Source organism: Moschus berezovskii, chromosome 12, assembly GCF_049115385.1.
Source record: "Moschus berezovskii isolate FMDL1 chromosome 12, NW_MosBer_1.0, whole genome shotgun sequence".
Lineage (NCBI taxonomy): Eukaryota > Metazoa > Chordata > Mammalia > Artiodactyla > Moschidae > Moschus > Moschus berezovskii.
The window spans coordinates 72,731,648-72,875,826 of NC_142471.1; the positions used below are offsets into that span (position 1 = coordinate 72,731,648).

At 38.6% G+C, this 144,179-nt stretch overlaps 1 long non-coding RNA gene across 1 annotated transcript; it reads right to left on the reverse strand.

Annotated features, from left to right (window-relative positions):
- Positions 1-18,859: 18,859 nt before the first annotated feature.
- LOC148776023 (uncharacterized) lies at positions 18,860-104,727 on the reverse strand. Its single transcript, XR_016038781.1, has 3 exons — positions 104,709-104,727; positions 102,423-102,476; positions 18,860-18,917 (listed from the first exon to the last, which is right to left on the reverse strand). It is a non-coding gene; the product is annotated as an uncharacterized LOC148776023 (long non-coding RNA).
- Positions 104,728-144,179: the final 39,452 nt, after the last annotated feature.

The window sequence follows — 144,179 nt, forward strand, 5'->3', positions numbered from 1 at the left end:
CCTTTTATTAGAAGACGCCATGTAGGACTTTCATAGCTAGAAAGAACAATGTCTACCTTCAGAGCTTCAAAGGACAGGCTGATTCAAGAGGATTAGGAATTCATATAGTTGGTGGCTTGCAGTTGAGGCCAATGCTCATATACCATTCTGAAAATCCTACAGCCCTTAGAATCATGCTAAACTGACTTGCCCTCTAGTCTATAAATGGAACAACAAAGCCTGTATGACAGCATATTTATTTATGATACAGCTTATTGAATGCTTTAAACCCATTGTTGAGAAGTGCTGCTCAGAAAAAAAAAAAGATTTCTTTAAAAAATAATACTGCCCTTGGTCACCCAATGCACCTGGTCACCCAAGCACTTGGATGGAGCTGGACAACAAGATTAGTATGTTCTTTTTTTTTTCATGCCTGCTAATACAACATCCATTCTGCAGCCCATGACCATGGTTTACAGACCTTGTACTTTATGAAACATTTTGTAGGGCTACAGCCATCATAGACAGTGTTTTCTCAGATGGATTTGGGAAAAGTCCATTGAAAACATTCAGGAAATGATTCATCATTCTAGATGCAAGGTAGAAATGTGTGACTCACAGGATGAGGTCAAGATATTAACATTTAACAAAAGTTTGAAAGAAATTGATTCCAACCTTCATGGATGACTTTGAGGGGTCTCAAAATTGCAGAGGAGGAAGCAGCTACACATGTGATGGAGATGGCAAGATAATTGGTGTTATAAGTGGAAACTGAATATGGGACTGAATTGCTACAATCTCATGAAATATTAAACCTTAATGAATGAAGAGCTACTGCTGATGGATGAGCCAAAAAGGATTGTTTATTGAGATGGAATCTCTCTTCACTCCTGGTGAAGATGCTGTGAAATTGCTGAAATGACCACAAAAAACTTTAGTATAGTATATAAACTTAGCTTGATAAAGCAGCATAAGGTTTTGAGGGGATTGACTCCAATTTAGAAAGAGGTTCTACTCTGGGTAAAAATGCTGTAGAATAGCATAACATGCTACAGAGAAATTGTTCATGAAAGAAGACTCAATTGATGCAGCAAATTCCATCATTGTCTTGGGCTTCCCTGGTGGCTCAGAGGTTAAAGCGTCAGCCTCCAATGCGAGAGACCCGGGTTCGATCCCTGGGTAGGGAAGATCCCCTGGAGAAGGAAATGGTAACCCGCTCCAGTATTCTTGCCTGGAGAATCCCATGGACGGAGAAGCCTGGTAGGCTACAGTCCACAGAGGCGCAAAGAGTCGGACACGACTGAGCGACTTCACTTCACTTCACTTCACTTCACTTCACTTCACAGCCACCCTAACATTCAGCAATCACTACCATAATCAGTCAGCATCCATCAACATTGAGGAAAGACCTTCCACCAGCAAAAAGATTATGACTTGCTAAAGACTCAGATGATGGTTAGCAGTCTTTAGCAATAATGTATTTTTTATCAAGGTAGGTGATTTCTAGATGTTATTGCACATTTACCACACTACAGTATAGTATAAATGTAACTTTTTTATTCCCTGAGAATTTTATTTTTAATTATGTGACTCACTTTATTGCAATACATCTATACAGTTATCTGGACTTAGACCTGCAATATCTCTGAGACATGGTTGCAGCATTAAAAATAAAATTCTTAGGGATAAATTCAACAAAAAAAGTAGAGGACATGTATTTTATAGCTACAAAATATTAAATGAAATTTAAAAGATCTAAGTTATATAGAAATATATAATTTTACAGATTGGAAGACTTAAGATTGTTAAGGTGCTGATACTCCCCAAATTGAACTACAATCAAAGACAATTCTTATCAAAATCAAAATTACCATTTTTTTTGGAAATGGGCAAGATGATCCTGAAATTCACATAGAGAATAAGAAAATCCAAAATAGCAAAAGCAATTTTGTAAAAGCACAAATTTGGTGGACATATACTTTCTAACTGCAACTTATTACAAGGCTACAGTAACCAAGACAGTATGATACTGGCATAAGGGCAAATATGCCAATCAATGATATGGATATAAGAGTCTACAAATTAACCCATAGGTTGATGGTCAATTGATTTTCAACAAGAGCATCAAGGCCATTTAATAGGGAAAGAAGCAAAGGATGCAGGGATAAGTGGATATCCATTGGCAAAACAATAAACTTGGACTTCTACTTCATACCAAATTTAAAAATTAACTCTAAATGAATCAAAATCCTAAATTTAAGTGATAAGTTATACAACTGCTAGGATAAAACATTGTTGTAAATCTTTATGATTTCGGTTTAGGCAACAGTTTCCTAGATATTACATATAAAGCAAAACAACAAAAGGGAAAACAGATAAATTAGACTTCATTAAAAAGAAAAAGACATTACTTTGCCAACAAAGGTCCATCTAGTCTAGGCTATGGTTTTTCCAGTGGTCATGTATGGATGTGAGAGTTGGACTGTGAAGAAAGCTGATCGCTGAAGAATTGATGCTTTTGAACTGTGGTGTTGGAGGAGATATTGAGAGTCCCTATAGAAGATCCAATCAGTCCATCCTAAAGGAGATCAGTCCTGGGTGTCCATTGAAAGGACTGATGTTGAAGCTGAAACTCCAATACTTTGGCCACCTGATGCGAAGAGCTGACTCATTTAAAAAGACCCTGATGCTGGAAAAGATTGAAGGCGGGAGGAGAAGGGGACGACAGAGGATGAGATGGTTGTATGGCATCACCGACTTAATGGACATGAGTTTGGGCAAACTCCGAGAGTTGATGATGGACAGGGAGGCCTGGTGTGCTGCAGTCCATGGGGTTGCAAAGAATTGGACACAACTGAGTGACTGAAATGAACTGAACTGAACTGAAAAAGAAAAAAAATGTGTTAAGTAAATGAAAGGAATTTATAGAATGGGAGAAAGATTTTTTCAAACAATATACCTCAAAAGTATCCAGTATCCAAAATATATGATGTAGAATGCAACAATAAAACCAGAAAAAGATATAACAATTCAACTTAAAAAAAAAACAGTATTTTAAAACTATCCCAATTAAAAAATGTTCAAAGTACTTTCATAGACCTTCTCCAAAGATATACAAATGATCAATAAGTAAAAACATGAAAAAGTGCTCAACATCATTAGTTAAGGGAAATGCAAATCAAAACTACAATAAACTACCACTATGATGACTATAAAAAAAGAAAAAATTCCTCAAAATAACAAATACTGATAAAGATATATTTTAAAATTGCAATTCTTATATTTTGCTGGTGGGAATGTAAAATGCTACTGTGGGAAACAGTTTGGCAATTCCTTAGAAAGGTAAATACAAAATTACCATGTGACGCATCAATTCCAGTTCTACACATATATTCAAGAGAAATAAAAATATGTTCACACAAAAACTGGTACACAAACATTCATAGCAGCGTTGTTCATAGCAGGCTGTCTTGTTTTTTCTCCCATTGCAATAGCTTTCTCATTTTTTAAATCTACAATTCTTATGCCATTAAAGTCTTTTTAAAATGTGTGGATCAATGAGTTTAACCATAGTCAAAAGGTTGTGCTGTTATCATCACCATCTAAAAACAGATAGCATGCTATATTGGAAGCTAAGTGATTGGAGGGGAAAGGAATTTTATTAAGAGACAGTGATCATCTGCATAAAAATGCTGTTTTGAGATTGATTCCATTGTGAACTGAGAATTAACCATTGGATTCAACAAGGATAGATTTACTGATATGACAAGAATGTTTTCAATAAAGTAGTAGCAAAGAAAATGAAGAGTTGAGGAGAGAGAGAATGGGAGACAGGGGTTGGAAATGATAAGCAAATTCTCCCCTAAATTTTTGTTTTGTTTAATGGAGATATGAGATTCCAATTGAAGAGACTTGTCAAGCCTAGAGAGCTGATTTTCCTTATTTATTTACTTACTTATTTAGATTCCAAATTTCATGGCACAATTGTATAGTGATTCGCAAAGCTCTGATAGACATGAAAAAAGTGATGATGTAAGAAAGAAGAGGAATATCAGCACACAGTCCTTGAGTAAACAAGAAGTCATGGGACTCAGAGCTTGAGTGTAAGATCTGGTTAGTATCAGAAGTAGAGCTGTGCCATACACAGCAATGTGAAAGAACGCTAAGAGTGTGAGGGTAGTTGTACATACGTTGGAGGATTTGTTGGTGGAAGATAACATTTCTCATTTTCTATGAATTCTTCACTGAGAGTGAGGGGATCTGGTAGAGGATATGAAGTTTGAAGGGAAAAAAAAAAATCATGGGAAACATTCTGGAAAAAGTGAAAGTGATTCAACCAGGAAAGCATAGAAGGTATTGGGCACTTTTGAGAGGTTTGACTCTTCAATTTAAAATTGTTATTGAAAATTTAAATTTAATCCTACCAATAAGATTGTGTGATTTCTTTAGACACTGCTTTAAAGGAGCAGGAATAGAGTAGGGAGAGAGCTGGGTTTAAGAACCATTGGACTTTTGTGAGATTGTTGGTGGGAATAAGTTCAATAGGAATTAAAAGCAAGGAACTCAAATAATGAACCATGTAACCTAAACTGTGTAAGAGAGGAAGTGGTAGGATAAATGGATTAGAATTCCAAAAGGAGTCAAGCTGTGGCCATGGATGGAATGTAATACATGAGCATAAGAAATAAGACACAGCAGTCAGAGGATTTGAAATAGATTTGGAAGAGATGACATAACTATAACTGATAATTACTAAGCAATGAATTTAGAACTCGATGGCTGAGGCAGAGTGGTAAAATCTGAAAGCCCAGGGCTCAAAAGAAAAACAGCGAGCTTAGTGCTCAAACTGGTAGGTTGGTAGATGAGCGTAGTAAGAAGGGGTAGTAGGTAGTTAAATGTGATGTCAAGTCACAAAGGAACAGGGGTATTTGAGGGAGAAAGATCTGGAAATGACAATAATCCAGATACTATCTTAGTCCCAGTCTAATTTCTGGAACTTGTGTAAGGACTGTGGGAGTGCAAACACAATGACGACTTCACGAGCTGCAGGTGAAGCAATGGATTCAGGAGAGAAGATATCAACCTATCCAGAACAAGAAGAGACAGACCAATAACTGAAGAAATTGAAGAGATGGGGAATTTTCATGATGACAGATTATTAAACTTGGTGTGTTTTGAGAGCTTGAGGGGAATGAAGACAAGCATGGAACTGAATAAAATTGGAGGATACATGTATTTACCATGAGAAAAAACAATCTATGTAGGGATAAAACAGAGAATTTTGAATCTCTAGTGATGACAGAGACAAACAAGGTCAGTAAAAAATGGTTCTTTTCAAATGGTTCTAACAGTACCCTCTTCCTGAGACCAGCTGATAAATCACAGACCATGTGACAGTGCATGGATGGGTGATTTCCCAAGAAAAAAAAGAGCTACAGAAACACCTTGTTTCTTACAACATGGTCTATTACAGCCAAAAGAACATATGGAGTTCTAAAGGTTCTGTTTAAATTCAGAATCTATTAATTTTTAATAAAGTGTACTACATTGAACCTTCAGAAATGAGTCTATAACCATCATAATTATAAAACTGGTTTTAATTTTGTAGGACAGCTCTGAGTATTGATGATCTTGATCAGCAGTTCCTTCATTGGAAAAGACTAAGCTTTACTTCAACATTTTTTGATGAGTCTGTGCCCACTACATTTGGATAATGCAAAAGGAACCAACTGGGCATGAGCAAAGATTTCAGCAGTATCTCTGATGTGCTTAGGGTAGTCCATGAAATTTAAACAGGGCCTAGGTAATTGGGTTGTGAAGTCCTAACACCTCCTCTACCTCTCCTACCCAACACATTCATTTTCAAATGTCAATGTTAATACTTTTCCACCTGAACTTGCTAAAATGGTGCAGAAGGATTATAGCCTTATCAATAAAGTCAGAATGAAAAGAAGGCACCGCAAGATTTAATTTTCAGATCCCATGAATTTCTATTGATTTGGGAGTACACAGCCAAGAGTAGTGAGAAAGTAATCTGCAATTTGTATCAAGGATGCCTATTTCAAAAGTCTTTGTATTCCAAAGCTGTTACACTGCAAAAAATAAGTAACCCTGTTGATGGGAAAACTCATGAGAATCTTCCTAGATATCATATTTTTAAAGTCAGTTTCAAATGTGAGAATAAGAGGTAGTGATAACCCAGTAAAGTTGTGAATGTATATACTTTAAAAAAAAATTGTAAGTGAAGCTGTGAATAGGGGGAAAAGATCATATTCAAAAAGACCCTTACAAGAAAATTTACATAAGGGAAGGAGGTTTTCTTATAATTTTATCTTAGAATTTACCCTCTGGCTTTGAGAATAATAAGAACAAGAAGAACAAGAGAAAAATAGAACTATTGAAAAAAATGTTAACTACAGATATGGCATTGAATACTTCCACATGTGTCTGATTTTTCAACTTGAACTAGAATAAAAGTAGTTGAGTAAATTTAGAGAATCAAGCAAGTAATAATAAGACAGGTAGATGCTTCAAACATGATGTTGGCTTAGTTTCGTCTACAATATCTAATTTGAGCTCTTTTACTTCTAGATCAAGGGTAAGTGGAATGAAGAACGGGAGCAAATGAATAGTGATGCATTGTTATTCACCAGAGCTACACAAAAAGAAGAATATACAGGCAGCAAAAACATGGTCTCTGCCAGCAAAGAACTAACTCTGTATTTACAGAGAAGTGTATGTATGTATGTATATGTACACACACACACACACGTACATAGAGAAACCTAAAAATTATCCACACAAGTACTTGTAGCTCCACACTGCCCAAGGTGCACTGGAGGAAGCTATAGAATATCCCTTTCTGAACCCTGCAGTGCAGACAGCTGTGTGGAGAGTCAAGTTGCATTTTCCCTCACATTTTACAGGGAAAAAAAATCTACATATTTTTTAAAACTTTGATGTGGCTCCTCAGAAAATGAAGTAGAATGAGGTTTCCTTACAGAGTCCTACAGAAGTAGACCGCAGAGAGGGATAAAAGTGTTCCAATATAATAAGTGGAGAATGAGCCATAATTGGCTCACATAGGGGAGGCATTACTCAGGATGAGAGAACTGAAGCCTAGAAGAAATGTGAAGACCCTGCAAAATGTTCCTGAAGAAGAGTCATCTTTGGTCAACCTATGCCCAGAGGATGCCAGGGCATCTATATTTTCCATGTGAAGTCTTACCCTTTTCCTCCTAAACTCTTCTCCCAGAGGTTCAACCCTGGAAAAGGAAGAATCAGAAGTCAGCTATAGCAGAGGTGGTGAATAAAAACAGGAAAGAAGCCAGCCAAGATCCCTGTTCCTACAGCAGTCTCCCAATTGTGAACCACACTAGAGCATAGCAAGAGAAAAAGTTTTAACTTTGAAAGATTTTAGCGTTGTTATGTTACATCATAAATGCTTGAACATGAACAAAGATCCTTTTTACTGTCTAAAATTGACTGAGAAAGCCAAGAGTCCTGACTGAGATTAATCCAGATACTAAAGAAGAGGGGATCTGTAGGCAAGACTAGTGGGAAAAGGAGAGGAAAAAAACATTGCTTTTATAACTGCACCCTACTAAGTTCAACTCCTTACAAAACCTAGATATGTTCAATTATTGGATCCAAAGGTATAGAATAAAGGAAGAGCCCTTGGAGAAAGCATAATGCCTGGCTGATGAAACAATTTCCAGAGTATCTGGCAGAAATTCCTAATTTAGATCATTCATAGCAATAATGATATAGTTTATTTTGTTAGACTTGTAATCATTCAAACTTTAATCACTTACTAAGTACCAGGCACTGTTTTGAATTCTGGTAATGACACTAAAGATGATACAAAGATGTTTATTTTAATAATGTTTAAATTCTAGCAGATGGAGATAAATGGTAAGAAAACTAAAAATTAGGAATTTCAAATAGTGGTAAATGTTACAAAAATAAAACTGGGAAACAAGAGAGTGTTGGTGTTTGTGTGTGGGGAGGGGATGTTTAATAGAGCTAATTATGGAAAATCGCTATAAGACAGCGATGTATGGGCTGAAATCTGAATATTAAGAAATCCAGACATAAAGAATCTGGAGGGTGGGTATTCTAGGAAGAAAGAACGTCAGATGGAAAAGGCCCAGAGTCAGGGAAAATGCAGGTATATTCAAGGAGTGAAAAGAAATCAATATGGCTGGAGCAGAGGAAGTTGAAGGGACAGTGAAATAAGACTGGGAGAGGCAAAAATGCATACGTTTTGGAGACCATAACAACGCTGTGCTAGGTAGTTTCGACTTTTCAGTGTTAGGGGTCATTATGCAAACTAGTTATAGAGAATAACAGACATGACTACTTAAGTTCACAAGGTGGTACCATAGATGTGGCAGCCTTTTGCACGCTCAGTTGCTTCAGTCGTGTTCAAATCTTTGCGACACTATGGACTGAAGCCTGCCAGGCTCCTCAGTCCATGGGATTCTCCAGGCAAGAGTACTGGAGTGCGTTGCCATGCTCTCCTCCAGGGGATCTTCCCAATCCAGAGATGGAACTGGGTCTCCTGCATTGCGGGTGGATTCTTTACCGCTGAGCTGTCAGGGAAAACGTTTAAATTAGAATAAAGCATGAAACTTGGCTGATTAATTTGTGTATAAGTACCTGCCTCTTGAGAAACCTGTATGCAGGTCAGGAAGCAACAGTTAGAACTGGACATGGAACAACAGACTGGTTCCAAATAGGAAAAGGTGTACGTCAAGGTTGTATATTGTCACCTTGCTTATTTAACTTATATGCAGAGTACATCATGAGGAACGCTGGGCTTGAAGAAGCAAAAGCTGGAATCAAGATTGCTGGGAGGAATATCAATCACCTCAGATATGCAGATGACACCACCCTTATGGCAGAAAGTGAAGAGGAACTCAAAAGCCTCTTGATGAAAGTGAAAGAGGAGAGTGAAAAGGTTGGCTTGAAGCTCAACATTCAGAAAACTAAGATCATGGCATCTGGTCCCATCACTTCATGGGAAATAGATGGAAAAACAGTGGAAACAGTGTCAGACTTTATTTTTTGGGGCTCCAAAATCACTGCAGATGCTGATTGCAGCCATGAAATTAAAAGACCCTTACTCCTTGGAAGGAAAGTTATGCCCAACCTTGATAGCATATTAAAGAGCAGAGACATTACTCTGCCAACCAAGGTCCGTCTAGTCAAGGCAATGGTTTTTCCCGTGGTCATGTATGGATGTGAGAGTTGGACTGTGAAGAAGGCTGATCGCCAAAGAATTGATGCTTTCGAACTGTGGTGTTGGAGAAGACTCTTGAGAGTCCCTTATACTGCAAGGAGATCCAACCAGTCCATTCTAAGGGAGATCAATCCTGGATGTTCATTGGAGGGACTGATGCTAAAGCTGAAACTGCAATACTTTGGCCACCTCATGCGACGAGTTGACTCACTGGAAAAGACTCTGATGCTGGGAAAGGTTGGGGGCGGGAGGAGAAGGGGACAACCGAGAATGAGATGGCTGGATGGCATCACCGACTCTATGGACATGAGTTTGAGTGTACTCCGGGAGTTGGTGATGGACAGGGAGGCCTGGCGTGCTGTGATTCATGGGGTCACAGAGAGTCGGACACAACTGAGCGACTGAACTGAACTGAACTGAACAATAAGTGCTTGCTGCACTAGGCACCATATGACCCTTGAATGTTGCCATGTTTAGGCAACAAAGATTGCTGAGTGCCAAAGAATTGATACTTTTGAATTGTGGTATTGGAGAAGACTCTTGAGAGTCACTTCGACTGCAAGACGATCAGAATAGTTAATCCCAAAGGAAATTAACCCTGAATATTCATTGGAAGGACTGATGCTGAAGCTAAAGCTCAAATACTTTAGTCACGTGATGCAGAAAACCAACTCATTAGAAAAGACCCTGTTGCTGGGAAGGATTGAAGGCAGGAGGAGAAGGGAACAGCAGTGGATGAGATGGTTGGATGGCATCACCAACTCAATGGACATGAGTTTGAGCATTCTCTGGGAGATGGTGAAGGATATAGGGAAGCCTGGCGTGCTGCAGTCCATGGGGTCTCAAAGAGTCAGACATGACGGAGTGACTGAACAACATTATGTATTTATATTCATTTATAAATTTTCTTTCTTACATTCTTACACCCATTTCTATATAAATATACAAAATATACTATATACTTCTTTTTGTTATTGTTCTTGCACAATTACAATATTCTGTTTCAAGTTCATTATGGGAGAGACTATCCACCTTGCTGTGTTCTGCTTTAGCAAGGATGAAATGCAAAGGATGACACATGGAGTAGCTGTGATTGGCAACACACATTTTAAGAAAGAAAGAGTGACACTTAAACTAACACCAAGAAGAATGGAAGATTCTCCTAAAGTCCAGACTGATACCTCACAGGGTGAGTGGTTAGAAAAGCCTTTGGACTTATTCTACTGGTTTATTTCACATAGAATTAGCGGGCAGAGATCTAGAAATCTCTCTTGTAAATTCTGAGACTCCTTGAAAATGTTTTAAATTAATCCTCCCTTCATCACCAAAGTCCCAGTAAATCTCCCAGTGCTGTCAGCCAGAATTAAAAAAAAAAAAAAAACTCCTAGAGTGCATTTTTCTTTGAAACCAGAACCCCGCTTCCCAAACAGCTCAAATTCTACCTGTTAATTCATAATAGTCCCAAGAATGTACCAAACCTAATGCTATGAATTCCTCTGTGGTGGAAAGGTAAGTGATCATTCCACATTAACTGTGATTGACATCTCTGAATTCATCAGGGTTGTTTGCTTTTAACATCCTGATTATTCTTTGATTTCTTTCTGGCATTCACTAAAATCCCAAACAAGGCTGATGAGCACTGAAGAATTGATGCTTTCAAACTGTGGTGCTGGAGAAGACTCTTAAGAGTCCCTTTGTCAGCAAGGAGATTAAACCAGTCAATCCTAAAGGAAATCAACCCTGAATATTCACTGGAAGAACTGGTGCTGAAGCTGAAACTGCAATACTTTGACTACCTGATTCGAAAAGCCGACTCATTGCAAAATACCCTGATGCTGGGAAAAAGTGAGGGCAGGAGGAGAAGGGGACGACAGAGGATGGGATGGTTGGATGGCGTCACCAACGCAGTGGACATGAATTTGAGTAAACTCCAGGAGATAATGAAGGACAGAGAAGCCTGGTGTGCTGCTGTTTACAAGGTCTCAAAGAGTTGGACACGACTTAGCAACTGAATTGAACATCAACAAAAAAATCTCATCAGTGCTAGAGACTGTGTGGATATTTGCATATCTATGTTGTAGACAGTTGGTGCTTTTCAGTAGCCACTGAACCTGTTCCTACTACTGTGTATCAACCAAGCTAACTCAACCCAATATCCTCTCCTAGAGTCCATACTTCCTTAAAACCAGAGCCCCTCTCCCCAGACATCTCAAATTCTACCTCTTGGTTCATAATAGCTCCAGCAATGTACCAAATCTAATGCTAGCCTAGGACCAGGCTGATGCCTGAGTGTATTCTGAGTCATGTTGGTTCTGTCAGGACTTTAGTTTCCAATCTGCAAAATGGTAATAGGTATAACTGATTTTTCATATAACATAGAATATCAGATGAGACAACAGATGGAAGAATACTGTGTCTATGTGAGGGTTAATTAGTTTATCCATGCACTATGGTTCTAGAACTTCATTTCCTTGTTTTATCCTCCATAACCATTTTCACAAATGTAGTAATAAGTTACAATATTTAAAAATTAGAACCAAAAAACCAAATAATTCAATCAAAAAATGGGCAGAAGACCTGTATAGATATTTTCTCAAAGAAGACATACAAATGTCCAACAGGCACATGAAACAATGCTCAATATCACTAATTTTTAGAGAAGTAGAAATCAAAACAACAATGATATATGACCTCACACATGTCAGAATGGCTATCATCAAAATGTCTATAAATAACAAATGTTGGAGAAGGTATGATAAAAAGTGAACTCTTCTACACTTTTGTGTGAATGTAAGTTAGTCCAGCCACTATGGAAAACAGTATGGAGGTTCCTCAAAAACCTAAAAAGAGAACTACCATATAACATATAATCCAGCAATTTCACTCCTGGCTATATATACAGAAACAACAAAAACACTAACTCAAAAAGATACGTGCACTCAAATGTTTGTAACAGCACTATTTATCATAGTTAAGACATGGAAGCAACCTAAATATCCATCAACAGACAAATGGATAAAGAAAAGGCATATGGTATGTTGCTTAGCCATAAAAATGAATGAAATTCTGCCACTTGCAGAAAGTGGATGGACCTAGAAACTATTATGCTTAGTGAAATAATTTAGACAAAAAATATAAATACTATATGATATCACTTGTACATGAGTATAAAATATACTACAAATGAATGTATAAGCAAAACAGAAACACACTCACAGACATAGAAAACAAACTAGTAGTTACCAAAGGAGAGATGGAAAGGAGAAAAGGAAAATAATGGTATGGAATTAAGAGATACAAACTATCATCTATAAAATAGACAAGCAACAAGGATATATTGTGTAACATAGGGAATTATAGCAATTATTCTGTAATAAATTTTAATGGAGTATAATCTATAAGAAAACTGAATTATGGCAGAAAGTGAAGAAGAACTAGAGAGCCTATTGATTAAAGGGAAAGAGGAGAGTGAAAAGTTGGCTTAAAGCTCAACATTCAGAAAACTAAGATCATGACATCTGGTCCCATCACTTCATGGGAAATAGATGGGGAAACAGTGGAAACAATAGCTGACTTTATTTTTCTGGGCTCCAAAATCACTGCAGATGCTGACTGCAGCCATGAAATTAAAAGATGCTTCCTCCTTGGAAGGAAAGTTATGACCAGTCTAGACAGCATATTAGAAAGCAGAGACATTACTTTGTCAACAAAGGTCCGTCTAGTCAAGGCTATGGTTTTTCCAGTGGTCATGTATGGATGTGAGAGTTGGACTGTAAAGAAAGCTGAACACTGAAGAATTAATGCTTTTGAACTGTGGTGTTGGAGAAGACTCTTGAGAGTCCCTTGGACTGCATGGAGATCCAACCAGTCCATCCTAAAGGAGATCAGTCCTGGGTGTTCATTAGAAGGACTGATGTTGAAGCTGAAACTGCAATACTTTGGCCACCTGATGCGAAGAGCTGACTCATTTGAAAAGACCCTGATGCTGGGAAAGACTGAGGGCAGGAGGAGAAGGGGATGACAGAGTATGAGATGGTTGGATGGCATCACCGACTCAATGGACATGGGTTTGGGTGGACTCTGGGAATTGGTGATGGACAAGGAGGCCTGGCGCACTGCGATTCTGCCAAGTCACTTCAGTCGTGTCTGACTCTGCATGACCCCATAGACGGAAGCCCACCAGGCTCCCCTGTCCCTGGGATTCTCCAGGCAAGAACACCGGAGAGGGTTGCCATTTCCTTCTCCAATGTGTGAAAGTGAAAAGTGAAAGTGAAGTCGCTCAGTCGTGTCCGACCCTTAGCGACCCCACGGACTACAGCCTACCAGGCTCCTCCATCCATGGGATTTCTAGGCAAGAGTACTGGAGTGGCTTGCCATTGCCTTCTCCGCACTGCGATTCAGGAGGGTGCAAAGAGTCAGACACGACTGAGCGACTGAACTTAACTGGTACAAGAAACTAATGTAATATTGTAAATCAACTATACTTTAACTTAAAATTAATGTAAAAATATCAGAAAAGCTTTGGAGAAAATTACATAATTTGTCTTTCAGCTTCCTACCAATTTTGTACCTTGTTAAAGTTATCAGAAGCCCTTGAAGGGACGGTCCAGTGGTTTAGATTTCATGCTTTCAATGCAGGGGATGCAGGTTTGATCCCTGGTTGGGGACCTAAGATCTCACATGCCATGGTACAACTAAGCCCATGCACTTTAATGAAGACTTGACGCAGTTGATCTTCAGTTCAGTTCAGTTCAGTTCAGTCGCTCAGTCGTGTCCGACTCTCCGCGACCCCATGAATCACAGCACGCCAGGCCTCCCTGTCCATCACCAACTCCCAGAGTACACTCAAACTCTGTCCACAGAGTCGGTGATGCCATCCAGCCATATCATTCTCCGTCGTCCCCTTCTCCTTCCGCCCCCAACCTTTCCCAGCATCAGAGTCTTTTCCAGTGAGTCAACTCATCGCATGAGGTGGGCAAAGTATTGCAGTTTCAGCTTCAGCATCAGTCCTTCCAATGAACATCCAGGATTGATCTCCTTTAAAATGGACTGGTTGGATCTCCTTGCAGTATAAGGGACTCTCAAGAGTCTTCTCCAACACCACAGTTCAAAAGCATCAATTCTTCGGCGATCAGCTTTCTTCACAGTCCAACTCTCACATCCATACATGACCACGGGCAGTTGATATTAAAAGACGCTTACTCCTTGGAAGGAAAGTTATGATCAACCTAGATAGCATATTAAAAAGCAGAGACATTACTTTGCCAACAAAGGTCCATCTAGTCAAGGCTAGGGTTTTTACCGTGGTCATGTATGGATGTGAGAGTTGGACTGTGAAGAAAGCTGATTGCTGAAGAATTGATGCTTTTGAACTGTGGTGCTGGAGAAGACTCTTGAGAGTCCCTTGGACTGCAAGGAGATCCAACCAGTCCACTCTAAAGGAGATCAATCCTGGGTGTTCATTGGAAGGACTTATGCTAAAGCTGAAACTCCAATGCTTTGGCCACCTCATGCGAAGAGTGGACTCACTGGAAAAGACTCTGATGCTGGGAGGGATTGGCTGTGGGAGGAGAAGGGGACGACAGAGAATGAGATGGCTGGATGGCATCACCAACTCGATGGAAATGAGTTTGAGTGAACTCCGGGAGTTGGTGATGGACAGGGAGGCCTGGCGTGCTGTGATTCATGGGGTCGCGAAGAGTCGCACATGACTGAGCGACTGAACTGAACTGAAAGTTATCAGAATTCCTTAGATTGTCTCACAACTTTGCAAAATATGAATGCTAAAAAAACCAGTAGCTGAGTTTTCCTTCCATGAACATCTCTTCAACCCAAACAACAAACTAATAATCATTACTGCTTTGTCTCACCAGAATTTTGCATAGAGATTTTCTTCACTAAAATAGTACTTGGTTTGCAAGTAAGGCTAAACATGGTAATCCCTGCTGCATTATCATAATTTAAGAAACAAGGGTCCCTTATGAAGCCAACTAGTTATTTTTGCTTTTAAAGAACAAAAGCTAGCATTTGGGGCTGTAATAAGATCTATAAAACCCTAATGCAGCTTGAATTTGATGGGCTTGAAATCGTCAAGGTTGTATATTGTCACCTTGCTTATTTAACTTATATGCAGAGTACATCATGAGGAATGCTGGGCTGGAAGAAGCACAAGCTGGAATCAAGATTGCTGGGAGAAATATCAATAACCTCAGATATGCAGATGACACTACCCTTATGGCAGAAAGTGAAGAGGAACTCAAAAGCCTCTTGATGAAAGTGAAAGAGGAGAGTGAAATGGTTGGTTTGAAGCTCAACATTCAAAAAACAAAGATCATGGCATCTGGTCCCATCACTTCATGGGAAATAGATGGAAAAACAGTGGAAACAGTGTCAGACTTTGTTTTTTGGGGCTCCAAAATCACTGCAGATGCTGATTGCAGCCATGAAATTAAAAGACGTTTGCTCCTTGCAAGGAAAGTTATGACCAACCTTGATAATATATTAAAAAGCAGAGACATTACTTTGCCAACCAAAGTCCGTCTAGTCAAGGCTATGGTTTTTCCCGTGGTCATGTATGGATGTGAGAGTTGGACTGTGAAGAAGGCTGATCGCCGAAGAATCGATGCTTTTGAACTGTGGTGTTGGAGAAGACTCTTGAGAGTCCCTTATACTGCAAGGAGATCCAACCAGTCCATTCTGAAGGAGATCAATCCTGGATGTTCATTGGAGGGATTGATGCTAAAGCTGAAACTGCAATACTTTGGCCACCTCATGCGACGAGTTGACTCACTGGAAAAGACTCTGATGCTGGGAAAGGTTGGGGGCGGGAGGAGAAGGGGACGACCAAGAATGAGATGGCTGGATGGCATCACCGACTCTGTGGACATGAGTTTGAGTGTACTCTGGGAGTTGGTTGATGGACAGGGAGGCCTGGCGTGCTGTGATTCATGGGGTCGCGGAGAGTTGGACACGACTGAGCGACTGAACTGAACTGAACTGAACTGAAATTTGTATCAATGTTGAAGCTATTCCAAACAGGACTGAAAAAGGGTGATGGGGGTGGATTCACTTGAAGAACAATCTCAATCCAGAAATTAGAGTTACCTTTTAGAAAACCTTGTGTGATTTTTTAGCATGACCAAAAGTCATATTAGTTAATAGTTTTTTCCTATTATATTTGACAACCTTCAGTTATAGATCCTTTGCTTATTGTTGGTGATTAAATTTATGTAGATGACCAGTCATGAAATCACATTCTATGAATCAACTAATGATGATGCAGAAATCATATGAGAAAAATAAAAATAAGAGAATAAGCTTTCTATGATGTGAGTATATTTTATTTCCAATAATAACTTTTCCTATTTGCTTAGATTTTGGCCACTCATTACATTTAGGAACTAACTGCCTTTTTATTTTGTTTGGTCAACAGAAATTGATGCCCAACAATCTTTAACCTCTTTGTTTCTCCTCCTCCAAATGATAACTCCTGTGTGCTAATGATAATTATGAAATATTCTCTGGAATCAGGGGAAAATTGGTCATGTAGAGCAATTGGTCATAGTAGAGCAAAATTATTGTTTACTAGGAAAGAGTCCAGATTAGAGATTCTGTCTAGCCTTTAAAAAAAAAAGGACAACAAAATTGTCCTGAGAATATTGAACCTAGCTCTGCAGATCCAAGGGCTGCTCCTCTACACAACATTTACTTACTAAAGACAAAAGCTTCTTGTTCAGGCAAAGAGTCTTTATAAACTTCAATCACAAGATCGACCTTTGCTTGGTAGGTTTTGGAGCACTGGAGATGAGGGTTACACAAAGAATCAAAATGTGTAAAACCTTCAAAATCCTTTGTGACATTTCACAGAAGAGATGGCGAGAGGAGAAGAAAAAGAGAAACAAATTTCAAAGACATCCAAGATAGAACTCCTTAAGATCTTGATTCTAGGCTTGACTCCCTTTGAGAACAGTTTTGCAACCTTGAACCAAAGGCATTTCTCCTCCACTGGCCTAAGACTGTCATCTAGGGGAACACAGATTGTATTTTCCCATTCTTTGAATTTTAAGTCTGTGATTCATGGTACCAGACTGCAGTGAGTACCAGTCAATACGCAGACCACCGCATTCCATTGAGGTGTCTTTATGCCGTTGATATGCCACATGCCCAAATTAGGACTGCTCCTGGGAAGTGGACTATTCCTTCACATTTAGGCACAATTTAGGATGCCCCATAGTCCATAATATTGCCAGGTGATTAAATTTTAATGTATATAATGGATAAAATTGCAGATCTCAGAATAACTGGACAAATATTTCAGAACTTAGTCCTCATTAATTCTTTAGGGGAAGCACAGTTAAGGGGTCTGAAAGAGAGTGCTGAACTTCAACTTCTTCTTTGCAGATAACAACATCTCAATATTTTGAATAGCTCCAAAATGCAAGCAAAAAGAGTATTTTTATCTTCCATTATTATGTGTGAAGCCAGACACCTCTTTATTTTTTTTTCTTTTTTTTTCGAGGCTAATTATTTTACAACATTATATTGGTTGGTTTTGCCATACATTGACATGAATCCGCCCCAGGTGTACATGAGTTCCCCCTCCCGAACCCCCTCCCACCTCCCTCCTCCGATTATCCTCCCTCTGGGTCATCCCCGCACACCAGCCCCAAGCATCCTGTAACATGCATCGACCCTGAGCTGGCAATTCGTTTCACATATGACAACATACATGTTGCAATGCCATTCTCCCAAATCATCCCACCCTCACCCTCTCCCACAGAGTCCCAAAGACTATGAGACAGCAAAAGAGACACAGATGTATAGAACAGACACCTCTTTAAATAGGAAAACTGCTTTGGAATTCCGTTCGGGGCTGTAGCTGCTGATTAGCTCTCTGTGGAAGAATTTCTGTTTCAAGTATAAAGAAAAAAAAATGCATATAAGCCACTAATGAGCACTCCCATATAGGAATGATAAAGACCTCTGTTACATTTGGCCCACAAGCTGCCCAGAGCTTGGGCAGTGTTCTCTGAAGTCTGAGTTTGAGATTCCAGGCTGAAGTCTGTGGTAATTTACACAAAGCACAGGAAATGATCTCCAGTCTCACAAAGACAAATCAGTTTAATTGAAACATTTGGTTATAGGGCAAAAGCAAATCAAATGTTGTGAGATGTTTCAATTACAGCAATTGGTTCTCTTGAAATTAAGGTTTCACATGCAGTAATTTCATACAATGCTTCATTTGCTTCTCTGAGCTCTTAGGAAAGACAATTCAATGTCAGGTTTTCTTGATATCTTGAAAGGTAATTAAATCTTACTACGGTGTAGATGACATGCAACATTTTACTGCAGCAAATCATTACTTGAGTTATACGTGGAGCCAAGGACTCCAATTGTATCTCTCTAGAAGTAGTCTTCAGAGAAGGCAATGGCACCCCACTCCAGTACTCTTGCCTGGAAAATCCCACGGATGGAGGAGCCTGGTAGGCTGCAGTCCATTGGGGCGCAAAGAGTTGGACACGACTGAGCGACTTCACTTTCACTTTCATGCATTGGAGAAGGAAATGGCAACCCACTCCAGTGTTCTTGCCTGGAGAATCCCAGGGACAGGGGAGCCTGGTGGGCTGCCATCTATGGGTCGCACAGAGTCGGACACGACTGAAGTGACTCAGCAGCAGCAGAAGTAGTCTTCAACCTGGGATAAAGGAAGAAAATACTAGAATTAATTTACTTGTATCTATTTTTATTAAAAAAATTAAAAGGTACAATTTACTAATCTTTACTTTGCTAAATGTATATTTATTTTTATAAAAATATTAAAAGTAAGCTTTAGGGATCTTTACATTGATGCTTTTTAAAAATTCATTTACTTTTTATTGAAGGATAATAGCTTTATAAAATTTTCTGTTTTCTGTCAAACCTCAACATGAATCAGCCGTAGGTATACATATATCCCCTCGTTTTTGAACCTCTTCCTATCTTCCTCCCCATCCCACCTAGGTTGATACAGTGCCCCTGTTTGAGTTTCCTGAGCCATACAGCAAATGACCATTGGCTATCTATTTTACATATGGTAATATAGGTTGCCATGTTACTCTTTCCATACAGCTCACCCTCCCATCTCCTCTCCCCAGGCCCATAAGTCTATTCTCTATGTCTGTTTCTCCATTGTTGCCCTGTAAATAAATTCTTCAGCACCATTTTTCTAGATTCTGTATATATGTATTAGAATATGGTATTTATCTTTCTATTTCTGACTCACTTCCCTCTGTATAATATGTTCTAGATTCATCCACCTCACTAAAACTGACTCAAATGTGTTCCTACATTGCTGTTTTGATTATTGTTGTTGTAGATACTCATCATATGCAATGAGAGATGTCCCGATAGAAAAGGTGACTTTTAGAAGTCAGTGGGTTAAATACAGGCACCTTAAAATCCTTATTTATTTTCAGTGTTTTGCAACTTAATGAATCTATGCTTGTCCAGTTAAGACAATTAACAAAAATTCAGCTAATTTTACTAATGACCAGGAAATGTCTATGTGACTTTAAAAATCTGTACAATGATATCATAGATTGAAAAAGTAATTCATGATATAAGCACAGACAAGAAAATGTCAAATTCTAGGGAAAACCACTAGACCATTCAGATATGACCTAAATCAAATCCCTTATGATTATACAGTGGAAATGAGAAATAGATTTAAGGGACTAGATCTGATAGATAGAGTGCCTGATGAACTCTGGACGGAGGTTCGTGACATTGTACAGGAGACAGGGACCAAGACCATCCCCATGGAAAAGAAATGCAAAAGAGCAAAATGGCTGTCTGAGGAGGCCTTACAAATAGCTGTGAAAAGAAGAGAAGTGAAAAGCAAAGGAGAAAAGGAAAGATATAAGCATCTGAAGGCAGAGTTCCAAAGAATAGCAAGGAGAGATAAGAAAGCCTTCCTCAGTGATCAATGCAAAGAAATAGAGGAAAACAAAAGAATAGGAAAAGCAAGAGATCTCTTCAAGAAAATTAGAGATTCCAAGGGAACATTTCATGCAAAGATGGGCTCGATAAAGGACAGAAGTGGTATGGACCTAACAGAGGCAGAAGATATTAAGAAGAGGTGGCAAGAATACACAGAAGAACTGTACAAAAAAGTTCTTCATGACCAAGATAGTCACGATAACGTGATCACTGACCTAGAGCCAGACATCTTGAAATGTGAAGTCAAGTGGGCCTTAGAAAGCATCACTGTGAACAAAGCTAGTGGTGGTGATGGAATTCCAGTTGAGCTATTTCAAATCTTGAAAGATGATGCTGTGAAAGTGCTGCACTCAATATGCCAGCAAATTTGGAAAACTCAGCAGTGGCCACAGGACTGGAAAAGGGCAGTCTTCATTCCAATCCCAAAGAAAGGCAATGCCAAAGAATGCTCAAACTACGGCACAATTGCACTCATCTCACATGCTAGTAAAGTCATGTTCAAAATTCTCCAAGCCAGGCTTCAGCAATATGTGAACAGTGAACTCCCAGATGTTCAAGCAGGTTTTAGAAAAGGCAGAGGCACCAGAGATCAAATTGCCAACATCTGCTGGATCATGGAGAAAGCAAGAGAGTTCCAGAAGAGCATCTATTTCTGCTTCATTGACTATGCCAAAGCCTTTGACTGTGTGGATCACAATAAACTGTGGAACATTCTGAAAGAGATGGGAATACCAGACCACCTTACCTGCCTCTTGAGAAACCTGTATGCAGGTCAGGAAGCAACAGTCAGAACTGGACATGGAACAACAGACTAGTTCCAAATAGGAAAAGGAGTGCATCAAGGCTCTATATTGTCACCTTGCTTATTTAACTTATATGCAGAGTACATCATGAGGAACGCTGGGCTGGAAGAAGCACAAGCTGGAATCAAGATTGCTGAGAGAAATATCAATAACCTCAGATATGCTGATGACACCACGCTTATGGCAGAAAGTGAAGAGGAACTCAAAAGCCTCTTGAGGAAAGTGAAAGAGGAGAGTGAAAAGGTTGGCTTGAAGCTCAACATTCAGAAAACAAAGATCATGGCATCTGGTCCCATCACTTCATAGGAAATAGATGGAAAAACAGTGGAAACAGTGTCAGACTTTATTTTTTTGGGCTCCAAAATCACTTTGGATGCTGAATGCAGCCATGAAATTAAAAGACGCTTACTCCTTGGAAGGAAAGTTATGACCAACCTTGATAATATATTAAAAAGCAGAGACATTACTTTGCCAACCAAGGTCCATCTAGTCAAGGCAATGGTTTTTCCCGTGGTCATGTATGGATGTGAGAGTTGGACTGTGAAGAAAGCTGATCGCCGAAGAATTGATGCTTTTGAACTGTGGTGTTGGAGAAGACTCTTGAGAGTCCCTTGTACCGCAAGGAGATCCAACCAGTCCATTCTAAGGGAGATTGATCCTGGGTGTTCATTGGAAGGACTGATGCTAAAGCTGAAACTCCAATACTCTGGCCACCTCATGCGACGAGTTGACTCACTGGAAAAGACTCTGATGCTGGGAAAGGTTGGGGGTGGGAGGAGAAGGGGACGACCGAGAATGAGATGGCTGGATAGCATCACCGACTCAATGGACATGAGTTTGAGCGAACTCCGGTAGTTGGTGATGGACAGGGAGGCCTGGCGTGCTGTGATTCATGGGGTCGCGGAGAGTCGGACATGACTGAGCGACTGAACTGAACTGAACTGAACTGAACTCTATTTAGTATGAGTCCCTCCTTTTTGTCATTGGATCCACACTCTGAAAACCTTCACCTTATTCTCTACTATTCCAAATCAAATTTTGTTTGATGCCCACTTCAAGTGTGATCTGGTCTATGAGATCTGAACTTTAATTATAGACTTCCGTGGATTGACATCACGTTAGCTAAAATCATGATTCTCATGCCTTTGGCATTTAAAATAGTATGTATCTTTGGGTTTCCTAGGTGGCGCTAGTTGTAAAGAGCCTGTCTGCCAATGAAGGAGACCTAAGAGATGTAGGTTTGATCTCTGGGTCAGGAAGATCCCCCAGAGGAGGGCAAGGCAATCCACTTCAGTATCCTTGCCTGGAGGATCCCATGAATCCTGATGAAGAGCCTAGTGGGCTACAGTCCATAGATAGGGTCACAAAGAGTCTGAAGCGACATAGTACACACTCACGGTATCTTTTCCCTCCAACTGTACTATGGAGGATAGGAGTTTTATGTTCTTCAATAGAGTTTTCTGTCCATAGAACTTTCTGGACTGAGGAAATATTTTAAATCTAGACTTTCCTATATGATGCCCATTGGCCATTGGTGGCTTATTGAGCACTTGAAAAATCACTAGTGCAATTGAGCTTTTATTACACTTATTATTAAACAATTTAAAAGTAAATATTAATAGGTTCATGTGCTTAGTAGCTATCATGTTAGACAGTCCAGCTCTGAAATATTCAACATGGTCTCCTGAAGACAGTAGATGTTCATTTTTCCTCTTTTGCTCCAAAGTCAAAAAAAAAAAAGTCCTCAGTGACCCTATTTGAAAGTCTGCTATCAATTATTAGTGAATTCATTTCCTTACTTGAAAGTTGCTTGTGACCAAATCGCTGAGCAGTTTAGAAATAAGGAATCTAAATTTGTGTCATAAATATTCTACCACATTCAGCTCTAAATTTTTCACTTTATAGATGATCTAGGGGGAAATGTTTAATTCTAAATTCTCACTCTTAATCCTGACCTCCCTTTTTCATACATTGAACTTGCAAAAATGTTTAAATATCTACTTCATTAGAAATGTTTAATTGGAAATAAAAAATGAAACAGCTACACACACACATTTACATTCAGAATATATATATTTTTCTTATGAAAGCATGGCTGAGTTCAGAATAACTGTGCCTTTCTCAGGATAAGAATAATTGCTTCATTAGTATTCTCACACCAGTTGATTGTTATCAAAACAACAAGTTCATGTACTAGTGAAATTAGAAGAGAGAAAGGACCCTAAACAAGAGAGGATAAAAAGGAATTTGATATTTTATCAGTTTAATTTTTCAAAAGTAAAAATACAGATGCTTATAACAACACAGGAAAAAGTAGATGTATGTAAATGAAACTTGTAACAGTAGTTTTATATAGAGGGTAGCATTTCTAGTATTTTTTAATATTCTCATGTATTTTAAGTGTACTAATGTATAAAAATTTAATACATTGTTCATGTGTAATAAAACATAAAAACAATGCATTTATGCCTTATAATCTGATATTCTGACTACATATCAAAATACTATGAATTTAGATCATCTGATACTGTGCTTATGATTATTGTCTACTAATAATTAATAATTATTAATAATAATTAATGTCTAATCCTAGACATTATTTCACTTATGATCTGATTTCAAGTAATACCTTAGGCATGTACCTCTGTAATACTAAATGGAGATCACACAGATGTTCACTATACATCTGAAGTTGGTCTTTGATCTGAATATATTTCTGAAGTATAAATGCCTATCATGGTTTTTCACGTTATCATAGATTCACCATTTTCTTAACTCTTCACTCCAGTTTCAACTCTAGCAAGTCTTCTAATTTCATATCATTTCATTTGTCATGAGCAGTTTTCCTACAATTGTGACTCACATTCAATCATTTAATCCCAAATTGTAAACTGTTTCACTTTCAATTGTCTGTCATCTTACCCTAATGACCATTCCTTTCATATGCAAGGAGGATTCAAAGGGGATCATAACCCAAGTGAAATTTTGTTGATGTGAGCTGGAACAGGGAAAAATAGAAGGAATTAGAGAGTCTGAGTACTGTTACCAGCCATGCCATTAACAAATTCATTCATCAGTTTATTTACTAGGTGAACATTTATAAAGTACATATTCTGTACCAGGCACAAGTAGGTATCTGTGGATGACGGTCAATGGAAAGACAGTCCCTGCTCTGTTTGACGCTGAGTAACCTGTTTCACCGGAGAAGGCAATGGCAAGCCACTCCAGTACTCTTGCCTAGAAATCCCCATGGATGGAGGAGCCTGGTGGGCTGCAGTCCGTGGGGTCGCTAAGGGTCAGACACGACTGAGCGACTTCACTTTCACTTTTCACTTTCACATATTGGAGAAGGAAATGGCAACCCACTCCAGTGTTCTTGCCTGGAGAATCCCAGGGACGGGGAGCCTGGTGGGCTTCCGTCTATGGGGTCATGCAGAGTCGGACACGACTGAAGTGACTTAGCAGCAGCAGCAACCTGTTTCACTTCTCTCAACTTCTGCTCTCTCATCTGTTATTTGAAAAGGGTGGGCGGTTCTCAAATGTCCTCTTTAGCACTATATCACGTGGACTACAGTTTCTCTTCTCTCCCTTAATTCAAAAACAGAAGACCATGCCTGTGCACCCCCCACCCTAAAACAAACAACATTTTGAAGAGAAGAGAAGGTGAAGTGGCACGTGAACATCTGAGAAGTTCCCAGCACTGCTGTGAGCCCTGCGAGAGTCCTCTGTCATCTCAAGGATACATGCAGCAGTGGTAGTGATAACCTCATAAACATTTTTACTATCCTTTCTTGAAATCCTAGACATTATTAGGTCAGGTTAGAAAATAAGGAGAAGAGGAGAAAGAGGAGGAAAAGAAGAGGATGACAGGAAAGCACCATATGCTGGGAAAGTGGTCAATGCTTTTTGGGAATAGGGCCACTTAGCATGTATTGCCTTTCTGTAACCTTCCTGTGTACAATGTCTTCAAGTCCACACAGAAATAACTAAAACTATGCATCTTTTTTTTTAAATCATAGATACAACCTTCAATTTGTATTGTCATAATATAAATGTGATTGAAAGTATAGGTTTCACACAGGTTATTAAATGAATTTCTTCTTTGCTTAGGACATCACTAACAGACCAAGATTGCCTGTGTTGCAATGTTAGGGATCACAGTCATAGACACATATATCAAGGGATCAAGTTCATGTTGTGAGATATTAGGACATTAAGCAAGGTGGGTAATAAGGGACAGAATCTCCCCCAAATAAGGGAAATATTGTGTGGCCATGCAGTGTACTTCCATTAAAAAGAAACTATAATAATTATGTAATCATAAAACTTTAAAAAGTGCAATGATAAAGATTTTTCGATGCCTCATTCATAATTGAAAGTGAAACTGAAGTCGCTTAGTCAAGTCTGACTGTTTGCAACCCATGGACTGTAGCCTGCACTAGGTTTCTCAGTCCATGGGATTTTCCAGGCAAGAGTACCGGAGTGGGATGACTTTTCCTTCTCCAGTTGGTGCTATGTTCATGCAATGTCCAAAGTATTAATGGGCCTGCCGTCTCTAAAGCATGTGGTAAGTGGAGCCTGATGTGCAGACTGGGTCTTTAGTTAGCAGACTTGTGCCTTATAAGGCACTGTTTCATAATTTGGGGGAGGTAACTGAGTAGCCACTCCAGTGTTCTTGCCTGGAGAATCCCAGGGACAGGGGAGCCTGGTAGGCTTCCGTCTATGGGGTCACACAGAGTCGGACACAACTGAAGTGACTTAGCAGCGGCAGCAGCAGCAGCAACTGAGTAGAGAGGATTTTCAGGACACTTTGCTTTGGGCTGTGTTGTGCAGTTTCCCTTTGAAGTCCCCTTAAGAAAATCTTTGGTAAAGATGTTCATGATTTTTTTAGAGTTGATATGTGGCCATTTGTTTGTACCACTGTGCTGCGACCAAGGTATTTCTATGGTGAGAGCAAAAATGAGCCAGCTTTACTTCAATTACCCATTAACGTTGGTGAAGTGGAACAATGAGGTAGAAACTGCAGTACTGACTTTTAAGTCTAATACACAAAACCTACAAAATATCTTTCCTATTTCCCTCAGAACAGTAATGATTTCTGATCTGAAATTATATGTAACCAATTCGGAAGACTGATTTTATTATTACCATCTGTTCCTGGGATGTATTGGAGATTGCTTCTGGGCCCCAAATCCAATGATTTCAAATCATTCCTGACCAGCTTACATCTTTTCTTTATCCCAGCCCATGGAGGATTTGGGGGTATTAATTACTCTTTGGATATATGGAGTATTTCCTTCTTTGTCTTGCTGTTAGTATTACTATTATTATTCATCTTAATAGCATGAAATAAAATAATACAAAAAGATAGCAGTTACTAACACTTAATTTCAAAGGATAGCAAATCTGATTACATTTCAATTTTGGCAAAATAGCTTAAGCGTTTGATGTTATTCAAGCTGTCAGAGGATCCCAAACATACTTGACTTCTCTGCCATTTCGGACTCTCCTTCTCTGTTAAGGACACCATTTTTTTTGGCAGTGCTATAGCTGGCTCACTGAAAATGGACTTTTGATTATTCTTGGAAGTGACTGGCTATATTGTCCTTTTCATCAAATGTCTTAATGGTCTGGAAAATTCTGACAGGCTCTTCATCAAAACTTCCGTATTAGGAAGACATGATACAGTTCATCCTAAAGGAAATCAGTCCTGGGTGTTCATTGGAAGGACTGATGTTGAAGCTGAAACTCCAATATTTTGGCCACCTGATGTGAAGAGCTGACTCATTTGAAAAGACCCTGATATTGGGAAAGATTGAAAGCAGGAGGAGAAGGGGATGACAGAGGATGAGATGGTTAGATGACATCACCGACTCAATGGACATGAGTTTGAGTAAACTCCAGGAGTTGGTTATGGACAGGGAGGCCTAGAGTGCTGCAGTTCATGGGGTCGCAAAGAGTCAGACACGACTGAGCGACAGAAATGAACTGAACTGAACTGATACTGTGGACCGTGACTTTTGGAATTGTGGAGACTTGAGTTCAAATTTTGATTTTAATTTAAAAATATCAGTCTATCTTTTTAACTGTAAGAATCAAGGTATGTTGCTTAATTTCTCTGAGTCTTACTTTACATATCTACAAATACTACTATTTTAGAACTGTTAAGTAGATATACATGCCTAAATAGATATATCTCAAGAACACATATATACAATGCTTTTGCTTCTAAGATCAAGTTTTAAAATTCCAAGTACTTCTTTCTGTTTACAGAAATAAAATGCTGATTTAGTATTTATCTGATTTTTTGACAGTATTATTTTGTTGTATGAAATTATCTCCTTTACAATGTGGGTAGCATTTTTCTCAGTTAAGAAGACTTTGGCAGGATTATTTTTCATTTTGATTAAAAAATTAATTAAAAATTGTTATTTTCCCCAAAAAGAGATCACGTGGATGTTTGGTAATCCTATAATTTATGTTAGCCAATATCCTCTATCCTGAATTAGTGGTTGAGCTACATTTTATTTTTATTAAACCAGAGTTGAAGTTGCCTACGGTTTTATGGGACTACTTTCCATAACAAAATGAAAACATATACTCTCTAACTGTATGTATTGTACTTGAGACTCTGAGTATATGCTTAATCTTCCCATGGGACATACATAATTATGTTACTTATCTGGTCCACAACCTACATGTACAATAGTCAGTAAATGAGGTTACAAAGGTCTATTTCCCACTCCAGTGTTCTTGCCTGGAGAATCCCAGGGAAGGGGGACCCTGGTGGGCTTCTGTCTATGGGGTCACACAGAGTCGGACACGACTGATGTGACGCAGCAGCAGCAGCCGCAGCAGCAGTCCATACCAATCTGAGTCTCTATAACCAGTCTTCCAATTTAGGATGAAGTAGGAAGAACAAGCCAAGAGTTCAGCTATGAGGGTGAGAAAATGAAGGCAGCTGATATGTTAGATGATAAGTAACTTCAGTGAAAAGCAAGGGCTGGAAGAAACGGAGAATTTAGTAAATCCTCTGAGGCAAACAGTCTCATATTTACAATGGCTTTTATTTCATGCCTGCCTACTAAGTCACTTCAGTCATATCCAACTCTTTGAGACCTTATGGAATGTAGCCCACCAGGCTCTTCTGTCCGTGGGATTCTCCAGGCAAGAATACTGGAGTGGGTTGCCCTGTCCTGCTCCAGGATATCTTCCTGACCCAGGGGTTGAACCCGCATTACTTATGTTTCCTGCATTGCAGGCAGCTTCTTTATCAACTGAGCCACCAGGGAAGCCCCTTTTATTTAATAGATGTCTATAATTTTGCAGTGAACCTTGTGGGAAAATTTAAAGAAATTTCACAGTTCACACAGATACTGAAACCAAGCAAGACCATGTCGGGCTTCTAGGCACAAAAGCCTTTCTGGACCCCAGTTTTCTTGTGAGCAGGAAACAGGCTTCATCCTGCCTCCATACCATCCTTGAGTTCCAAGAATCAGTTTCAAGCAGTTTCCAGTTAAGGAAGAAAAGGGCAGCAAAGACAAGGGAGGAGCTATCAAGAAACAATTGAGCAGGCTTGGGGCAGGGTCCTGGTTCCCTCTCAAGGGATACACACAACAATATCTTTGGGTTGTTTTGCAGAAGCTAAAACCCCCACCAGGGCATTAATGGTATACTGCCCACAAGCATGTAGACCCCAGACCTTTTAAAATCAGAAGGTTGATAATGCTCACTCCCATTTACCTCACCATCAATCAAGCAGAACCCCACAAGCTGATCATGCCCTCTTTGAACAATTACTATAAAATTCCTCACTACCCATTCCAGGTTAGGATACACAGTTTTGAGGACATGAGCCCACCATGGCCCCTTTGCCTGGCAAAGTAATATTGCTACTCTTTTCTACTTTGTCTCTCAGATCTAATTCACTGTTAATGCACAGAAGCAGCATTCAGCTTTAATATTATGGGAACTCTGCAAAAAAGTCCCTCCCAACTCTTCATGATATTTACTCAAGCAAGCATTATTTCAGACTATACTCAGTACACATAGCTATAGATCTCTGCTCTTAGAAAAGCCACTTTACCACCATTTCACCTACATATGAGGAGAAACCACTAACTGATTTGAAGGAGAAGCCACAACACAATCCACCCAAGATTATAGTGATGCCATCTCTCTTCAAAACACAAAGTGCAAAAATGTAGCTCAGTGAGTGAGTCTTTTTTCCCACGAATCAGTTAAAACAGGTTTCCTATACCTTTTGGGTAAAGATGACAATTGATGTAGCTCAGTTATAAGACAGGTAACCGAGGTGCCTCAGATTATTTCGGGGCATAATCTTAAAGTTCACAGAAGATATGTCAATCAGATCTTCAATTCTGGTTTACCGAGAAACAGTGAATTCCTTATTTAGAATGCTGCTCAAGCTACTTCCTGTCTTTTATAATAATCTGTAATAAAATATCTTGCATGTTTATGCATTCTGAAACATTTTGTGTCTACATAGTCTCAATTGTAGCAATTATTTCTCTTGATTCTGGAGGCTTAATGGAGAAGGTTTTAAAAAGTGAAAAATCAAACAGAAAAATACAGTTTTTTGTCTGCTTTAAGAAGACAACAGTGTTCCTTTTGCAATTACAGAAAGTAAAACTTAACAAAATCTGTGTCACTAGAGAGGGAGGCAGAGTTTTCATTTCTCTCTAGTAGATGGTAGATGATCATATCACAATCTGGAGGAAAGTAGAGTTATTCTGTGGTTTAGATAAATTGGATTAATAAAAAAATCTTGTAAGAAGGTAAAGAGCAAGAGAAGAACATTTGCTTGCAGTTTAGTAATGCTATGATAAACCTGCAAGCCTCAAGAAAGCACAAATATTTGTCTTGTGAAGATATAGACTCTGGGCTGAAAAATCACATTAACACCATACTCAGGGCATCACTTGTACTACCATTCTTGTGATGCTTTAATTTTTAATTGGTTGACAGTTCTTTGTGCCAAAAAAATAAATTACTCCTGTTAAGAAGCAAGACACAAAGGTAATTTTCAGTCTGCCAAAGAGTAGTATTTAATCACCACAGACATTTAAAATTCCTAAAATTGACTGCATTGATATACTTTGGCTTGTTAGGGTCAAAGATACTGATAGACCATGTGTGCACTTTGGAGTCTCTATACCTGGCTCTGAATTATACCTCTCCCCTATTCCAACCATTAATTAATGACTTCACCATGGAAACTGTGCTCAGACTTCCATTACCTTATCCTTTTCTTAAAAAAACAAAGATAGCAACACCTTCCTCAGAAAAATACAAGCAGACACCTGATAACAAATGTAACATTGTCCATCCAGAAAGTGATCTGATACATTCTAGCAGTTTAATGAAGTGTTCCCCAGTAATGAAATTAAAACAGCTCTTCAGTTCAGTTCAGTTCAGTCGCTCAGTCGTGTCCGACTCTTAGCGACCCCATGAATCACAGCACCCCAGGCCTCCCTGTCCATCACCAACTCCCGGAGTTCACTCAAACTCATGTCCATCGAGTTGGTGATGCCATCCAGCCATCTCACTCTCTGTTTTCCCCTCCTCCTCCCACCCCCAATCCTTTCCACCATCAGAGTTTTTTCCAGTGAGTCAACTCGTCCATGAGGTGGCCAAAGTATTGCAGTTTCAGCTTTAGCATCAGTCCTTCCAATGAACACCCAGGATTGATCTCCTTTACAATGGACTGGTTGGATCTCCTTGCAGTCCAAGGGACTCTGAAGAGTCTTCTCCGGCACCACAGTTCAAAAGCATCAATTCTTCGGCGATCAACCTTCTTCACAGTCCAACTCTCACATTCATACATGACCACTTATAGCCCCCAAATAGTTTAATTGATTCTAAGAATACCTATTGGAGAAGGAAATGGCAACCCACTCCAATATTCTTGCCTGGGAAATCCCATGGACAGAGGAGCGTGGACTGTAGTCCATGAGGTCACAAAGAGTCGGAGACAACTGGGCGCACATACCTGCACATGAATATAGACTAGAGATACTTACAACTGAAGTCATAGGGAGAGTCTTTACCTGGGAAAACAATGATTACAGTTTTTGATTTTTTAAGCTCCCAGGAAAAAGAACAAAATACAAGCGTTCTTGCTATTTTATACAAATAACAATAAATCCTGAAAAGATTCTATTTGTGATAAGTTTTGGAGAAAGAGAATTCATTTGGGGAATGGCCAGGGAGCTGCAATAGAAACTAGAGGAAAAAAGAATAAGAGAAGCAGAAACTGAACAAATTCATTTTCAAAAAAGGGGTAAAGGGAGAAGAACAATAAGAGAATAACAATATTGGCAAAGCTAAAACCTAGTTTTTTCCAACATTAAAAGATGACCTATGAGATGCAACAATAACATATATTCATCTAAATTCCTGGGAGTTTTTCCAAACTACTCTAAAATTCAGAATTTGTGAAATTTTGCTTGTTAATTTTTTTTATAAGTCATTAATAATGAAGACAATATATTATTGTTATTTTAAATTTTAAAATGAATGTAGAATTACCTCTCCAAAAATAGTTTTGATTGCCTCACATTAGACAAACTGACTGCTATTATTTTGAAAAGCTACATATCTCCTTTTACTGACTGTTCTCTTATAGAAAAAATATTTAAATTTATGATATAAAATTAATTTGGATTTTTTATTTTTGCCACCAGTTCTTCAAATATAATAAGAAAACCAGTGTCCAATGCTGCCTTGAGAATTACAGAAGAGAAACATGGGATGTTATTTTAAAAGGAATCTTCGCCACATATGTTTTATAGTTGAGGTTACAGAGGCCTAAGAGTGAAATTGTTTTCCAGTATGGATGCTTAGGAAAAAAGAGAGTAGCAAAGTAATTGCTCATCAAATTCAGTAAAACAAATTTGAATCAAAGACAAACCTGAGAAGAGAAGAACTTTGTCAGAATTATTAACACAATCAGCCTTTAGAAGAGAAAACCATATCCATGCAAATACATGTTTGAGTAGGGTTGGTGGGCATTATAGACTGAGTGGAAACATTAGCTTCTCTGCGTGGCTCTGGGCAGAAATCAATGACAGATTTTTCTCCATAAATGTATAAAATGTTTGAATAATCGATGCAATTTTACCCCTATAGTCTTGCTTATTATTAGGCTTCCTGGCAAATCAAATTCTTTCATTTGTAGTGGCTATAATCATATGAAGTATTGGTTTCACTTAGACTCATCTCACCTCTCCCAGTGGGAAGTGTTCTGTCATTTTCACTAGACAAAGTAACACTTGCTAATATGAATGAGGAATCAAAAATGCTCAATTACAAAGCTGATTTTCGTCATCCAGGGTATCTGAGAATCCTATCTACCTTGTCCAGAATTGTGTCCTGATTTGGAAAAATGTGCATTGTGAACATTTCCATAATGTCCTTTAGGGTAATCTGCACACTAATAGTTACCAAGACCTGTGATAACCTGCATTTTGTCTGTTACCAGAAGTTATACCTTCTCCTCCCCAGGCTATTAATCTTCATGAGAACTTAGAAATTCTGAATAGTATTCAAACTTGAAAACAGACTACTGATTTTAAAAGAAGTTTCATTTCCAGTTTGTTTTGACATTTCCATTTCAATCCTGTTTTCTAAATGTCTCTACAGGAAGCTTAAGGAAAGCACTTTCAGAATCAAGCCAGAAAGTTTGGATAGACCTGTAGAGGTTTGAACCACATGTATAATAATGTTGTGAGGATAAAAAAAAGAGGGAGGGAAATGAGCGTTGCTGGGTATAATATATCTCCAGGTGGGACTCAATAACTCCATTTCAGTGGGTAAAGACTTATTAAATCATTTAAGTGACTTGTTTGCAACCTTATAAATTAGGACATGAACTAGACACCATACCCTCCAAAAATCTATCCCAAATACTTTACCTGCCAAGTTTTAAACCTGACTAGGCAATTCTATTGTTACCTGCTTTTTTCAATATAATAATAATGGTTAAAATATCATTATAATGGAAAAGAAAGGAGTTCATCTTTCAGGACTTACTCTGTGATGAGCTCTATAATGAAGACATTTTATCCATCATTTTATTTCTTCCTCAGAACGCATTACACAAGTTGAGTTTTTAATCAATTTACAGATGAGGAAGCTGGGATGATGAGATGTTAAATAACATACCTGAGATTACAAAACTACTAACTGAATTTTGAATTCATCCACCAATAACTCTAGTCCAGAGCACATCCTTTTATTTTGTCCTTCTGATTACTGTATTACATATGCTTTAAAAGCAGAACCTTCCCCCCATTTACTTTGTATTATTCAGAGCCTGCAAAATTACTGGTCTATCAGTTCAGTTCAGTACGGTAGCTCAGAAAGTAGATTAGATTGGAAAGTAGATTAGAGAAGCTAGAAGTAGACAGGAAGAGGAATACATGGAGTTATTGCTTAATGATTACAAAGTTTCTGTTTAAGGTTATGAAAAGTAGAAATAGCCACAGAATACTGTGAATGTCCTTCCAATGAACATCCAGGATTGATCTCCTTTAGAATGGACTGGTTGGATCTCCTTGTAGTATAAAGGACTCTCAAGAGTCTTCTCCAACACCACAGTTCAAAAGCATCGATTCTTCGGCGATCAGCTTTCTTCACAGTCCAACTTTCACATCCATACATGACCACGGGAAAAACCATTGCCTTGACTAGATGGACCTTGGTTGGCAAAGTAATGTCTCTGCTTTTTAATATACTATCAAGGTTGGTCATAACTTTCCTTCCAAGGAGCAAGCGTCTTTTAATTTCATAGCTGATGGACAGGGAGGCCTGGCGTGCTATGATTCATGGGGTCACGGAGAGTCGGACACGACTGAGCGACTGAACTGAACTGAACTGAACTGTGAATGTAGTTCAGTTCAGTTCAGTCACACAGTCGTGTCTGACTCTTTGCGGCCCCATGGACTACAGCATGCAAGGTTTCCCTGTCCATAACCAACTCAGGGAGCATACTCAAACTCATGTCCATTGTGTTGATGATGCCATCCAACCATCTCATCTGCTGTTGTCCCCTTTTTCTCCTGCCTTCAGTCTTTCAAAGCATCAGGGACTTTTCAAATGAGTCAGATCTTCGCATCAGGTGGCCAAAGTATTTGGAGTTTCAGCTTCAACATCTGTCCTTCCAATGAATATTTGGGACACATTTCCTTTAGGATGGACTGGGTGGATCTCCTTGCTGTTCAAGTGACTCTGAAGAGTCTTCTCCAACACCACAGTTCAAAAGCATCAATTCTTCAGCGTTCAGCTTTCTTTATAGTCCAATTCTCACATCCATACATGACTATTGGAAAAACCATAGCTTTGACTAGATGGATCTTTTTTGGCAAAGTAATGTCTCAGTTTTTTAATATGCTCTCTAGGTTGGTCATAACTATTTTTTTTTTTCCTAAGGAGCAAGCATCTTTTAATTTCATGGCTGCAGTGATTGTGGAGCCCAAAAAGATTAAGTCTCTCATTGTTTCCATTGTTTTGCCATCTATGTGCCATGAAGTGATGGGACCAGATGCCATGATCTTAGTTTCTTGAATTTTCAGTTTTAAGCCAACTTTTTCCATTCTCTTATTTCACTTTCATCAAGATGCTCTTTATTTCTTCTTCACTTACTGCCATAAGGGTGGTGTCATCTACATATCGGAGGTTATTGATATTTCTCCCATGAGTCTTGATTCCAGCTTGTGCTTCATGCAATCCAGCATTTCTCATGATGTACTCAGCATATAAGTTAAATAAGCAGGGTGACAATATACAGCCTTGACGTATTCCTTTCCCGATTTTGGAAACAGTCTGTTGTTCTATGTCCAGTTCTAACTGTTGCTTCTTGAACCGCATACAGATTTCTCAGGAGGCACGTCAGGTGGTCTGGTATTCCCATTGCTTTTAAGAACTTTCCACAGTTTGTTGTGATCCACATAGTCGAAGACTTTGGCATAGTCAATAAAGCAGAAGTAGATGTTTTTCTGGAACTCTCTAGTTTTTTCAGTGATCCAACAGATGTTGGAAACTGATGTTGATCTCTGGTTCCTCTGCCTTTTCTAAATCCAGCTTGAACTTCTGGACCTTCACGGTTCACATACTGTTGAAGCCTGGCTTGGAGAATATTGAGCATGACTTTGCTAGCGTGTGAGCTGAGTGCACTTGTATGGCAATTTGAGCATTCTTTGGCATTGCCTATCTTTGGCCTTGGAATGAAAACTGACCTTTCCAGCCTTGTGGCCACTGCTGAGTTTTCCTAATTTGCTGGTGTATTAGTGCAGCACTTTCACATCATCATCTGTTAGGATTTGAAATAGCTCAACTGGAATCCAATCACCTCCACTAGCTTTGTTGGTAGTGATGCTTCCTAAGGCCCACTGGACTTTGCATTCCAGGATGTCTGGCTTTAGGTGAGTGATCATACCATCATGATTATCTGGGTCGTGAAGATCTTTTTTGTATAGTTGTTCTGTGTATTCTTGCCACCTCTTCTTAATATCTTTTGCTTCTGTTAGGCCCATACCATTTCTGTCCTTTATTGTGCCCATCTTTGCATGAAATTTTCCCTTGGTATCTCTAATTTTCTTGAAGAGATCTCTAGGCTTTCCCATTGTATTGTTTTTCTCTATTTGCATTAATCACTGAGGAAAGCATTCTTATCTCTCCTTGCTATTCCTTGGAACTCTGCATTCAAATGGGTATGCCCTTCCTTTTCTCCTTTGCTTTTGATTACTCTTCTTTTCACAGCTATTTGTAAGGCCTCCCCAGACAGCCATTGTGCTTTTTTGCATTTATTTTTCTTGGGGATGGTCTTGATCCCTGTCTCCCATACAATGTCATGAACCTCTTTCCGCCATTCATCAGGCACTCTGTCTATCAGATCTAATGCCTTGAATCTATTTGTCACTTCCACTGTGTAATCGTAAGGAATTTGATTTAGGTCATACTTGAATAGTCTAATGGTTTTGCCTACTTCCTTCAATTTAAGTCTGAATTTGGCAATAAGGAGTTCATGATCTGAGCCACAGTCAGCTCCACGTCCTGTTTTTGCTGACTGTATAGAGCTTCTCCATCTATGGCTGCAAAGAATATAATCAATCTGATTTTGTGTTGACTATCTGGTGATGGCCATGTGTAGAGTCTTCTCTTGTGTTGTTGGAAAAGGGTGTTTGCTATGACCAGTGTGTTCTCTTGGCAAAACTCTATTACCTTTTGCCCTGCTTCATTTTGTACCCCAAGGCCAAATTTTCCTGTTACTCCAGGTATTTCTTGATTTCCTAATTTGCATTCCAGTCCCCTATAATGAAAAGGACATCTTTTTTGAATGTCAGTTCTAGAAGGTCTTGTTGTCTTCATAGAACCGTTAAATGTCACCTTCTTCAGCATTTCTTTTCAGGGCATAGACTTGGATTATTGTGATATTGAATTGTTTGTCTTAAAAACAAATAGAGATCATTGTGTCATTTTTGATACTGCATCCAAATACTGCATTTCAGGCACTTTTGTTGACTATGACGGCTACTCCATTTCTTCTAAGGGTTTCTTGCCCACAGTAGTAGACATAATGGTCATCTGAGTTAAATTTACCCATTCCAGTCCATTTTAGTTCACTGATTCGGAAAATGTCAGTGTTCACTCTTACAATCTCCTGTTTGACTACTTCCAATTTGCCTTGATTCATGGACCAGGTTCTTCATTCTGGGTTCACATGCAATATTGCTCTTGAAAATATCAGACTTTACTTCCATCACCAGTCACATCCATGACTGGGTATTGTTTTTGCTTTGGCTCCATCTCTTCATTTTTTCTGGAGTTATTTCTCCACTGATATCCAGTATCATACAGGGCACTTACTGACCTGGGAATTTCATCTTTCAGTATCCTATATTTTTTCTTTTCATACTGTTCATGGGGTTCTCAAGGCAAGAATACTGAAGTGGCTTACCATTCCCTTCTCCAGTGGACCACGTTTCATCAGAACTTTCCACCATGACCCATCCATACTGGGCTATTATCATATGCTTAATAAATGCTTGTTTTCCATATCAAACATCTCCTAAACCACATGTTTTAAAGTATAGTTTCAAAAGTGTAAAGCTATATTTACGTATTTAAGTATAAGTAGTTGAAGCTAGAATAATTGGGTAAAGTGATACTTTTGTGTCTGCCTATATGAGAGTTGGACTGTGAAGAAAGCTGATCGCCGAAGAATTGATGCTTTTGAACTGTGGTGCTGGAGAAGACTCTTGAGAGTCCCTTGGACTGCAAGGAGATCCAACTAGTCCATCCTAAAGGAGGTCAATCCTGGGTGTTCATTGGAAGGACTGATGCTAAAGCTGAAACTCCAATACTTTGGCCACCTCATGCGACGAGTTGACTCACTGGAAAAGACTCTGATGCTAGGAGGGATTGGGGGTGGGAGGAGACAGGGACAACAGAGAATGAGATGGCTGGATGGCATCACCGACTCTGTGGACATAAGTTTGAGTGAACTCTGGGAGTTGGTGATGGACAGGGAGGCCTGGCGTGCTGTGGTTCATGGGGTCGCAGAGAGTCGGACACGACTGAGCAACTGAACTGAACTGATATTTGAATCTTTTCCTTTCTGTATCACATTAGGGAGTACTTTAAGAAACTGAATTTTAGATAATAATTGAAAGGACAAAAATCCAAGAATGACTGTTCCATATGTAGGAGTTTAGAGAGAAAGATTTAGAGAAGGATTGTGATGGAAGGGAAAGTATCATGGGGGAAAAAAATGATACTTTTAGAAAATATGAAGCAGGCGGCTTCTTTTCCTTCTTTTCCTATTGTTTTTTATATGAAATATGTATGTTCTAAAATATGAAGTAGCTCACAAAAGGTTTTAAATAGTCCAAGATATTAAACGTGTAATGATAGAGAATTGCTAACCTAAGCAATAATCTAAAACCAAAGAAAATGGTTCTTTTCACCTCCAAAGATTCGGAATTAGGGAGATCTGAGCAATGTCAAACCACTCCAGTACTCTTGCCTAGAAAATCGCATGGATGGAGGAGCCTGATGGGCTGCAGTCCATGAGGTCACTACTAGTCAGACACAACTGAGCCACTTCACATTCACTTTTCACTTTCACGCATTGGAGAAGGAAATGGCAACCCACTCCAGTGTTCTTGCCTGGAGAATCCCAGGGATGGGGGAGCTGGTGGGCTGCCATCTATGGGGTCGCACAGAGTCAGACACAATTGAAGTGACGCAGCAGCAGCAGCAGCAGCAGAACCCTATAGGAAAGTAATGATGTTCACATTTTGTGCATATATTTTTACAGATATCCTTAAGGCATAAGAATTTCTTTTTTCACCAGAGGGAGGAAAAAGACATAAACAGACATTTCTCCAAAGACATACAGATGGCTAACAAGTACATGAAAAGATGCTCAACATTACTCATTATTAGAGAAATGCAAATCAAAACTACAATGAGATATCACTTCACACCAGTCAAAATGCCCATCATGAAAAAGTCTACAAACAGTAAATGTTAGAAAGCGTATCGAGAACAGGGAATGCTCTTGCACTGTTGGTGGGAATGCAAATTGATACAGCCACTATGGAAGATGGTATGGATATTCCTTAAAAAATCTAGGAATAAAACCACCATATGACCCAGCAATCCCAATCCTAGGCATACACCCTGAGGAAACCAAAATTGAAAAAGACATGTATCCCATTGTTGATTGCAGTACAATTAATAATAGATAAAACATGGGAGCAACCTAGATGTCCATCAGCAGATGAATGGATCAAGAATTTGTGGTACATATACACATTGGAGTATTCAGTTCAGTTCAGTTCAGTAGCTCAGTCATGTCCGACTCTCTGCGACCCCATGAATCACAGCACGCCAGGCCTCCCTGTCCATCACCAACTCCCGGAGTTCCCTCAAACTCATGTCCACAGAGTCGGTGATGCCATCCAGCCATTTCATTCTCTGTCGTCCCTGTCTCCTCCCACCCCCAATCCCTCCTAGCATCAGAGTCTTTTCCAGTGAGTCAACTCGTCGCATGAGGTGGCCAAAGTATTGGAGTTTCAGCTTTAGCATCAGTCCTTCCAATGAACACCCAGGATTGACCTCCTTTAGGATGGACTAGTTGGATCTCCTTGCAGTCCAAGGGACTCTCAAGAGTCTTCTCCAGCACCACAGTTCAAAAGCATCAATTCTTCGGCGATCAGCTTTCTTCACAGTCCAACTCTCACTCAGCCATAAAAAGGAATGCATTTGAGTCAGTTCTGATGAGGTGACTGAACCTAGAACCTATTATACAGAGTGAAGTGAGTCAGAAAGATAAATATCATATCCTAACACATATATACAGAATCTATAAAAATTGTCTGGAAGGATTTATTTACAGGGCAGCAATGGAGAAACAGGCATAGTGAATAGACTTATGGACATGGGGAGGGGTAGGAGGGGGTGAATGTGTGGAATGAGTAACATGGAACCATATTTCCATGTGTAAAATAGACAGCCAATGGGAATTTGCTGTATGGCTCAGGAAACTCAAACAGTGGCTATGTATCATTCTTGAGGGGTGGGATGGGACAGGAGATGGGAGGGAGGTTCAAAAGGGAGGGGATATATATATATATATATATATATATATATACCTATGACTGATTCATGTTGAGGTTTGACAGAAAACAAAATTCTGTAAAGCAATTTCCTTCAATAAAAAATAAATTATAAAGAAAGAAAGAACTAACTTATTCTTTCACCAGAGACTAAAATTAATATTTTAAATCTTAATTGGATCTTCTCACCAAAGACAGAAGACCCCAAGAAAAACATTGTCAGGAGAAGGGCATAAAAAGACAAGATACTACTTAAAAATGTACCTTAAAAGAAGTATGGAAAGCTTCAAATAGGAAAAAAAGATACTACCAACTTTCTCCTAAGAAAACATAATAAAAACTCCTGTCCATGTCCTTCTTCCTGAAGTGAAAATTTAAAATCTAGATACAGTGTATCCTTTTTGGAGATAGACTATCAAACCACTTGGGAGTCTTTATAAAATCAAATAAACCCGAAGAATAATTTAAAAAGTGGTCTTCCCCTGCAACCTAAGTTAGTCTTCCCAGGTCTCCAACTAATTCTCTAGTCTACTAAAAACAAATAAGGAATCAACTCAAGAGGGGAGAATCAATCCTCTTTCCAAATCCACCCTGTAGATGGTTCCTGAATGGTATTTTAATATTTAAGGACCATTTCAGAAATCGCTGCAGATAGAAAAAGATTCAGCATCTAAAACTATCTCCCTTGTTTAAAGTTGATAATACTGAAATTAACATAACTCTTATGTAAGCTCTTTTTATTGACATCTTTGTGTTTAGCTATCTGAGCTAGTGCTACATTTGTAAATAGTCTAACCAAGCTATGACCCAAGGGCCTATCTGACCTGATGCTGCGTGGAGCTTAGTCAATCAGTCATGTCCAAGTCTTTATAATCCCATGACTGCAGCCCTCCAGGCTCCTCTGTCCATGAGGATTCTCCAGGCAAGAATACTGGAATGGGTTGCCATGCCCTTCTCCCGGGCATCTTCCCAACCCAGGGATTGAACCCAGGTCTCCCACATTTCAGGTGGATTCTTTACCATCTGAGCCACCAGGGAATCCCTGGTGACTACTTTTTCATGACCCATGAGCTAAGAATGGTTTTTACTTTTTAAATAGTTGAAAAACATTAAAAAGAAGAATAGTATTTAACAACATGTAAATTTGGCCTTGGAGCATGGAATGAAGCAGGGCAAAGGCCAATAGAGTTTTGCCAAGAGAATGCACTGGTCATAGCAAACACCCTCTTTCAACAACACAAGAGTAGACTCTACACATGGACATCACCAGATGGTCAATACTGAAATCAGATTGATTACATTCTTTGCAGTCAAAGATGGAGAAGCTCTATACAGTTAGCAAAAACAAGACCTTGAGCTGACCGTGGCTCAGATCATGAATTCCTTATTGCCAAATTCAGACTTAAATTGAAGAAAGTAGGGAAAACCATTAGATCATTCAGATATGACCTAAATAAAATCCCTTATGATTATACAGTGGAAGTGAGAAATAGATTTAAGGAACTAGATCTGATAGGTAGAGTACCTGATGAACTAGGGACGGAGGTTCATGACATTGTACAGGAGACAGGGACCAAGACCATCCCCATGGAAAAGAAATGCAAAAAAGCAAAATGGTTGTCTGAAGAGGCTTTACAAATAGCCGTGAAAAGAAGAGAAGCGAAAAGCGAAGGAAGGAAAGATATAAGCATCTGAATGCAGAGTTCCAAAGAAAAACAAGGAGAGATAAGAAAGCCTTCCTCAGTGATCAATGTAAAGAAATAGAGGAAAACAACTGAATAGGAAAAACAAGAGATCTCTTCAAGAAAATTAGAGATACCAAGGGAACATTTCATGCAAGATGGACTCAATAAAGGACAGAAATGGTGTGGACTTAACAGAAGCAGAAGATATTAAGAGGTGGCAAGAATACACAGAAGAACTGTACAAAAAAGAGCTTCAAGACCAAGATAATCACAATGGCATGATCACTCACCTGGAGCCTGACATCTTGGAATGTGAAGTCAAGTGGGCCTTAGAAAGCATCACTACAAACAAAGCTAGTGGAGGTGATGGAATTTCAGTACAGCTATTTCAAATCCTGAAAGATGATGCTGTGAAAGTCCAGCATTCAATATGCCAGCAAATTTGGAAAACTCAGCAGTGGCCACAGGACTGGAAAAGGTCAGTCTTTATTCCAATCCCAAAGAAAGGCAATGCCAAAGATTGCTCAAACTACCGCACAATTGCACTCATCTCACACGCTAGTAAAGTCATGCTCAAAATTCTCCAAGCCAGGCTTCAGCAATATGTGAACCGTGAACTCCCAGATGTTCAAGCAGGTTTTAGAAAAGGCAGAGGCACCAGAGATCAAATTGCCAACATCCGCTGGATCATGGAGAAAGCAAGAGAGTTCCAGAAAAACATCTATTTCTGCTTCATTGACTATGCCAAAGCCTTTGACTGTGTGGATCACAATAAACTGTGGAAAATTCTGAAAGAGATGGGAATACCAGACCACCTGACCTGCCTCTTGAGAAACCTGCATGCAGCTCAGGAAGCAACAGTTAGAACGGGACATGGAACAACAGACTGATTCCAAATAGGAATAGGAGTATATCAAGGTTGTATATTGTCACCCTGCTTATTTAACTTATATGCAGAGTACATCATGAGGAATGCTGGGCTGGAAGAAGCACAAGCTGGAATCAAGATTGCCGGGAGAAATCTCAATAACCTCAGATATGCAGATGACACCACCCTTATGGCAGAAAGTGAAGAGGAACTCAAAAGCCTCTTGAGGAAAGTGAAAGACGAGAGTGAAAAGGTTGGCTTGAAGCTCAACATTCAGAAAACAAAGATCATGGCATCTGGTCCCATCACTTCATAGGAAATAGATGGGGAAACAGTGGAAACAGTGTCAGACTTTATTTTTGGGGGCTCCAAAATCACTGCAGATGCTGATTGCAACCTTGAAATTAAAAGACGCTGACTCCTTGGAAGGAAAGTTATGACCAACCTAGATAGTATATTAAAAAGTAGAGACATTACTTTGCCAACAAAGGTCCATCTAGTCAAGGCTATGGTTTTTCCCGTGGTCATGTATGGATGTGAGAGTTGGACTATGAAGAAGGCTGATCACCGAAGAATTGATGCTTTTGAAGTGTGGTGTTGTCGAAGACTCTTGAGAGTCCCTTGGACTGCAAGGAGATCCAACCAGTCAATCCTAAAGGAGATCAGTCCTGGGTGTTCATTGGAAGGACTGATGCTAAAGCTGAAACTCCAATACTTTGGCCACCTCATGCGAAGTGTTGACTCACTGGAAAAGACTCTGATGCTGGGAAGGATAGGGGGTAGGAGGAGAAGGGGACGACAGAGAATGAGATGGCTGGATGGCATCACCGACTCTGTGGACATGAGTTTGAGGGAACTCCGGGAGTTGGTGATGGACAGGGAGGCCTGGCGTGCTGTGATTCATGGGGTCGTGGAGAGTCGGACGCGACTGAGCGACTGAACTGAACTGAAATGAACTGAACTGAACCATGATGGACAAATCAAGTGTCAGTGTACCTAAATAAAGTACTGCTGGAATACAGCCAGACATATTCATATACATATCATCCACGGGAGCTCTCATCCTGTCACAGCCAAGTCAAGCTGAGTAACTGTAACAAAGAGTGTAAGGTTCAAGAAACCTAGAATATTTACTATCTGACCCATTAAAAAAAAAAAGTGTGCGGCCCCTCTATAACAATTGTGTTTTTCTGAGACAGAGCTCATTTCTAATATTATCTTCTATTCTTAATATATGTCCTCATTGTTTGGCAAAACATGTGTTAACTATAAATCTCCATCTGAGTAGTATAAAATCACTTGCTTCTCAAAATAATCAAGTTCATGGTATTCAATAGACACTTGGATTAGGAATTTTCTATTCATCAAGTCTGGTTTCTCATTCAAATCCTAGTGAAGAATGCAATTTTGATCCACACTTACTTAATGACTGACCAGAGAATTATTTATAGTAAAATACCCTTAAGGATGATGTGTGAATTCAATAGACACTTGGAATAGGAATTTTCCTATTTATCAAGTCCTGGTTTCTCATTAAAAACCTAGTGAAGAATGCAATTTTGATCCACACTTACTTAATGAATGACCAGAGAATTATTTATAGTAAAATACCCTTAAGGATGATGCATGAGTCTATTTCTTCAATAACTTTTTACCTGGTATGAATCAGCCAGCTATGCTTGGGAATTTTTACAGTTTCTTCAAGTGCATGGCTTTGGTAAATCACAAAAGGATGAGATTCAATCCATACCCTCAAAGCACTATCAAAATATAGAAGAACACCAAATAAGGTGGGAAGTCACAGTGTGTGTTTGGGGAATAGATTGGTTCTGGAGTTTCCATATCAGTACGGGAATTCTTTACAGGTTGCTGATAAAATAAGGGAAGTAAGTACATAATTGTTAGTGTTTTATAAATCAAGTTGGTCAAAGTCAGTTAGTTATTCCAAATTTGTCATCTTTGATATTTTTTTAGTTAAAAGTCTTTCTTTTATGAAATAATGTTGACAAAATTATAGAAAATGGCATTGTTATATGCTTTCACAATATATATTAATTTTGTTATAATATATAGTAAGGGCATGTCCACAGCCTCAAATAATCAAAATCAGTTGGTTCAGTCTCTCAGTCATGTCTGACTCTTTGTGACCCCATGGACTGCAGCACTCCAGGCTTCCCTGTCCATCACCAACTCCTGAAGCCTACTCAAACTCATGTCCATCGTGTCGGTGATGCCATCCAACCATCTCATCCTCTGTCATCCCCATCTCTTCTCACATTCAATCTTTCTCAGCATCAGGGTCTTTTCCAATGAGTCAGCTCTTTGCATCAGGTGGCCAACGTATTGGAGTTTCAGCTTCAGCATCAGTCCTTCCAATGAACATCCAGTACTGATCTCCTTGAGGATGGACTGGTTGGATCTCCTTGCTGTCCAAAGGACTCTCAAGAGTCTTCTCCAACACCACAGTTCAAAAGCATCAATTCTTTGGCACTCAGCTTTCTTTATAGTCCAACTGTCACATCCACACATGACTACTGGAAAAACCATAGCTTTGACTAGACAGACCTTTGTTGGTAAAGTAATGTCTTTCCTTTTTAATAATAACAATGATAATATAAAAATCCATGAAATCCCAAAATCTGGAAAGTACTGATCTGGTTGGTAAAATATAGAGTCATGTTTTGGACTCTGTGAGGTGAGGTTGGTGTATTCAAATTATTCAGAATCATGACAGCCAATTGGAGAACTTCAAATTTAATTTATGAGTCAAAAGGGGGGCCATTAATAGTTTTTGAGCTAGAGAATGACATAATTAGAACTGTGCTCTAGGAAGATTAACTTGGCAGCAAGAAGGACTGACTGAGAAAGAGACTGGAAGCAGGGAGACTAGGAGAAGATTGCTATTGTCTAAATGAGATGTAATGATATTCTAAAACTGACAGTAGCCAAGGGAATAGAGAGGAAAGAACAGATAGAGGACACATGTGGAGTCAGACTTGACAGGACCTTGTGACTGACTGGATAGAAGAAATGAAGGAACAGAAAGTCAAAGAGGATGCTATGGCTTAGTACTAGGAAGGGCTTCCCTTGTAGCTCAGCTAGTAAGCAATCTACCTGCTATGTGAGAGACCTGGGTTTGATCCTTGGGTTGTAAAGATCCCCTGGAGAAGGTAAAGGCTACCCACTCCGGTATTCTGGCCTGCAGAATTCCATTGACTCTGTAGTCCATGGGGTTGCAAAGAATCGGACACTAGGCAAGTGTATAGACTTGGGTGTCACCATCAGAAACAGCAAATGGTAAAGAAGAAACAGATTCAGGATGGTTGCAAATGCAATATTAATTCCATAATGAAGAACAACGGTTAATCTAGATTAAATAGTATGGCCACTGAAGATATGAATCTGACTAAGGAAATGTAATACTGGTATGACCTCTTCATTATAATGCTTAGAGATATGCCTGCCTAGGACCTGTTGGAACAGCAGCCTATAGTACTGTGCTGTCAGAGGACCATAAGTTGAGGACATGGTATGCAGTGCAATTTTAAGTGAACCAGTACAATAACGGCTATCCTTTCTTAAATGACAAAGTACCTCGGGGAAATGTAGATCATAAAAGTCTACCATTCTTGCAGAATCCTTAGATTACAGACAAGAAAATGATTCCTCAGATTCCTGCGAGAAATCTGTATTTTCTATGTACATGCTGCCTGGATCCATTAATCACCCATTTGACTCAGGTAAACAGCCAGCATGCTGCAGTGTAAAATTATCACTCCAACTGCCTCGGTTCCCAGCAGCTAGGACCATGGATCATAAATAATTCCAACAATTCTAAACTTCAAGAATTTAATGAATTATGAGCTTTTCATCAGAAGACATGAGGATCAATAGAAGCAGAGGGTTTCTAGATAAGCACATTCCATAATTACCGCCTAGAACTGAATAAATCAATTTAATACCACACTTCAGAAAAGTTTTCAAAACGTATTTTCTCCCAGATTTATTAGAGTAATGATGTGTTGGTTCATGGTTCCATCCCATCTCCTTCTTAATATAACCTTTTAAGGAAATTTAATTTCTACTTCAAAAGGAGTTACATAAAACATCAATTCTCTATAACAGGATTTGACACATTTATGTTTTATTTTTTCCCCCTGGAGGAGATGAATCAATCATTCAGTTATTTCTCAATTTATCTTATTTTTTTCAGTGTGCCAGCAATTTAAATGTATCAGACTCTTCTTTAGCAATTAGATAAAAAATAGGTATTTAAATATTCTTTGCTTGAAATCTAATAATCCAGGTAATGAGGCTGAAATAGACTGCATGATGCATGCCAAACTGGTCACTTCTTTCAAATTTAATAAACCTTTTGCAAAATAATTAAAAATGAACAGTTGTTGATCTCTTTAACAGTCTACAAAACTGTAAATAATTGAATAATGCTCAGTGACATTAACTATAAAAAATTCATTTGGGTTACTATTTTTCTTATAAGAAGTACATTAAAGATTAACATGAGCCATAATACAAATGTGTATATTTGTTTTGTAGTATATGTCTGTATTGTAATATAGATATATATTTAAAAATTCACTGGTCTTCTAAAGAACTGTTTACAGCAAGTAAAAGAGGATTGTTTTACAGCTGAACACTGCAAATGCTGCAAAGATGAAACAACTGATGATGTTTCTGAAAATGCAAAAACAATCTTGATAAAAACGAATGTCTTCTATATCTAAGGTTTTCTTACTGTTTTTGTCAAGTAAGCATTGCATTAATCATTAATGAGTTTTAAGTATCTATGAGTTCTGTTAAGCATTCCATAAGAAAATGAGAGATCTCTGAAAGGGAAAAAAATCTAGGTAAATATCAGGAAACTTCTGCAGAAGGAATTGTTCAGTCACTAACTCATGTCTGACTCTTTGTGACTTCACAGACTGCATCGTGCCAGGCTTCCCTGTCCTTCACTATCTCCTGGAGTTTGCTCAAACTCATGTCCATTGTGTCAATGATGCCAACCAACCATCTAGTCCTCTGTCGTCCCTTTCTCCTCCTGCCTTCAATCTTTCCCAGCATCAGGGACTTCTCCAGAAGGAAGATAAGATGTTAAAACAAGTTATCAATAATGACTATTATAATTATTTTGTTATTGAATTAGGAATTAATGATCTATAAGCCTGAGAGGATCAAGAACTGGGTGAAAGGGAAAATAATAGACTTTGGTGGTCATGCAAACTTCTTCTCACCCAAGGATCGAAAGGGAAGGGGAGAAAAGGTACAAAAGGAGAGATAGGGTTAGGAAGTCTTTGCGTTCCCAATTAAAAAGGCCCCACAGTGGGCTACAGTCCACAGGATCGCAAAGAGTAGGACAAGACTGAAGTGACTGAGCACACACGCACAGTGGCACATCCTTCCTGACCTAAGATCCTAAAGCCACATCATAACACAAATCCAGGAAAAATCAATGTAGATTCGAAAATTAATGGTAGATTATTTTTGAGGGGGATAGTCAATAATAGTTATAGAAGCAACAGTTTTAGCATTCATTTTCAATCGGGCAAGGATATTTTTATAATGAGATGTTGAAAAGAATGTTTGTAGAGATTGTTACAGCCCTTTATATTTTATTATTTTTTCTATTTTAATTTTTTTTATTGAAGGATAATTATTTTACAGAATTTTGTTGTTTTCTGTCAAATTCAACATGAATCAGCCATAGGTATACATATATGCCCTCCCTTTTGAACCGCCCTCCCATCTCCCGTCCCATCCCAACCCTCTAGAATGATGCAGATCCCCTGTTTGAGTTTCCTGAGCCATGCAGCAAATTCCCATTGGCTGTCTATTTTACATATAGTAATATGTTTCCATGTTACTCATTCCATACATTCACCCTCTCCCCCCTCCCACCCATGTCCATAAGTCTATTCACTATGCCTGTTTCTCCATTGTTGCCCTGTAAATAAATTCTTCAGTACCATTTTTTATAGTGCTGATAGTAGGATCTTTATCACTGTTATTGAAAATTGTTTAAATTACCACAAGAAACTGATCCTTCTCCATGGGGTATTTGTTGTTTAGTCTCTAGGTCGCATCCAACTTTTTTTGTGTGACTCCGTGAACTGTAGCCCACCAGGTTCCCTCTGTCCGTGGGATTTCCCAGGCAAGAATTTTACTGGAGTGGATTGCCATTCTCTTCTCCGGGTGATCTTCCCCATCCAGAGGTTAAAGCGTCTGCCTCCAATGCGGGAGACCCGGGTTCGATCTCTGGGTCGGGAAGATCCTCTGGAGAAGGAAATGGTAACCCACTCCAGTATTCTTGCCTGGAGAATCCCATGGACGGAGAAGCCTGGTAGGCTACAGTCCACGGGGTCGCAAAGAGTCGGGCACGACTGAGCTACATCACCTATCTATTTCTATCCTATGTAGGCAGGTGGATTCTGTACCACTGAGCCACCTGGGAAGCCCTAGGGTAAAGTATATGGGACTATTTAAAGAAAACAGAGTTATTCTTAGCTTCAGGCTTCCATGCCACAACCACCTTAATATGTTTCCCTTACACCTTGGTGAGAAAAGAGAACATTCACTTTGGGGGAGAGAATTTCTATACTACGACTGCCTTTCCTTATCTGTATGAGAGTACTTTTAATTATCTCTTACAGTGAAATGGAAGAATAAAATGAGAAATATACTAATCAAATTCATTAGAGATAGGATTAGTGAAAAATACTCAGACCAAAGATAAAGACTACAAACATGGGGGTGGAAACTTGACCTTCCTGAGACAGGGGACACAGATAAAAATGAAAGGCGCTTACAGGGGAAAAAAAGGAAGAAAAAGATCTTGTTAAGTAGTTCCTTTACAAACTTAGCGCATTATTGCTAGTACTCCAAAGACTATTTTATCCATAATGCAAAAGCACCATAAAAATCAAAATTCCTCAAGCCTGAGGTCTTTGCCCAACCTTGAAAGGGCATTCAGAATAAATCAGCGCCTCTATTTGCAAACTTATTTAAATTGCATATTCAAATCTCTTTTCACTATTGTATTTTTCTTCTGTTTGTTAATGTTTTCCTTGCTCTGGAAGGAGAATTCATGTGTCAAACACTCCACCTGACAGGAAGACAGACCACCCCAGAGGTTACTTGTAACAGAGACAGTGCAGAATAAATCTGGAAATAATCCACTTGTGGAACAGATTTGGAGAAACATCTAAAGATTTAGTGTTTCCATGTTCAACTTCAGACCATTTCCATTTCAACAGCCTGTCCTTGATGCACAGTGTGGTAATCTCTAAATATTTTCATCTCAGTAAAGGATAAGTCACGATAAAGAATCCATCAAAGCAGCAGTTACTATTACTGCCGCAGAACTGGAGACCTGAGTCAGGTTGAAGCAGTAAATCCTAAGTGTTGTGGAAGAGATCCTTATACTACCACTCTCTAGATCAGCCAGTCAAGTCCACACTGAGAGGCAAAAGAATCTATAGCCCATCACAGACTTTGAGAGCTTTAGTTTTTCACCAGCTTAATTGGACAGAATAGGTAACAACAGAGAGAAATGGACCACAAAGGACTTAAGCAAGACCAGCTGAAATACAGTCATTCAGTCATTCCTTCAAACCATCTGACATTTATTGAAGACATGACACGTATGGCATCCAAAGAGTTTATAATCTACTAAAAGACAGACTTGTATATATCCAATCATAATATTAGATTATGCTGGCTTAAAAATCGACATTCAAAAAAGGAAGATCATGGCATCCTGTCCCATCACTTTATGGCACAGAGACGGGGAAACAATGGAAACAGTGACAGATTTTATTTTCTTATCTAATATGCTCGACAGCATATTAGAAAGCAGAGACATTACTTTGCCCAGAAAGTTCCGTCTAGTCAAAGTTATGGTTTTTCCAGTAGTGGTGTATGGATGTGACAGTTGGACCATAAAGAAGGCTGAGCACCGAAGAATTGATACTTTTGAATTATGGTGTTGGAGAAGATTCTTGAGAGTCTCTTGGAATGCAAGGAGATCAAACCAGTCAATCCAAATGGAAACCAGTCCTGGATATTCATTGGAGGGGTTGATGCTGAAACTGAAGCTCCAATACTCTGGCCACCTGATGAGAAGAACTGACTCTTTGGAAAAGACTCTGATGCTGGAAAAGATCGAGGGCAGGAGGAGACAGGGACGACAGAGAAGGAGATAGTTGGGTGACATCACTGACATAATGGACATGAGTCTGAGCAAGCTCTGGAAGTTGGTGATGGATAGGAAAGCCTGGAGTGCTGCAGTCCATGGGGTCTTAAAGAGTCAGACACGACTGAGCAACTGAACTGAACTGAGACATAATGTAATAAAGATTTTTAAAGTGTGGATATTAACTGCTACCTAGGGCCATGGCTATGGATTTTGATTTAAAAAAGGCACATTCAAATTAAAACCAAACACAATAAAAAAGAAGGAACCCAGAAATAAACTAACAAAATATGCACAAGTCTTTATAGAGAAAATACCAAAATGTTAAAGTTACCAATGATTTCCAAATTAAATTATTGAATCAAATCAATGCAAACTATATTGAAATCCAATCAGCACATTTCATGGAATTTGATTAGCTTATCTATTTTGCTCAGTTCAGTTCAGTTCAGTCGCTGAGTCGTGTCCGACTCTTTGCGACCCCATGAATCACAGCACACCAGGCCTCCCTGTCCATCACCAACTCCCAGAGTACACTCAAACTCATGTCCATCGAGTAGCTGATGTCATCCAGCCATCTCATTCTCTGTCATCCCCTTCTCCTCCTGCCCTCAATCCTTCACAGTATCAGAGTCTTTTCCAGTGAGTCAACTTGTCGCATGAGGTGGCCAAAGTATTGGAGTTTCAGCTTTAGCATCAGTCCTTCCAAAGAACACCCAGGACTGATCTCTTCTGGAATGGACTGATTGCATCTCCTTGTAGTCCTAGGGACTCTCAAGAGTCCTCTCCAACACCACAGTTCAAAAGCATCAATTCTTCGGCGATCAGCTTTCTTCACAGTCCAACTCTCACATCCATACATGACCACGGGAAAAACCATAGCCTTGACTAGACGGACCTTTGTTGGCAAAGTAATGTCTCTGCTTTTTAATATACTGTCTAGGTTGGTCATAACTTTCCTTCCAAGGAGTAAGTGTCTTTTAATTTCATGGCTGCAATCAGCATCTGCAGTGATTTTGGAGCCCCTCCAAAAAAAATAAAGTCTGACACTGTTTCCACTGTTTTTCCACCTATTTCCCATGAAGTGATGGGACCAGATGCCATAATTTTTGTCTTCTGAATGTTGAGCTTCAAGCCAACCTTTCACTCTCCTCTTTCACTTTCATCAAGAGGCTTTTGAGTTCCTCTTCACTTTCTGCCATAAGGGTGGTGTCATCTGCATATCTGAGGTTATTGATATTTCTCCCATCAATCTTGATTCCAGCTTGTGCTTCTTCCAGCCCAGCGTTCCTCATGATGTACTCTGCATATAAGTTAAATAAGCAGGGTGACAATGTAAAACCTTGACGTACTCCTTTTCCTATTTGGAACCAGTCTGTTGTTCCATGTAGAGTTCTGACTGATGCTTCTATTTTGCTACTTATCTACTTATCTGTCTGGCTAGTTATCTAGCACCACAAAACCAAAAATAATAAGCAACTTTGAAGAATCAGAGTGGAGGGAGGAAATTTGTCCTAATATATATCAAAATTCACCACATAATTGTAATAAAAATATAAAAGTTTTACATAGAAATAGACAGACTGACCAATAATCCAACTAACAATCACAGAAAAAAAAAACTACAAATATATTAAAGCTTGATAATATTATTCAGTAACAAATATTACATTATTTATTATTTAGAGGTAGAATTATTTAATGAATAATATTGAAATAATTATTCATACTTATCCATACTTTAAACAATTCACAAAAATAATTTCCATATTATTTCTAGATATTAAACATCTAAGTGTAAAAAGTAAACTTTAGACAAAATTTTCAAAATAAAATATAAGATCACTATTATTTGATAACCAAAATATTGAGAATATATTTCTATTATAAAAAGTACAAACTGTAGGAGCAGAGTGATGCATTAAATAAGACTATGTAAAGCTAAACCTTTATATAATAAGCAAAAGGCCTAAAACCACGTTAAAGATATGATATTAGCAATTAACTAAAATGACAATGTTTGGATTTCAAAATATGTACATCTCTTTCCCTCACATCCCATGAGTCAATAATAAATAAATACAATGAACAAAGACCTGAATAGACAATCCACAGAAGAAAAAAGACAAATAGCCAATGGAAAATTAACATGTGCTCCATTTCACTAGAGGTCTGTGAAATAAAAACACAAGCAATAAAATATAATACATCATGACCATAAGCTCTTTGGCTTTTTTTAAAGTCTAAGTGTGCCAAGTGCTGGCAGAAATACAGAGGAACTGGAATTTTCATACCCTATTGAGGAGAGTGCAATTTGGCCTATTATTTAAAAGAACTGTGGCTATATTGTGTACAGTAGATGATATGAAACTTCCTTATATTAAGTAATTCCTCTCTTAAGTACACACTCCTGAAAATTTCTAAAGAATATTCAGGGAAACATAGAAAATAATACTTTATTATATCATTGTTTGCTATAGTGAAAAGATAGAAAGCCCAAGTATCTATTATAGGTGAATGAATAAATATATTGTGGTAAAGCCATATAATGGACTACCATAAGCATCAATGCAAATAACTTAGAGCTGTATCTATACCTACACCTTTATCATTACCTACTGGCTTACATAAATCTTAAAAAAGTTACATTATTTAAATAAAGTTGTAGATTGAAAATATATTGTGATAATTCATATAAAATATAGCAGCATAGAAACTATATTACTATACTATATATTTTGTATGATACACATTTAAAATGGATACGTATAGTTTGTAGTTGCATGTATATCTTTAAGTGATAAAAAATATTTATGAGGATGATAAACAAATCCAAAAGAGTGACTACCTCTAAATTAAAAAAGAAATGATTTGGCAGAATATACAAGGGCAGAAGCAAGTATAACTGTGTGGAGAGAACAAGAATAAGAGCAAAAGTTCAATTTAAATGTAAAAAGGCAAAATAAAAGATTTTTTATAATTATGTGGTAGACATAGGTATCTGTAATATCCTGCATGCTGTTGCTGCTGCTGAGTCACTTCAGTTGTGTCTGACTCTGTGCGACCCCGTAGACGGCAGCCCACCAGGCTCTGCCGTCCCTGGGATTCTCCAGGCAGGAACACCGGAGTGGGTTGCCATTTCCTTCTCCAATGCATGAAAGTGAAAAGTGAAAGTGAAGTCGCTCAGTCATCTCCCACCGTTCGCGACCCCATGGACTGCAGCCTACCAGGCTCCCCTGTCCATGGGATCTTCCAGGCAAGAGTACTGGAGTGGGTTGCCATTGCCTTCTCCAATATCCTGCATACTTTTCCTTTTATTTGAAGTAATTCACTAAAATTATATGAATACTCAAATTATTTAGAATGTCTAAACTAAAGTATTTGAAATTGAACCACTTAATGGGAAATTGCTGAAGATTTTTAAATCATTAACAAAGATTTCACTTTCTTCAGGTTAGCAGCAAGAAGGCTTCATCTGCTGCAAATAAATATGACCATCCTGACCTATTTTTCAAATGCACATATAGGGTTGATTTCTTTACATCTCCACTTAAATATTCTACTCTTAGTGTACCAAACAGGATTCCTGAACTTCCATCTAAAGTGGAAGTTTATAATCTTCATAATCCTATAATCTTTGCAAAGAATGGTAACTCCATCCTTTGTTGGAATCATGCATGACATGATTGTCATTGTTGACTTGCTCTGTCTTCAAATCCTACTGTCTCTACATCAAAGTGCAACCAGATTCTTAGTACTTCTTATCATTTCTACTACGCGTGTGTGCGCGTATGTATTTAGTCACTCAGTCCTGTACGATATTTTGGGATCCCATGGACTGAAGCCCTGCAGGCTCCTCAGTCCATGAAATTTTCCACTAGTATATTCATCCACACCATCATATCTCTTTCCTTGATTTCAAATGATCACTGAAGATCTCTATTCTTGATATCAACCCAGAGGGATGCTTCAGTTCAGTTCATTTCAGTCGCTCGGTCATGTCTGACTCTTTGCGGACCCCACGGCTGCAATATGCCAGGCTTCCATTTCCTTCATCATCTCCCAGACCTTACTTACTCAAACTCATTGAGTCAGTGGTGCCATCCAGCTATCTCATCCTCTGTCGTCTGCTTCTCCTCCTGATTTCAGTCTGTCCAGCATCAGGGTCTTTTGCAATGAGTCGGGTCTTCTCATCAGGTTGCCAAAGTATTGGAGCTTCAGCTTCAGCATCAGTCCTTCCAATGAATATTCAGGACTGATTTCCTTTACTATCAACTGGTTGGATCTCCTTGCAGTCCAAGGGATTCCCAAGAGTCTTCTCCAACACCACAGTTCCAAAGCGTCAATTCTTTGATGCTCAGTTTTCGTTATAGTCCAACTCTCACGTCCATACATGACTACTGGAAAAACCATACCTTTGACTAGACAGACCTTTCTGCTAATGTCTCTGCTTTTTAATATGCTGTCTAGGCTTGTCATAGCTTTTCTTCCAAGGAGCAAGCGTCTTTTAATTCCATGACTGCAGTCACCATCTGCAGATTTTGGAGCCCAAGAGAATAAAATCTGTCACTGTTTCCATTGTTTCCCAATCTTTATGCCATGAAGTGATGGGACAGGATGCCATGATCTTAGTTTTTTGAATGCTGAGTTTTAAGCCAGATTATGCTTATGCAACAAGTAAGCTAATTTCAGCACTTGGCTTGAAAATTCCGTATTCCTCACTGAGGTAAATGCTATTGAGTATCATTCAGAAGATCTACAGGAAAAGGATGCTTATTTTCCCAGCTTCTGGGAATATGGGCTGCTAATATTGTACATGTGAGTATTTTTGTAGCAATCACCTTTGGTCAAAGGAAGTGGCCTCACACCTGATTGGACTCTCTTCCCAGAGGCAGCACTCATCCAATGACTAGTTAATTCAGGAGTTCAAGGGTCCAGGCTCCTCATCTCAGTCTGGGGCAACTCTGAAGGATTAACTTAGTTCTGAATCTTGCAGAATTTCTGCTGCAATTACATCCTGGCTTAACATTTCCCTTTGCTCAATTCTACTTCCCTCATTTCCCAACATTTTGTTGCTGGGATTCCTCCCCAATTAACCTCCTGCAAATCTCTGTCTATATTTCCCTACACAACTTGCTTTCCTTCTACCTATTTATATCTTTTACTCTCCCCTCACTCCCTCTGCTCCAGCCCACTGGGTTTCTGCCCATTCCTGGGAGACATGAGGCACACTCCCAGCTCAGAGCATTCACTTCTAAATTGCCCAGGGATAGACTATTCCTTCTACACATTCCTCAGCTCTCCATGTTCAAAGTCTACTCTTTTCTAACTTAAAATTGTGACCCTCCTTCCAATGCCCCAGTCCCATATTCTGTCCTCTCTACTTTGCTCGATTTTTTTCTACACTGCATCATCACCTTCTTATGTATCTTATTTAACAACTATATCCTTCATCTATCACATGGACTGCAAGAGGGCATGGGATTTTTTCAACGCTATGTTCCCTGGAGTCTAGAACAAGAAACAGTGAAAATGCATTTGAGACCAAATTAGAAAAGATGATTTGCATTTCAAAGAAACTTCCACAGGATTCTATTTTCTACACCCACAAATGCTTCCTTCTGTCCTCAAATAAGTGGCTCTCTGAAATAATACTTTTACTCCAAGTTGAATCACTAATACTCCTGAGAAGATAAGAACTGGCACCCACTGGGCAAATGGAAGGAAAATTTCAGTAATCATAGATCCCTAAATGTTTTTTCCCCTTCAGTTAAGCTGGCTTTTATAATAAATAAGAATATTATACTCACATCCCCAGATAGGTGGAGGGTGTGGGGGAGGGGGAGGGTTTATTTTAAAAGAGGTTCCACATTACAACTTCCGGGACAGAAGTTTCTATGTTGTAAAAGTGTAAATAAAGAAAAGATCCAACCTTTGAACAGACTCTCAATACTAATGCATTGCTTATAGGGCACAAGGTCATCCAAACATACTGCTTGCTCAGCACTGATTTATATATTTCTTACAAGAAATACAGAAATGTACCTCACAGGGTCTCTTTGATGATGTAATATTAATATTCTGCACTTTGCATACATTTAATGCATGTCTAAATGATTTCATAGACATTATCTCATGTGATAATGAGGTACATAAAGCCACTAGTGAAATCAATATGACCAGCCTTGCTTCCATGAGGCAAGAAAGGACAGTCAAACACAAAAGCTTTATAAAATGTGCATGATCACACTAAATTCACCAAGGACTTTGGATCTTTCTATTAATATACTGCTCTTTACTGTTTCCTGTAAGAAACTGCTCTGCTGTGAAAAGAAGACAAAGAAAATTCCATGGATAATTATGAATCTGAGATCAAAAGGTGTTTTTAAGTTGGTTACAGAAAAGATCTGTTAAGAAAATGCAAACCATAAAAACATTAAAATACCACCTAGGAAAAAGCATGAGCTCCTGGTAGGAAGAAAGAAAAAGCCTTTTTTTGAAAGGAGATAATTTAGTATAAGGAAAATTGTAGTTTATTGTACACTGAAAAAGCATTTTACCTTTGTTTCCCTTCTAAATTACAAGTGACATAAATCATTCAGGAGAAAAGAATCAGGGCAGAATATTTTATATATCATAAACTTAAATCCTGAATTGGTATAACTCAGAATACCCTCTCCTTAGATTTCTTAAAATATTATTTTATCATAGAAATTTAACCAATATGCAGTTCTGGTTGCTTGTATCCATGAACAAGTTACTAAGACTGTGCATGCTTGCTCATTCACTTCAGTCGTGTCCAATTTTTTGTGACAATATGGACTACAGCCAGACAGGCTCCTCTGTCCATGGGGATTCTGCAGGCAAGAATACTGGAGTGGGTTGCCATGCCCTCCTCCAAGGGATCTTCCTGACTGAGGGATCAAACCTGCATCTCCTGCATTGCAGGCAGATCCTTTACCCACTGAGCCACCTGGGAAGCCCAAGACCATGCACACAGGATGCCATAACTACTGGTTGATGAACCGGGGAATAGGCAAACTCAAGAGTTTGTGCTCCAAAGTAGCAACAGTATCTTGACTCAATTTCATTTTCAATGATTGTGTAAGTAGAGTTTAAGTCTTTTCTCACTCATGTTCACTCACCTGCTTAAGATAGGGAAAGCTACAATTTCTTTGCCACAAATGTACAAGCAAGTTTAAGTCTGAAATACTCTACAGCATGAGACAGGTCAAAATTAAAACATACCTTGTTTGTACTACCTCACCAAACAGTCTGTGATTATTACTTTTATCATTATGATTGCATGCATGTACAGCAAACTCTTAAGTTTATGAATAAGTGAATTAATTTTAAAAATTAAGAAATGCTGCTTATAATCTACCCTGGGTATCCAGAGACATTGTAGATAACCACTGTAAAGAGAGAAGAGAAACCTATAGTGGACATGGAAAGGCGAGATTTTGTCTGTGTTATTGTGGCTTTTAAACACAGACCATCACATTCTTAGCCAATCAGAAATTAGTATGCAAACAGGTCCCCAATTTCTATCTCAAGTCTAGACCAACAATCCTCAAACCATTCATAGTAAAGAAACATTATTCCTTTGCTTTCCCTTTCAAATCCACTACAGTCAGTTATTTTTATAAAATACAGTAACGATGGATTTCTCAAAAAATTAAAATAAAAAAGCATATATAATAAAAGCCCTTTCTATCATCAGATTCCACTGGTATAAAGTTACTCTGGTAAATTGCTATAAAGTTATTTAAATGCTTTTTCTCAATCTGGGTACTTATTTCATCATGGGCCAGTAATAGTTTTCAGACTGACAGTCATCTGAGGAACACCTACCAAGCCCCACTAATATAGTGCTCACTGGTCATGAGGAGGATGTTTATGACAATGGTTAAGGGATATGGAATGCTCACTATATGTGAGGTATTGTGCTAAATTATTCTTATGCATTATTTTGCTTAATTCCCAAAACATTCCTCTGAAATCTTTATCAATTTTAGCCCCATTAAACAGGTGAAGAAACTAAGACAGCCTCTTAACAGGAATCCTGCTAAGTCAGTTTAATGAGAGCCCCCTTACCTTTGATATCTGATACATTTGGTATACAATCAAGCTCTTCATCCTCAACATCTAATGTTTAAGTTCTTGACCTTCCTTTAGCAAAATCCCATTGGGTCAGTTTAGCAAGAATTTCCCTGCCTTTGATGCCTCCTCCTAGTAATTTTCCATCTACCAATCTCTCCCCCTGTTCCTTGGCTATAAATCACTACTTGTCTTTTCTATAGTCAGAAGTGAGCATGGTGTCTCTACCATACTGCAATGCCTCTATTTTAAAAGTCTTGAAGACTTCCTTACCATTTTGATAAGTGTTCCAAGAGTACTGTGATTCAGACAGGATCAGATTCATCAGTAGACCCCTGGGTCTCCCACCCAGAACTCCAAGTGTGCATCTTTGAAACCTCTGTCTTTGACATGACTGATTAATCAGAAATTGACTGGTGACTCCAACTCCTTAGACAGTGCTCTGGATGACAGCCTGTTAAAGAACAGCAAGGTCAAATTTTAATTCTTAGGAATCTGACTATACTCTGAAGGCTGGGTTAGAGTGGGTCCCAAGCTCCTTTATTTGCAAGGTACAGTTACTTAAGAACATGGGAGCTTCTTCTAGACTGAAACCACCCTTTTCACAGACCTCCGAGAACTCTATGCTCTGCCACTAAGGCACAAACTTCGCCTGCTTCCTTTTCTGTTGGAAAGATTTTACTAAGGCTATCTTGAAACTTCAATGTGTTCCCCAAACTGGCTCCTCTAAGACCTCTCTTTATTCATTGCTTCTGCTCCTCCTTTCTCCTTTTATCACCTGTGACCATCCCTCCAGCTGCCCTGAATCCTTTGATATGTCTGCCTGCAAGCTTCTACCTTCTACACGTTTCCCTCCACCCAGCCAGACCTTTCCCTTCATACTCCAGCCCCCAGCTCCCTACAGTAACTTGGATTTCAGGTACCTGTCTCTACCAGGAGCTTTCAGGGGACTCAGGAATACCTAAAGTGACTACATATACGGACAAAAGAAAATATTAAGGCCCTTCAACAAATATTGATAAAAAGTTTTAACACTGAGCAGGTAACCTTAACTTGTTTCACCTACCAGAAACAAAAGTTTGATAAAAATAGGAATTGGCACAAAGATGACAGCCAAGCTTTTATTGTATTGCATTGCATTTTTTTTATTTCACTAGTGAGTTTTATATTATTGTGTTTACCTGACTCATGGCTAAAATTTTACAATAGAAACTATAAGATTGCTATTTGAATCTCTATGTATGTATGCATATATGTTGTGTATTTGTGACATTTGTCTAACTTTGGATGGCAATACTATATTAATTCATAAAATCCTGTAAAGGAGTTCTATCCTGATTGGCTTGGAGATAAATCAGCACTTATGTAGGTTAAATATTACTAAAATCCCAAGAAATATAACAACCAACACAAATGCTTTTAAAATTTATGTAATTTGAATAAATCTTTGGCAAATAAGATTAGTTTAATATTGTTTGTTCAATAAAACTATGACAGGTACTCAGGGTATAGGCTTCTGATGATACAGCTTCATAACTTTGAAACCATATAATTGAATAAGAATTATTATAACTCTGGTAGAGAAGTCAAATGGGTTCATAGCCCAAGATCAAGCAGGGAAAAAAAAAGAAAAAACTTAATTATATGAGACCAAATCCCTGATGGCTTAAATGGTAAAGAATCTGCCTGCAATGCAGGAGACCAAGGTTCAATCCCTGGGTGGGGAAGATCCCCTGAAGAACGAAATGGCAACACAACACACTTCAGCATTCTTGCCTGGAAAATCCCATGGACAGAGGAGCCTGGTGGGTTAGTCCATGGGGTTGCAAAGAGTCAGACACAACTGAGTGACTATCACTTTCACTCTTCAAACTGATAAAAATGGCTATGATTTACTTATGGCTTTTCTTTAAGACATTTCTGTTTCTTTATTGTTCTATTTTCTCTATATAAGTAACCCCTTTCTCATTTCCCTTGACTACTAACAGTTTACAAGTAGATTATATTTTTGTCAAAATAAATGAAACTTTTTTTTTCTCCCTGACTGATCTCTCAGAATCGAGAAATTCCTATTGAGTGTTTCATTTTCATGGCAATTAACAATTTGCCTAAGTTCAACAAGGGTATGTGCTCCTTGTAGCAGAACACAGTTGAAAAAATTGGTTATATAGCCAAGACTTTGACTGGAATGTCATATTTGAGAATGGTGATGCATATACTCAAATATGACCAGCCAGTTTTAAGAAATTAAGGCTTGACTTTGTGGAGCCAGTGCTTAAAAATGTTCTTAGAAAACCTAGTTGAGAGACTGGCTTATCAGGTTCCTAACTTTACAAGTGAGCAAAGAAAATGTCTTCCTAATTAGACAAAGTAATCTTAGGATACTTTGGGGATCTTCAGAATAGAGAAATTCACCAAAATCCATAGCTACTGCAGGTGAAATCTGCAGGTGAGTTTTGATTTTGTTTCCTAGATTCCAGACACTTTTATTTTTAATCTGAGATTCTTTATGAAAAGTTTCAACAAAGAAGGCAATGTGGTCAATTACCATTCTTACGGCACTTACTTATCAATCCACATCTAACAAGGTCTGTATGATCAGACCACATCAAATATGATCAGATATCTTGTAAATAAAAATTATCTTAATCATCTTTGTTTATCTTTGGTCAAAAATGGTGTGTCTATAGGGATATATTTCATGTTTCAACAGAAAACTATAGGGTATCTTTGCAGGTTATTAGTTTTTACTCTTGATAATTGTCTTTAAGCTATTTTTTACCACTTGGAAAGCTACATTTTCTCCTTTTTATTGTTATCTACCTGTAAATTGATGGCAACCCACTCCAGTACTCTTGCCTGGAAAATCCCATGGGTGGAAGAGCCCAGTGGGCTGCAGTCTATGGGGTCGCATAGAGTTGGACATGACTGAGTGACTGAACTGAACTGATTGGACTAACCTGTAAATTGGACTACTCTAAAGCCTTGATGCTGGGAGGGATTGGGGGCAGGAGGAGGAGACAGGGACGACAGAGAATGAGATGGATGGATGGCATCACCAATTCGATGGACATGAGTTTGAGTGAATTCCGGGAGTTGGTGATGGACAGGGAGGCCTGGTGTGCTGTGATTCATGGGGTCGCGGAGAGTCGGACACGACTGAGGGCCTGAACTGAACTGAACTGAAAGCCTTGGACTATGTGGCTCACAACAAACTGTGAAAAATTCTTAAAGAGATGGGAATACCAGATCACCTCTTATGTCTCCTGAGAAACCTGTATGCAGGCCAAGAAGTAATGGTTAAAACTGAAATGGAGCAAAAAACTGGTTCCAAATTGGGAAAGGAGTACGTCAAGGCTGTATATTGTCACCCTGTTTATTTAACTTATATGCAGAGTACATCATGTGAAATACCAAACTGGATGAAGCACAAACTGAAATCAAGATTGCTGGGAAAAATATCAATAACCTCAGATATGCAGATGAAACCTCTTTTATGGCATAAATGAAGAGGAACTAAAGAGTCTCTTGATGAAAGCGAAAGAGGAGTGTGAAAAGGCTGGCTTAAAACTCCACATTCAAAAAACAAAGATCATGGCATCCAGTCCCATCACTTCATGGCAAACATGGGGAAACAATGGAAACCGAGACAAATTTCATTTTCTTGGGCTTCAAAATCACCGCTGATGGTCACTACAGCCATGAAATTAAAGGATGCTAGCTCCCTAGACAATGGCAATGGCAAGCCACTCCGGTACTCTTGCCTAGAAAATCCCATGGATGGAGGAGCCTGGTGGGCTGCAGTCCGTGGGGTCGCTAAGTTCAGACACGACTGAGTGACTTCACTTTCACTTTTCACTTTCACACATTGGAGAAGGAAATGGCAACCCACTCTGGTGTTCTTGCCTGGAGAATCCCAGGGACGGGGGAGCCTGGTGGGCTTCCGTCTATGGGGTCACACAGAGTCGGACACGACTGAAGTGACTTAGCAGCAGCAGCAGCAGCAGCTCCCTAGACAGCATATTAAGAGATATTACTTTGCTAAGAAAGGTCTGCATAGTCAAAGCTCTGCTTTTTCCAGTAGTCATGTATAGATATGAGAGTTGAACCATAAAGAAAGCTGAGTGCCGAAGAACTGATGCTTTTGAACTGTGGTGTTGGAGAAGACTCTTGGGAGTCCCTTGGACTGCAAGAAGATCAAACCAGTCAATCCTAAAGGAAATCAATCCTGAATATTCAATTTTAAGGACTGATGCTGAAGATGAAGTTCCAATACTTTGGCCATCTGATGCAAAGAGCTGACTCATTAGCAAAGACTGTGATGCTGGGGAAAAACTGAAGGCAGGAGAAGAAGGGGAAAACAGAGGACAAGATGGTTGGATGGCACCACTGACTCAATGGAAATGCGTTTCAGAATGCTCTGGAGATGGTGAAGAATAGGGAAGCCTGGTGTGTCCATGGGGTTGCAGAGAGTCGAACACAACTGAGTGAATGAACAAAAACAAATGTAAAGTCTCGCTCAATCCCACAAGGACTGGTTTAACAATTGAGTCAATTCAACTGGATTAGGATAAGACAGGAAAGACATTTGGGGACAGGTATTCAGCATCCTATGCTTAATGTAACTGCATGAAAGCAGCTTTGAAGATTCTCATGTTAACAAGAAGTCCTCTAAAGCAGCTCAAAATATCTTCTTTTTCTTGTCATCCATGGAGGTTACTAATGAGTTCTCAGGTGCTCTAAAGATCATCAATGATGCTTTATCTTGCTGGATCATATTTTAGGGCTTACATAAGGAAAATGTATTTTAGAACAATTCCTGGTATTTACCTTAAAACAGACATTTTCCCTTTTTCAATGAATATTCCTGTAAAGAAAACCAAGTTTCAGTAAAGAAATCTTGGTTCAAATGTTTATATTAAGATGATGGTCCTTTAAATATTTCATAGTCCATCTTAGTTTTTGGTAACATTACTTAATTTTCTAATCAGAGGTTCAATTTGCCAACTTCAAAATCCCTGTCAATTATGGGTGAGAGGAAAATATGCCACATGACTCCCAGTGACTGTGAAATAACTTAGTTCACACAAATAGGCATCTTCTACATATTTTTTATTCCTTGTTATTATAGAGTCACAGGAATAATAAAGTTGTAAAGGTCAAGAATAAAATTGTCTCTACCCACAAACTTCCTAGGATATTTTCTGAGATTCTACAGTAGACTTCACCTATCCTGTTAAGAGAAAAAGAGGACATCAGGAAGTTTTCCAAGCTTCTGCGCACCTGAATTCAAATGGATGCATGACACATTCTAACACTTTGGTGGCCAGAGACATCTTATGATGTCCATTTGGAAAAAGAAGTATTTAAACTGTACTTGGTGCCTTTTGTGAGCAAGAAGTGAAGTTCTATTTTCCATGGTACCTGGGCTTTCTTAAGAGATTTTTGACAAAGGGGAGAAATTGATTTCACTCTTTATTTATTTTTTCTTTTTTTTAAATTTTTTATTTTTATTGGAGGCTAATTATTTTACAATATTATATTGGTTGGTTTTGCCATACATTGACATGAATCCGCCCCAGGTATACATGAGTTCCCCTTCCCGAACCCCCCTCCCACCTCCCCCCTCCCCTTATCCTCCCTCTGGGTCATCCGCGCATACCAGCCCCGAGCATCCTGTAACATGCATCGACCCTACTGGTGATTCGTTTCACATATGATAATATACATGTTTCAATGCCATTCTCCCAAACCATCCCACCCTCACCCTCTCCCACAGAGTCCCAAAGACTGTTTTATACATCTGTGTTTCTTTTGCTGTCTCATATACAGGGTTATCATTTGCATCTTTCTAAATTCCATATATATGTGTTAGTATATTATATTGGTGTTTTTCTTTCTGGCTTATTTCACTCTGTATAATAGGCTCTAGTTTCATCCACCTCATTAGAACTGATTCAAATGCATTCTTTTTAATGGTTGAGTAATACTCCATTGTGTATATGTACCAAACTTTAGAATCCTTTATGCAACTAGTACAAGTTCATATAGGTAGCCTTATCCTTTCTGACTCATATTCCTATATATATAAATTTTTTCTATCTCTAGTTAAAAAAAAAACTGATCAGGGCAGACTTGACTTTAGAATTAATTATGTCTTTGCTGTTTTCCTACCTGATATTACTCTCCTGGGTGACAAAAAACACCTTTATCTTTGTATCACCCACAATTACCAAAACTTTCTTCTTTGTGCCCAGAGGCATTTAATACTTTTTAAATTTAGTTCATCATTGCTCATCTCTAAGACCAGAAATGGTGTGTTTATTTAGGGGAAAGGTGGCTTTAATGATTAAAGTCTTTAAACGAAATGTAAGTTATTTCACCATTCTAATCATTACAGATCTGAGACTAGAGTTACACAGACATTACGTTAACACAATTAAATGCAAGAAGTAATTGTTTCCTCAATCCAAAATACCAATATTTTGCAAATTATGTTATTAAACTCACAATAGAAACATGTTTTTTCCCCCTAAGTCCAATTTAAAGGAGAAAGAATACTGTTTAGAGTCTATAATGAAATGGATAGAATTTGTCCTAAAAAGTCAAGCTGAAACTGTCTTTAAGGTTTGTATGACCGTAATTACCCTGGGGCTGAATGTTTTAAATGTACTCTAATAAAACAAACAAAAAAAAGGAAATAAAATAACCCTCCTTCCTTAAATGATTGTGTTTTCTGACTATGGAGGGAAAGATGTTATTTTTAAAAGCATTTCTTTTTTGGATTATTAAACAGAATAGCTCATTGAAAGAATTTCTCCTAAGAAGAAATCTGGCAATCTTCTGATGGCTTCCTGATTAAATAAAGGAATTGAAAATAAATGGTTCAGTAGAGTTTTAAAATGTTAGAGCAGAATTGAAATATGTAATTTCTAATGTGTTTTCTGTGGCATTTAAGATTTAATCCACATTCAAATGATTTGATTTGGCTAAGGTTTTATGCATATATATATATGTACCATAAACCATCAACAATACAGTGTGTCTTTGTGCTACAGTCAGACTATATGATGGAAAGCACAGATTATTCTGAGTTAGCCATAGGGCCTACAGATCCCTAATCTTTGCCTTAAGAGGCCATTTTCAGGAGTCTGGGTTACCCTGATACACTCAAAATTGGACTGGTTTCTGGTTATGCTATTGCAGCACACAAGTAAGCTATATCACAGATATCTATGGAAATCAAGAGGCCGTTATCCCCTTCAATATAGAGATAAGAAAACAGAGTCTATCATTCTAGCAGTGGATTAGGCTGAACCAGATCCTCTCCACCAAAGATCTTATAAATATCAGCACATGTTAGTAAGAGTTAGGGCAGAATTATCGGCAGAGTAAGATAAAGGAAATAGATTCTTTTTCATTGTTTTCTTTTAATTATATCTACCTGTGTATGTAGCTTATGAGGTAATATTTGCCTTTACTGCAAAACCTTGACTTCCTTGGCAATGAACTTGTCCCTTGAGCTGATCTTCACCAAGTCAGCAGTATACAAAGGGTTAAAGATACGCCATGCCAGTAGTAAAAGTTCTAAAAATCTATTGTCCAAAGCAATTTAGCCAAAATGTGTAGCCCTTTCTGTTCATAGACTCCTCTAGAATCAGTTCAGTTCAGTCGCTCAGTTGTGTCCGACTCTTCGCAACCCCATGGACTGCAGCACACCAGGCTTCCCTGTCCATCACCAACTCCTGGAGTTTACTCAAACTTGTCCATTGAGTCAGTGATGGCATCCAATGATCTCATCCTCTGCCATCCCCTTCTCCTCCTGCCTTCATAACGTATCAAAATTCTCGCTACTCAATCCTCATTTTATAAATATTTACTGATTACCCACTCTGTAGCAGACACGACATAAAGTACAGAGAATGAAATGGTGTGGATAATTCAGCTTCAGAGGAACTATCCAGCATCATCACGGAACTTTATCCACCAGATTTCTAGAATATGCATTTTAAAGTACTTGTTTGCTTTCACCTTGAATCAAGCATTTTGTTAAGCCCTGCTGCTGCTGCTGCTAAGTCACTTCAGTCGTGTCCGACTCTGTGCGACCCCATAGACGGAAGCCCACCAGGCTCCCCCGTCCCTGGGACTCTCCAGGCAAGAACACTGGAGTGGGTTGCCATTTCCTTCTCCATTGTGTGAAAGTGAAAAGTGAAAGTGATGTCGCTCAGTCGTGTCCGACCCTTAGCGACCCCACGGACTGCAGCCTACCAGGCTCCTCCATCCATGGGGTTTTCTAGGCAAGAGTACTGGAGTGGCTTGCCATTTCCTTCTCCGGTGTTAAGCCCTAGGAACACAATTATGAATCCAAAAGACCTACTCGCTACCATCATGGCACTGAAAGTCTAGTGAGGGAGAAAGATAATGAGCAAGTGAACTAATAACCAAATAATTATGGCATATAGTAGGAGTGATGAAATCAATAAGGAAGGTGTGGTAACAGAACAATGACGAGGAAGTTAGTCCAGGGATGAAGATATGGCTCACTGAAGAAGCACTATTTAAGCAAATACCTGAAGTTTAAGAATGAACTTGCCTTGCTAATACTTGAAAAAATTGTTCCAGGCTTGGGTAACTGTTGATGCAAAGGTTAGGAGATGAAAATTATTTTATTGCATCCAGAAAAATAATAGTATCATAAGGGAGGAAGGGGCTCAATGAAAAAGGGTTTTGCACATGCCTACAAAGAGCATGGCTTTTATTCAATGCACAAATAAAATACACCGTATTTTTTCTCACAGCCAGCTTTTACACACAGGGTACCCTCTGTCTGACCTATCCATCTGCCTTCTTCTGGCTAACTGTCAGTTAGTCATTGATGTCAGAGATCAGATATGAATTCATTTTTACATTCTCAGGGATGGCTTATATTTATTAGACATTTGAGGATCAAAAAAAAGAACAGAAATATGGAGATCATTCTTTTGTTTAATAAGACTTCTGGTCCCTTGTGTAATTTTTTTTCCCTAAATTTCATTGAGAACATAGCAAATAACACTAGAATCTGATGCAATTGAAGAGAATGAACTCAAGTTTGAGGAGGGAATCAACCTGTCTCTTCTAGAATTACCAGTTTCTTTACCATTTGCACTTGGTATTTTAAAATCAATTCAATTTTGGTCTTGCTTATCACATCACTTTTATAAAATATCTTTTTTAGATTCATAGTATGAAAAAGTGACCAATTTTGCTTTAAGATACTGAAGGGCAATACTAATGAAGATAAAATTATGGTGAGCACTCAGATATGTCTCCTTTGTGAAGATGACTGCTCCTTTAATTGTTAATAAGGTTTTTGATACATAGGGTGTAACATACAGGATACATGCAACCATCTAAGGTATACCATCGAAGTCATGGCACATATTAGCAATGGAAAATGGCTATTGCTACTGTCATTGTCAAGGATATGCTTAACACACTCCACAAGGAGTTTCTCAGCCACAGAGGACTTTTCATAGGACTAGTTTCCATTAATAATTGGTGAGCAGAAGCATCACGCTCTCTCAATACAGATAACTCCAGTTGTTCAAAGGAAAAAAGAGCCAGTTGCCATGAGTAATGACTAATTAGGAACATTTTGACAAGGGTATAATTTCAATTGGTGATTCTCAGCACTGAGATAATTTCATGCTTTGTGAAAATAACTTGGTGAAAAGTTAATTCAAATCTAAACTTATTTTTGTAGGAAACCAGTAAAATTGATTTGACATTGGCTAATGGTTTTATAACAAGCAATCAAGATGAGAGGCTGTTACGGCAAATTTTTAAATCCCTCTTTTTTGGTAAGTGATATCTAGGTAGCATCAGAAAGATTTTAGCAGGTATAAACATGTATTAAAAGTATATAACTCAATCTTACCTGTGGGGTGGGTGTGTGAAAAAGAAGCCTGTAGATATTTTCAACCATTTTCAGTGTTCCACAAGCAATGCACCTATAAATATTTGATTTAAAATTTGTATTTTAACCTTTTATTTCACCACATTTAAGACAGTCTTTGATATTCCCAAATGTGAGATAGATGAACCTTGACAGAAATTCCCATCCAAAGTGGTATCAAATTTTATGCAAATTCTCCACTTCTTGAGAGTCTTGAATGGAATTATACCTTTAAAATAGATCTGGTGAATGTAAGTCTTCTCTCCTTTGTAGAAACTATTACTCAATAGTAAACAGATCTTTTTAAATCCTTTAATGCAATGAGGATTTTGATGGATAATAAAGAAAATTCACAATTCTACAATGTGATTCATTTTGCATGTTGTAAAATGTCCAGTGAAGAGTGTTATAATCAACTGAGTAAACAAATGTTATAAGATCAGTTCATGTACTAACGGAGAATGAATCAGCAAACATTTTTTGAAAAGGGTTAGACAGCAAATATTTTAGTCTCTGTGGGCCACATAGTTTCTATCATAAGAAAGGGGTGGGTCTATGTTGCAATAAGAAGTTACCCAGTGGGTAAAGAATCTGCCTATGATGGCAGGAGACGCAGGTTTGATCCTCGGATCAGGAAGATCCCCTGGAGGAGGGCATGGCAACCAATTCCAATATTCTTGTTTGTAGAATGCCATGGACAGTAAAACTTGGCAGGCTACAGTCCTTAGGTTTGCAAAGACTTGGACGTGACTGAAGTGGTTGAGCACACACATGGTATTATTCACATTTTAAATTGGCTATACTCAAGGTGTGGAGAAGGAAATGGCAACCCACTCCAGTGTTCTTGCCTGGAGAATCCCAGGGACAGGGGAGCCTTGTGGGCTTCCGTCTATGGGGCCACACAGAGTCGGACACGACTGAAGTGACTTAGCAGCAGCAGCAGCAGCAACTCTAGTCAAGGCTATGGTTTTTCCCGTGGTCATGTATGGATGTGAGAGTTGGACTGTGAAGAAAGCTGATTGCCGAAGAATTGATGCTTTTGAACTGTGGTGTTGGAGAAGACTCTTGAGAGTCCCTTGTACTGGAAGGAGATCCAACCAGTCCATTCTAAAGGAGATCAATCCTGGGTGTTCATGGAAGGACTGATGCTAAAGCTGAAACTGCAATACTTTGGCCACCTCATGCACTTGATGCAATGCTAAAGGGGGTGCAGCAGGCATCTTAAACACAAGCACAGGTGCCCATAGGAAACAAAAAAGCAACTAGAATGAGTGCAGTTGTGAAGGGCACATTGTATGTAGGGAAGGGGAAACCCATGGGGAGCTTTCTTTTTTTTATTTTATTGTAGTTGATTCACAATGTTATGTTAATTTCTGCTGTCCAGCAAAGTGATTCATTTATACCTATACTTACATTTTTTTCATATTCTTTTCATCATGGTTTATCCCAGGATATTGAATATAGCTCCCTGTGCTATACAGTAAAACTTTATTTATCCATTCTATATATACTAGTTTGCATCTGCGAACGCGGGGAGCTGTTTACAAATTTGACACCTAATTCCACTTTTTGAAGAAAATGCCTGATGCCAGTTGAGGCTCTCTAGTCATTGGTAGCTCAGCTGGTAAAGTATCTACCTGCAATGCAGGAGACCCCGGTTTGATTCCTGGGTCAGGAAGATCCCCTGGAGAAGAGATAGGGTACCCACTCCAGTATTCTTGGGTTTTCCTGGTGGCTCAGATGGTAAAGAATCTGCCTGCAATGTGAGAGACCTGGGTTTGTTCTCCGGGTTGGGAAGATCCCCTGGAGGAGGGCATGGCAACCCACTTCAGTATTCTTGCCTGGAGAATTCCCATGGGCAGAGGAGCCTGGCGAGCTTCAGTCCATAGGGTCACAAAGAGTCAGACACGACTGAGAGACTAAGCACATAGAGACAGACAGAGAAAGAGATTTAATATGCACATGAAAGTAGGTGTCAAGGGAATTAATATAGTGTAGTTATTTACACTATCACAGCAATAGTACTCGGAGAAGGCAATGGCAAGCCACTCCAGTACTCTTGCCTAGAAAATCCCATGGATGGAGGAGCCTGGTAGGCTGCAGTCCATGGGGTCGCTAAGGGTCGGACACGACTGAGTGACTTCACTTTCACTTTTCACTTTCACACATTGGAGAAGGAAATGGCAACCCACTCCAGTGTTCTTGCCTGGAGAATCCCAGGGACAGGGGAGCCTGGTAGGCTGCTGTCTATGGGGTCACACAGAGTCAGACACGACTGAAGTGACTTAGCAGCAGCAGCAATATTACTGCTTCCAAAGTAACCAGATTTGAGAAATTTAATACTTTAGATATTATGCACAACTACCCAAATAGACATCCAAGTCCCATGCATTCTACTTCTTTAGTCTTCATTCATTTCTCTCCATCCCCACACCTGGGCATACCACCAGGATCATCTCTTTTCTTGATCATGGCAACAAGCTTCCTCATGTGTATTTCTAAGTCAATCCTTCACCTTGTCCCCCAGGTCCCCATCTCAATCTCCACTCAGATGCCAGCATAATAAGTGAACATCTAATCATATCTCCTTTTTCTCTCACTTTTAAAGCTTCCAAAGCTTCTAGGTAAGTTTAGGATAAAATCTAAAGTTAAGGCAGCCTGCAAAGCCTTGGCTTGATTTTGCCTATCCACTTTGGCACCACTACTGTCCTCTCTTCCAAGTCATCACGTTTCTTTTGCTTAAGGACATTTGCACATACTGTTCATTTTGCTTGGAATTCTGTGGTTAATAATTATCTCCCCACCAGGTTCGATGAGGGAAGGAGGTAATGGATATTTCAGCACTTAACCCAGGGTTTCATTTCATTTCCATGGGGATGGTCTTGGTCCCTGTCACCTGTACAATGTCACAAACCTCCATACATAGTTCACCAGGCACTCTGTCTATCAGATCGAGTCCCTTAATTTCTCACTTCCACTGTATAATCATAAGGGATTTGATTTAGGTCCCATCTGAATGGTCTAGTGGTTTTCCCTACTTTCTTCAATTTAAGTCTGAACTTGGCAATAAGGAGTTCATGATCTTAGCCACAGTCAGATCCTGATCTTGTTTTTGCTAACTGTATACAGCTTGTCCACCTTTGGCTGCAAAGAATATAATCAATCTGATTTCGGTGTTGACCATCTGGTGATGTCCATGTGTAGAGTCTTCTTTTGTGTTGTTGGAAGAGGGTGTTTGCTATAACCAGTGTGTTCTCTTGGCAAAACTATATTAGCCTTTGCCCTGCTTCATTCCGTGCTCCAAGGCCAAATTTGCCTGTTACTCCAGGTGTTTCTTGACTTCCTACTTTTGCATTCCAGCCCCCTATAATGAAAAGGACATCTTTTTTGGGTGTTAGTTCTAAAAGGTCTTGTAGGTCTTCATAGAACCATTCAACTTCAGCTTCTTCAGTGTTACCGGTTGGGGCATAGGCTTGGATTACTGTAATATTGAGTGATTTGCCTTGGAAACAAAGGCAGAGGCACCAGAGATCAAATTGCCAATGTCTGCTGGATCATGCAGAAAGCAAGAAAGTTCCAGAAAAACATCTATTTCTGCTTCATTGAATATGCCAAAGCCTTTGATTGTGTGGATCACAATAAACTGTGGAAAATTCCAAAAGAGATGGGAATACCAGACCACCTGACCTGCCTCTTGAGAAACCTGTATGCAGGTCAGGAAGCAACAGTTAGAACTGGACATGGAAAAACAGACTGGTTCCAAATAGGAAAAGGAGTACGTCAAGGTTGTATATTGTCACCCTGCTTATTTAACTTATATGCAGAGTACATCATGAGGAATGCTGGGCTGGAAGAAGCACAAGCTGGAATCAAGATTGCCGGGAGAAATATCAATAACCTCAGATATGCAGATGACACCACCCTTATGGCAGAAAGTGAAGAGGAACTCAAAAGCCTCTTGAGGAAAGTGAAAGAGGAGAGTGAAAAGGTTGGCTTGAAGCTCAACATTCAGAAAACAAAGATCATGGCATCTGGTCCCATCACTTCATGGCAAATAGATGGGGAAACAGTGGAAACAGTGTCAGACTTTATTTTTTTGGGCTCCAAAATTACTGCGGATGCTGATTGCAGCCATGAAATTAAAAGACGCTGACTCCTTGGAAGGAAAGTTATGACCAACCTAGATAGCATATTAAAAAGCAGAGACATTACTTTGCCAATGAAGGTCCGTCTAGTCAAGGCTATGGTTTTTCCAGTGGTCATGTATGGCTGTGAGAGTCGGACTGTGAAGAAAGCTGGTCGCCGAAGAATTGATGCTTTTGAACTGTGGTGCTGGAGAAGACTCTTGAGAGTCCCTTGGACTGCAAGGAGATCCAACCAGTCCGTCCTAAAGGAGATCAATCCTGGGTGTTCATTAGAAGGACTGATGCTAAAGCTGAAACTCTAATACTTTGGCTACATCATGCAACAAGTTGACTCACTGGAAAAGACTCTAATACTGGGAGGGATTGGGGGTGGGAGGAGAAGGGGATGGCAGAGAATGAGATGGCTGGATGGCATCACCAACTTGATTGACATGAGTTTGAATGAAGTCCGGGAGTTGGTAATGGACATGGAGGCCTGGTGTGCTGTGATTCATGGGGTAGCAAAGAGTCGGACACGACAGAGAGACTGAACTGAACTGAACCCAGGGTTGACATATAGTAAGATGACTGATACAGTAAGTGCTCAATAAATGCATGTGAATTATTTAATTAAGTAATGAGATCTTACAAGGTATATTTAGACGTGTCGTGAGAAGGAAACAAGGCAAAATCACTCATATTGCTTTTATCAAGAGTTTACTCTATGTATATTATTGCTTCTTAGTCTATAACTTTTTCTATAAAACCATCTATGACACCCTTTCCCTCTTGCTGACCATGTAGTATTTCAATCAACTCTCATCAAATCCAATTGACTGGGCAATTTTTTTTTCAGATCATTAATTCAATGGACATGAGCTTGAATATGCTCCAAGAGTTGGTGATGGACAGGGAAGCCTGGCGTGCTGCAGTCCATGGGGTCACAAACAGTCAGACATGACTGAGTGACTGAACTGAATTGAACTGAATACTAATTATCTAGCAGGAGCGTCTATTACCCTAAACACTTCCAATCTAAGACTCTAGCAGGGACTTCAGAATAAAGATGAGCTGGAAATATTCCCAGGTCTTAGGTTCAATCTGCTGACAACTCATGGCTATAAAGTATTCAGAGCAGCAAAGCTGTTAGATCAATTTGTCTTGCAGAAGTTCTCAGACAGTTTGCTCATGTACAATTTCTTTATAGTACGTTTGGCAGTCTACAGCTCTTTTGCTGAGCTGATGAAAGACATGACTTTCCAGATGTTAAAACAGCTGTCATGTTCAGCCCTAAGGGATTACAGCAATTGCTAAAGTTTTCATTTGTTTCCTTCTGGATGAAATTTGCAAAATGTTTGGAAACTCTGCCCTGTAAGAGCTGATCCTCAGCATTCAGAGTTGCTACAATGCTTCCTATATGTTTGTAAGTCATGTAAGTATAAGGCAACTGTGGAGCAAAGGTAGAAAAGTTATAAATGAACTGGGGATAGGATTAATAGAGGAGAATGTTTTTTTTTTTCCTTCCCTCTAATCTATTTGTATCTTTAAAGTGTGCTTCCATTTTACACATAATTTAGAAGGTTATACTCCATCCACAGTGATAAAATATTGGTTATATTCCCTGTATTGTACAGTACATCCTTGTAGCCTACTTTACATACCATAATATGCACCCCTCATTTCCCACTCCTTTATTGCTCCCCTATCTGGTTACAACTCTGTATCTGTGAATCCACTTCCTTTTGAACGTTCACTAGTTTGCTGTATTTTTTAGGTTCCACATATATGTGATATTTTACAGTATTTGTCTGTCTCTGTCTGAATTATTTCACTTAGCATAATGCCCTCCAAGTCTATCCACACATACACATTGCTGCAAATTGCAAAATTCTATTCTTTTAAGGCTGAGTAATATTCTGTTGGGTGTGTATATGTATGCATGCATTGTTGTTCAGTCATCAAGTTGTGTCCAACTCTTCACGATCCCATGAACTGCAGCACACCAGGCATCCCTGTTCCTGACCATATCCTGGAGTTTGCCCAAGTTCATGTCCATTGAATTGGTGATGCCATCCAATCATCTCATCCTGTGTTACCCTCTTCTTCTGCCTTCAATCTTTCACAGCATCAGAGTCTTTTCCAGTGAGTCAGCTGTTTGCATCAGGTGGCCAAAGTGATTTTAGAGTCCAAGAAGAGGGTATCTGTCACTGCTTGCCCCCTTTCCCCTTCTATTTGGTATGAAGCAATAGGATCAGATGCCATGATCTTTGTATTTTTAATACTGAGTTTGCAGCCAGCTTTTTCACTCTCCTCCTTCGCCCTTATCAAGAGGCCCTTTAGTTCCTCTTCACTTTCTCCCATACAGTGATATCAACTGCATATATGAGGTTGTTGATATTTCTCCCTGCAATCTTGATTCCAGCTTGCAACTCATCCAGCCTGGCATTTTACATGATGTGCTCTGCAAATAAGTTAAACAAACAGGTGACAATAAATACTCTCGTCATACTCTTTTCTCAATCCTGAACTAGTCAGTAGTGCCATACCGAGGTCTAATTGCTCCTTCTTGACCCACATGTAGGTTTCTCAGGAGACAAGTAAGATGGTCTGGTATCCCCATCTCTTGAAGAGTTTTCCATAGTTTGTTACAATCCACACAGTCAAAGACTTTAGCATAGTCAATTAAACAGAGGTAGATGTTACCCTGGAATCCCCTTGCTTTCTCTATGATCCAGCAAATGCTGGAAATTTTACCTCTGATTCCTCTGCCTTTTCTAAACTCAATTTGAATGTCTGGAGGTTCTCATTCAAATAATGCTAAAGCCTAGCTTGGAGGATTTTGTGCATAATCTTACTAGCATGGAAAATGAATGCAATTATCTGGTGGTTTTAACATTCTGTAGTACTGCCCTTCTTGGGAATTGGGATGAAGATTGACCTTTTCCAGTCCTGTTGTCACTGCTAGCTTTTCTGTATTCGCTAATACATTGAGTTTAGCACTTTGATAGCATCATCTTCTGGATTTTAAATAGCTCTGCTGGAATTCCATCACCTCCACTAGCTTTATTGGCAGCAGTGCTTCCTAAGGCCCACTTGACTTCACACTTCAGAATGTCTGGCTCTGAGTGAGAGATTATACCATCATGGTTATCCAGGCCATTTAGATCTTTTTTGTAAAGTTCTTCTGTGTATTCTTTCTAACTCTTCTTGATCTCGCCTGCTTCTACTAGGTCTTTAATCTTTATCTCCTTTATTGTCCCCTTTTTTGGATGAAATATTCCTTTGATATTTCCAATTTTCTTGAAGAGATCTCTAGTCTTACCCTTTCTGTTGTTATCCTCTATTTCTTTGCACCAGTCCTTGAAGAAGGCCTTCTTGTCTCACCTTGCTATTCTCTGAAACTCTGCATTTAGTTGGTGTACTCGTCCCCTTCTCCCTTGCTTTTCACTTCTCTCCTTTCCTCGGCTATTTGTAAAGCCTCCTCAGACAACCACTTTGCCTTCTTGCATTTCTTTTCCTTAGGATGTTTCTGTTCACTACCTCCTGTACAATATTATAGATCTCTGTCCATAATTCTTCAGGTACTCTGTTTACTAGATCTAATCCCTTGAAACTATTCATCACCTCTATTGTATATTCATAGGGGATTTTATATATCTTTTCAAATTAGCATTTTGAAATTTTTTGGATATATACCAAGGAATAGAATGGCTGGGTCATGTGGTAGGTCTACTTTCAGTTTTCTCAGGAACTTCCATACTGTTTTCCACTGTGGCTGCACCAATTTACATTTCCTCCAATAGTGTAGGAGGGTTTCCTTGAAGACATTTCCTGATTAAGTGGACTGATGGTATCTTTAGTCCTAAACTCAATTAAAGGGCCCAGTTTTAAAGATGGTCCTCTAGAAAGAAAGATGAAAGTACCAGAAGACACTAACATGTATTGAGGCTGAATATATCCTCAAATCCCTATGCATGTCTAAGTTTATATAATCATAAGTTAAATATTGATATTTTTTTTAGGAATCTAAGTGTTTTCACTAAATGTTAATCATTTCTCACAGTATTTGGTGAAGATGAGAGGGAGATCAATTCAAAGACAAAGACATATATCTCTCTATATATAGAAAGATATATAATATGTATCTTTACATATATATATGTAAAATATTGTGTTTCTATATTTTTGGAGGAAACAATATATTTCAAAAATTTTAGCATATAAGGAAACTTAAATAAAAACAAGAAGTGTTAAATAGCTTTCCCAGTATCACAGAAAAGAGTAGCTTAGTATAAACAAGCATCCAGATATACTGACTCATATTCAAAGATAATTTTCATTACATTTCAAATAATTGTATTTAAGAAAAATAACTTCAATTCTATCATTTTACAAATAAATTTCCTAGGTTAATTAAGATGTATGATAATTTGTTTTAATATTCTTTAACATTTGCAACTCTAAATATCATGCAACTGAGAGTTTTCCCCTCTTGTATTAAGAAGCTGAATAAAATTCACACATCACCTTATGCTAATTAAGCACATTTGACATGAAAGGAATAGAAGCTTTCAAGAAATTAAAAAGAAAAAGACAATTCTACATGTTTAAAGAGCATTCACATTTTTTTTTTCAAAATTTAAGATTTTTGTGCCAAGCCAGAGTACACAAATTGCAAATAGATGCCCTGAGACTACTTGTTAATACTTTATTTTAAAGTACAGTTTTAACCATCCCTGCCTTCTGTTCTCCTGAAATGAGTACAGGTATTTAGAATAAACCATCAAGCTATTTCCTAAAGCCCAAATCTCTTTATTAACATGTATAAAGCAAGCAAAAAATCCCCCCCTTGGATTTTGAACAAATAAAATTTCTTTTACAGATATACAGAGACACAAGTGTACATCAGCAAGTTTTGTCTACATAAAGGAGCAAGTTTTTAATATAAGGAGAGGTGATTGATACAATCTCTACTGTTAGCAATTGTGGTAATAATAACACTAGTACTACCAGCCATAATAGCTTCAATTTTTCCATTTAGCCCTAAATTGAAAGAAACTTCAACATAACCACTTGTTACATGACTCCTACACAATGAAGCGACTGAAGAATTTCCTTAACTTAAAGAATGGAGTGTTTATATTGTACTTGTGACACAGTCATGCAGTCGCTTACCAATTAAAATCCTGAGATAAAGGAAGTCACTAGAGATAAGACATTAGCTTATGAGATTTCCTGGGATAAGAACACAGCCCAAAAGGCATTCCACATTGCATATTGAACATTTAACCCAACTTCATGAGATGCTACTTCTTAGGGTATTTGATGGCAAGATTGCATCTTGCACACAACATGCATCACATGGTACCTAGTGCAAAGTGCATACTAGTGAATACAGCTAGTATTAGGTGTTGCTGCAGAAACAGTCTAGGCAGCACAGAGACAAAAACAAGCCCAGTGATGAGAATGACACACTGTTAGAATGCCTTTCAGATTAGAGTAGGGGTACCAGTCATTCTAAAGGAGATCAATCCTGGGTGTTCATTGGAAGGACTGATGCTAAAGCTGAAACTCCAATACTTTGGCCACCTCATGCGACGAGTTGACTCACTGGAAAAGACTCTGATGCTGGGAAGGATTGGGGGCGGGAGGAGACAGGGACGACAGAGAATGAGATGGCTGGATGGCATCACCGACTCAATGGACATGAGTTTGAGTGAACTCCGGGAGTTGGTGATGGACAGGGAGGCCTGGCGTGCTGTGATTCATGGGGTCACAAAGAGTCAGACACGACTGAGCAACTGAACTAACTAATAATTCTGGATAAGTATTACTTCTCAATAAGAAATCATTGGTGAGTTCCTGGGGTAGCTTCCTGAGCATATTGCCTTACTTTTATTTCCCATAATTCTCTACTCTCACCACCTGAAAGAGTCTAACTCTATAGAACTGGCTACAAATTATTGCTGCTGTCAGTCTCTCAGTCATGTCTGACTCTTTACAAACCCATGGACTGTAGTCTGCCAGGTTCCTCTGTCCAGGGGATTCTCCAGGCAAGGATACTGGAGTGGATTGCCATTTCCTTCTCCAGGGGATCTTCCAAACCCAGGATTTAAACAATGTCTCATGCATTGGCGGGCAGATTCTTTATCTCTAAGCCACCAGGAAAGCCGGTAAGTTTCTATCCTCCCACCACATGAAAGAGCCTAATTCTATAGAACTGGCTACAAATTAGGCATCTTGAATATTTTCTCATATGTAATAAAAGACATTTGACAATCTTGGCAGGGGAATAGTTCTACACTGTCAATCTCTGTCCCTTAACCTTGTTTAGTGAATATGTTAATCACTTTAATAGAATAGAAACAAACAGATATCTTTTCATGATTTGTATTACACAGTCTGCCTTATTTAAGGAGACTATATAACCTCACGCACCTGTCACTCTTCCAATGTGTCTGAATACCAAGGAGTATTTTGAGAGATAACTTAACCCTTATAAAAACTCAAAACTTAAGAATTGATAGGTCTTTTAAGGATGGACTTCATAATGACTGCTGCATTGTTTCTCTTTCCTTTTACTATTTGTGGACAAAGCTGAAAGCAAAACCTTGTTAAGTCAATGCATCAACATATGCCAATAGTTGTGGACAATGCCATTTGAAGGCAGTACTGTATTACAAAATGTGTCCAAACTGCAGACGGTCATAAAAATATCAGATAAGGGCATCACATTACAATGCTTGCCTCTGATAACAATGATGAAGACAATAGAATATCTGGTTTGTTTTTACCTTGAAAAAGTAAGAGTCAAACTAGAAAAGATCCGGGCTAGTAAAGCAATCCATAAATCTAGATCAGCACTTAAAATGAAGAGGTTTCAAATAGAAATTCTAAAGAGACAGAACAGCTAGTACACACATAATCAAGGGATTTAACCTTGTGAAGGGCATATACCAAAATGATCTCTGTTTAAGTTCCCTCTCCCTCTGTCTCCATGATTCTACAAAAACATGAACTAAAACTTACTTTCTCAGATTAAAGGCCTAACACAGGGGAAGCTGCAGTTTTTGGAAGCAGTATGCATTTCAGAGTTGATTTGGGTAGGTGACCTTGGGGATAGAGTAGATATTCACTGTTTCCTGATTTGTAAAGCTTAATTTCAGAACACTGAAGGAACTTTAGATAATTATCATTTATTGAACACATATGATGTGCCAGGCATTTTATTTAGATTATTTTTTTATCTTTACATCAACTCCTGAGTAGGGACTGTTATTATCTCTATTTTAAGGACAAGATAAATGAGGCTTAGCAAGGTCACATAACTTACTCAAGGGAAGACCTATCTCTGGCTGGTGGAGTTGAACTCCACATTTAGGTTGGAAGGCCTTCATTTTTAACCTTTGTCTTTAGATATCACTTATTCCAATTCCCATTCTTTTCACAAGGAAAATAAAAGTTTTTCTTTTTTTTCCCCTAAAACTAAGGGTTTGAAAGATTAGGTAAATTGACTAAGGTCGCATGACAAGTTCATGAGATTTGAATCTGAAAATTAGCCTCAGTGCTGTCTGTTAATTCAGAGCACTGTCCTTCCTGCCATTCTAGTCATGAGTTATTTTTAAAGTATACTGACCTGAAAATTAAGTTGCATAAGCCTACAGCCTGGTAGGAGTTTGTCATTCCATTTTTCTGTATTCCGTTTACCTCATGTTTAGTATAAGAACATTACATTATCAACCAAGACTTTTTTCCATTTCTAAATTGTGACATTTCTATGTTCCTATGGCCTGTGATGCTACCGTCAACCTATTTACCAAACAAACACCTAAGCTACAATTCTACCTTTTGATCAAGAGTTTCAATATAGACTGATTTCCAGAACTGTCAGCATGGTCTAAAGAGTTGGAAAACCCAGATTTAAAACCCAGCATCATTTTGTAGTTATGAGAACATGAGGAATTTACTTAATAGTCCTGAATATTAAATGTCCCATCTGGGAAGTTAAATTTTAAAAGTCTCCCTACAAGCTGTTGGTCAGTCGCTCAGTTGTGTCCGACTCTTTGTGACCTCATGAACTGTAGCATGCCAGGCTTCCCTGACATTCACCATCTCCCGGAGTTTGCTCTTACTCATGTCCATTGAGTCACCATATAAGTGGTAAAGATGAAATGAGATGCCTTATATAAATTCAGAAGGCTTGGCAAGGTGAAGCACTCAACAAGTGGCACAGAGTGATGACCAATATAGTGATCGTGATTTTGGGTTATGTACCATGATTCTGTGAAGAAAGCTGATCGCTGAAGAATTGATGCTTTTGAACTGTGGTGCTGGAGAAGACTCTTGAGAGTCCCTTATACTGCAAGGAGATCCAACCAGTCCATTTTAAAGGAGATCAATCCTAGATGTTCATTGGAAGGACTGACGCTAAAGCTGAAACTCCAATACTTTGGCCACCTCATGCAACGAGTTGACTCACTGGAAAAGACTCTGATGCTGGGAAAGGTTGGGGGCGGGAGGAGAAGGGGACGACAGAGAATGAGATGGCTGGATGGCATCACCAACTCTGTGGACATGAGTTTGAGTGAACTCCGGGAGTTGGTTATGGACAGGGAGGCCTGGCGTGCTGTGATACATGGGGTCGCGGAGAGTTGGACACGACTGAGCGACTGTACTGAACTGAACTGAACCATGATTCTAAGACTTACAAGTCTGTTTCTGTACTATTAAGTACAACATAAATTTATTCCCATTGTGGATATATTCTTTGTTATTGATGGATCACAAAAATTTAAATAGAATATATATATTCTATTGTATTATTAAATATATGGATATATTCTCTCCATATATTTTATAGTGTGTGTATATATATACATACCTATGTATTAAATCGGAGAAGGCAATGGCAAGCCACTCCAGTACTATTGCCTGGAGGATCCCATGGATGGAGGAGCCTGGTGGGCTGCAGTCCATGGGGTCGCTAAGGGTCGGACACGACTGAGCGACTTCACTTTCACTTTTCACTTTCCACTTTCACACATTGGAGAAGGAAATGGCAACCCACTCCAGTGTTCTTGCCTGGAGAATCCCAGGGACGGGGGAGCCTGGTGGGCTTCCGTCTATGGGGTCGCACAGAGTCGGACACGACTGAAGTGACTTAGCAGCAGTAGCAGCATGTATTAAATAGAATATATAATCTTTATACACATAGACAGATGAAGATATAGATGAAGATAAATGACTGAGTAATAATTAGGGCTAATAAAGCTAGAAGTCATATGATTAATATGATTAGGTTTGCTCTCTCTCTCTCTCTCCCCGCTACTCTGTTTCTCCTATATCTTCCCATCCTCTACCCTTCCCTCCACATTCTTTTCTATATCGCTCCCTTCTTTTTTCCTCTTAATAAATCTGATTTGAATGAATGACTTCTCTAACAAGACAATACTAATGCATTTATAAAGATATAAAATTCTATAGTAGGTATAATGTCAAATTGTTAGAAAATACATACTAATAATATATTTAAATTATATGCTTATATATATATACATGAATATATAAATCTATATAAATGAATATCTATGCACATGTATGAAAATTCCCCCAAATGTTAACTGGATAGTGGAATTATTGGTGATTTCAACCTTTTCTTCATAAATTTGTACCATTTAGAGTTAAATGTATACTACTTCTAGTTTAAGAGGGAGACTTTTAAGTCAATAAAAGGCATGGCAAAAAGACTAAGGAATCATAGTCCTTCAGTAACTCAGCAATGGTTATTTCTAGGTGGTGAATTAAAAACAAGGTTCATTTTGCTCTCTATCAGCTAGTGTTCTCCAAATTTTCTTCTTGAGCATGCTTTTAAAATTACTTTTAAAATGTTTGAAACCACATATAAATACTCTTAAAAGAATATTGTAGAGAGATTTCCACCCACTATTCAGCCACTTGATTTATGGGCTTAAACAGCTCTCCCTGAGAGAGAGCTACATCCTCACACTTCAGAATGTCTCAAACTGCTTGAAAATAAGCAAGTTACTTAACTTACACCTTACTTTCCCCTTCTGGATAATGTATGATAAATATTTCTCTTGTAAGTTTATCATGAGGGTTAAGTAGGAAAATGTACATGGAATGCCTGTAACAATCCTTGGCACTTAATCCACCCAAGTCTCCATCACTCCCCCAAATCCAACATTTTCCTTTTTCCCCACTAATGTCTACAGAAGAAGGTGGATTTCTCGGAAAAAAAAAAAAAATTTGCTGCAGAAATTCAACCTTCCCTCAAGTCTCCAGCACATCTCTGCATCCCCATACCACTCTAATCTGTTAGGAATTCTGCAAAAGATCATAACCATTGGGATGATGCCACATAATGGAAGCATTAATGCCTTATTTAACAAAGCTGGTGTGTTTTCCAAAGGAACAGTGTGTTAAATTATAATCCCGAAGCAAAGAACTATTTACCAGAGGGCTTGTTTTCAGGCTTAAGTGCAAGACAATTTGTCTACACAGAGTGGTCTGAAGGCACAGTTGACCTCATCAAGACTGGCACCCTTCTCCAAAGATGTGGCTTTAAATAAAACTGCTTTGGATTAAATAATAATAATTAAAAGAGAATACCATTTCCATTCACCATGCATTTAAATCTTCTGCTGTTCACTTGAGGTCTGCCACACAGATGCTACAACTCCTTGTTCACTGACAAACCAAAGGAGCAGGATAAAACTTAGAGGAATCATTTGGACCTAACTCCTCAATAAGGAAATCATGAGATTCAGTGCATGTTTACCATCTTATCATATATGAAAACATGTTTCTAATCTGAGAAGATGCAAGTTGTATCACAGACTGCTTGCTAGAAAAGGTAGTGTTATTCAATCAGGGACTACACTGATTATTTGGCTGGACAAAAAGCAAAGCAGGCTTTTTTTGTCCCCAAGGCTGGCTATCTTGGGCTGTATCAGGTTATAATGCATGTACATGCATGCTAAGTCACTTCAGTCTTGTCTGACTCTTTGTAACCCTATGGACTGTAGCCGGCCAGGCTCCTCTGTCATGAGATTCTCCAGGCAAGAATACTGGAGTGTGTTGCGATGCCCTCCTCCAAGGGATCTTCCTGACCCATGGATCGAACCTGCATCTTTTAAGTTTCCTGCATTGGCAGGCAGCCTCTTTACCAATAGTGCCACCTGGGAAGCCCCTCCAATGCACAGTAGACATTTAATAAATGTTTGTTTAAATTTATGGCAAGTAAACAAATAACTGATATCAATTTTTCTTCCAACTTTTTTCTTAAATAGCGTACATAAGTATTACCAACAGTCTGTTTTACTGAACATCCAAGTTTGCTAATTTATTTATTTTTGTTGGCTGTGCCTCACAGGTTGTTCAGTGTTAGTTTCCTCAGCATAAATTGAAACTGAGTCCTCAGCACTAAGTGTGGAGTCCTAAACACTGGAGCACCAGGAAATTCCCCAAACTTGCTGTTTTTAAACTCATAGTTTTTAAATGGGTGCCTATGAAGTGTCACCCATAGTTTCTATTTGGGGGCTATGAAACTTAAAGAGAATAAGGAACTTGACAAAGTTTCAGACCTGGAATTGGAACCTGGCTCATTTGAATCCAAAGCACTACTCATTCTGTCTCTAATCCAAATGGCTTTCAGAGAGAAGATTCTTTGGGATCCCTTTCAACAATGAACAGAGAAAGTGGGGGTGGGGAGGAACATTGTGATCAACAGCTTAATTTCTAATTCAAGAGGGCTCAGTTTGTAAGGCAAAATATTTCTCTATAACCTTCTTTCATTATGCACATTTTCAGGAAACCCTTAAAGGAAGGGAAAAAAAGGCAGTAATGGTATATTGCAGCCCAGTCTTCCTGAATTATAACAAACAACAAGTTAATGAAGTCTGAACTAATCAAGTTTAATGCAGCAATGATTCAGCAGTCCCAGGGAGAGAAAGAACAAGTGTAATTTAGGCTCTGTTTTGCTTTGTAAGAAGAGACCGCCGGCTTCAAGGTACTTGCTAAGTGACTGTGTAATGTGAACAGCCAAATTCCTCAATCCAGTGTTTGTCAGGAATACAAATGTTTCATATTTGGCAAGACTTTCACTGATGAATTGCATAGTAGATAGCACCTCCAATTAATATCAGGATACACTACTAGTCTTGGGTGTTGTTTTAACTAACTTGAAATTCAGTCAAGAGTAGGCAAAATTTTTTCTATATTTTCAATCTCTGTTACTACTACATTATTCTTCTGTGGTCACATGAAAATGGCCATAGACAATATGTAAGCAAATAGACATGACTGTGTTTAGTAACACTTTCTCTCCAAACACATTCAACAAGCTAGACTTGGCTCATTGACAACAGTTTTATGACCCTATCCAAACCTTTCATTTTACAAGAAAACTGAGGCCCAGAAAACAGTACAGTATACTTTTCCATGAGAACCTAAAAATAATGGATGCCACTCTCAAGATTTATTTTAAAAATCCAATAATTAAGAACACATTTACTTGATTTGAAAGTTTTCAACCATCCTCTTATTCTCATCATCATCAATGGATATTTGCTGAGTATCTCCCAAGCACAACGTTCTATACATTGCATTTGCCTTGCAAAATGTCCCTTTAGCTAGCTTCCATTCATTGTACTGTTTTGTCTTTTTTTTCTTGCCAAAGCTATTCAAGCTCTAATTTTGTCAGCTTTCAGTATCAAAGTTTGATTGTGTTTAATTTTCTTTTATTCAATATTCTAAATATTCCTTACATGCCTTTCTCTAGCCTTTTTTATTAGGAGACCCAGATGACTAATGATTGCAGCCCATTAATGATGGCATATCCCCTTGTTAGTGGCAGTTAAGATTTTTCTCCTCTTATCAAGCATCAAAAATCTCTGAGCATCTATCATGTGGAGAAGTAAGCACTGCCCTTGGAACAATCATCTTTTTCTCTGAGCTACATCTGTTCTCCTGAGAATCAAGATCTGGAAATTACTGCTTTCAGCTTCACTGAGATGCTCCTTTTAGATAAACCAGATAGATAGCATTGGACATGAAGTATGCATTTGCTCTTTAGTGATTCGTTGTATCAAATAAGGAAACATTTCTATTCCAGCTAATTTGAGATGAATAATAAAAACATAAAATAAGGGGGAACTTAGAATAGCCCATCTTTTCAATGACAGGATATACTGACTGTCTCAAAGACAGTTCTGGATTCACAGAGGAAGATTTTGTCTGTCTTTAAGATGTGATTGAATGAATAGCTGAATCGTATTATGCTGTCTCAGGGACCAAAGAGGACTTAACATGTCAGCAGATTAATTGCTGATACTTCTCGCAACCTATTTATGCCCCATCTTCCAATGAAAGGAAAGGACCAAAACTCCTCTTTAGCATGGCACTGAATGTATGAAATGTGCTTACCTCAGTCTTTCTTTTTAGCCCTATTGTTTGGAAATTTCTTTTATCAAATCCACATTCATCATAAACTTTCCCCAAATAGTTTTCTGTGACTCCCCCTCCAATGCCTCATTTTTCATGCCTTTATTCCTCTTCATTCTTGCCTAATACCTATAAACTTCTACCACTTCTTTGAGGATCATCTACCTACCTATTTGATCATGAAGTCTGTGTTGATTCATCTAGCTAATTTGATGCATCCATTTAATTTGTCATATTTAACTCAGAAATCATTTATTTCTTCTTTTGTTATTACATTTAATACATAATGTTTTGTATTATAATTGTTTAAACATGACTTTATTTGTTTTACTCAACTCCACATCAAAAATTTTAAACACAAATATGTCTTCTGCCAAGTGTGGACACTTACTAATTGTTTAAGGCCGAGAGGATAGGTGGGTGAATACATTTTAAATTTTGTCTCAGTGATTCAAATTTTGCATCATTAAACTTTGTAATGACATTGAGAACATTTTAATAGAGCTTATATAGTATAGTATGCATTAGAAAGAGATGTGAAATTTAATTAAGATATAGTTCATTTGAGAGCAAAATGAGACCACCTCTCACAAAGAATGAGTTATGGACTGAAGCATCTGCACAGAAAGAATTTATACAGATTCCAAAACCTTGTAACTTAATCCTAAGGTACATTTTCTGTTCTATAAAAATGTGCTCAGTCATGCCTAATGAGTAAAAGAAAAAAATCATAGAAATTAAATTTTGATGACTTTTATCTCTCTTCTTTTATGCAACATACCATCTCATTTATCCCTTTTCTTTTATACATGGTTCACTTTAAAATACCCAATTTCCTTAAGAAATTGGCTAATTTTTAAAAATAAGTGATACTCTTTCTCTCACTATTTAGGCATAATGTTTTAAAGAGACAATACTTTAAACTTTGATCTAATACCTCAAATAATCAACTTTTATTGAAGTTAAGCAAGCATTGTCCACACTGGCTAGGATCAGATTTCAACGACCATGACACCGCATATTTCCTCCTTGCCCTGGCTGAGGTTAAGCCCTTGTCCTTATTGGCTTAGGATGTTCTCAAATGTTAGAATGAATATTAAGTGTGCTTCTCACAACTTTTAAGTTATTCTGACTCCATTTACTTTCACTGAGGAAGTTCAGAACAAGAGTTTGTTGCTGTTAGTTTATTACTATTAATCAAGAAAAAGCTAAATAAGAACACCAGAGAACAAATACAATAGGTCTATTAAGTTGAAGGCAACTGGAAAAACTTAAAAGCAAGAGGAGAAGACAAATGCAAGGAACCTCGGATTCAGAATTCTTGATAAAGACTCTTCCACTTTGGTTGTGTTTTCATCAACATCAGATATTAGCTGACTACTGGTAACTAAGCAGAGAATACTCTTTGTTTATACTGCTGCTGCTGCTGCTGCTAAGTCGCTTCAGTCGTGTCCGACTCTGTGTGACCCCACAGACGGAAGCCCACCAGGCTCCCCCGTCCCTGGGCAGACCAGTTCCCAGACTACCTGCCAGAGCCACAGCTCCCTTCTGTGAAAAATCATCTTAGCAACTGCCTGTTTTTTTTGTTTCCCCATAAAGGTCTATGGAGACGCCATGATGCTGACTTGTCCCTAAATGGAATTTGGAATTCTAGGATAATGATACCCCAAAATGATAAACTCGCAGGTGTGTCAGCAACAATTGAGATATTAAAGTCTAAAAGTGATGAGTTCTGTCAAATAAAGTCTCAGGAATTCAAGCCAAACACATACACAGACACCATACAAAATTAGGCCATTGGCAGGAGAATGGTCAAAGGATGCCTTGACCCAGAATGTGATCCATGACAGGTCCTGAATGTAAAAGCTATCAGTAAACTAAAATTATGAGCAAGAAGAAGCATACAGCAAAAGAAAGATCAATAGTATAGAAGAGGAAATACATCAGAAAAGAAAAAATAATTTCAGAGGCACTGGCGTTACTAGTCTCCATTCCCTTCTGTTAGCCCGGCTTGTCACTTGTATCCTTGCATCCCTGGGGTAAAGCCCACTTGGTCATGATGTATGATCTTTTTAATGTGTTGTTGGATTCTGATAGCTAGAATTTTGTTAAGGATTTTTGCATCTATGTTCATCAGTGACATTGGCCTGTAGTTCTCTTTTTTTGTGGCATCTTTTTCAGGTTTTGGTATTAGGGTGATGGTGGCCTCATAGAATGAATTTGGAAGTTTACCTTCCTCTGCAATTTTCTGGAAGAGTTTGAGTAGGATAGGTGTTAGCTCTTCTCTGAATTTTTGGTAGCAATCAGCTGTGAAGCTGTCTGGACCTGGGCTTTTGTTTGCTGGAAGATTTCTGATTACAGTTTCAAATGCCATGCTTGTGATGGGTCTGTTAAGATTTTCTATTTCTTCCTGGTTCAGTTTTGGAAAGTCGTACTTTTCTAAGAATTTGTCCATTTCTTCCAAGTTGTCCATTTTATTGGCATATAATTGCTGATAGTAGTCTCTTATGATCCTTTGTATTTCTGTGTTGTCTGTTGTGATCTCTCCATTTTCATTTCTAAATTTTATTGATTTGTTTCTTGATGAGTCTGGCTAGGGGTTTGTCAATTGTATTTACCCTTTCAGAGAACCAGCTTTTGGCTTTGTTGATTTTTGCTATGGTCTCTTTTGTTTCTTTTGCATTTATTTCTGCCTTAATTTTTAAGAGTTCTTTCCTTCTACTAACCCTGGGGTTCTTCATTTCTTCCTTTTCTAGTTGTTTTAGATGTAGAGTTAGGTTATTTAGTTGACTTTTTTTTTTATTTCTTCTATGATTTGTTGGTTATTCACAGCGTGTTGTTCAGCCTCCATATGTTGGAATTTTTAATAGTTTTTCTCCTGTAATTGAGATCTAGTCTTACTGCATTGTGGTCAGAAAAGATGCTTGGAATCATTTCAATTTTTTTAAATTTGCCAAGGCTAGATTTATGGCCCAGGATGTGATCTATCCTGGGGAAGGTTCCGTGTGCACTTGAGAAGAAGGTGAAATTCATTGTTTTGGGGTGAAATGTCCTATAGATATCAATTAGGTCTAACTGGTCTATTGAATCATTTGACATTTGTGTTTCCTTGTTAATTTTCTGTTTAGTTGATCTATCCATAGGTGTGAGTAGGGTATTAAAGTCTCCCACTATTATTGTGTTATTGTTAACTTCCCCTTTCATACTTGTTAGCATTTGTCTTACATATTGCAGTGCTCCTATGTTGGGTGCATATATAGTTGTTATATCTTCTTCTTGGATTGATCCTTTGATCATTATGTAGTGTCCTTCTTTGTCTCTTTTCACAGCCTTTGTCTTAAAGTCTATTTTATCTGATATGAGTATTGCTACTCCTGCTTTCTTTTGGTCTCTATTTGCATGGAATATCTTTTTCCAGCCCTTCAATCTGTATGTGTCCCTCGTTTTGAGGTGAGTCTCTTGTAGACAACATATATGGGGTCTTGTTTTTGTGTCCATTCAGCCAGTCTTTGTCTTTTGGTTGGGGCGTTCAACCCATTTACGTTTAAGGTAATTACTGATAACTATGATCCTGTTGCCATTTACTTTGTTGCTTTTTGTTCGAGTTTATACACTCATTCTGTGTTTCCTGTCTAGAGAAGGTCCTTAAGCATTTGTTGGAGAGCAGGTTTGGTGATGCTGAATTCTCTCAGCTTTTGTTTGTCTGTAAAGCTTTTTATTTCTCCTTCATATTTGAATGAGATCCTTGCTGGATACAGTAATCTGGGCTGTAGGGTATTTTCTTTCAACACTTTAAGTATGCCCTGCCATTCCCTCCTGGCCTGAAGAGTTCCTATTGAAAGATCAGCTGTTATCCTTATGGGGATCCCCTTGTGTGTTATTTGTTGCTTTTCCCTTGCTGCTTTTAATATTTGTTCTTTGTGTTTGATCATTGTTAATTTGATTAATATGTGTCTTGGGGTATTTCACCTTGGTTTTATCCTGTTTGGGACTCTCTGGGATTCTTGGACTTGGGTGATGATTTCCTTCCCCATTTTAGGGATATTTTCAACTATTATCTCCTCATTGTTTTCTCATGGTAGTTCTTTTTGTCTTCTTCTTCTGGGACTCTTATGATGTTGGGGCGTTTAACATTGTCCCAGAGGTCTCTGAGATTGTCCTCATTTCTTTTAATTCGTTTTTCTTTTTTCCTCTCTGTTTCATTTATTTCCACCATTCTATCTTCTAACTCACTTATTCTATCTTCTGCTTCGTTATTCTACTGTTGGTTCCCTCCAGAGTGTTTTTCATCTCATCTATTGCATTATTCATTGTATATTGACTCTTTTTTATTTCTTCTAGATCCTTATTAAACCTTTCTGGATCTTCTCGATCTTTGTCTCCAGGTTATTTATCTGTAACTCCAATTTGTTTTCAAGATTTTGAATCATTTTCACTATCATTACTCGGAATCCTTTATCAGGTAGGTTCCCTATCTCGTCCTCTTTTGTTTGAGTTGGTGGACATTTATCCCTTTTCCGTATTGTGGCAGTTTGTGGAGTTCTCTTTATTATGGAGTTTCCTCACTGTGGGTGAGGTTGGATGGGTGGCTTGTCAAGGTTTTCTGGTTAGGGAAGCTTGTGTCAGTGTTCTGGTGGGTGGAGCTGGATTTCTTCTCTCTGGAGTGCAATAAAGTGTTCAGTAATGAGTTATGAGATGTCAGTGGGTTTGGAGTGACTTTGGGCAGCCTGTATTTTGAAGCTCAGGGCTATGTTCCTGTGTTGCTGGAGAATTTGCGTGGTATGTCTTGCTCTGGAACTTATTGACCCTTGGGTGGTACTTGGTTTCAGTGTAGGTATGGAGGCATTTGATGAGCTCCTATTGATTAATGCTCCCTGGAGTCAGGAGTTCTCTGGTGTTCTCAGGATTTGGACTTAAGCCTCCTGCCTCTGGTTTTCAGTCTTATTCTTGCAGTAGCCTCAAGACTTCTCATCTATCACTTCCAAGGCGGTTCCCTCTCTTTTAGCTCCTTCTGTTTGCTGGTCTCTTCAGTGTCTAATTTCAGCCCTGACACTAGGGAGCGGTGGTGGACACTTTTTAAGGCTCACTTGTTCAGTCGTGCTGTGAGGAGGGAAGAACACAGCAGACAAATATCACTGGTGTCTGTGGGGAGTGCTTGCAGTGTCTCGGCCACACTGGGTTTGCCCCCACTCACAGCGTGCGTGCTGTCCCAGTCTACACTATACAGGCTCTAGGTTGCTCTGCCGGGAACTGTCTGAGGACGGTGCTGGGTTGCACGCACATCCCAGGTCTAAGCTGCTCAGGTTCAGGAACTCAGGTACTCCACAAAGGCGCAGACTTGGATGGGCCTGCGTTTTGTGCCTTTCCCTGGTCTGAGCAGCTCAGGTGACCAGGTGTTTGGCGAGCGCAGTCGCTGTGACTTATCACCTGCCCAGTCCCTACCGCTTGATTTTCTGAGTGTACAACTGGCGCACCTTCTCAGGCGGATATCGACTGGCCAGAAACCCAAGAAGTCCTGGTTAGCAACAAAGCCTGCTTGCAGTTTGGTATCCGATGCCTCTCTGGTGCCTCAATTGCCCCCCTCCAGCTTTGGCTGCCTTCCCCTGACTGTCTCAGCGGGGGATGGGCCATCCATAGCTGGTTAGCTCTGCTCAATCCTTTGTTCTGTGAGCGGGTCTGGTGGAGCCTCAGGTTAGGGCTTTTCACCTTTTCGCAGGGTAGCTATCCCACAGTCTGCTTTGCTGTCTCCAGTTAGCTCTCTCAGATTGCCCTCGCAGCATTCAGGCCTGGTCCTCACTCTAAGCAATGCAGTCCGCACCTCCCTGCCCAGCCCCCGCTTGCTAATGGCAGATGCGGGCGTCTGCACTGCTTTTCCCCTGGGAGTTAATGTTGGGTGCGTAATCTGTGGGTTTTAATTATCTATTTATTTTTCCTCCCAGTTATGTTGCCCTCTGAGGTTCCAAGGCTAACCACAGACTTCCCAGTGAGAGTGTTTCCTGGTGTTTAGAAACTTCTCTCTTTTTAAAGCCTCCCTTCCTGGAATGGAGCTCCGTCCCTACCTCTTTTGTCTCTCTTTTTATCTTTTATGTTTTTCCTACCTCCTTTCAAAGACAATGGGCTGCTTTTCTGGTTGCCTGATGTCCTCTGCTGGCATTCAGAAGATGTTTTGTGGAATTTACTCAGCGTTCAAATGTTCTTTTGATGAATTTCTGGGGGAGAAAGTGGTCTCCCCATCCTATTCCTCCACCATCTTCTTCCCTCCCTCTGTCACTTGTACCATACATTTACTCAGAATATAGATTTCACAGTGAGGGCATAAGATAAAAACTCAAGTTACTCAAAATTTCATTGGAAATCATTTTAGAGAGTACCAATATAGAGACTGAAATATCATTTTCTTTCTTCTAGGTTTGGAGCAAATCACAGTTTCTTTCATTGAGTATCAGATGAAGTACCTGTCTAGGTTTTGGAAGAAATTTGCTTGTGTGAAAAAAATATGCTTCTTTAAACTCTGAATCCCCCAAGATTTCACACAATGTTGTCACTATGAAAGAAAATGACCAAAGAAACAGAAAATGCCTATCTTCCAGTTTAGGCTCACTCCTGGATACATGTTTATTAAATGTAATTGTGACAAGAATGCCCCACACATTTTAAGTGTTTCATTCCTCTCCTTGCCCAGAAAAGCCAGTAAAATGTAATTTGCATGAGTTAACTATACCTGTCTCAAGATGTGTCCAGGATTTATCATACATGTATTTGACAGGTTCTCTTAAATAACCACTGATGCCTTAAGAAAGCTACAGTCCCTGGCAACAATAAGAACCTAAAAGAATGAGGAAATCATGTGTTTTATCATTTTATCTTCATACAAAGAAACAGATAATCTAAAGTTAACCCAGTTCAAAAATTATCAGAAAGAATAGTGTATGTCGCCAACAAAAATATTCTACTTCAGCGCTGAAAAATTAGTAAGCTAGCTCATGATTTTATTAAAAATAACCCTTTCTTTCTAAGACGGATTTGCCCATCACTGGATAGTTCTGTCTCTTCTATTTAGTTTGCATCCTTCACTGAACTGCACGCTCCATGTGCTCGACAGTCATCATCATTTTGGCCCAAATTGTGTTCCAACTATGGCTGCAGCAATTAGCTTCACCCATGTATAACTGCAGAGAAGGCAATGGCAAGCCACTCCAGTACTCTTGCCTAGAAAATCCCATGGATGGAGGAGCCTGGTAGGCTGCAGTCCATGGGGTTGCTAAGGGTCGGACACAACTGAGCGACTTCACTTTTCACTTTCACACATTGGAGAAGGAAATGGCAACCCACTCCAGTGTTCTCAGGGATGGGGGAGCCTGGTGGGCTTCCGTCTATGGGGTCACACACAGTCGGACACGACTGAAGTGACTTAGCAGCAGCAGCAGCAGCAGGATGTATAACTGCAAAGCCTCTCACCCCAGGGACATCACCGTTCTGACTTTATGCCCTTTCACCTCTGACTTTGCAACGGTACTATCTTGATAGCTGCTGGAAACCAGCGCTTGTAGGCATGCAAACCAGAAGTGAGCAGAGTTAACATGCTAGCTGGATGAGGTGAAGGAAAGTGACCACAGATAAATTCTCCTGACTTTTCCTCTGGTGAGCCGTCCTGAGACACATTCAACATGCTCCTCAGACAACAGCTGGCCGCTCTCGTGAAGCACATCTTTACATAAGCATTCCCTCTTCAGACCCCTACCCCTGTCACCTGAGATAATTTCCTAAAATAAACTACCTGCATGTGAACTTTTGGATGAAGCTCGATTATGTAAGAGCACTCAAATTAAGACAAACCCCAGAGTACAGGAAAGGACCATGAAGGCAGCGAATATTTACCAAACATGTACAATATACCTGGTGTTTAGTGTGTCTTATGTCATTTAACCTTCATTTCCGTCATGTTAACTGGTTATTATGACTACTGTTCTATAAGAGATAACTGAGATTCTTAAGGTAATGAAAATTTAAAATGTTATACAGTTAATAAGAGATAAAATTAGGACTTCAAATACTGATCTCTGATTCCAAACTCACCTCCTTTTCACCATACAAAGTATCCCTGTTATATAAATGAGCCAATGCCAGCCCCCATATCCTCCTAGGTTATTTGTTTCTTTACTGTAAGCTGTTCAAAATCCAGCTGGCACCAGACTCAAATTTTAACACATTCAGTCTTAAACGTAACCCAGATAAGCATATTTTTCAGTATAGCCTGACTGTTTTGCATACCCCATGACAAGTTGCCCTGCATATGCTCACCATAGATAAGATAAGCCCTGGGGCCATGCACATCCCAAGTTAATGCTGCCCTTTGGCACTTTCCAACCCAGAGACTCCCCACCGTGTTGCTGAGCAACATCACCTAGACATTAAGCCTCCACTATGCTCCATCTCTAGAGTAGGAAATAGCAACCCACTCTAGTATTCCTGCTTCCCTGGTACTAAGATAGTAAAGAATCTGCCTGCAATTCAGGAGACCCAGGTTCAATCGTGGGATGGGAAGATCCCCTGGAGAAGGGAATGGCAACCCATGCCAGTATTCCTACCTGGAAAATTCCATGGAAAGACCATGGAGTCACAAAGAGTTGGACATGACTGAATGACTTTCACTTCACTTCTAGTATTCTTGCCTGGAAAATTTCATGGACAGAGTTGTCTGGCAGGTTACAGACCATAGGTTTGCAAAAAGTCAGACACAACTGAGTGTCTGAGCACATATCATACTGCTCCCTCTCTCCCTGGCTTTCTTCACTCTCCCTTCTAGATGTTTTCCCTTCTAGATGTTTATATAACAGGAATACTTTTTATGGTGAAAAGGAGTTAAGTTTGGAATCAGGGATCAGTATTTGAAGTCCTTATTTTATCTCTTATTAACTATATAACATCTATAGGTTCCCATTCCTATAACCTCTAGATGGTATCCTGCTGTGAGGGATTCAGAGGGTCTCCCACATAAAGCTTCTGTGCTACTGCCACCTAGTGGGCATTTCCTTTCCTTTGAGGGGTCCCATCAACTACTTCTGGCCACCTGATGCAAAGAGCCGACTCATTGGAAAAGACACTGATGCTGGGAAAGATTGAAGGCAGGAGGAGAAGAGGATGACAGAGGATGAGATGGTTGGATGGCATCACTGACTCAGTGGACATGTGCTTGAGCAAACTATGGGAGATGGTGAAGGATAGGGAAGTTTGGCACGCTGCAGTCCGTGGGGTTGCAAAGATTTGGACATAACTGAGCGACCAAATAACAATTATAATCTAATATAATCCTGCATAAGTATTTATATGTATATATTCATGATATTATTTTACTGTTATTCCTCCTAATTTTCCTTCATACTACGTTCAGAATTTTATATTGTTTTATGTTTTTAAGTAGGTCATATTATTTATAAATATTATTTTGTTATAGTAAATGAGATATAAAAGTACATTTAAAAGGGTGCTATTAGATCTTCTAGATGTGAAAAACACTTCTTAAACTCCATTATAAAAGATCAGCTTACCTCTACTGGCTGTGTGGCTTCTAAATATTATATTTTATCTCCTGCTGCTGCTAAGTCACTTCAGTCGTGTCTGACTCTGTGCGACCCCATAGATGGAAGCCCACCAGGCTCCCCCATCCCTGGGATTCTCCAGGCAAGAACACTGGAGTGGGTTGCCATTTCCTTCTCCAATGTGTGAAAGTAAAAAGTGAAAGTGAAGTCACTCAGTCGTGTCCGACCCTTAGCGACCCCACGGACTACAGCCAACCAGGCTCCTCCATCCATGGGATTTTCTAGGCAATAGTACTGGAGTGGCTTGCCATTGCCTTCTCCGATATTTTATCTCTTACCCTTAGATAATTTCTGTGTGAAAATGGAAGCATAATATCTTCCTCTTAGGAACAGGTTTAGGCTGAAATTAAATAATGAGTGTCAGAATGCCTGGCCCATATAGATCATCCTACCTACAATATAATTTGAAATTATACATTCAAAGCAGATGTTCACTCCAAAATAAGAACATAACTCATTTTTTTAAATGAGCAAGAGATCTAAACGTGCACCTTCCCAAAGAAGTTACACGAATGGAAAATAAGTGTATGAGAAGATGCTCACCATCATTTGTCATTCAATTCAGTCGCTCACTTGTGTCCAACTGTTTGCAACCCCATGTACCACAGCATGCCAAGCCTCCCTGTCCATCACCAACTTCCAGTGTCCACCTAAACCCATGTCCATTGAGTCGGTGATGCCATCCAACCACCTCATGCTCTGTCATCCCCTTCTCCTCCTGCCCTCAATCGTTCCCAGCATCAGGGTCTTTTCAAATGAGTCAGCTCTTCACATCAAGTGGCCAAAGTATTGGAGTTTCAGCTTCAACATCAGTCCTTCCAATGAACACCTAGGACTGATCTCCTTTAGGATGGACTGGTTGGATCTCCTTGCAGTCCAAGGGACTCTCATTTGTCATTAGGGAAATAAAAATTAAAGCAATAAGACATCACTGTACACCTATTAGTACAGCTCAAATCCAAAATATGACAACATCAGCTGCTAATGAATGTGCAGAGTAACATCTCTCATTGATTGATGAGAACACAAAACTACATCAGCTTTGGAGGACAGCTTGCCAGTTTCTTACAAAGCTAAACATAGTCTCACTATATAATCCAGAAATTTTACTTCTAGTTATTCACTAGCTAATTATTCTAGCTAATTTGAAAACTTGTGTCTACAAAAAACCATAAATATGAAGGTATACAGTAGCTTTATTTAAAATTACCAAAAACTGGAAGCAAACAGTGTCATTAGATGAATGGATAGACAAATTATGGTGCAATCCAGCCAATTGAATATTATTCAGTGATAAGAAGGAACAAGCTCTCAAGCCACCAAATACATGAATGCATGCCACATGCATTTTGCTAAGAAGAAGAAGTTGGTCTGAAAGGATTACATAATGTTTGATTCCATTTAGATGACCTTTTGGAAATGGTAAAAATATAGAGATGATAAACAGATAAGTGGTGGGCAAAGGTTGGGGGAGAAAGTTTGAAAAGGTTAGTCACAGGTTACTTTTCTTAATCAGTGAAAATTTTCTGGATAACACTGTATTGGTGGATATAGAACAGTATGCTTTCAACAAGATCTATAGAACTCTATATCACAAAGAATGAACCTTAGGTATGTATGCAAAATCAAAAAAAAATTTATGAGTTTGGCACATCTGAGTATGGAACGAGGAATATAAAGAAACAATCTTAATCTGTTAAAAATGACAAGAAACAGATTCACAGATACAGAGAACACACTGGTGCTTGCCAGAGAGACGGCAGGTTGGAGTTATGGGTGAAACAGGTGAAGGAGATGAAGGGGAACAAACGTCCAGTTTGACTGGAGTTACACTGCCACAAATTAATGAACACTTGAGATTATTAAAGCTGAGCAAGGAAGCATATTCCCCTAGAGACTTTTGAGAGAGCATGGTCTTGTCAACACATGGATTTCAGACTTATAGCAACAACCACAACAAAAAGAAAGAAGTATTGAATATAACCCAAACTGTAAAATAAATATCCGTAAGTAATACTGGCATAAATAAGTAAATGGTAAAACAAATGGTAGAACACAAATTCCCATGCAGAAGAATTCTAAATATGTATCTAGATAATTATCATTCAAATATGGATAAATAATTTGCCCAAGTAATGTATGAATTCTTAAATACATGGAGCATAATTCCCCACTCCTTAAGTGTGGGCTATTATAAAGACATTAAAGAAATGAAATAAAGTATGGTATTAATAATAATGCTTCAGTATTGGTTTGTTTGTGACAAATGCAACATCCCAATGTAAGATTTTAAAAACAGGGAAATCTGGATGTGGGACTAAGGAAATCTATTATATATTACTGTGAAATAAAAACTACAATAAAGAAATAAACCCAACGTCTAAGTCTTTCTGAGTTTGAACCCTATCCCATCCCTTCTTTATATGTGACTGGCAAGTGTTCAATTTCTTAACTTTATAATAGGGATTATTCTTGGTCTAGAAGAACCACTATGAGTATTAAATAATGTAACATAAATAAATGGTCTATATGCCAAATTCTAACATAACGTCTTGGAGATTCTGGAACTTACTGTATGGTGGTTTTGTTCTGTTTTTATGAATACATTTTCAGATCTATGAAAGTCAAATAATTAAAAGGATAATACAAAAAAAAACAGTAATTAATTGAAATTTTAACTTTCCAAACTGTATTTCAGCTTGATATGGATTTAACCAAATATAAATTTCATATTGGTGAGTGAGAGATTGGTTGGAAGTTAAATTATTGGATAAAATACAAAAGCAAGTTGCCTCATACACTTTAACTACTGGCTACCGCTCCTCAAGATGTGTGGATTAAAATGATGATATCATGAGACCAACAGATAAAATGAAAGAAAATGCCTGCCCTGAGATTTCATTCGAATCACTTATGGGTAAAAGAGAATTGTACCTCATTTCTGAAATTACTGAAGGGCCAGTACCCAGTAAAGTTCAGTTCATTTCAGTCATTCAGTCATGTCTGACTCTTTGCAACCCCATGGACTGCAGCATGCCAGGCTTCCCTGTGTACCACCAACACCCGAAGCCTTCTCTAACTCATGTACATTGAGTCGGTGATGGCATCAAATCATCCCATCCTCTGTCATCCCCTTCTCCTGCCTTCAAACTTTCCCAGCATCAGGTTCTTTTCAAATGAGCCAGTTCTTTGCACCAGGTGGCCAAAGGATTGAAGTTTCAGCTTCAACATCAGTTCTTCCAATGAATATTCAGGATTGATTTCCTTTAAGATGGACTGGTTGGATCTCCTTGCAGTCCAAGGAACTCTCAAGAGGCTTCGCTAACACCACAGTTCAAAAGTATCAGTTCTTTGGCACTCTCACATCCATACATGACTACTGGAAAAACCATAGCCTTGACTAGATGGACCTTTATTAGCAAAGTAATGTCTTTGCTTTTTAATATGCTGTCTAGGTTGGTCATAACTTTTCTTCCAAGGAGTGTCTTTTAGTTTCATGGCTGCAGTCACCATCTGCAGTGATTTTGGAGCCTAAAAAAATAAAGTCAGCCACTGTTTCCACTGTTTCCCCATGTATTTGCCATGAAGTGATTGGACTGGATGCCATGATCTTAATTTTCCGAATGTTGAGCTTTAATCCAACTTTTTTACTCTCCTCTTTCATTTTCATCAAGAGGCTCTTTAGTTCTTCTTCACTTTCTGCCATAAGGGTCATGTCATCTGCATATCTGAGGTTACTGATATTTCTCATAAATAACATCAATACAGTATAAGAGAGTCACCTTTACTGTTTAAACCAACAATCCCATTTTGAAAGTTGGGCAGACAAGCATCAGTAAATATATGAGAAATCTTGTCCTTATTTACTTTCATTCCTGCCTACTCACAGAGGCAATTAGAATAGCATTAATTCATTTTGAAAGATTATATAATATGAAAAAAACCCATAAAGCCATTTAAAGGCCAAACTCTAACATCTAACATTTTAAAACTTGGGAGTCTCCAAAATACTCATTAAATGCTTTAAACAGATAACAGTGATGTAACTAAACAAAACTAGGAAGGGATGAATGCTATAAGATAGCTCTCTCCCTTTGCCCAGTAAGAATTTTTGCTTCACTCTCTCAATATCCTTGTCACTTCCCTGATTTCTCACACTTCAAGTTTGAAGAAAAAAGGAAGCCAAGAGACTCCTGGGAAGGGCTTTAGGAAATTATTGTTGCAATGTACACATTCTCCCTAGTGGTATTCCTAAATACAGGAAAGAACTTGAGTCCATTCCATGCTATCCTGAGTTTCCATAACATTATACAGGAGGCGGTGATCAAAACCACCCCCAAGAAAAAGAAATGCAAAGAGGCAAAATGGTTGTCTGAGAAGGCCTTATAAATAGCTGAGAAAAGAAGAGAAGCTAAAGGCAAAGGAGAAAAGGAAAGATATATCAATCTGAATGCAGAGTTCTAAAGAGTAGCAAGGAGAGATAAGAAAGCCTTCCTCAGTGACCAATACAAAGAAATAGAGGGAAACAATAGAGATCTCTTCAAGAAAATCAGAGACACCAAGGGAATATTTCATGAGAAGATGGGCACAATAAAAGATATAAACGGTATGGACCTAACAGAAGCAGAAGATATTAAGAAGAGAAGGCAAGGATAAACAGAACTATTCAAAAAGATTTTAATGACACAGATAACCACAACAATGTGGTCACTCATCTAGAGCCAGACATCCTAGAGCACAAAATCAAGTGGGCCTAGGAAGCATCACTACAACAAAACTAGTAGAGGTGATGGAATTCCAGCTAAACTATTTCAAATATTAAAAGATGATGTTGTGAAAGTGCTGCACTCAGTATGCCTGCAAATTTGGAAAACTCAGCAGTGGCCACAGGACAGAAAAAAAGGTCAGTTTTCTTTCCAATTCCAAAGAAATACAATGTGAAAGAATGTTCAAACTACCACTCAATTGCACTCATCTCACACGCTAGCAAAGTAATGCTCAAAATTCTCCAAGCTAGGCTTCAACAGTACGTGAACCAAGAACTTCCAGGTTCAAGCTGGATTGAGAAAAGGCAGAGGAACCAGAAATAAAATTGCCAATATCCACTGGACCATAGAAAAAGCAAGAGAGTTCCAGAAAAACATCTACTTCTGCTTCATTGACTATGCCAAAGCCTTTGACTGTGTGGATCACAGCAAACTGTAGAAAATTCTTAGAGATGGGAATACCAGACCACCTAACTTGCCTTCTGAGAAATCTGTATGTAGGCCAAGAAGCAACAGTTAGAACCAGATGTGGAACAATGGACTAGTTCCAATTTGGAAAAGGAGTATGTCAAGGCTGTATATTTTCACCTTGCTTGTTTAACTTATATGCAGAATCCATCATGCTAAATACCCAACTGAATGGAGCACAAGCGGGAATCAAGACTGCCGGGAGAAGTATCAATAACCTCAGATATGCAGATGACACCACCCCTATGGCAGAAAGTGAAGAGGAACTAAAGGGCCTCTTGATGAAAGTGAAAGAGGAGAGTGAAAAAGTTGGCTTAAAACTCAGCATTCAAAAAACAAAGATCATGGCATCCGGTTCCATCACTTAATACCAAATACGTGGGGAAACAATGGAAACAGGGACAGACTTTATTTCTTGAGCTCCAAAATCACTGCAGATGGTGACTACAGCCTTGAAATTAAAAGCCACTTACTTGCTCCTTGGAAGAAAAGCTATGACAATCTTAGACAATATATTAAAAAGCAGAGACATTGACAACAAAGGTCCGTCTAGTCAAAACTATGGTTTTTCTAGTAGTCATGTATGGATGTGAGAGTTGGACCATAAACTACATAAGCTGAGCAGTGAAGAATTCATGCTTTTGAACTGTGGTGGTGGAAAAAATTCTTCAGAGTCCCTTGGACTGCAAGGAGATCCAACCAGTCCATCCTAAAGGAAATCAGTCCTGAATATTCATTGGAAGGACTGATGCTAAAGCTGAAGCTCCAATACTTTGGCCTCCTGGTGCAAAGAACTGACTCTTTGGAAAAGATCCTCATGCTGGGAAAGGTTGAAGGTAGGAGGAGAAGGGGACGACAGAGGATGAGTTGGTTGGATGGCATCACGGACTCCATCTACATGAGTCTGAGCAAGCTCCAGGAGTTGGTGATGGACAGGGAAGCCTGGTGTGCTGCAGTTCATGTGGTCACAATGTGTTGTACACAACTGATGACTGAACTGAACTGAACCTGGATTTGGATCCCAACCCTCTGAGCCTTGGTTAAACCGCTTAAACTCTCATTGTTCCTTTCACATCTGCCATCTGTAAAATGGAAATAATAATAGTACACACCGAATAGGATTAGCAGTAAGGAATAAACTGTATAAACTGTGTAGAAACTGAGAATAGATGGGTACATAGTAAGTACCTAATAAATGTCAGTGAAGCTTACATTTTTCTTTGTATTACTTTTCCATAATTTTTGTAACCTTATTTATTAAAAGTTTTTACCTCTACAAAAATAAGAAATTCACATTAAATAAAGACATAAGTCTTTTGTGATTAATTTCTACTTACAGAGGCAGCTGAATCTTCAAAATGTAGTTAAGATGTTTAACCCACCAATTGTGTGATGATGTTCTTTCCTATTCTTGATTGGCTAGACAATGGATACATTTTGTATTCTGTAAATATAAAATCTAAAATAACCAACTTTCTAAGCACCACAATTCTAAAGCAACTTCTTAATTTAAATAAAGTGCTTCCCAATTCTCCTTGCTTTCATGAAATGATGATACCTGGTAAGCTGATCTTTTGTCCATGATGCAAAGTCATTTCCCATGTGGGTTTGTCTGTGACATAGAAAGAAAATCAGCCAAAATGATACCACAGATGGTTCACCCAGACAGCAAGGCTACTTTATGAGCTGAAATATCAGCCAGTATGGAAATCACACAACAATAAAAAAGTCTCCCATAATTTACATTTTCTTTTTCAGATTATTACTATTAACTTTAGAAGAGCAGCTGAACACATTTTGTACTCAGTTGCTGACATGTTTATTTTTTTTTTCCTAACCATCTTGAGAATCCCTTCTCCCAGTGATCTGCTTTTGCATCTTAATGCTTTTGGGAACCAGTGGACTAAAAACACTATTATTTATGTTAATTCTGCTGTGAACTGCATTAATAAATGGGTTTTTTAAAACATTTGAGATATTCCACATTTAAATTCAGTCTATAGCTTCACCCTTTGGTGACAGCAACATTTGCAAAGGATTGAAAATAAATTCATTTTTTGTGACAAGCTTGCAAATGTGAAGTCGAATATTAATGGCAAGGCATAAACAAATGGAACATACTGAATTTTCACAAAAGAGAATTTCCAGTGGTACTGCATCCAAGAACAGAGTTTAAGAGTAAGCAGGTAATTCATCTACATGAATTCCTCTAACATGAACCTGAAATAATGCACCTGCTCTTGCTAAAATGAAGGGTCACAAATCACAATGTTAATGTTACTGAAGACATTAACAACCAATCTCTTTTTAACTCAAAGAGAGAAAATAAAAAACAGTAAGTGATGAATCTATCCAAGTTGGATATATAATTAATGGTAGGTCACAGAGAATAGAGGAGAACTCATTAACACTATATTAATACTCCATTTTACAGTTGTCACTGGCTTTCATGTACTATATGTGAAAGTATTATACAAGCACAAATCTAATAACTATTTAACTAAATGATATCAATATAATCATAAAAATTCTTCACTTAAGTAGAGCAAATATTCTCTTTCTAGAGATGAGAAAACTAAGATCAGGAAAACTGTGATTGCCTAAGTTAAAAGGCAAATAGTTTTCTGCATTCATATGACCTGTTTTAGGGGAACAAACTCAGAAATATATATTCCAAGTCAAGTTTCTCAGGTTGAATTTAATCTTTCATGTATTTACTAATTGGTAATATTTTACCTACCAAGTGGCAGTCTTTTCTGCCACATACAGTACAGTTTTCCACATCACTGAATTAGTGATCCACTGCTGTGTGACACTATTACCACAAACTTAGCAGCTTAAAACAACATATATTATCTTACAGTGTCTGTGGGTTAAGAACCTAGAAATGGTTAAACTAGATCTTCTCAGGGTTTCACAAAGCTGTGTTAAAGTCTAATTGAATTGGGGTTGAGCCTCAGCTCTGGCTCAACTGTGGAAGTTTTCACTTTCCAAGCCCACTCCTGTTGCCAGAATTTGAGTCTCTTGCAGATGCAGAACTGAGGGCTTCTGATTTTTTGCTATTGACTGGAGGTCAGTATTAGCTCCTAGAGGTCACCCACAGTTCGTTGCTATGTAGGATTCCCCAACACAGCCACTTGTTTCCTCAAAGCAAGCAAGGGAGGGAGAGACTCCAAGAGAAGCACTATAATCCTATGTAATTGAATCATATAAACCCATACAAGTAATCATGCGCATTCTAATATTTTTGCCATATTTTTTAGTTAAAAGAAAATCAGAGGTATATGCTCTGAGCCTCAGGGATCAGGGATCACATAATAGCATGAATACCAGCAACCAGAATTTTAGGGCTATCTTAAGAGTCTGTTCCCACAATCACTATCAATGTACGCAATGATATGAATAATTAATTGTACTTTGTCTTTCTTATGAAAAATAAGAAAAATAAATAAAAATAATAAAAAGAAATAAATAAAATAAAAAAATAAGTGTGCTGATGTTACTGATAACAATTTTAGGTTTATCAATTCAATACAAAGCTAGAGATACTGTTACATAAATAGTATCTGTCAAATTCTATTACATGTTGAAGTGAAGAAAAAATGAAATAAAATAACAAGTACAAAATTTCAAACATATTGGCAAAGACAGTATCTAAAAGAACATTGGGATATTTATAATTTGTTCCCTCTTCGAACTCTTCCCATAAACTGTAAGGGCACAGTTCAATTTTTGTGCAAACAAATTTCAGACAATAACATATAAATTCACTGAATATGAAATTAAGCCTTGTCTCTAGTTAATAAATAGCCAAGAAATCAAAAACAGAATCTGTAATACTTACTGGAGTTTTCATCTCAAAGTTTAACTGCCAAAGCTTCAATCTATTTATGGTAATGTTTGCTTAAAATAGTTCCAAGACTTTCTGTGACAGGAGATCCTTAAGGAGGCCTACAAAACAGTATAATCCAATTTCTGCTCATCTTTCCTATCATCTCCCCACACTTTTATCACAACCACTATTAACTTCTACAACAGATACTCCTTTATACATAATGTTCTGGCAACAACCAGTGCCCTTTCATCACTCCCTTCCTAGTTTATTTATTACTTACTAAGATCACAAGTATATTTTTCTCAGGAAAGCCAAGTTCTTTTGTTAGAGTGGTGTTTCTTCATAGAATTTATCTCAGTTCATAATTACCTATTCATTTAAAAAAATACACTTTAGTGTTTGATGAATGTTTTCTAATCTATTAGACCAAAAGTTGATAAAAGTAGGAACTGGCCAGTCTAATAATGGGCATGAGTGTATCATTAATGCTTGACTTCATGCTTAGGACATAGATGCTCAATAAATATGTTTCAAGATGAATCAATCAACCAATTGACCAATCAATGATTACCAATATTTTCACGCTGGACCTTCAACAACTCACCGCTTAATTCATTTTCTACATTTTGCCCCATTGAACTTTTTGACTATTCAATGCACTTTTAGAAACAAATTATAATCCATTTTAATAGAGTTAAATAGGATTTTTTTTTTTTAGTTTGGAGGGTATGAGTGAAGTGAAGTCACTCAGTTGTGTCCGACTCTTTGCGACCCCATGGACTGTAGCTTGCACCAGGCTCCTCTGTCCATGGAATTTTCCAGGCAAGAGTACTGGAGTGGGTTGCCATTTGGAGGATAAAGGGACATAACTGAAACTGAGAATAAAAAATGTTAAAAAAGATTTTGCTATATTTTTAATGAAGGTAGTGCCATTAAGCTTTTGGAAGGAGTGAAGACTTTTACTATCATTTTTATCATAGGCAAGTGGCACTCAAACTTCTGTAACTTGCAAGAAATAGAACGGTTGGAGTCAGGGGATGGCTATTGTTAAAGTCTTTATATTCTTTTAAATGTTTTGGTTTGCAATGAAGTAGTAAATTTTTTTCAGAGAAGGCAATGGCACCCCACTCCAGTCCTCTTGCCTGGGAAATCCCATGGACGGAGGAGCCTGGTAGGCTATAGTCCATGGGGTCACGAAGAGTCGGACACGACTGAGTGACTTCACTTTCACTTTTCACTTTCATGCACTGGAGAAGGAAATGGCAACCCACTCCAGTATTCTTGCCTGGAGAATCCCAGTGACGGGAGCCTGGTGGGCTGCCGTCTATGGGGCTGCACAGAGTTGGATACGACTGATGTGAGACACCAGTAGCAGTAAATTCTTTTAAGAAATAAGAGAAATTTCCTAAAATTTAACTGTAGGAAGCAGTTCTCATGAAAGTTACATAACCAAAGATAATCCATTCTTACATTAAAAGAAAATTAGAAAACTAAAAGAAAACTTAAATTTTTGTACTGCGGTCTCAAGTTTAATCAACAATTACATTCAAAATCAGTGAGAGTAAAGAAATCCACAGTGATTCTGAGATGGATCTGCCTGACTTATCTATTGTTATCTGTTGCCAGTCTAGACATTGAGTTAATATCCCGGAATTCTGTTAGAATTAATAATTGCGGACACGACTGAGCGACTGCACTTTCACTTTTACACATTGGAGAAGGAAATGGCAACCCACTCCAGTGTTCTTGCCTGGAGAATCCCAGGGACGGCGGAGCCTGGTCGGTTGCCATCTATGGGTCGCACAGAGTCGGACACGACTGAAGCTTCTTAGCAGCCGCAGTTGTAAACAGATCTTGGGTGATCTTTCCCTCCCTCCTACATTTGATAACAAGTTCAGCGGAGAGGTTTTCCATTTGCTGGCTCAATAAGTGAACTTCAAGGACTCCGTCATTGCAAGGTGTTTTGTTGACCAGACTTAGGGCAGGTGTGTATTAAAATCAAATGGAGATAGATCTTCTTGAATATCCTCTTTAACATCTAAGGACCTACTGCAGAGAAAACTTGGTTAAATTATCTCCATTAAGCCCAGGGTGGATGTTGCAATCATCATCACAAACAGTAATCTGCTATGTAAGAGGAGGCAGTGGTATCTGGAATCAGCCACCCTTTCTCCCACTTCCTTTGCACAGAAACCTAAAGCAAGACACCCTTTTCTCCAAAGCATTAATGGTACACTTAATCCAAAGTAAGAAAGCTCTTAAAACTTCAAGTCAAATTGATTTAACACTGTTTCCTCTGCACATGGAATCTCCAATAATTTTTCCCCACTGCAATAAGACATTTGAGTCTCAAACCATTTCTTGTATAACTGCTCAAATCAAAGCAAATGCCTGAATTTTAATGGGAAATGTTACAATTATGGCTGAGGTTTATATTATCTTTGTGAATAGATTGAACTTTATAGCAATCCGGACACTTTTCCTAAGGAGACATGGGCTTTACTTTCAGATATATCAATGGGGCAGAGATTTTAAGCTGCCTCTAGCCGTAAAACAGAAAGCAGTGTGAGGACGTTTATCCAGAGCATTCATTCCAGTGTGGGTCAACCAAGCCCCAAGCACCTGTTTTCTTTATGAGTGCACACACTGCCTGAACTACCCTGATTATTGTCTCAATTCTTCCTTTTACCTTGCCTGTGGGGACAGTCTGACAACATTTAGGGCTTCAATTAAGAATGACAAGAACCCATGTGAGGCTCCATTTGGCTCTTGCCAGCCAAGGAGAGAACTGGAGCAGAAAACAACTCCTCTGTAGACTCCCAGTTGATTTTGGCCTTTATCTGTCCTTCTAAAAATATCTGTAGATATTTTTCATATGTACATTGTAAAAATCAAATTATATCATTCACTTCAATTACCCTATAAGGCTACTATTTTTAATTACACCCACATATCCAAGTAAACAAGGATTTGCTTAATCAAATTTCCCGTTTGTCAATAACGTGTTGTCAGTTTCAGGATATAAAAGATCACCAAAGCCTTAGTGAGACATGCATGATCTGATATGTTTTGCTAGATTCCAAAAATAGTGAGTGAGCTTACTGAGGAATATTGGCCTGAAAACTATGCAGTTTAACCTTCATTTACATATTCAAGTAGCTAAGGAGTGTCCACACTATCCAAGGCGTAGAGTGAGGCACTGTTAGATTTAAGGACATGCTAAGGTGGGTTTGAGTGAACTCCGGGAGTTGGTGATGGACAGGGAGGCCTGGTGTGCTGTGATTCATGGGGTCGCAAAGAGTCGGACACGACTGAGCGACTGAACTGAACTCAACTGATAGCGACATAAATAACTTTATTTTTACCCTTGCCTCTCCCTCTTCCCTAGGATAATATAACTTAATTAGGAAGGAAGGGCTCATATACAATTGCTAAGTAAAGGATTAAGTAAAAAGAAATCTTTAAAGGACAAAGAAAGTGGTTTACACATCAAAGGAAGAATAGAAAATATTTCTGCCTGTGTCAAGGGCCAAAGTAAGAAATCAGGAAGCTATCAGGTGAATGAACATTCACATGAAGAATAAATTAGAAAGGAAAGGAAATGGGACAAATTATGAGCAAGGCCTTCAAAAATTTTGGAGTGTCATTGAACATGATGATCTCTGTTCAGTTATAGTAAATCAAATAAGTAAATTAAAAACAGAAAAGATTTTCTCAAGCAATACAGACTATTTGGCGTTCCTAAATGACAACACCCAATGTCAGCAAAACAAGTGTGTATGCACAAGAAGAAAGTGACTAACAGACCATAAAAGCAGACAAGGGAAAACAAATGCCTGAATGCCAAAGAAATGGACTACTAGTTTCTTTATGCTGTATAAGAAGTTATTACAAATTTAGTAGCTTCAGCTAACACACAATTTTCTCACAGTATCAGGATGCTGGGTTCAGTGTAAATGCATTCTCTATTCAGGGTCTTACAAGGCTGCAGTCAAGATGCCAGCATATCTGAGATCTTTTTCTGAAGTTAGAGGTCACCTTCCAACTTCTGTAGTTACTGACAAAATTTATTTTCTTGCAGTTGTAAGAATGTGACTCTCAAAAGGCTTAGCCAGTTCCTTACCATGTGATCCAGTTTACAGGCAATTGACAGCATAATAGCTTGCTTCTTCAAGACTGGAGATTCTCTCTCTTCAGCCTCCCAAATCTGTTTTAAGTAAGCATTCCAGTATCTCAGCCATATAACGTAACCAGTAATAACCAATCACCTTTGAAATATCCTGTTGGGGAGAAGTAAATTACAGAATTCATCCACATGCAAGGAGAGGGGATTTTACAAGGGTGTGGATCAAACCCCTTCAATGGAAATAATGCAAATAGAATGATGGAACTGGCATATTGATCAACCAGTAACAACTGGGCACTTATCTTTGTCCAAGTGTGAATCATCATAATTCATTTCCTTTTCCTTGCATTAAAAAGGAATAAACTTTACATAGAGTACAACTTTAGACTTGGGCAAATGAGTCATTGTCCCAGGCCTTATGCTGTAGAGGTCCTTACTATGACACTCCTCTAGCTGCATACCTCCATATAGGAAAAGGGGTCTATGGGGTCAAAGGAATAGCCCAACTGGAGCCCATTATTTCCTTTTACATGCCATCCTCTGGATATTTACATCTGCATAGCTCTGTGCCCAAGTAGTCCCAAGCTTGCTTCCTGTGGCATGTAGTCCCTTTCCTTCCATCTGTCTTCCTAAAGGCAAAGTGTTTCACTAATTTCCATAACTTTAAGTCCTAGGAATTATTCAAAGGGTTGATCTTTTCTAGAAGCCATTGTCTGGGACAAAATTGGGACTTATGATCTGAGTGCCCTACAGATATTTTCTTGGCTTTCCACAGCACAGGTTGGAATCAGGAAAGAGAGTTGAAGAGGTGGACATTAGATGGAATACTCTCCATTTGCTCTTTTTTCCCCCAAGTCTTACAAATGTTAGAGGTAGGTCTGTCCACATTTAGATATCCCATTTTGAGTAGATAATTTCCTTAATCACCATGGGATCAAACGACAAACCACTCAAATATTTTTTTTCCCTCTTTGCTGAGTGAAAAACAGTCTCTAAAGAAGTTGGAATAGAAAATGCTATCTCATCAATAAAAAGCAAATGAGTAACAACAGCTTACATCAATTCAGGGGAAATGAAATGGTTCTCTACAGAGGGTAAGTTTAATATAAGATACCTGAGACACTTAAATGTTTCAAACTGTACATTTTTGAAAAGACTGTGATATTCAGTTCAGACTCTCATCATATAAGGTATGAGAGATAAAATCATATGTTGAATGTAAAACTCAAAAAAGACACTTGGGAAAGATAAAAGGAAAAAAAAATTCTCACAAAAGTACATTAATCGGAAATATCATTCAGAGATTTTAAAGAAGATATCTATGACTTGAGGTTTTAGTGCTGAGCACAAGTACTTTTGAGCATCCTCTAATACTAGAAAATTGTAATAGAGTCAGGTATTCATGCTACTCATTGGAGGCTGTCCTGGCTGTTTACAATATGGCTTTGACAAGGGTCTGGAACTCAACAGCTTTCTTCCAAGTTTTCATTTTCCAACTTCGTGGCTATTCCTGATAAACATCTGTGCATCATATTGTGTGCTGGGCACATTGGTACTAATCTGACATCAAATGTCTTTTCCTCCATCTGTTGCCTGCCGAATACTTGATTATTTTTTTTTTTAAAGCATTTCAGTCAGGGAGGGGAAGTTCAAGATATCAGTGTAGAAAGATCCTGAAAACACATATCCTCCCATAAGCACAAGTAATCTACAGCTTCATATGGAACAACTCACTCTGAAAAAGACCTAAGAGTCTGCTGAACAGCTGCTCTATAGCAAAAGATAAAAGCACTACATAGAGTCAGGTAGGAGAGGCTGAGACAAGGTCTCAACAAATATCCTAATCCCAACAGGGTGACCCACAATTGGATGGAATCAAATATAAGCATGGAAATTACCCCTGAGGAGCAAGGGGTTTGTGTGCCCATCAGGCACCCCAATTCTTGTGACCAGCATGAGAGAGAATCAGAACAGCTGACTGAAAAACCAATGGGGTTTACGCCTATGAGAACTATAGGCATATAGTTCCGGTGACTTGGCAGAACTGGCTCTGGTGGTCGGCAGACTTCCATATCTGGGACCTGTGCATCTGATATAGGCATACCCTCGACAAATAGGAAATATATATATATATATATATGTAATATGAAGTGAAGTGAAAGTGAAAGTCACTCAGTTGTGTCTTACTGTTTGTGACCCCATGGACTACACAATCCATGGAATTCTTCAGGCCAGAATATTGGAGTGTGTAGCCTTTCCCTTCTCCAGGGGATCTTCCCAACTCAGGGATAATATGTATTTTACATATATTTATATATGTGTGTGTGTGTGTATAAATCAAATGGCTTAAATAACCACAAAAATTTGAGAGAGAACCAAGAGCTAGGGCAAGATTAAATGATAAGCTTTGTCTCCTATGTAAAGCCATTCCTCCAAAATGGAAAATATATGTTTCACCTAATACACAGAAAAAAACACATAGTCAAGCAAAGTAAGGAAACAGAGGAATATGTTCTAAATGAAAAAAATAAAATAAAATAAACCCCTAGGGGCAGGGGAACTTAATGAAACAGAGTATATCATTTACCTGAGTTCCTTTAAAATACCTATGAAAAATTCAAATTAATGATAAAGATGCTCAGCAAAACCAGAAGAATGGATAAACATAGGATTTCTTTATAGAGACAGAAATTATGTTTAAAAGTGCCAAAGAGAAATCACAAAGCTGAAAAATATACTAGAGGGGATCAACAGTAGTGCAGATGAAGTAAAATAACTGATTTGTGAACTATAAGGCAAGGAAATGGAGCTCACATAGAGCAGCAAAGAGAAAAAAATAATTTTATAAAGTGAACCTAAGTTAAGGGACCAATGAGACAACAACAAAATAAATAGTAATATTTGCATTTTGGGGATTCTAGAATAAGAAAGAGTAAGAAAGGTACAGAAAGTTTAATTGAAGAAATAATGACGGAAAACTTTCCTAGCCTACAGAAGGAAACACATCCAGATCCAAGAAGCCCAGAGAGTTCCAAACATGATAAACCCAAAGAGTCTCAGGCCTAGACACACTGCAATCAAAATGTCAAAATTTAGAGACAGTTCTAAGCGAAGCAGGAGAAAAGTAATTTGTTATGTTTAAGAAAATCCCCATAAAACTATCATCATATTTCTAAAAAGAAATATTGCAGGGCATTAGAGTGACATCAGTTCAATTCAGTTCAGTTCACTCACTCAGTCGTGTCCAACTCTTTGCAACCCCATGAATCACAGCACTCCAGGACTCCCTGTCCATCACCAACTCCCGGAGTTCACTCAAACTCATGTCCATCGAGTCGGTGATGCCATCCAGCCATCTCATCCTCTGTCGTCCCCTTCTCCTCCTGCCCCTAATCCCTCCCAGCATCAGAGTCTTTTCCAATGAGTCAATTGTTTGCATGAGGTGGCCAAAGTATTGGAATTTCAGCTTTAGCATAAGTCCTTCCAAGGAATATACAAATTTCAAAAAGAATAAAAACTTCCAACCAAGAATACTCTACCCAACAAGGTTATCATTCCAAATTGGAAGATAAATAGTTTTCCAGACAAGCAAAATTAAAGGGGTTAAAAAACACACAAAAAACACTAGACTGGCCTTACCAGAAATATTAAAGGGACTTGGTTAAGCTGAGAAGAAAAAACACTGATTAGTAACAAGAAAACATGTAAAAGTAGAAATATCTCTGGTAAAGATAAATGCACAGTAAAATTAATGGATCAAACATTAATAAAGCAAGTATAAAGGTTAATAGACAAAAGTAGTAAAACTATAATTAAAACAGTTAAGGGATACACAAAATAAAAGATGTGAAATATTGTATTGAAAAGATAAAACCTAGATAGGGGATGAAAGGTTGTTGTGGAATGACACAAAGACACTGGAATCTTGGCCTCCAGAGGAGAAGAATTCAATCCGGGGCCAGAGATGAGGCTTGATCACTCAGAGCTTTTGTGTAATAAAGTTTTATTAAAGTATAAAGGAGATAGAGAAAGCTTCTGATGTACACATCAGAAGGGGGCAGAAAGAGTACCCCCTGCTAGTCTTCAACTGGATGTTATATAGTCACTAGCAGTCTGTTAATGAAAGAAAGGAATATCTTAAGGCTCAGAATGGCACCAGGCCCCTCACCCACAAGATGCATTTTGGGATAATTTTGACACCGGAGGATTCATCCCAGGCCATAAAATGATTAACTTGAATCTTGTAGAAGGGCAGATTACCATACAAATAGTTTCGTTTTACATAGATTAAAGGAACAATATCTGAGTATAACACAGAGGTTTGTCAAGTAGGTTCTGAGCCATTTGGCAGAACCGACTTGAAGATAGAGTCTGGGGCAAATGCCTAGTACATTAACATAGTTTAAGACCAACATTTCCGTAAGAAAAAATGCATTGGTTAACTCAAGATTTGAGAATAGTTAACTTCAGGTGAAACCAGGTGTCATTATGGCAACAGTATTTTAAGAGAAACTTCCTTTTAAATTTGTATGGAGAAGAAAAAAATATCGCTAGTTTGTTTCCTCCTGCCGCTTAAGAGAGAGAAAAATGTCTGACACGTGCAGGCTATTTCCTCCGCTTGGAGACCCCTGGCCTTCCTGCCTGTTACCCTCTCAGGGAGAAAGTGGAGAGTTTTAGAATACATTCAAGCTTAACCTGATATCAATGTGTATGTGTGTGCACATTATATATGATTCTCACAGTAAACACAAAACAAAAACCTATAGGAGATACACACAGGATAACGCAAAAGAGATGAATGCATAACAATGTAGAAATTCATTAAACCACAAAGAAAGAAAGCAAGAGAAAAAGAAAGGAACAGAGAAGAACTACAAAACCACCAGAAAGCGATTAACAAAATGTCAATAAGTACATACATATTAATAATACCCTAAATGCAAATTTTCAAAGACAAGGAGTGACAATATGGATTTAAAAAACGACCCTTTCATGTGCTGCCTATATGAGATTCCCTTCAGATGAAAGGAGGTAGCCATATTGAAAATGAAAGCGTAGAAACAGTTGTTTCATGAAAATACAAATGAAAAGAAAGCTAGGGTAGCTATACTCATACTAGATAAAATACTTTAAATAAAAGATTAATAAAATACAAATATATGACTTGCATAATGATAAAGGGCTCAATACAACAAGAAGCTACAACATTTGTAAATATTTGTGGACCCAACATAGGAGCACCTAAATACTTTAGCAAATACTAAAAGACCTAAATGGAGAAACTGACTACAATATAATACAAGGGGACTTTTATGGTCCACTTACATCAAAGGATAGATCATACAGACAGAACCTCAGTAAGAAAACATTAGCTTTAAAGCAAGCATTAGATCATATGTGTTAATAGATATATACAGAATATTGTATCTTAAAACGGCTGTGCATAAATTATTCTAAGGGAAATGAAATGTTTTATAGGGTATATCATATACTATACTACAAGAAAATAAAGCTCATTAAATCTAAGGAGATTGATTACATTGAGAATTTTTCCACCAAAATTCTACAAAAGTAGGAATGTACTACGGGAAGGAAATTGGAAAGAACAAATTTATGTACAAAATAAACATGCTACTGAATAACTGATAGGTCAATAAAGAAATCAAAGGAGAAATTAAGAAATACCTTGAAACAAATGAAAACAAGATTATACCATAATCTATGAGATGCAACAAAAGCAGTTCTAAGAGGGTAACTTATAGTGATACAGCCCTACCTCACAAACAAGAAAAATCTCAAATGAAAAATTTAAATTTACTCCTAAAGAAACTAAGAAAGAAAAACAAAGTGCAAAGTTAGTTGAAGAAAGGAAATAATAAAGATTAGAGCAGAAATAAATGAAATGGAGATTAAAAAGTCAATGAAACTAAGAGTTGGCTCTTTGAAAATATAAATAAACTTGAAAAATTTTAGCTAGACTCATTAATAAAAAAAAGAGGAGGATCAAATAATAAAATCAGCAGTGAAAGAGGAGGAATTAAAACCAATCCCAAAGAGATAAATATCAGTGTAAAAGGAATTACCATGAACAAGTACACCTGAACAAATTGGACAACCTAGGGAAAAAAAAAGAGTTTTTACAAATATTCAATCTTCCACGAGTGAATTGTGAGGAAATAGAAAATCTGACTAGACTGATTATTAGAAAGGAGATTGAACAGTCAAAAACAAAAGTCTAGGACCCAAAGGATTCCCTGGGTCCTTACATTACGAAACATTCAAAAATATACCTATCCTTCTCAAACGTGGTTCCCCTGCTGGTTCAGACAGAAAAGAATCTGCCTGCAGTGCAGGAGACCCAGGTTCGATCCCTGGGTTGGGAAGATCCCCTGGAGAAGGAAATGGCCAACCACTCCAGAATTCTTGCCTAGAGAATTCCAGGGACAGAGGAGTCTGGTGGGCTACAGTCCATGGGGTCATAAAGACTTGGGCATGACTGTGCAACTAACACTTCAACTTTCACGTCTCAAACTCCTCAGAAATTTGAAGAGGAGGGAAAGCTTTCAAATTGACTTTTCAAGGCCAGAATACCCTGATACCAAAATCAGACAAGGACTTCACTAAAAAAGGAAAATTATAGGCAAAATCCATGATGGGCATAGATTTTTAAAATTTGAAAAAATATTAGTAATCCAAATTTAACAATACATTAAAAGATTTACACACAATTATAAAGTAGGATTTATTCTTGGGATTCAAGGATGATTTAACATAGGCAAAATAAACAAGGTACATCACATTAATAAACTGACACTCTCACCACTTTTATTTAACATAGTATTAGGAGTCCATGATAATTAGGTAGGAAACAGAGATAATAGGCATCCAAATTGAAAAGGAATATATAAAACTGTCATTAATTTGTATATAGAAAACCCTAATGGTGGCTCAGAGGTTAAAGCGTCTGCCTCCAATGCGGGAGACCCGGGTTCGATCCCTGGGTTGGGAAGATCCCCTGGAGAAGGAAATGGTAACCCACTCCAGTATTCTTGCCTGGAAAATCCCCTGGACGGAGAAGCCTGGTAGGTTACAGTCCACGGGGTCGCAAAGAGTCAGACACGACTGAGCGACGGAACGGAACGGAACGGAAAGACTCCACCAAAAAAAAAAAAAAAAATCTTACAGTATATACAAAGAATAATTCAAAATGGACTAAAGATTTGAATGTAATACATGAAAGCATGATACTCCTAGGAGAAATCATAGGTGACAAACTTCTCAACATTGGTCTTAGAGACAATTTTATGGATCTGAATCCAAAGGCAAACCATAAAAGCATAAGCAAATAGGAGTGCATTAAACTAAAAAATTCTGTATTGGGAAGCAAACTATTAATGAAATGAAAAGATAACTTACTGAATGGAAGAAGATACTTGCAAACTATATATTTGATAGTGGTTAATATCCAAAACAGAAAGAGCTCATACAACTCAATGACAACAAAAAATTTCAAAATGGCCAGAGGATCTGAATAAACATTTTTCCAAAGAAGACAGACAGGTGGCCAACAGGCACATGAACAGAAGCTCAATATCATTAATAATCGGGGAAATGCATTCCAAAATCACAATGAGCTATCACCTCACACCTGTAACAATGTCTAGTCTCAAAAAGAAGACAATTAATGACTATTGGCAAGGATGTAGAAAAACAGGAATCCTCATGTACTTTTTGGTGGGAATGTAAATTGGAGCAGTATAGTGGTTGCTCAAAAAAAAAAAAAAATAGAACTCGTGTATGATCCAGAAATTCCACTCTCAAGTATTTATTTAACTGAAGAAAATGAAAACACTAATTTGAAATGATATATGCACCCTTATATTTATTGCAGTATTATCTACAATACCCAAGATACAGAAACAATATAAGTATCTGTTAATGCATGAATTGATAGAAGGAAGATGTGGTGTATATACACCCTGGAATATTCTTCAGCCATAAAAAAGTATGAAACCTTGCTTTTGTGCCAACATGGATGGACTTAGAGGATACGATGTAAGTGATAATAAGTCAGAGAAAGACAAATACTACATGATTTCATTTATATGTGGAATAGAAACAAAATGAACAAAAAGAAACTTATAAACGCAGAGAACAGATTAATGTTTGCCTGGATGGATGGACAAAATGGGCAAAGGGAACCCATCAGGAGGTATAAACTTTCAATTATAAAAGAAATAAGCTATGGGAATATAATGCAGAGCATGCACACTATAGTCAATAATACTGCATTGAATGTATGATTGCTGCTGAGAAGAAACATTAAAAGCTCGTATCACAAAAAAATGTTGTAACTTTGTACAGTGACAGACAGTCACTAGATTTATTCTGGGTATTATTTCATAACATATACAAATATCAGATTATCATGTTGTACACCTGAAACTAATATGTCAATTATGCTTCAAAAAGTTGTTTTCTAAGAAAAGCTGTTCAGTCAAGCTTCAACTTTCACCACATTTGAACCTAAAAAGAAAAAAAAATAATCTGGGCAAGAACTCATTTAATGTTAATAGCCTTAAAATTCCCAGAAACACTGTTTACAATAGCCAAGACATGTAATCAACTTAGATGTCAATGGGCAGAGGTATGGATAAAGAAGATGAGTATTAGTCATAAAATAAGAATAAAATAATGTCATTTGCAGCAACATGGATGGACCTAGAAACTATCGTATTAAGTACAGCAAGTCAGAGAAAGACATATATAGCATTACTTACATGTGGAATCTTAAAAAAATTACATAAATGAACTTACTTACAAAACAGAAATGGACTCACAGAAATAGAAAATAAGTTTATGGTTACCAAAGAGGATAGAAGTGCGGGGAGAGATAGATTAGGAGTTTGTAACACATACATTTGGAGCCCAAAAAAATAAAGTCTGACACTGTTTCCACTGTTTTTCCATCTATTTCCCATGAAGTGATGGGACTAGATGCCATGATCTTCGTTTTCTGAATGTTGAGCTTCAAGCCAAACTTTTCACTCTCCTCTTTCACTTTCATCAAGAGGCTTTTGAGTTCTTCTTCACTTTCTGCGATAAGGGTAGTGTCATCTGCATATCTGAGATTATTGATATTTCTCCCAGCAATCTTGATTCCAGCTTGTGCTTCTTCCAGCCCAGCGTTCCTCATGATGTACTCTGCATATAAGTTAAATAAGCAGGGTGACAATATACAGCCCTGACGCACTCCCTTTCCTATTTGGAACCAGTCGGTTGCTCCATGTACAGTTCTGACTGTTGCTTCCTGACCTGCATACAGGTTTCTCAAGAGGCAAGTCAGGTGGTCTGGTATTCCCATCTCTTTCAGAATGTTCCACAGTTTATTGAGAAGACTCTTGAGAGTCCCTTGTACCGCAAGGAGATCCAACCAGTCCATTCTAAGGGAGATCGATCCTGGGTGTTCATTGGAAGGACTGATGCTAAAGCTGAAACTGCAATACTTTGGCCACCTCATGCGACGAGTTGACTCACTGGGAAAGACTCTGATGCTGGGAAAGGTTGGGGGCGGGAGAAGAAGGGGACGACCGAGAATGAGATGGCTGGATGGCATCACCGACTCTGTGGACATGAGTTTGAGTGAACTCCGAGAGTTGGTGATGGACAGGGAGGCCTGGCGTGCTGTGGTTCATGGGGTTGCGGAGAGTCGGACACGACTGAGTGACTGAACTGAACTGAACTGAACACATACATTGGAGAAGGACATGGCAACCCACTCCAGTATTCTTGCCCTGAGAATTCCACGGACAGAGGAGCCTGGAGAGTTATAGTCTATGAAGTAGCAAAGAGTCAGACACAACTGAAAAAACAACAACCATATATACATACATACTCAGTTCAGTTCAGTTGCTCAGTCGTGTCCGACTCTTTGTGACCCCATGAATCACAGCACGCCAACAACAGGAAAGTATATTCAATATCTTATAATAACGTATAAATCAAAAGAATCTAAAAAAGAAATGTACAACTGAACCACTTTTCTGTACACTTGAAAAAACTTCTTCCTGAATAAGTTATCCTTCAAATATTAGAAGTGCACAATTGATCAAAACCATACAAATATGCAATGTATTCGGATAAACAAGAAATACGTTATAAGTTAAATTCAATTGAAAATATATTTCTAAATGAAATGAAGAAAAAATAAATAACAAAATATATTTTGAACATTTTTTAAGTTATAATTTAAGTATCTTAGGAGGTATACATGTCATAATTGTCCATGGGTTTTGCTTAGTATATGTACAGTCATGCCTGAAACATTAGCAGAAAATATACTTGATAAAAGACCAAGGTAGTGAGGATATTTTGGATGGTATTACAGAGTTATTCACTCTCCTTGGCTTAGACTCTTTTGCTCCCCCAGAATCATCTTATAATATGTCTGGGTCACATCTAAAGAACATAAAGTCAAATGAGGCAGAACTTTCCACTTTAGTCCCACCAACACTAACTTTCAATTCAGTTTTTCAAATAGTTTCTGTTTTTTAATAATAGGATAAAAACTGACAGTAATTTCCCTCATGAGCCTCATGTTTTAAAAGATATGTCAATAAACTAAGTGACATCCAATAATTCATAATATGAGTATTGTTTATTACAAAGGTATATGTAATTGCCAATCAACACGATTCATGTGCATGAAATCTTGACTGGTTCCTGCAGTAAATTAATCTATGTCAAGGCAAAGCAAAAGCAAAAGAATTGGCTTTTCAGTTATCTGTATCTCAAGTTTTGAAATGCATACATGTCTATCAACACTTCTAATCTTGGATCAAATATTAGAGATTACTCCTGTAAGAGCTGGAGCTATTAACAGATCACTGTGACCCAAAGATAATTTTAAACAATGCATTGAGTTTTTATATATAAAAAGAATGCTATTTTAAATATTTTTTATTGTGAGATTATGTTCTTTCCATTTTTGTTAACACCAATTTTCCCTTTGGAAATTATATTGATAGCATGTCATTTTAATTTTTTTATCTTTTCCATCTTTTTTCCTCCTCTCCCCCTTCCTCTCCTCCTCCTACTCCGGTACTGGTCTCTGGTCTTTATTCTCAGTTCAGATTCTCAATAGGTAATCTAATTAACCAACCTATGAATGGATGTCAACCCCAAGTCAGCTGTCCCTTCACATTTCAATCAACAGTGACCACTGAGAATAGGATAACCTATTGCAACAGTGTCTCCTGTTCAGTTCAGTTTAGTTCAGTCACTCAATCACGTCCTACTCTTTGTGACACCATGAACCGCAGAACGCCAGGCCTCCCTGTCCATCACCAACTCCTGGAGTCCACCCAAACCCATGTCCATTGAAGTCAGTGATGCCATCCAACCATCACATCCTCTGTTGTCCCCTTCTCCTCCTGCCCTCAATCTTTCCCAGAATCAGGGTCTTTTCAAATGAGTCAGCTCTTCGCATCAGGTGGCCAAAGTACTGGAGTTGCAGCTTCAACATCAGTCCTTCCAATGAACATCCAGTAATGATCTCCTTTAGGATGGACTGGTTGGATCTCCTTGCAGTCCAAGGGACTCTCAAGAGTCTTCTCTAACACCACAGCTCAAAAGCATCAATTCTTCAGTGCTCAGCTTTCTTTATAGTCCAACTCTCACATCCATACATGAACACTGGAAAAACCACAGCCTTGACTAGATGGACCTTTGTTGGCAAAGTAATGTCTCTGCTTTTTAATATGCTATCTCTGTTGGTCATAACTTTCCGTCCAAGGAGTAAACGTCTTTTAATTTCATAGCTGCAATCACCATCTGCAGAGATTTTGGAGCCCCCAAAAAATAAAGTCTGGCACTGTTTCCATTGTTTCTCCATCTATTTGCCATGAACTGATGGGATCGGATGCCATGATCTTAGTTTTCTGAATGTTGAGCTTTAAGCCAACTTTTTCACTCTCCTCTTTCACATTCATCAAGAGGCTTTTTAGTTCCTCTTCACTTTCTGCCATAAGGGTGGTATGTCATCTGCATCTCTGATGTTATTGATATTTCTCTCAGCAATCTTGATTCCAGCTTGTGCTTCCTCCAGTCCAGCATTTCTCATGATGTACTCTGCATATAACTTAAATAAGCAGGGTGACAATATACAGCCTTGATGTACTCCTTTTCCTATTTGGAACCAGTCTGTTGTTCCATGTCCAGTTCTAACTGTTACTTCCTGACCTGCATACAGGTTTCTCAAGAGGCAGGTCAGGTGATCTGGTATTCCCATCTCTTTCAGAGTTTTCCACAGAATGTCTCCTGTATACAATGACATTTTTTAAAGAAAGTGACAAATAAACACATGTTTAGAATGCAAATCAGTATGGGTATAATGATTACTGCCTTGTAAATAAACAAAATTTTAGATATCATTAGGACAGAAAGAATCCTTAGCACCCCCTGCCCCTGGACTCCCACAAAAGGCAGGTAGCTTCGTATATCTTTAAGCCTGTTTTCAGAGGTATTATGAAGTTAGCAAAGAAAATACAAAGTGATTAACATTTGGAAAACTAATTACATTTTCAGACACTGCTTTTGCCATGTGGTATGATGTAGTATCAGTCCTTCAGTATTCTGACACTACTCATTTCTCATGGTTTCAGCCCTGCAGAAGTGTGTGTGATGAATGAATTAGCAGGAAAAATCAAGCATGAACAAAGCCAAAAGGACAGTATTCGTTGCCTAGGCAATTGGAAGGAAGAATTTATAAGCTGATGTATAGAAGAAGAAATAGTTTTATGTTAATCCATCATTAGAGAATTTATCAATCATACATTCAGAAATAATTAAATATAAGATATAAATGTAAATAGGAACTATGTAACAAGTTATCTGGCACAAAAATTACACCATGTTTTCACTTGTGGGGAATATTGTGATCAAGAAGGTGAAGATTTGTTCCTGAGGGTAACACAAATGTAGGACTCACCATGGATTGTTGCCCTACAAAATGTTAGAATACATAATCAGACATATAGTGCTGCTGCTGCTGCTGCTGCTGCTAAGTCACTTCAGTCGTGTCTGACTTTGTGCGACCCCATAGACGGCAGCCCACCAGGCTCCCCAGTCCCTGGGATTCTCCAGGCAGGAACACTGGAGTGGGTTGCCATTTCCTTCTCTAATGCATGAAAGTGAAAAGTGAAAGTGAAGTAGCTCAGTCATGTCCGACTCCCAGCGAACTCATGGACTGCAGCCCACCAGGCTCCTCCATCCATGGGATTTTCCAGGTTAAGAGTACTGGAGTGGGTTGCCCTTGCCTTCTCCGACATATAGTGCAGTTATGGTATTAAAATTTCATGCTGAGATACTAATTAGGAAAACATCTAAAAACGTTTCCTAAAAGGAAACATATAACAATTGTGGAGGTGGTGATGGTGATGACGGTTGTAAGAACTGGTAAAGCATTGTTGCACAGTTAGATGAAGAGAAAGAGCATGTCAAACATTTTCCACGTCAATGGAATATACCAACTGTGAATGAGCTTGTAGATGTTTTAGGACAAAATGTTGGCAGTAAAACATGTTTGGTTATTTACTATAGGAGAAAAGTAAAAGAAATAGAGAAGAGCTCCTCCAAAAAAAGAATAAAGATTAGTTATACAAGCCTTTTAGGAGATCTCTACGTGACTATTCCTTGTGTAATCAACTTAGAAGAAATTAGAGGATATTTTTACATAGTGTCGGAATAAAATCAAAGAAGACACCAAGAGTACAATCACATGCAGTCTTTCTAGAAAGTAATCCAAAGTTGGCAAAATATATGAAAAAGGTTCAGACACAACCCTGAAACAGACTGTAATTAAGACAGGAGAAGCCAAAGTGGAAGGTAGCCACAGATGAGACGAGAGACACATGTTGAAGTGCGCTCAGTGTGACTGCTCACTAACTATTACTTAGAAGAATCTTGCGGAAATATGGAGGGCTACTGAGGTGGCATCAGCTGAAAAATCATCAGGGGTCTAAATACATCCTGATCAAGCAGGAGTATAGTCAAGAAAATACGGTAAAATAGATGAAACAGAGTCATGGAATATGCAAATGGGCAACCATTATAGTTTACCAAATCTAGGTTTAGTATGGTCTCTTGATGTGAGTACCCATAACTCCAGCTTTCTCCTCTCCATCCACCCGTACCTCTAGATAATTGAGTAGTTAGTAAAACAAATTTGGACAGTAAGATAACTCAGGGGAAAAAAAACAAACATACAAACCTTGACTTTGTGAAAATTAAAGGAGCTCCTAAACCACTACTCAAACTGATAAGTTATCAGCAGGAAACATGTGATACAGTGTATGGAGCAATCTTCAATATAAAAAAATAAAAATAAATAGCAAACAAAAATAGAAAAGTGAGGTGCTTAGATTCCAAAGGAAGAAATACTTTGAAATATGTATGTATCACAAGAATCAAAAAGCAATTAAGAAAAATATTATATTAGAGTCAATGAGCACACTTTAAGGTGATTCCTATATGATAATAGTTTTTATACCTCATTTTAGTTATTTGTTAAAAATGTATACACACACATTGGGGAAATGTCATTTATTAAAATAACTGAGAAGACATTTTAAAAGTAAATGCACAGGGCCTATGAAATAGTATATTTATCAAGATAGCCTCAGAAGAATAGAGCTGGCCAGTCTGCACTCAGTGGAAAATGACGAGGACTCTCACCTCAAATGATTAATTGCGATTAGCATCAACTTTTTCCCTTTAAAAATTTTCACAGTTGAGCAGAATCTTTGGGATTGGTTCTTAGAAATGAGTCCATCTTCTACCCAGGTTGCCTTCTGAATAAAGCAACCTTCCCTTTTCTATCAACACTTGTATCTCAAGTATTGGCTTTTAAATGTGAGGAGCTGAACCTGCCCACACTCAAGCCAAAGCAATCATAAGATGGCATGAACATCTACTAGTGAAGATCATGGGGCCACATTAATGTCTGTCTACTACACAAGGTCAGAGTACATATTTGTTGCATAAGGAGAATCAGCAGTTACCCAAAGAACTCTGACATTATCAGTTAGTACTCAAATGCAAAATCAAAATGTGGTAGGAAGTGTCCAAGCCATTACATGCAAAGTTAGGAGAAGGGCAGAAGAGAGAGAGATTAAAAACCATGTAACTGGCCTTAGGTTTGATAGACTTTATAAAAAAATATTTTTCCTGATATATTTATCTGTATTGCTTATATTGTCTAAACCAAAGTAAAAATATAGAAAGTGAAAAGCTGAAAAACAGGTAGTTTTTAAGAATTTCTGAAGGCCTACTTCAGTTCCCATTATTTGTATGCAGATCTGTCAAAGTTCCTGATTCCTTTCAGGTGAGGTAGAAAGACTTCTGACATTTCCAATGCATCACCCTAATCAACTCCCCATTCTTGAGGATGATTTCAGAAAATGTATTACAGGCCTAAGGAAAGTCTTGAATGCCTAACATTCTGAGCACAATAGACCTACTTGCAAAAACCTAGAGGTCAGGAGTTTTAGATCAGGTGACTTTACATTCCTCATAATGAAGGCAGGGGAATTGTCTTTACATGCTCTGGAGCAAATGAAATCATATATACAGACACATAACATCACATCTTTGAATGACACATTTTAGTTGCTGCTATTTGTAATGCCACACCCAAAATTGTCTGGGACAAAGGAGACATTTTGTGCATGAAGCTTTCATTGTCCAGAAAATATGCGCCAACAGTCTTCCTAGACTCCATGTTCCAGTGAATAGACTTCAGATATTTAGGCTGAGACGTTCAAGTCCATTATATGTGTGACTTTGAGGAAAACATCTTCACCCCTTTAGGCCCCAGTTTCACTCTGTGAAATGAGGGTGCATGTCTATCATTCCCATGGTCAACACTGATCTGAGCCAGGCTCTTTAGAAACATCTGGGGAACTTTTTTTAAAATACAGATTTCCTGATTTTTCTCCCTGTAGATTCTGATATAGAGGTTGCACTGATCTGAGAATATGTATTTAACTTTTACCCCCAGGGGATTATGGTGCAGGTTTCAAAATACTGATCATGAAGTATACTTTGTATATCCGAAGGTCTATGATTCTATCAGCAGAGTGCCAGGTTGTACATGTCTAAGAGGGAAATGTTTAGCATGAGAGTTGTGCCCTAGTTTAACATAATTTGGAAAAGTAAATTCTTGGCTCTTACAACAAGAGGCAGAATATGAGAGGATTTCTGTTTAGGGCAAATGTTGTTTCAATTTTAAATTCTTGTTACTTATCTATGTTGGGATTGCCCTACTTTCTGTACACATGGTACAGACTGAATGTGTGTTCCAAAACTCATGTGTTAAAACCTAATCCCCAGTGTCATGTTATTTGGAGGTGTGGTGTTTGATACATGCTAAGGTTAGTTCAGTTCAGTTCAATTGCTCAGTCATGTCTGACTCTTAGCAACACCATGGACTGCAGCATGCCGGGCTTCCCTGCCATCAGCAACTCCCGGAGCCTACTCAAACTCACGTCCATCACGCTGGTGATGCCATCCAACCATCTCATCCTCTGTTGTCCCCTTCTCCTCCTGCCTTCAATCTTTCCCAGCATCAGGGTATTTTCCAATGAGTCGTTTCTTCACATCAGGTGGCCAAAGTATTGGAGTTTCAGCTTCAACATCAGTCCTTCCAATGAATATTCAGGACTGATACCCTTTAGGATTGACTGGCTTGATCTCCTTGCAGTCCAAGGGACTCTCAAGAGTCTTCTCCAACACCACAGCTCAAAAGCATTAATTCTTTGGCACTCAGCTTTCTTTATAGTCCAACTCTCACATCTATACATGACTACTGGAAAAGCCACAGCTTTTACTAGACAGACCTTTGTTGGTAATGTCTCTGCTTTTTAATATGTTGTCTAGGTTGGTCATAGCTTTTCTTCCAAGGAGCAAGCATCTATTAATTTCATGACTGCAGTCACCATCTGCAGTGATTTTGGAGTCCCCCAAAATAAAGTCTCTCACTGTTTCCATTGTTTCCATATCTAAGGTCAGGAGGGTAGAAAACTTATGAGTGGATTGGTGGTGGTGGTGGTGTTTAGTTGCTAAGTTGTGTCCAACTCTCTTGTGATCCCATGGACTATAGCCTGCCAGACTCCTCTGTCCATGGGATTACCCAGGCAAGAATACTGGAGAGGGTTGCCTCTTCTTTCTCGAGGGGATCTTCCTGACCCAGGGATCAAACCTGTGTCTCCTGCACTGGCAGGAGAATTCTTTGCCACTGAGCCACCAGGGAAGTCCATGAATGGATTAAATGAGTACATTTATAAAAGGAAAAGACCCCAGAGAGCCCTCTCACCACTTCCTCCATGTGAGGATACAGCATAAAAGATGAATGCTTACCAGATACCAATCTGCTGGTGCCTATATCTTGGACTTTCCAGTCTTCAGAACTATGAGAAATACATTTCTGCTGTATTTTAAATCACCCAGTCTGCGGTTTTCTGCTACAGCAGCCTGAATGGACTAATACAACCTATTTCACTGCTTTCAAGTCTCATCAGTCATCATCATTTTTATGGTGGGGTGTTTCATCTGATCTTCTTGATATTCCCCATGGCTATAGATTCCTTGTGACTTAGAGTTAACAGTTTTGCTCCTGGCTGGATTTATTTGTCTTTTACCTTGGTTCATAGCATATAAACAAAAGAGATGCCAGAACTCCTATTGCATAATTTGACACTCATAGAATCCTGGTTGCATTGAAGTTGGCAGTCCAGGTGCCAAATGATAGTGCCAGGTACTGAAGGGTCAAATGGATGCTTCAGAAATGTTAGAAGAAAAGGAGAAATAGAAATAAACTTGCAGTCTATGAAAGTCATGGAGACACACTTTGTGTACAATGAGCACTTGAGTTTCTTTATGAAACTTGATCCCCACCTTCAATAGCTCCTCCTTCTCCACAGACTTAAGACAATCCCTTTGAGCAAATATTCAACACTCTCTGCATTTAACCAGTTTATCTGTTGTAGGTAGAATAATTCTTCTCCTACAAAGATGCCCTCATTACAGCCTAGAACATATATGTGTATATATATACACATATGGATAATTTGATATGGCAAAAAGGACTTTATAGATATGATTGTGTTTAGAACCTTGGGATGGATTGTCCTCAATTATCTGGATATGTTCAATCTAATCACAAGGGTCCTTAAAATTGGAGTACTTTTGCTGATAACAGAGAATCAGAGAGATAGCAGCATAAGAAAGACATCACTTGCTCCTGTAGACTTTCAAAATGAAGCTAGGGGGTCAAAAGTTGAGGGATGAAATTGACTTCCAGAAGCTGGAAAAGGCAATGAAACAGATTTACCCCGAAAGTTCCCAGGAGGAACTCAGACCTACCAATGCCTTGACTTAAACCCCATGAGTACGTCTACCCTATATAATTGTCAAAAACCATAGATTTGCATTACTTTAAGCCTCTCAGTTTGTGGCAATTTGTCATAGCTGCTAAAGAAAATTAAAACACCCCCCAATGAAATATATATTATTTTTCTTGAAATTTTTTCTCCAGCTGCTGGTAAACAAACTATGCATACCTTCAACCAAATATTTTTCTTTCTGGAGTTTTGTGCTTTTGCTCATAGTTTTAGCATTTGTGACTTCCTGCTCTCTCTGCCTCTCCATTCGATTCAACGTTTCAAGGACCTAAGCCCTGCCTTCTTTATTAGCTGTGTTCATATCAGACCAAAGAATATATGATATTAAAGCTTTCATATTTACCATTCATTTCACATTTACTTATAAGCTTATACTGTTAGTACTGTTTTTCAGTACATAACTCTTCAAAAAGCCATATTTTAAAAGGCAAATACTATCTTATAACAATTTGAAATTCTAATTATGCCCTAAAGGGAGGTGGAGTGGCTGTGTATTTAAATAATATGTACATTTGCTATAAAACCCATTCACCTGAGGGCAGTATAAAACTGACTTTCAAACTAGTCAAATTTAGTAGATCCACAATTGATTGAAATAGCATACCCAAGAGTAGCAACTAATGATTCGATTCCCTGCAGGGCTTGGTTCCCAGCCTATCCTAATCAATATTTTTGTCAGTGACTTTGCTAAGGTGTTAGAGGCCATATTTATCATATTGGCATTGACATCTCTCTGAGAGTGTTATGAAAACAATACATAAAAGAATCAAGATCTTAAATTAGTTAGTATTATAGAGAAAACAGTCACAGATCTATAATGCATTAAAGTTGGAGAAAATTTTAGTTGAAATCTTGATTTTGTAGGCAAGGAAGCTAGGGAAAGAAAGGTAACTTTGTGTAGTTCATAAATGGATTTACAAGATAAATAGGAAGGACCGATTCATAAAAAAAAAAAGGAAAGAAAAGAAACAGGGCTGGTTGTCTAAACCAATTATTTTAAGTTGAATAAATTGTAGTACTAGTAAATATAGCAGAAATAAGACAGATTACAAAAAATTAAAAAGACTTCCTGCCATTCCTTCCTGCATGAATAAAGCTGCTGATGACAAAAAGGTAGCCAGTTCCAGATTTATTCACCTTACTTGCAGTATATTTTAAAAGTATAATATAGCTACTCATAGACACGAAAAAGAGAAATCAGTTTCCCTCTACACTAAGGTTTTCGTTTCTGAAAAATGATCCCTGTGGGACTGATACAAGATACAAAGAATGCCTTTATAAGGTAAATAGTTAGGGCAAAAGATAAAAGAAACTTTACCATTAGTGATGCTTATTATAAAAATACACAGAAATTCTATATTCCCAGGTAATGTCAATAAACCTACCCTGGCATAAGAACTTGCTGTTATTACCAAGTAAATTCAGATCAGATGAGAGTTTAAATTTGAGTCAAATGTGTGACATGCTGCTCTGAAACACCAAAAAAAAAAAAAGTGTGTTTTGTCATCATAATGACAAAGAGAAAGTCTTAGTGATGGCCTAACACTAAAAGGAAATGACTGACAATTTTATGGTTCATCCTGAGAATCTCAAACTAAAGGAAACAATCTATAAACTCACAAGAACTAGAAAAGAAAATTCCTATGACCAGCTCACAGGACTAGGATTGGAAGGAACTGAACATTAAAGACAACATGATTATATCTGCTGACATAATTAAATATTCATTTCAATTTCATGGTTATAAGACTCAAGGAAATTAAATTGCTCATTTCTTTGTTTCCATCCTCATTCAACACATTTCATTGCATGTTTCTCACATGTCAAGCACAGTGCTAAGTGCTAGAGATACAAAGATAAACGAAATTCAGCCCTCTCACCCAAGGATTTACATTCTTTCAGGAGACATATGAATCTCCAAAAGTATTTTGCAATGAAGTATAAAACATCCTATCAGAATCAAATCTTTGAGATAAATGGTGATCTAATGGAGGGAGATTATTATCAGATTAAAGGAGTAAGAAAAGGGTATCCTAAAGGAAAGGCAGCAAAAAGCCAGCCATTAATAATTTCAGAAACCTGTTCTGAAGTTTTATAGAAGTGTTTGCTTCGAACAAAAGAGCTAAGTTGACATTTGTCATTATATTGGGGTGTTACTTGTTAATCTTATAGCCATAAAATCTAGAAATACCCAAGTCCTGTCCAAACATACATCTCTACTCTCAACTTTCTGAAAATAGCAAGAAGCCTCAGTGGTATCTTGTATGTTTATACAAGAAACAGTGCTATCAGAGAGTAGATTGGCGATGTATTATGACAACCACATTCAAAGTCTAGCTCCAACTCTATGGAAGAGACCTCCATCCGCCTTGAGCTTCAGTATGCATCTCAGGTATTACTGTGGGACAAAGGAATGATGGTTAGACCCACATTTGGGCTGGATCCTCTTATCATTCAGGCCTCATGGAATACAGAGCTTGAGAGACCCAACTACATCTATGCAGAATAATCACAGCAATGCAAAAATCAGACCAGCAAATCTTCCTTGTATAGTCTAGGAGAGGATGAGCACAGACATGAACCTATCAAGGTATTCCTGGAATCCCCTCCTTCAAGGAGAACGTTGACCAATGGAAGGATGAAACTCCATCTAAGCTGTCCATTGAGAATGTGACTGGAAGCACATTCCACAAACCCTTTGTCGTACAATGTACTTACACATTTTAGTCTAAAGAGTGGAAATATGAAGAATTCCCCATTCATTTTTATATTTCTATTAATCAAGAACAACATCCTGTAAAACTGCAGCTTTTAATCTTTTGCCACTTATACAATGCATCTTTTTTTTTCTCCATTGGAATAGCACCCAAATGAAGCCATCTGCTTTTAAATAGTTTTAGGTAGGGACATTAATTAAAACAAACAAAACAGCAACAATAACATCCCCTACCAAGTACCAGCATGATATGTCATAAAATAATGATTTTAAAACCAAACAAGTAGGGAAGGGATCTCTTAAATTAAACAACACTGTTTTAAATTAATGATAATAGCATTAAGAATAATTGACAACATTCTCGCTTTGCTTACAGACCAGTGAAAGCAGCACCATAGACTTGTCATGGACCAAGGATGGGCATCCGGGGAAAACTGCTCTATAAACTTTAGACTTTCCTACTCTTAATCACACCATCTAGAATGAGCATCTTAAGAATTCTAGAAGTTGTAATATCCCAACATCTTGGACACAGGAAACCTTAGCATCTCATTCTTACTTTGACAGAGGGAATTATTTGTTAAACGTCACTCAAAGTGTATATATTGGAAATAATTCTTAAATTGGTAGATTTACCTTCCTCTCTTCATACAAGTCTTCCAAATCTCTTAAAACCTTACCTTCTGGGGTCTCAGTGTGGCTAACTTAGCATCTGAGGAAACTTATAAGGGTGTCCCTGACTTCGAAGTCCCTTAGAATCATTTCAGCCATTAGGGATTATTTAGCTTGTGTCAATGTTGAAACATCTTCCATGGTGAGATAATGGTGAGTATCACATTACAAAAGTAGGGAGTTTACCTGGAATAATGAAACTCAAAACAGTTTTAAAGTCAGAAAAAGGAAGTTTTATGCTATATGCATATGGCAAAGAGCTGTCAAATTAAGAATGATTTCTGGGGGGGAAAAAGTTATTTTAAGAAAGATTTATAGCAAATTTCATCATTCAAAACAAAGCTCTCAAGATCCACTCTTCCCAGTGGAAGTACTAGCTGATTTCGTGTTCAGTCAGAGCAATAGTGGGGAACTCACTTCATCAGGATAACTTTATGTGTAATTAAAACAAAAGAACTTATGAGCAACCACTTAAAGAAAGGGACAGGCAATCCTTCGCTACATTAAGGGCCTCTACCAGGAAGGAATTGCCTGTGTTCATTAGATCTTGATGTCATTGCAAGGCTGGCATTTATGGAAAATTCTGTAGATGGAGCAGATTTCATAAATATTCCTCTCTTACAAAATATAGGAGTATAGAAGTCCCCCTGGAGAAGCCCTTGTCACATATCATTCTCTTCAAGCCAAGTTCCAAATATGTTTACTATCTGCAAAAAGGGACTAAGAGCATTTTAGCCACTGAGTTGGACGTTAGGGACCTAGTTATGAAAGACTAACTTGGTTTAAAAAAGAAAAAAGAGTCAATGATTGGATTTAAAACTCGAAATTACTGTCCATCACTTGAAATTAAATAGGCTTTATTGAATTATACATTGCTGTCCCATCCTTTATGCTTAGTATGCTTGTGTCTATTCATAAGCCATCTTTCTTCGTAAATGCTGTGTTTATTTAATCAGCCATCTTTCTTTATAAGTTCTGTATCATTTGCCACATTTTTAATATACAGGTAGATTCTAGAATCTATTAAAATCTAAACAGCTACCTTGCATGACTAGAAATTGTTATGCCAATTCTTCATTTAATTATTTTTTCCCCTCAAAAGTCATCATTAACCCCACAGTGTGTACTCAAATCATTTAAAAACTTGTCCTCACCATAAAACAGAAAATTTCTTTGAACCTCCGATCCTGAAGAGTCCATACTTCTGACAGTACGATCTTCCGAAGCATGCACAGTGCCTCTAAGGTTGGTACTGCTCCTTTCACAAGCACACTATTATTGTCTGGTAGAATGGGCTGTTTTTCACGCATCATTCCAATCCATCCTATCTAAGAGACATCAGCATAGACTACTTTGACTCCCTGATGCAAGCTATACTGTATCAGGCTTGAGGGAGTAAAGAATAATATCAATTCTGCCAAGATATATCTACTTAATGCTGCTACACAAGTAGCAGCTGCTAGCTACAAGTAACAGTTAATGGCTAACTGCTAGGAAACTGGAAAACAGGAACTCTGTTTTATTTAGGATCCCAAACATGAAGTGACTCTTCCCTTGAAAGAGACCAGAAGGAAATTCTCTCTTGGTAAGTATTGACATTGCTGGTGGGCCACACAGCAGCCATGCTCCCAGTTCATCAGAACTGGGACAGACACCTGGATATAATGAATTCAACTTGCAAGAAAAAAGATGACACAAAAGAATATAGACTGTCCAGTCCTATGGATAAGTAGTTGAAAAACAAATAAAACTATTGGTGGTGCCAGAAATCAAGACACTGGTTGCTGTTGGGGGGAAAAGATAGAAAATGAGGATTCGCAGACAATCGTAGAACAACAATGTTCTGTCTCTTGATCTGCATGGTGATTATATATCATTTTATGATACATTGAGACTGTAATTTGTGAACTATTTTGTGCAGGTTAGGTTTCATGTAAAAGCTTTAGAAAATATACACCCAGGGCAGATTCATGTCAATGTATGGCAAACCAACCAATATAATATTGTAAAATAATTAGCCTCCAATAAATAGGCAGAAAGTGAAGAGGAACTCAAAAGCCTCTTGATGAAAGTGAAAGAGGAGAGTGAAAAGGTTGGCTTGAAGCTCAACAGTCAGAAAACTAAGATCATGGCATCCGGTCCCATCACTTCATAGCAAATAGATGGAAAAACAATGGAAACAGTGTCAGACTTTATTTTTTGGGGCTCCAAAATCACTGCAGATGCTGATTGCAGCCATGAAATTAAAAGACGCTTACTCCTTGGAAGGAAAGTTATGACTAACCTAGATAGTCTATTAAAAAGCAGAGACATTACTTTGCTAACCAAGGTCCGTCTAGTCAAGGCTGTGGTTTTTCCAGTGGTCATGTATGGATGTGAGAGTTGGACTGTGAAGAAAGCTGATCGCCGAAGAATTGATGCTTTAGAACTGTGGTGTTGGAGAAGACTCTTGAGAGTCCCTTGGACTGCAAGGAGATCCAACCAGTCCATTCTAAAGGAGATCAATCCTGAGTGTTCATTGGAAGGACTGATGCTAAAGCTGAAACTGCAATACTTTGGCCACCTCATGCAAAGAGTTGACTCACTGGAAAAGACTCTGATGCTGGGAAAGGTTGGAGGTGGGAGGAGACGGGGACGACAGAGAATGAGATGGCTGGATGGCATCACCGACTCGACGGACATGAGTTTGAGTGAACTCCGGGAGTTGGTGATGGACAGGGAGACCTGGTGTGCAGTGATTCATGGGGTAGCAAAGAGTCGGACACGACTGAGCGACTGAACTCAACTGTAATAAAGAAAAAAGAAAAAAAGAAAAAGAAAAAAAGAAAATATACACAAGTGCCTAAGTCTACCAAGAAGAGTCTCTAGAACTATGGCCCAAATATTGTGTTTTTGTTGTTGTTTTGTTAAGTGCTGACCATGTCTCTGTTGCTTCCGCACTCCCTGCCATTCTCTGAATTCTGGGAGACTGACAACTCAGTGCCGCATGCCCCCAGTTCCCTCACCCTGTGCCCTCCCCCTGGACTGAGGCAGCCGGGGAGAGGGGGCAATCCGCAAAAGAAGAAGGGAAAGCACACTGGAGGGCTGGCTCCTCCCACCACGCTCTCTCCCTGCCCCACTGCGTTCTGAGCGTGACACTGCTTCCTCCTCCAGGGGCCATGGCAAGGACTCTCACTGAGCTTAAATTGCATCGTTTGCTTTTGCTCGGAGCAGTAATGGCAACCGAGGAGTCTGGTTCCTGGTTAAAAATCTATGTGTGGTTTGTTAGGCCTGACTGCAGACAATTACAAAAGGCTTACCAGGGAGGCCTGGTGGTGGCAAGCAGTCATCCCACCTCTGCATTGTGGTCTCTGAAGGGAGGTGCAGTCAAGGACTCAGGTCCCTCTGGCCAGTCTTGATCTTGGGTATTTGCATTCCTAGCCCTGGCACCTTCATTGCTAGGTCTCTCTTAATCTAAAGGCTCCAGGCAGAGTTCTTCTTCAGTTGTCTCTGCCAAGACCTATTTATAGGAGGAGGACAGGGAAACCTTGAAGACACTTTGTCTGCTCTATCTCAATACTTTTTCCCTGCTAGCCCTTCCCCCTCATCACCCTGACTCAGATCCATTAAACGGCCAGAGTAGCTTGGGCCTCTGTGAGCAGCGAACCTGCCCCCATACCTGTGCTGCTCCATCGGAACCTGACCAGCTCACCACACCATCGGGACAAATAAAAGAGTGGGAGAACTACACTTTGAGAACTACTGGTTCAGCGACATCATTGAGGTGGCAGTTAGGTGGCTGGAATAATACAGCAGAACTGAGAATTATAATACTTTCACTGTTCTTATCAGTTCTAAAATTACAACTGATTCAATGAAAATGTTATTTGGCATCTGGCATCTTAAAAGTGCTTCTATCTTTCGATGATGTCCAAAACAAAACCAAGTCCCAAGCCCAAAGGCTTCATCTAATTTCCATGCAAATGGCTAAATCTGTGGGTTGTTTTCTCAATATCAGAAATTATTTTCACACCCCTTTTAGAGTAGTACTTCGTTGCTACCAGACTGATGAAATTTTCCATGGCATAACTCAAGCTGCAACATATTCCTTGAGGCTAAAGGGGTTTATTATTACCTAGCATCAGCAAGGACCAAAAAGGTGTAATCACTTGCTGCTTGTTTGTGTATGATGGATCAGTTTTGACACCAGGCACTCCCCTACGACCTCCCTAAGGTGAAGTAATTCTGACAGAGGTATTCATTTGGATGGCAACCCCCCTTGAACCTGAATAAGTTCACAGTGTTTGGTCAATCACTGAATGTATTTCCAGATTCAAAGTGTATAGGCTGTCAGGGAAAACAGGAGAAACTGTAAATGACAAAGACTCTGAGCTCAAATAGCATCAACTCTCAGTGGCATGACCTCAGGAGAGACTAAGGTCTCAGGGTGTAATACTGGCCTAGAAATCTAGAGATCTGGGTTTCAGGAATGGTCTTGGCAACACTGGGATGAATTACCTTGGAAAGTTATTTAGCTAATCGAAAAAAATAATAAATTTATTCAAACTCTACATTTGATTTTATCTCTTTGCTTTCTGCTCACAGAGTTTATTTTTAAAATTTTTTTATTGATGTATACTTGATTTACAACATTGTGTTAGTTTCAGGTATACAGCATGGCGATTCAGTTTGTTTTATGCAATTTATATTCCATTATATGTTATTAGAAGATATTGGATATAATTCACTGTGAATCTATATATAATCAGACTCAGAGTCATAGGAAGTAAATATTATCAAAAGGAAGAGGGAGTGGGGAGGGAAAAATTAGGAATACAGGATTAACAGGTAGCAGTTCAGTTCAGCCGCTCAGTCATGTTCAACTCTTTGTGACCCATGAACCACAGCAGGTCAGGCCTTCCTATCTAACAGCAACTCCCGGAGTCCACCCAAACCCATGTCCATTGAGTCAGAGATGCCATCCAACCATCTCATCCTCTATGGTCCCCTTCTCCTCCTGCCCTCAATCCCTCCCAGCATTGGGGTCTCTCCAAATGAGTCAGCTCTTTGCATCAGGTGGCCAAAGTATTGGAGTTGCAGCTTCAAAATCAGTCCTACCAATGAACACCGAGGACTGATCTCCTTTAGGATGGGCTGGTTGGATCTCCTTGCTCTCCAAGGGACTCTCAAGAGTCTTCTCCAACACCACAGTTCAAAAGTATCAATTCTTCGGCGATCAGCTTTCTTTATAGTCCAACTCTCACATCCACACATGACCACTGGAAAAACCACAGCCTTGACTACATGGACCTTTGTTGGCAAAGTAATGTCTCTGCTTTTTAATATGCTGTCTAGGTTGGTCATAACTTTCCCTCCAAGGAGTAAGCGTCTTTTAATTTCATGGCTGCACTCACCATCAGCAGTGATTTTGGAGCCCAGAAAAATAAAGTCAGCCACTGTTTCCCCATCTATTTGCCATGAAGTAATGGGACCGGATGCCATGATCTTAGTTTTCTGAATATTGAGCTTTAAGCCAACTTTTTCACTCTCCTCTTTTTTTTTTTTCAGTGTTTAAAAATTCTGTTTATTCATGTATAATTTCTTTTTAATTTTAATTTTTATTGGAGGCTAATTATTTTACAATATTATATTGGTTTGTTACACTCTCCTCTTAACAGGTATAAACTACTATAAATAAAAAGAAATATGCTCATGTATAGCTCTGATTCCAACTGTGGAGGTGACGGGTTGACTTGGAATTCCATTAGATAAAAGGCATCAGGGTAAGAGTTCAGAAAAAAAAAAATAAAGCCAATTTGGATTCAGATATAACTGGCTATGAATCTGAGCTCTGCCACACTGTAACTGTACAACCCCAGGTAGATTTACTAAATGACTCTGAGTTATAAATTCTTCATCAGTAAAACAAGTAAAAATCCTTACCTTGAGAGTTCTTACAAGGATTAGGTATAATATATGCAAAGCACCATGCATCATTTCTCAATCAAGGGTGGTAGAAATCATTTCCTATCTTAAATAATTTCTAGAAGTAGAAGCATTGAATGTGGAATAGGAACGATGAAAATAAAACCTGAAAATAAAATCCAGCAGCATCAGGGCCTAGCCCATCAGGGCTTGGTCTCAGGATTGTTTCTTTGCTCCTGAAGAAACATCTGATGTGTGCTGGGTTTTGATCCACATCTGCTTTCTAGTTTTGCCCTGAATTACTTTTTTCTTCAGCTCTGGCTTGACCTTGGCTTTATTCCTGCTTATCTGCTATGGCCATCCCCTGGCTTGGCTCTAGTCTTTCCAGACTTGGACTTCTCCAAATTTTGATGCCTGCTCCTGGCATATGATGTGGTCGCTACATCCCTGCATTATGTCTCTTCTTTGAGTATGTTTATCCTGAAAAGGGTTTATGTAATCACTGTTCCTAATAAAAATGAACTAAAAGGAAACATTGTGTTTGCAGCTTACTGATTTCCTCAGCACTGCTGTGAATGTAAAAGAGGAAAAGGACTGCTATGAAAGCAGTGACAGATAATGGAAATAAATCATAGCAAGGCTGAAAGGGAGTTTTAAAGGCAAAGGCCATGGTACTAAGAATGGACAGCAACATGGGCAATTCTCCACTTCTAAATTTAATGATGAGAGACAGAGACATAGATCTCAGGGGAAGATTAACTCTGACAATAAATAACAAGAGACTGGCATTCCCACACCCTGGTACCCAAGATAAGGACAGATTCTACAAAATAACTAAAGCCGGTAAAACTTTGAACATCTGAATGTGGCAGTCACTCTAGAATCACCAAAACTAATGTTGCATTTCTGCTAGCTATAAACAAATTAGATTTATTCAGCAGGCAGTCCAAATGGCTGAGTCCCTCCTAAATTGGCCTAGAGGTAGGAGGATGATCCTAATGAGGTGTGACAGGACTTGCATTACAAAATAATTTCAATTACTGGACACGTTAAAAAGCCACTTCGCAGCTGTTAGAAAAATTTACAAATAGAGTTTAAATACATCTAATGAAAAACAGCCTTTAACCTTCCTGTTTCAACTCTAATTTTTCTCTAACCTGTGGAAACCAGCTAGGGAACAGATCCAGGGATGCTTTGCGGGAAACTGGGATGAAATAAAGCAAAGAAAGTCTTCTGCCAACTTGAAGACAGTTCCTTATCAGAGTGGCATCATGACTGAAATGAAGGTGCAGTATTATCACTCTTCAATTCAGTTCAGTCACGCAGTCATGTCCAACTCTTTGCGACCCCATGAATCGCAGCACACCAGGCCTCCCTGTCTATCACCAACTCCCGGAGTTCACTCAAACTCATGTCCATCGAGTCGGTGATGCCATCCAGCCATCTCATCCTCTGCCATCCCCTTCTCCTCCTGTCCCCAATCCCTCTCAGCATCAGGGTCTTTTCCAATGAATCAACACTTCGGATGAGGTGACCAAAGTATTGGAGTTTCAGCTTTAGCATCAGTCCTTCCAAACAAAACCCAGGACTGGTTGGATCTCCTTGTAGTCCAAGGGACTCGCAAGAGTCTTCTCCAGCACCACAGTTCAAAAGCATCAGTTCTTCGGCGATCAGCTTTCTTCACAGTCCAACACTCACATCCATACATGACCACTGGAAAAACCACAGCCTTGACTAGACGGACCTTGGTTGGCAAAGTAATGTCTCTGCTTTTTAATAGACTATCTAGGTTGGTCATAACTTTCCTTTCAAGGAGTAAGTGTCTTTTAATTTCATGGCTGCAGTCAGCATCTGCAGTGATTTTGGAGCCCACAAAAATAAAGTCTGACACTGTTTCCACTGTTTCCCCATCTATTTCCCAAGAAGTGATGGGACCAGATGCCATGATCTTCGTTTCCTGAATGTTGAGTTTTAAGCCAACATTTTTACTCTCTTCTTTCATATTCATCAAGAGGCTTTTTAGATCCTCTTCACTTTCTGCCATAAGCATGGTGTCATCTGCATATCTGAGGTTATTGATATTTTTCCTAGCAATCTTGATTCCAACTTGTGCTTCTTCCAGCTCAACATTTCTCATGATGTACTCTGCATATAAGTTAAATAAGCAGAGTGACAACACACAGCCTTGACGTTCTCCTTTTCCTATTTGGAACCAGTCTGTTGTTCCATGTCCAGTTCTAACTGTTGCTTCCTGACCTGCATACAGGTTTCTCAAGAGGCAGGTCAGGTGGTCTGGGATTCCCATCTCTTTTAGAATTTTCCAGAGTCTACTGTGATCCACACAGTCAAAGGCTTTGTCATAGTCAATGAAGCAGAAATATATGTTTTTATGGAACTCTCTTGCTTTTTTGCTGATCCAGCGGATGTTGGCAATTTGATCTCTGGTGCCTCTGCCTTTTCTAAAACAAGCTTGAACATCTGGAAGTTCATGGTTCACGTATTGCTGAAGCCTGGCTTGGAGAATTTTGAGCATGACTACTAGTGTGTGAGATGAGTGCAATTGTGTGGTAGTTTGAGCATTCTTTGGGATTGGAATGAAAACAGACCTTTTCCAGTCCTGTGGCCAACTGCTGAATTTTCCAAATTTGCTCGCATACTGAATGCAGCACTTTCACAGCATCATCTTTCAGGATTTGAAAAAACTCAACTGGAATTCCATCACCTCCACTAGATTTGTTCATAGTGATGATTTCTAAGGCCCACTTGACTTCACATTCTAGGATGTCTGGCTCTAGGTGAGTGATCATGCCATCATGATTATCTGGGTCGTGAAGATCTTTTTTGTACAGTTTTTCTGTGTGTTCTTGCCACCTCTTCTTAATATCTTCTTCTTCTGTTAAATACATACCATTTCTGTCCTTTATTGAGTCCACTCTTAGGTTATTTCAAATTGCACGGAAGTCCTGATTTGACTTGACAACCTCATCATATTAGCAAATAGAGCATTCCTTAAAGACCCCCTGCCCCAAGAATTCTCACCAGGCTCCTCAGACTGGTATTGGTGTCTGAACTGGCTCCACTCTGCCTGTGCAGCCTTCGAGAGGAACACTCACTCTGCTCTAAGATACGTCACATTACTCTGCCACCTATAATATGGGCATGTTACAGAACTGTACAAGGGGATAGATTTCTGGACCATAAACTGGAAATGAGGCCTTCTAACATAGGTTTGTTTTGATATTTGACAAAACTGCCCTCTTCAAATGACTAACTTGCAACTTCTGATGAGAACAGCTCAGATTTTTAAGAAGCACCCTCTCCTCCAATCACGTTGAATTTCCAAAGGCACCGAGGTTTTGCTGTTGGTCCCTCACCAAAAAGCCTCTTCAACCTTCTCCAACTGTACATAGCCTACTGAAATTATCAAATCGAATTCAAGTCTCCAATACTCCACAAATTCTTCTCTGCATACCCCAAACCATATTCATTTGTCCTTTTCTGAACCACAGAAAGTAATGGTCCCTCTTATTTTGACAAGGAGATAAAGCTGTTTCCCCACTCAACTGCTTCACAGAAGCAGTCCTATTTTCACAACCAGAAATGAAAGCTTAGGATGGCAAGACTTAGTTTGAAAACTTTTGTTATGTTCTTCAAGATATAATGCCATTGCCCCTCATTTTGTCCAAAATAAAACTTAACTTCCAACTCTCAAAAAAAAAAAAAGATCTAATGCCATAATATTGACAAAGTAATATAAAAAGAAAATTCATAATAATGCATCCATATTCAGGAAGTATTCTTTTTTCCTCTACTCACTGCTCTCAAAAATATAGTGTGACCACACTACCATAAACACAACTTGGAAATCAATACAAGTTCAAGTATTAATATATTGTGGCATCACGATGAGTAGGACATTAAATGTTTTCCTTGAGTCCAATGTACAAGGGAAGGCAGAGACGATGACAACAAAAATATCAGCAAATAGGAAAATGAATCCTAAACTGAGTGTTTCAAGATAAGCACTTTTTAATACCAGATAACAGGAAACATGACTCAGAATGGAAACTTAGTATTTCCTGTAATGAACAAGGCCAGGAAAGGGGCCAGCTGGATATCAAGACCTGATCTCCATTCACTAGGCCTGTTCAACTGCACGCATATTCTTTTAAATATTAATGGATATTTTGTTGTTTGTTTTTGGCCACTCAGCATGGTTTGCAGGATCTTAGTTCACTGACAAGGGATTGAACCTGATCCATGGCAGTGAAAGCTTTGCATCCTAACCACTGGACTTCCAAGGAATTCCCTGTACTCACTCTTTTGTGTGGCAGATCCAGCCCCCATTCCTTCATGATAAAGGTGAGAAAAACGGAAAGAGTGCTTTTTTCTCAGCAATCCAAATAAAAAGTCCCATTTCATTTGCCTCTGATTATCTGCCTAGCCTTGAACCTGCTACCTCAGTCATGAACATTAATGTTCTAATGGCCAGACTAGGAAATATGTTAGCTATGTAGTTGGCAATTGAGTTGACTCCACAGAAAACCTGTAATCTGAAAGTCGGGTAATGTGATTCCCCAGGAGAGAGCCGAAATTTTATCAGGAGGAAAATGAAGAGTTTCTGGAGAATATAAAAAAACGAAACAAAACCACGTCTCTGCTACTGGTGGAAAATAACTAGCTGGTTGATATTTAAAATGACAGAAATGGAAATAATCTAATTCTCCCACATTACACACATTTGTTTTTGTTTTTTTCTTTTTTGCTGAAGGAAGCAGTCATGAGCACATTGTGTAAAAGAAAGAACAATTCTTTGGAGAACCATAGTTCACTGTCTGAGTTTCCCACGTGGCCTGCTGACTTCCATAGATCATTCAGCATTATGACTGGAACTCCCAACGCCCACCTGCCTGTACTATTAGGGTCAGATCTGAGACAAAAGAACAAAGTACCAATCTGGTTTCAATCTTTCCACAAAGAATATATCACAGAACATTGGTTTCCCTTGTGGCTCAGTTGTAAAAAATCTGTCTGCCAATGCAGGAGATGTGGGTTTGACTCCTGGCTTGGGAAAATCCCCAGGAGAAGGAAATGGCAACCCACTCCAGTATTTTTGCTTGGGAAATCCTAAGGACAGAGAAGCCTGGCAAGCTACGATCCATGGAGTCACAAAAGAGTCAGACAGGACTTAGCAACTAAAAACAACAACAACAAAAATACTTCCAATATTTTTTTAAAAAGCTATTTTTCCCAAGATGTAAAGACAGCACTCTAAGAACTGTGATCAAGATGCGTTCTCATTCTCTCATCATTTGCTCAAAACCCATTCCACTTTGGTTAATTACAAGCTGCCTCTGAAAATATTCAATATAGGGTTACTTTCTATTTACTTTATTTTTAGTTGCACTACTGTATTCTGTCTTAATTACTATAATTCAAATCAAATCGGAGGCTACTCTTTATTTCTTTAAAAAACAAACAAAAAAATCCATGGCCCACAAAATGTCAATAGTGTTGTACAAAAGAGCAACAACAAATGTTTAGTGAATGCATACCATAAAAAGATGCTGTTTTAGTATCAAAAGATAAGTGACCTGCAGGTGATAAAAATAGGACAAATGTTAGACAGGGATTGGTGGTCAAAGAAGGCTTTCTTAAGAAGACAATAGTAATGCAGAAATCTACATAAGAGTCAGTCGCCTATAGCCAGATGTCCTGGTATTCAAAGTCAAGTGGGCCTTAGGAAGCATCACTATGAAAAAAATCTAGTGGAACACATGTATACCCATGGCTGATTCGTGTCAATGTATGGCAAAAACCACTACAATATTGTAAAGTAATTACCCTCCAATTAAAAACAAAATAAATAAATTAAAAAAAAAATCTAGTGGAGGTGATGGAATTCTAGCTGAGCTCTTTCAAATCCTAAATGATGATGCTGTGAAAGTGCTGCACTCAATATGCAAGCAAATTTGAAAAACTCAGCAGTGGTCACAGGACTGGAAAAGATCAGTTTTCACTCCAATCCCAAGGAAAGGCAGTGCTAAAGAATGTTCACAATTGCACTCAACTCACACACTAGAAAAGTAACACGCAAAATTCTCCAAGCCAGGCTTCAACAGTATGTGAACCGAGAACTTCCAGATGTTCAAACTGGATTTAGAAAAGGCAGAGGAAGCAGAGATCATATTGCCCTCATCTGCTGAATCATAGAAAAAGCAAGAGAGTTCAGAAAAACATCTACTTTTCCTTCATTGACTATGTTAAAGCCTTTGACTGGATGGATCACAACAAACTAGGGGAAATTCTTAAAAAGATGGGAATACCAGACTACCTGACCTGCCTCCTGAGAAATCTGTATGCAAGTCAAGAAGCAGCAGTTAGAACTGGACATTAAACAACAGACTGGTTCCAAATCAGGAAAGGAGTATGTCAAGGCTACATATTGCCATTCTGCTTAGTTAACTTATACGCAGAGTACATCATGGGAAATGCTGGGCTAGATGAAGCACAAGCTGGAATCAAGATTGCCAGGAGAATATCAATAACTTCAGATATGCAGATGACACCACTCTTATGGCAGAAAGTGAAGAGGAACAAAAGAGCCTCTTGATGAAAGTGAAAGAGGAGAGTGAAAAAACTGGCTTAAAACTCAACATTCAGAAAACAAAGATCATGGGATCCGGTCCCATCACGTCATGGCAAATAGATGTGGAAACAATGGAAACAGGGACAGACTTTATTTTCTTGGGCTCCAAAATCACTGCAGATGGTGACTGCAGGCATGAAATTAAAAGATGCTGCTCCTTGGAAGAAAAGCTATGACCAACTTAGAGAGCATATTAAAAGGCACTTTCTTTGCTGACAAAGGTCCATCTAGTCAAAGCTATGGTTTTCCCAGTAGTCATAAGAATGTGAAAGTTGGATAACGAATAAAACAGTACAAAAGAATTGATGCTTTTGAACGGTGGTGTTGGAGAAGACTCTTGAGAGTCCCCTGCACTGCAAGATCAAACCAGTCAATCCTAAAGGAAATCAACCCTTAATATTCTTTGGAAGGACTGACACTGAAGCTGAAGCTCCAATACTTTGGCCACCTGATGCAAAGAACTGCCTCACTGGAAAAGACTCTGATGCTGGGGAAGTTTGAAGGCAGGAAGATAAGCGGATGACAGAGGATGATATATGGTTGGATGGCATCACCAGTTCTCTGGACATGAGTTTGGGCAAGCTCCGGGAGTTGGTGATCGACAGGAAGCCTGGCACACTGCAGTCCATGGGGTCACAAAGAGTCGGATATGACTGAGTGAATGAACTGAACTGATTAGAAATCTCAGCAGTATGGTAAGTAATATTTACATATATTGGTGTAGGCTAATGGGAAGAGGTCATGCTGTGAACAGTGAATGTGAAAGTGAAAGTCATACTGATGGTTCATAGACAAGAAGTTCACCCAGGAAGAGTAAGTATTTAGGGAAGAAAAAGGGGCCCAGAATGGAGTCAGGGATCCACGCAACACTGAAATGTTGAACAGAGGATTCTCGGTTAGCCAAGCAGAGCAGGAACAAGGTGTCATCAAGGCAAATGAAAATACAGGGGTGTGT